This window comes from Peromyscus californicus, unplaced genomic scaffold (genome assembly GCF_007827085.1).
Source record: "Peromyscus californicus insignis strain IS unplaced genomic scaffold, ASM782708v3 Scaffold_10__1_contigs__length_136768540, whole genome shotgun sequence".
In the NCBI taxonomy this organism is placed as follows: domain Eukaryota; kingdom Metazoa; phylum Chordata; class Mammalia; order Rodentia; family Cricetidae; genus Peromyscus; species Peromyscus californicus.
The window spans coordinates 84,320,472-84,464,650 of NW_026294391.1; the positions used below are offsets into that span (position 1 = coordinate 84,320,472).

At 39.4% G+C, this 144,179-nt stretch overlaps 1 protein-coding gene and 4 pseudogenes across 3 annotated transcripts; 2 read left to right on the forward strand and 3 right to left on the reverse strand.

Moving 5' to 3' along the window:
• Nucleotides 1-34,508: 34,508 nt before the first annotated feature.
• Nucleotides 34,509-39,080, reverse strand: Armcx2 (armadillo repeat containing X-linked 2). 3 transcript variants are annotated; one of them, XM_052735834.1, is made up of 4 exons: nucleotides 38,838-39,080; nucleotides 38,193-38,297; nucleotides 37,835-37,906; nucleotides 34,509-37,538 (listed from the first exon to the last, which is right to left on the reverse strand). In XM_052735834.1, exon 4 carries the CDS (start codon nucleotides 37,405-37,407, stop codon nucleotides 34,921-34,923), a length of 2,487 nt encoding a protein of 828 aa, XP_052591794.1. In that variant the 5' UTR covers nucleotides 37,408-37,538; nucleotides 37,835-37,906; nucleotides 38,193-38,297; nucleotides 38,838-39,080; the 3' UTR covers nucleotides 34,509-34,920. The 3 variants fall into 3 exon arrangements, with proteins under 3 accessions (XP_052591794.1, XP_052591789.1, XP_052591800.1); XM_052735829.1 differs by having other exon boundaries at nucleotides 38,193-38,351; XM_052735840.1 differs by having other exon boundaries at nucleotides 37,835-37,963; nucleotides 38,193-38,351.
• LOC128117118 (60S ribosomal protein L7a-like) lies at nucleotides 37,743-98,057 on the forward strand (annotated as a pseudogene).
• Nucleotides 98,058-103,977: 5,920 nt separating this feature from the next.
• On the reverse strand, nucleotides 103,978-109,324 carry LOC128117126 (mitochondrial fission regulator 1-like; annotated as a pseudogene).
• A 6,937-nt stretch (nucleotides 109,325-116,261) lies between these two features.
• LOC128117136 (uncharacterized protein C9orf85 homolog) lies at nucleotides 116,262-116,825 on the forward strand (annotated as a pseudogene).
• Nucleotides 116,826-118,550: 1,725 nt separating this feature from the next.
• LOC128117143 (uncharacterized protein C9orf85 homolog) lies at nucleotides 118,551-118,803 on the reverse strand (annotated as a pseudogene).
• Nucleotides 118,804-144,179: the final 25,376 nt, after the last annotated feature.

Consider the following 144,179-nt stretch of genomic DNA (forward strand, 5'->3'; position numbering starts at 1 on the left):
TTTTGAGCTATTCTGCGGACATCTTTATTTCTTCTTTTGAGAACTCCCTGTTTGGATCCCAAGCCCATTTTCTGAATGGATTGTTTGTTTTCTTTTGACTCTATTGAGTTCTTTAAATATTCTGAATATTGATCCTCAGATGGGCTGGCAAAGATTCTCTCCCATTCTGTAGGCTTCTGTACCCAGTCGGTTGTTTCTTTAGCTGTGCAGAAGCTTTGCAGTTTTAGGAAGTACCACCTGTAAATTGTTGGCCTTAATTCTTGGGCGAATGAAGTCCTATTCAAGAAGTCCTTTCCTATGTCTGTATTATGTACAGTGCTGCCTATGTTTTATACTAATAATTACAATGTTTTGGGTTTCACATTTAGGCCTCTGTTCCATTTGGAGGTAGTTTTTGTCCGAGGTGATAGATACAGGTCTAATTTCACTCTTCTGCATGTGGACATCCAGTTTTCCCAGCACCATTCATTGAAGATGCTTTCCGTATGGTTTTGGCACCTTTGTCGAATATTAAATAGCTGATGTGTTTGTGTCTTCGATTTTATTCCTTTGGTCTACATGTCTGTTTTTGTGTTAGTACCATATTGTTTTTCGTTACTATGGTGCTGTCACGGATCTCGAGATCTAGAAAGGCAATGCCTCCAGCATTGTTCTTTTCGCTCAGGATCGTTTTGACAATCCAGATTCTTTTCTGGTTCCATATGAATTTTAGGAGAGTTTTTTCTTTCTTTGAGGAGTAGGATGGGAAATGTGATTAAGATTTCACTGAATCTATAAATGTTTCTTTGGTAGAATGGCCAGTTTCACAATGTTAATTCTACCAATCTATGAACATGGGACATTTTGTCATTTTCTCGTGTCTTTCTCTGTCTCTCTCTTTGGAGGTTTGAAGTTTTCCTTATAGAGGTCTTTCACTGCCTTGGTTAGGCGTGTTCCCAGATCCTTTATTTTCTTTGAGGTTATTGTGAATGGGACTGTGTCCATGACCTCCTCTGTATGTGTGTTCTTTGTGTATAAAAAGAGCATTGATTTGTGCAAGTTGATTCTGTGTTCTTCCACATTGCTGAATTTGTTTATTACTTCTAGAAGTTTTCTGGTAGAACTTTTAGGATCTCTAATGTATAGTATCATATTATCTGCCAATAGTTATATTTTGACTTCCTTCCCTATTTGTATCCCCTTAATTTCATTCTTCTGCCTTACTGTTCCAGCGAGTACTTTCAGCACACTACTGAAAATGAGTGGGGATAGTGGATACCTCTCTCTCATTCCTGACTTCCATGAGGTTGCTTCAAGTTTCTCTCCATTTAGTATGATGTTGGCTGTGGATTTCTTATATATAGCTTTTATTGTGGTGAGGTGTTTTCCCTGTAGTCATACATTCTTTAGGACTTTTATCACGAAGGAGCGGTAGATTTTGCCAAAGGGTTTTTGTTGTTGATTTTGTTGGGTTTTCTTTGGCATCTATTGAGAGGGTCATGTGATTTTTGTCTTTAAGTCCATTTATATGGTTTATTACATTTATTGACCTGCATATATTAAATAATCTCTGTATTTCAAGGATGAAACCAGGTTGGTTATTGTGGATCATCCTTTTGATGTATGTCTGTATTTGATTTGCAAGTATTTTATTGAGCATTTTTGAATCTATGTTCATTAGGGATATTGGAAAATGTTTTTAATGTGATGGTTGGGTTTGGCGGGGGGACACTGCTTTACTCTTTCATATTGTATGTAGTTTTGTGATGAGATCTGGGATGTGGACTTCTTTTATTAGTTATGTGTCTAATATGGACTGAGCAGGTTGGGGTAGAAGACAGGATATACAGATCAGGTTGGGCCTAGAGGTTGGATATGGCTTAGGTGGAATGAAGTCTGGTGGATACAAGGGACTTAGCTGTTGTGTATGATGTACATCCTGGTCCAATGCTGCAGTTTGAGAGTAGATCTGGGGGTTGGAGATGGTGTGTGGAGGGAAGATCAGGTAGACTTACCCTGCTAGACTCTAGAAAAGGATGTACAGGATTTGTTTGGGTGGAGAGGTTAGCTATGAAGTGGGAACGGCCTGTGTGGGGGGCAGTCAGGGCCCTATGTGATCTTTTATCCTGCTAATATTTGTTTTATGGATTTTTGAGCTCCAACATTTGTGCAAATATATTTACAATTGTAATAGTCAATTCTTGAAGTGTTCGCTTTGTTGGTATGTAGTGTCCTTTGTTATCATTTCTGACCATTTTCCCCTTGAAAACTGCTTTATCAGACAGCAGATTAGCTACTCCATCTTGCTTTTAGCATCCATCCTCTTGACAGATTGACTTCTATCCTTTGACTCTCAGTCCCTGCTCTCCTTGTCTGGGAGGTGTGGTTTCTAGAGACAACACATGGGTGACTTTTTTTTCATTGTAGTTTACAGGTAAGTTGAGACTATATCTGTTTAAAGCAATTATTGAGAGCTGTTTTCTAATTCTTGTAATTATGTTCGTTGCTCTTGTGATAGGTTATTGGGTTTTTTTTCTCTGATTGGAATTGGGGGGTGCTGCTGTAGTATGTTGGCCATGATTGATTGCTTTCTACTTTTCTTCTGTTCATCTCTTCCTCTCATGAAATTTTTCTCACTGTGTTCTTATGATTGAAACTATCTTCTTTCTCTGTGTATAGTACCCCCTCACATTTCTTCTCTAGTGCTGACTTTAGTGGTCATACCTACCTTAATTTCTGCTGCCTTAAAATATACATATTCTCCATTACTCTTAAAAGATAGCTTTGGTGGGGGCATAGTGATCTTGGTTGGCAATTATTTAATTTTAGTAACTAAAATATATTATGCTTTGCTATACAGGCTCTTAAAAATGTATGTGTGTATCTGTGTATGTGACATATAGTAGGTGATTGCAGAGGCCAGAAGAGGGTATCAGACTCCTTGGAGCTAGAATTAGAGGTGGTTATGAGCCGCCCAACTTGAGGACTGGGAACTGAACTCAGATCCTCTGGAAGATAGTGTGTTATGTCTTCAGCCCCATTATTTTCATTCTTAACTTTTTTGACAATGAGATCTGATTCTGTTTGTTTCAGTTGTCTTTGAAGGTAAGGTATCTTTGCCCCTGAAACCTATTAATATTTTTTTTAATTTTACTTGGTGTTTTTGACATATAGACTATAATATGTCAGGCATGGTGAGGTGTTTCTTTGGTCATGATATTTAGAATTCTAAGTGCCTCTGGAGTTTTGATATTCCCTGTTTTCAGGTATCCATGCTACTTTATAAACAGTAGTTTCTCTTACCTCAAGACGGCAGCTTGCCCACTGCCTTCCAAGTCATGTAATGAGAAAATGGAATCCCTCTCTACTTGTGACCTATCCACCAGAGAAGTTCCTGTCTGGTTGAAACACACATCTAGGTTTGAGGTTTAGGAGCCCCCCGGGCTTGTCCTGGAGGTAGGACTGACAGTTGTTCTGTTTACCTTGGACTACTTAGCATACCTTCTAGATGAGGCTTCTGCTTCTCTTTCCCCCGACTACTGAGCCTTTCCCCTGGAGCTGTGTTTGCCTTGGCTTCTTCCCCTTCATTTCCTCCCTCTTCTCCTCCTTTTCTCCTTCCACGCTCTTTCTTTCTTTCTTTCATGATCTCATGTACCCCAGGCTGGTTTCTGACTCACTGTGTTCTTGGGACTGGCCTTGAACTCTTAATTCTCCTGCCTCAGCCTCCCAACAGCTGAGATTATATGACTACACCACCACACCTGGCATATTCATCTTTTTCTTGGTACATTTTAGCTATTTTTTTCTCTCTTTGGAACAGAACCTACTATTTCTTTTATTGATTGATTCTTTTCCTTTACCAGATGACATGGTAGCAGTTCCTATTTCTTCGTCTTATCTGAAGCTTCACACTCACATTTTTAAGAGAAAATGTGCTCAGTTTATATATTGTTCTCTTCTCAGACATTACCCCTACATCAACATGTCATACATCTCTATCTACTCATTTTTTCACTTTGTTCATAATGTCTTTCTCTGCAGATGTTTGACATTTTCGGGCCATTCTGTCCCTTGTCTTTCCCTGTGTTTTCTAGATTTTTCGTGCATGGGCTAGTATTTTGCACTTAAAAGTTTAAAAGAATTTTAAAATGTTTTCTACAAGCTTTTACCAGTCCCCATATTTTTGTGTCTCTGTGTTTTTAAAAATTGTGAATGGAACGAATTAGAGATGTAATTTTATTTCTTAACTCTAGCCCTAAACATCTACTGGGACATCTTTCCAATTTTTATGACAGGACTTTTCACATGCTATTAGTCATAGGTGATTTCTAAAATGTTCTTCTTATTGCACTGCTTTTGATAGAGCTGTAATGCACTGAACACTATTGGAGTGTAGTTCTGCATCACTGAAATATAAAGGATGGAATTCATAGCAGTAGATCATGATTCCTGTGATCCATTGTCCTAAGTGCATATTACAAAAATGTTTCAAACCAAGACGATAAGTAAAATGAACTTTGGATTATGAAGATGCCATGATTTATAAAAGATGACCTAAGAGAGAGTAGAACACCTCACTAAAAACAAGGTAGATGCTATTCTTGGACATATGAAAAGGAGAGATCTAAGAAGTTATTTGAGAGTTTAGAAGTCTGGGTTTGATAAAGATTTAAATTTGTTTGTTTATCTATTTTTATTTTCTTTTTTATTAAGAGATTTTCTATTCATTTTACATACCATCTACAGATTCCCCTGTCCTCCCTCCTCCCACCCCCCAGCCTTCTTCCCCAACCCATCCCTCATTCCCACCAAGGCAAGGTCTCCTGGGGAATCAGCAGAGCCTGGTACATTCAGTTGAGGCAGGTCCAAGCCCCTCCTCCCTGCACCAAGGCTGCGCAAAGTGTCCCACCATAGGCACGAGGTTCCAAAAAGTCGGCTCATGTACTAGAGACAGGTCCCAATCCCACTAGAAAATATCATCCTGAGTGAGGTAACCCAGACTCAGAAGGACAAACATGGTGTGTACTCACTCATAAGTGGATACTAGATGTAAAGCAAAGGGTAACCAGACTGCAATCCACAGCTCCAGGGAGGCTAGCTAGTAAGGAGGACCCTAGGAAGGATGCATGGATCGCCCAGTGACGGAGAAATAGATCAGATCTACATGAGCAAACTGGGGGTGGGAGGGTAGTGGAGGGCAAGGGATGGGGGATAAGAGCTTAGGGGAGTGGGAGGATCGACCTGGAATGGGAACAGAGTGGGAGAGCAAGGAAAGAGATACCATGTTTGCTTATTTATTTATTTTCGAGACAGGGTTTCTTTGTGTAGCCTTGGCTGTCCTGGAACTCACTCTGTATATCAAGCTGGCCTTGAACTCATTCCAAGTGCTGGGATTAAAGGCATGTGCCACCACTGCCAGGCAAGATTTAAATTTATAAAATTCATTTGGGTTTGTACCTAAACAGAGACATCAATATAATGAAAAAAAGTAAATATTAAAGAGACATTGACAATAACATGATCTAATTAATGACTAATGCGCACTTTTTCATTTTGATACCTTGATTCCCCCATGGACCAGTAATTTATGTCCCTTTAAGCAAAAATAAAAACAATAGTATAAATATTAGCACAGGAGCTCTCAGTGTGTCAGTTTTCAAAACTTGCTGTAATAGAGGGAAGTTATTGACTTTTTTGTTTATCTTATGTATGATCACTTCTAATTGTTTAACTTTCTAATTTGTAAGATAGTTCCTTGTATTTTAGAACACAATCAAATTAATCATTTTATCTTTTCTCAATTTATGCTAATCATTCTCTTATCCTACTGCAAGTATAATCTCTAAAAATGCTCTATCTTTTTAGGGGCGGGGTGGGGAGAGTGGGGGGGTTGGGTGGAGGGTTTGAGACAGGGTTTCTCTGTGTAGCCCTGGCTTTCCTGGAACTCACTCTGTAGACCATGCTGACCTTGAACTCAGATAACTGTCTGCCTATGCCTCCTGAGTGCTAGGATTAAAGGCGTGCGCCACCACTGCCCAGGTGAAAATATTCTTGAGTGTAGGGGAAGGTTATAGGTGACACTGACTTGCTTCTGGTTTTATCAGAAGTGTCTTTGGCTTTCTTGTGGTTAGAATGAGGATTGCTCATTGACTTTTGTTAAAAGATCTTTTCAATACTTGTTAGTCCCTTTTATTTCTATTAGTGCCTGTTAGGATAAGCTGCTGATTTCCCACCTTACATCTTTTCAACATATTGACAGAATTATCTACTTTTCTACTTTATTATTTATTTATTTTAAAATAATATTCTTCACCTTTGAGAGTTTCACATGGGTCATTTTAAAATTTATTTTGTTACTTTTATTATTATTTATTTTAATTAATAAAATTAAGTACTTACTAAATTACTTTTATTTTTTATTTTATTATTTTTATTCATTTTGTATGCGCATGTTCATGTATGTATGTATGTATGCATGTGAATTGTGCATACTATGGTGTGCATGTGGAGAGCAGAGGACAACTTGGGAAAATTAGTTCTTTCCTCCTAGGATATACATCCTGGGAATCGAACTCAGGTCACTAGGCTTGATGGCAAGTGTCTACCTGCTAGCCATCTCACTGGTCCTCTTTTTTATTCTAATGCAGTTAATTATACTGATACAATTCCTGGTTAGATTATTTTTGTCTTTGTGGAATGTGGTGGTTGGAATGAGAATGTACCTCATAGACTTAGATGTTTGAATACTTGGTCCCCAGTTAACGGAGCTGCTTGGGGAAGATTAGCCTTGCTGGAGAAAGCATGTCACTGGAGGAAGGCTTTGAGATTTCTAAAGCCTTCCTCCACTTCCCAGTGCATGCTCTGCTTTTCCTTTGCAGTTCTGCAGACCCAAGTGAGCTCCCAGTTGCTGCTCCAATTACCATGTCTGCCAGCTGCCATGCTTCCCTGCTGTGATGGTGATAGACTCATTCCTCTGGATCCATAAGCCCAAATAAACCCTTCATTCTCTGTGTTGCCTTGGTCGTGTTGTTTTATCACAGCAATAGAAAAATAACTAATACATGGAGTTCTATTAGGTCATAGCATAGCTTGTTCTTGCCACACGTCTGAGTTCTATTTGTTTCTGTGTTTTATAGTTCTCAAAATATGCTCTTTTGGTTTTCACAGTTAAGGTTTTTGTTTATAGGTATTTGTTTATAGTTACTGTCTTAGTTACTTTTTTATTGCTGTGACAAAACCACATACCGAGGGGGCTTTTGAAACTTCAAAATCCACCCCCAGTTGTACACCTCCTCCAATATATCCACATCTCCTAATCCTTCCCAAATAGCCACCAACTGGGGACCAAGTATTCAAACATATGAAGCTATGGGGGCCATTCTCATTCAAACCACCACAATTATATTTCTGTTGTTTTTGCTTTATTTTAAAATTAATTCAAGATACCATATAAAACAGTGGATTTGATTGTATTTTCATTGTACCTTGTTGAAATTTCCCCCAGTATCCCCCACCCCCCACCATCCACCATCCTCACCTTTTGCTTACCCTCTTCCTCCCTGCACATTGTCCATATGGTTTTATTTTACAGTTTTTATTTCATTGAAAATAAAGTCTTTGGAGCTGGAGAGATAGCTCAGTGGTTAAGAGCACTGGCTGCTCTTACAAAGGACCTGGGTTCAATTCCCAGCACCCACATGGCAGCTGACAACTGTCTGTAACTCCAGTTCCAGGGGATCCAACACCCTGACACAGATGCAGGCAAAACACCAACGCACATAAAATACAATTTTTTTTTTAAAAAAGAAAAGAAAGTCTTTTCTCATACAATATATCCTGATTACAGTTTCCCCTCCCTCTATTCCTCCCAGTTTCTTCCTACTCTCCCTCCCCTCTGGATCTACTCCTTGTCTCTTTCTCATTAGAAAAGAACAGACTTCTAAGAGATAATAGCCAAACATGACAAAATAAAACATAATAAGATGAAGCAAAACTATGACATCAAAGTTGTACATGGCAACCCAACAGAAGAAGAGTCCCAAGAGCAGACACAAGAGTCAGAGACACACTCATTCTCAGTCAGGAGCCCCATAAAAGCACTAAGCTGATAGCTCTAAGATGCACGCAGAGGACCTGGTACAGACCCATGTGCTTGCTGCTTCAATGTCTGTGCTCTCGTGTACCTTACTTAGTTGATTCAGAGGGTCTTGTTTTCCTGGTGTCCTCCATCCCCTCTGACTCTCAAAATCTTTCTGCCTCTTCTTCTGTAGGGTTCCCTGAGCTCTGAGGGGAGTATCTGATGAAGATCTCCAATTTAGGCTCTCTCTTTTCATAATGTTGGCTGTGGGTCCCCGCCTCTGTTCCCATTTGCTGCTAGAGGAAGTCTTTCTGATGATTACTGGATAAAGCACTGGTCTATGAGTATAGTTGTTTATCATTAGTAGTCATTTTATTGATTTATCAGTAGTGTTTGAGTTATCAATGTTAGGTCTCTGGGCTATCTAGTGTCTGGCTCTTGGTTACTTAAGCAGTGTCTTGTGTGGGTTCCTTCTCATGGAATGAGCCTTAGGTCAAATCAGACATTGGTTGACTATTTCCACAAGTTTTGTGCCACCATTGCTCTAGCATGTTATGCAGGCAGGACAGATTATAGGTCAAAGGTTTTGTGAATAGGCTGGTGTCCACGTTTCTCTTTCTGTAGCCCGCAGAGTGCCTTCCCACACCATGTAGGTACCAGCTTGACTTCTCCATGTTCAATGAGTTGTGTGGGTGTTGTGCTCAGCATGGGGTTCTACTGTCATTTTTTGGAAAGCAACCTTTTGTCTTAACAACAGCTTGGATTGTTTAGGGATTTCTCTGGGACCTCCTAGGCCAACAGCTCAATTGAATGTGACCTAGTCCCACCGCTGGAAGTCTTATCTGACTATAAGAGATGGGCAGTTGAGACTCTGTAACCCCCATTACTAGGAGTCCTCATTAGGGTCATCTTCACAGATCCAAGGAATTTTCCATTGCACTTAGCTTTCCACACCATCCCTCAAGTACCACCCGCTACAATTCCAGCTGTCTCTCTTCACACTCTCTCCACTCCCCCCATGTGATCCCTAGCTTCTGTCCTTGCTCATCCCCAGTTGGCCAATAATGTCTATTCTATTTCCCCCTCTCAGGGAAGTCCTTACAACCCTCCTAGACTCCTCTTCTCTACTTAACTTCTCTGGGTCTACAGATTATAGCTTGGTTATCATTTACTTAATGGCTAATATCCCCTTATAATTGAATACATACCATATTTATATTTCTGGGTCTGGGTTGCCTCACTCAGGATGATTTTTTCTAGTTTCATCCATTTGTCTGCAAATTTCATGATGTCATTTTTTTTAAAAACAGCCGAGTAATAATCCATTATGTAAATGTACATTTTCTTTATCCATTCTCTGTTGAGGGACATCTAGGTTGTTTCCAGTTTCTGGCTTTATGAATAAAGCTTTATAGAACATGGTTATCAAGTGTCTCTGTGGTAGGATGGAGAGTTCTTTGGGTATATGTCCAAGAGTGGTATAACTGGGTCTTGAGGTACATTAATTCCCAACCTTCTAAGTAACTACCATACTGATTTAGATAGCGGCTGTACATGTTTGCACTTCCACCAGCAATGGAAGGGTGTTCTCTTTGCTCCGCATTCTCACCAGCATGAGCTGTCACTTGTTTGATTGATCTTAGCCATTCTGACAGGTGTAAAATGGAATCTGAGTCATTTTAATTTGCATTTCCCTGATGGTTAAGGATGTTGAACATTTCCTTACATGTTTCTCAGCCATTTGATGAGTTCCCTCTATTGAGAATTCTCTGTTTAGATCTATACCTCATTTTAAAATAAGATTATTTTGTTTTTTGATATCTTGTTTCTTGAGTTCTTTACATATTTTGGATATTAGCCCTCTGTCAGATGTGGAGTTGATGAAAATCTATTCCCATTTTGTAGGCTGCCACTTTGTCTAACTGATGGTGTTCTTTGCTTTACAGAAGCATTTCAGTTTCATGAGGTCCCATTTATTAATTGTTGATCTTAGTGTCTTGTAGCTGGAGTTTTTTTCTCCGGGTCCTGCCAAGCCCCGGCAGTCTGACAGCCCACTTATAAAATAAACACACAGACGCTTATATTATTTACAAACTGTATGGCTGTGGCAGGCTCCTTGTTATCTGTTCTTATATCTTAAATTAACCCATTTCTATAAATCTATATCTTGCCACGTGGCTCGTGACTTACCGGCATCTTTACATGCTGCTTGTCATGGTGGCAGCTGTCAGTGTCTCCCTCCTTCAGCCTTCCACTTCCCAGAATTCTCCTCTCTCTGTCCTGCCTATACTTCCTGCCTGGCCACTGGAAAATCAGTGTTTTATTTATACAGAATGATGTCCACAGCAGTGTCTGTATTATCAGTGTTCTGTTCAGAAAGTCTTCTCCTGTGCCAAAATGAATTCAAGTCTATTCCCAACTTTCTCTTCTAACAGGTTCCGTGTATCTGGTTTTATGTTGAGGGCTTTTATCCACTTGGACTTGAGTTTTGTACAGGGTGATAGCATGAACTTATCCAGTTTGATCAGCACCATTTGCTGAAGATGCTGTTTTTATTTTTTTCAATGTATATTTCTGACTTCTTTATCAAAACTTATGTTACAGTTGTATAGCTTGGTCTTTTTGTGGGACTACTAATAATGGGAGCAGCGACTGTCTCTGACACTTTTGCTGGCTTTTGGGACTCTGTTCCTCATACTGGGTTGCCTTGTCCAGCCTTAATACAAGGGGAGGTGCTTGGTCTCACACAGCTTGATATACCATGACTGATTGATATCCATGGGAAGCCCGTCCTTTTCTGAAGAGAAAAGGGAGAGAAGTGGATGAGGGGGAAGAGAGGAGATGGGGGAGGTACTAGGAGGAGAGGAGGGAGGTGAAACTGTGGTCAGGATGTAAAACATAAATAAATAAGTGAGTAAGTAAGTAAGTAAATAAATACATAAATGAATGAATAAAAACAAAAACTCGGGTGTCCATATATGTGTGGATTTATGTCTGGGTTTGCAAATAATACTTTGACTTCTTCCTTTCCAATTTGTATCTGCTTGGTCTCCTTCAGTTGTCTTATTACTCTAGCTAAAACTTTAAGTATTATATTGAATGGATATGGAGAGAGTGGATAACCTTGCCTTGTTCCTGATTTTAGTGGAATTGCTTTGAGTTTCTCTCCATTTAATTTGATGTTGACTATAGGCTTGCTGTAAATTGACATTATTATGCTAAGGTATGTCCCTATTATCCCAATCTCTTCAGGACTTTTATTATAAAGAGGTGTTGGATTTTGTCAAAGGCCTTTCTGCATCTAATGAGATAATCATGTGGGTTTTTTTTTTTCAGTTTGTTTATATGGTGGACTACATTGACTGATTTTCATATATTGAACCATCCCTGCCTCTCTTGGATGAAGCCTAGTTGATCATAGTGGAAGATCTTTTTGATGTGTTTTGGATTCAGTTTGCAAGTATTTTATTGAGTATTTTTGCATCTATATTCCTAATGGAAATTGGTCTGTAATTCTCTTTCTGTGTTGAGTCTTTATATGGTTTGGGTATCAGGGTAAGTGTGGCCTCAAAAAATGACTAGAGCAATGGTTCTTCTGTTTCTATTGTGTGGAATAATTTGAGGAGTATTGGTATTAACCCTTTTAGAAAGCCAGGTAGAATTCTGCGCTAAAACCATCTGGCCTCGGACTTTTATTGGTTTAGAGACTTTTAATGACTGTGCTTATTTCACTAGGTATTATAGATCTATTTAAATTATTTATCTGATTTTGATTTAACTCTGGTAAGTGGTACCTATTGAGAATATTATCCATTTCTTTTAGATTTTTCAATTTTGTGGAGTATAGGTTTTTCAAGTATGTCCTTATTATTCTCTGGATTCTCTCAGTGTCTGTTATGTCCTCTTTTGGTTTCTGATTTTGTTAATTTGGATATTCTCTCTCTGCCTTTTAGTTTGGATAAGGGCTTGTCTATCTTCTCAAAGAACCAGCTCTTTGTTTCATTGATTCTTTGTATTGTTTCCTTTGTTTCTATTTAATTGATTTCAGCCCTCAGTTTGATTGTTCCTTGCAGTCTACTCCTCTTGGGTGTGACTACTTTTTGTTCCAGAGCTTTCAGGTGTGCCATTAAGTTGCTAGTATGAAATCTCTCTGATTTTTTTTCATGCAGGCACTTAGTGCCATAGCACCAATTTCATTGTGTTCCATAAGTTTGGGTATGCTGTGCATTCACTTTCACTGAATTTTAGCAAGTCTTCAATTTCTTTGTTTCTGTTTTGACCCAGTTTTCATTCAGTAGAGGGTTGTTCAGTTTCCATGAGTTTATATATTTTCTGTTGTTTCTGTTGTTGATATCCAGCTTTAATCCATGGTGGTCTGATAGGATGCAGGGAGTTATTTCAATTTTCTTTTGTCTGTTGAGACTTGCTTTGTGTCTGAGTATGTGGTCAATTTTGAAGAAAGTTCCATGAGTAGAGTAGAAGGTATATTCTTTTGTGTTTGGGTGAAATGTTTTGTAAATATCTGTTAGGTCCATTTGGTCTATAATGTCTGTTAGCTCCAGTATTTCTCTGTTTAGTTTTTGTCCAGATGACCTGTCCATTGGTGAGAGTGGGGTATTGAAGTCTCTCACTATCAATGTGTGAGGGTAAATATGTGATTTAAGCTGTAGTAGTGTTTCTTTTACAAATTTGGTTGCCCTTGGGGCATAGATGTTAAGACTTGAAATGTCATTATCTTAGTGTGATGAAACACCATGACCAAAAAGCAAGTTGGGGAGGAAAGGGTTCGTTTGGCCTGTACTTCCATATTGCTATTCAGTATCAAAGGAAGCCAGGGCAGAAAAACAGGGCAGGAACCTGAAAGCAGGAACTGATTTAGAGGCCATGGAGGGGTGCTGCTTACTGGCTTGCTTTTCTTGGCTTGCTCAGCTTGCTTTCTTGTAGAACCCAGGACCACTAGCCCAGGGATGGCCCCACCCACAATGGGCTGGGACCTCCCCTAATTAAGAAAATGGCTTATAGCGGGATCCTAAGGAAGCATTTTCTCAACTGAGGTTCCCTCCTTTCAGATAACTCTAATTTGTGTGTCAAGTTGACATAAGATTAGCCAGCACAGTCACCTTGGTGGATTTTTCTTTTGATGAGTATGTATAGTGTCCTTCCCTAATTCTTTTGATTAGCTTTGGTTTGAAGTCTATTTGTTAGATATTAGAATAGCTATATCAGCTTGCTTCTTAGGTCCATTTGCTTGGAAAATCTTTTCCCAACTCTTTGCCCTGAGATAATTTCTATCTTTGATGTTGAGGTGTGTATCTTGGATTCAGAAGAAGGATGGATCCTGTTTTTGCAACCATTCTGTTGGTCTGTGTCTTTTCATTGGGGAATTGAGACCATTGATACTGAAATATATCCATGACCAATGATTTACCTCCTGTTATTTTGTTGTAGTTGTTGATGATGCACAATTTCTTCTGGAATTCTAGCTCTAACCAGCAGGGAGGAAGATTCCAGCCCAGTTCTAGCTTGATGAGGCTGTGTCTACGCAACCAAGGTATGCGGTATCATCACCAATGGAATCTTACCTTCTAGTTCTTGTGGGCAAGCAGCAGCCATGGCAATTGCCTGCATTGTTTTGGAGGCCTCAGCTTTCAATGAAGAAGTCCACCCATGGCACTAGGATGTTCCTTTAATAACCCATTGCTTCTGGGAGCAGCTTTATTCACCCATACAAAGTGCCTGTATCCAAACTCTTCAAGTTAAATTTGTTTTTTATTAGCTTAACAAGTATCAGGTTTCTTTTTGGTTTTCTTCATAAATCATTAATTTTAGTTCATACACCTCCACCCCAGCTTCATTCTCCCTCATGTTCTAATTTAAAAATTTTTAATAATTGAATGTGTTACACTACATAGCCCTGGCTGGTCTGGAAATCACAAAGATCCATCTGCCTCTACCTCTTGAGTGTTGGGATTAAAGGTATACACTACCATATCTAGCCTATAGGTTATTACTTTTTAAATGGGTGATCTATAATCATATTTCTTTTTTTCTTTTATTCTTTCCTCCTTCTTTGTTTTTTCAAGACAAGGTTTCTGTGTAACAGCCCTGGTGCTCCTGGAACTCACTCTGTAGCCCAGGCTGGCCTCAAACTCACAGAGATCCACCTGCTTCTGCCTCCCAAGTGCTGGGATTAAAAGCATGTGCCACCCACTGCCCAGAAATCACATTTCTAATCTTATTTATAGTAATTTGTCTAGTTAATTTTTCTATTTCTTGCATTAAATTTGGTAACTTTGAGATTGTTAGGAAGTAATATATTACATTTAGATTTTCAAATTTGATATAATATATTTACAGGTGAAATTTATATTAATTTTAATTACATCTATTTCTGTGGTTTTACCTTTCTATGTGTGCCTTTTCTTTTTAAAAAGTTATTTTAGCTGGGTGGTGGTGGTGCACACCTTTAATTCCAGCACTTGGGAGGCACAGGCTGGTGGATCTCTGTGAGTTCGAGGCCATCCTGGTCTACAGAGAGAGTTCCAGGACAGGTTCCAAAACTACACAGAGAAACCCTGTCTCAAAAAACCAAAAAAAGAAGTTATTTTATCTTTTGAGATTATAGTATAATTGTATCATTTTCCCTTTCCTCCCTCCAAACACTCACATATAATCCTCCATACTCTTTTTCAAATTCATGTTCTTTTTTTCATTAATTGTTGTGATGTAATATAGGTATAATGTATATGTGTATGCATATGTATATGCATATATTCCTAATTACATAAGTACAACCTAGTCAGTCTATATAATGTGCCTTGTATGCATGTTTTCAGGGTCAACGATTTGGTATTAGATAACTGGGGTGCTCTTCCCCGGGGAAGACTGTTTCTCCCACTCTCACCATTCCTTAGTTGCCTGTAGCTCTTTGTGTAGGGCTGAGGCAACAGGGAGTTTGCTTTGAGAGTATGTCTCCTAAGAATGTCAGAAGCTACACCCATAAAGTCTCAACAAAATGAATGCCCAAACATGACTTAAACAAGGACAACAATAGACATACTAACATGCACAGGGGTTCTACCTTTTATTATTATTCATAATTTGTGCACTTTTGTTTCCCTGCTGGTTTTACTTAATCATACTTATTAGTCTATTTATTTTATTAGTCTGTTCAGTGAGCCAACCTTTTATTTATCATGTCTACAACTGTTTCACTTGGTTATTCCCTTTTATTGAAAGAAAGAGGACTTCATGCAGGCCAGGATGGCATCAAACTCACTGTGTAATAGAGGGTGACGTTGAACTCCTGAATCTCTTGACTGAACCTCTGGAGTGGGGTTACAGGTGTGCTGATAGATTGTGGAGGTCTAGTGCCATCTCCTATTGTATATTCACATATAATTCTTCAAAAGAGTGCTTTTTCCTCTTATTCACGGTGTATAAGATAGTGGCAATCACATCTGTAATCCCAGCATTTAGGAGATGCAGAAAGGAAGATCTGGATTTCAAGGAAATCTTCAACTACATAGTGAGTTTGAGGCTAGCTTGAGCTTTGTTATAATAGCATATGTCAAGAAACCAAAAATAAAGAAAATACATTCATTGAGTATAGCCCTAGTCATGCCCTATAGGTTTTGATATGATGCATTCTCCTTTTCTTTGATTTCCATGTGACTTCTGATTTTGTTTTTCATTTACTTTGGGGACCACTATTTTTTTTTCCGTTCTCCTTCTATTTTTTTTTTATTAATTTATTTTGCAATACAATTCAGTTCTACATATCAGCCACGGATTCCCTTGTTCTCCCCCCTCCCGTCCCCCTCACCTTCCCCCCAACCCCCCCCCCATTCCCATCTCCTCCAGGGCAAAGCCTTCCCCACAGACTGAGGTCAACCTGGTAGACTCAGTCCAGGTAGGTCTAGTCCCCTCCTCCCAGGCCGAGCCAAACAATCCTGCATAGGCCCCAGAACGCGCCCGATCTCGTCTGACCACTATTATGTTATCAGGTAGTTCCATTTTATAATCGTCTTTTATTATTTATTTCTAATTTTAGTTTCTTTTAAAAATATTTACTTTATATGTATGAGTGCTTTATCTGCATGTATGCCAGCATGCCAGAAGACAGCATCAGATTCCATTATACATGGTTGTGAGCCACCATGTAGGTGCTAGGAATTAAACCCAGGTCCTTTGGAAGAGCAATGTATGTGTGCTCTTAACCACAGAATCATCCAGTTGTTAATTTTAGTTTCTTAGTAGGATGTGACTATAATACTTTCATTCATTTTTTAGACTGCTAATGTATTTTTATGCAATTAACACCATGATCAAAGTATAAATAGCTATATAGTGATTAAATTTGTGGCCTTCAAATAATAATGATGACTTAGTAAAATTATTTATTTGAATGCCATATGTGTTCTTTGGTGAGTTGTTAAACATTATGTATCTTAATTTCTACATGTGTAGCCTGGTGCAAAAAATAATATCAATTTTATAAGGTTGTTGAGAGGCTTAAATAAGGTATGTGATGTGCCTAGAGCAGTACTTGGTAGGCAGTAAGTGCTCAATAAATGCTACACATGATAATTTAGACATGGATGTCTTCCTCCTGAATCTTTGCCTATTTGAATATTTCTTATTATACCTTGACTTCTGAAGAGTACCTTGATTAGACATATTACTTGGGGGTTACTGTCATTCCATTGTAGGATTTGTTTTGCTTCTAGATGATCAGTAATTGTCTGATTGTTCCTTTGTATGTATCTTTTATAACATTACTATTGAACTTATTAATTTAGTAATGACAATTGTAAACATTTAAACTTCTTATATTAATCTTTTAAAATTAATTAATTTATTTTATGTGCATTGGTGTTTTGCCTGCATGAATGTTTGTGTGAGGGTGTTGGATCCTTTGAAACTGGAGTTATAGACAGTTGTGAGCTTCCATGTGGTTGCTGGGAATTGAACTCAGGACCTCTGGAAGAGCAGCCAGTGCTCTTAACCGCTGAGCTATCTTTCCAGCTCCTTCTTATATTAATCTTATCTAGAACTTTGTGTGCTCTTCACTCCAGCCTCATGATTATATTTAGAGTTGGTGAAATTTAGTAACTTTAGTATCTTTTACTTAATGTAGGAATTCACCAGTTCATTATAGCATTTTGATCAATTCTCCAAGTATTATATAAAAATAGTTCTTAATAATTTTCATTCTTAATTTTTCACTTGATCAACTTGGCTGTATACTCATTTCTCAATAATGACATTTCCCTGTCATTTAATCTAGAAGGTAAAATCATGGTTTTCAATCCAGAAATTAATTTTTGCCTAATTTCTTTCTTTTGCTTGTTACTACTATTTTTAGCTAAAAATAATATCTGACTCTTCTAATCATCTTGTTTCATAGAAATAGGATATAAATTTCAGAATGCATAGATATTGAATATGAGTAGCCTTAATACAAGGAACTGGATGATAACCTGAACTTGGAGTTGATTGAGAACAATTCTGTGCTTCTCAGTGTATTTTTTTCCACTGCATGAACATTTGGCTTCATGCACTATTTTCTTAGACATACCCAGAGATGGTTAGGTGGCAGATTAAAGATTTTCAGAAAGTATTTTTAGACTGTTACCCATCAATTATCTGTTCTCTCGATCCCAACCCCTTCCAAGCCTCTGCATTTCGCATTAGCACAGTGCTCCAGCAGTCATTATTAGAGGATCATTATGCTAGTTGTTTCTAAGAAGAATTCAGTGGACTCAGGAGAAATCAGAGAACAAGTGTGGAAGCTGGGGACAGATTGTGGCTTGACCAATAGATAATACTATCCTATAAGCTTATTCTGTTTATATCCCTAAAACTAACCTCAGAATAGTTAGAAGAAAAGAATATGCAGTTAATTAGTAAGGGAGGGTGACATATACAATAAACTATTAAACAGTCACATAGTTTCTGACTGATATCCTGAAAAGAGTTGCTGGGGGATGTCTTTCTGTACATTGTGAATAGATGTTGTTCCCATTGGTTAATAAATAAACTGCTTTGGCCTGTGGCAAGGCAGCTAAGAGGCAGGCAGTAAATCCAAGGAGAGAGACAGGAAACGAGAAAGGCAGAGTCTAGAGAGGACAGCCACTGCCAAAGGAGCGGCAAGATGCCAGCAGGTAATGCCATGACCACGTGGCAACTTATAGATCAATAGAAGTGGGTTACGTTATAAGCTAGTGAGCAAGAAGTGTGCCATAGGCCATATAGTTTGTAATTAATATAAGCCTCTGAATGATTATTTTATAAGTGACCAGGGGACTGTGGGGCTGGGCAGGACTGGAGAATACTTATGGCTACAGAGTGCTGTTTTCATCTTTTCTTGATTTTTATTTATTTATTTGAAAATTAGATATTTGATATTTAATATTTAATATTGTATATCATTATATATAATATTTTCATGTAGACATGGATGACAAGATACTGTATTTTCTATGTAATGTCTGTTCCTATTTTCCCATCCCACTATATTTCTTACTTTTCCATTGCCTACCTTCTTTGCATTAGAGGAGGTATTTATAGAGGAACATTAAAATTTCTAAATTCATAAAAACGTCATTACAGGTATACTCTGCCACACCACAATGTATCTAGCTACAGTTCTTCTTTTGCTTTTTCCTGCTCAAAACTAACATGCTCAATATGAAGATTTATGTCTTGCTTCAGCTGTTGAAAACTGTATGCCACAGTTTCTTCAAATATTCAATTTTCCTTGACGAAATTCTTTCAGGTGTATTTTTCAAGTTTCCTTTCTTTCTGCCATGCACTCTAACCTCCCTTTTCTATTTCGTGCCACTTTATCTCTGAGTGCTCCACTTGGGGTGATTTCTCCTTCTATTTCAATTATTTCCCCGCTCCTGAGTTTGCCCCCGTCATCTCTTTCACTATTTCCATATTAATTGCCATGGTATGTTGCTCTAGAGCTAGGAGGCTGGGGCTGTGGTTGAGCTGTAGAGCATATACGCAGCATGCAAGGAGATCTAGATTCAATCTCCATTCCACAAAAGTGACTGAGAGATGGCTGCTTTACATTGTTTCAGCAGTTAACAGGATCTTACTACTCTTTTCCCAATATGGCATAAACAGGAAAGTGACAGAAAATGTTTCAGTCACTGAAGGACAACACAAGCAATACAGACAGCATGTGTATCTGAGGGTAATGAGGGAGAAATGAGCACGGTGGATTATGTCATCATGAAACAATTACTTATTTGTGTTTGTGTGTGCACGCGCGTGTGTGTTTGCAAGCGCATGCACATGGGCACACACACACACACATATGTGCACCATGGTATATTGTGGAGGTTAGAGGACAACTTGCAGGAGTCATTTCTCTCCTTCCACCTTGTGGGTTCCAGTGATCCAACTCCGGCCATCAGGCTAGGCACTAAGTGGCATTACCTCCACCTTGTCATTTTTTTAAAATGAAGATATCCAGCCGGGCGGTGGTGGCTCACGCCTTTAATCCCGGCACTCGGGAGGCAGAGCCAGGCGGATCTCTGTGAGTTCGAGGCCAGCCTGGTCTACAGAGCAAGTTCCAGGAAAGGCGCAAAGCTACACAGAGAAACCCTGTCTCGAAAAACAAAACAAAACAAAAAACAAACAAACAAAAAAAAAATGAAGATATCCTCATTGCTTTTGTTTTTGATTGTAAAAAATAATGGCAAACTGACGTTTATTTTTAAGGCAACAATAGAACCTGAAAATATGGAGAAGTAAGGACAAATCTTATGTGTATTCCCAGATTCTATAATTAACACCATTCTGACACCAAGTCTCGTCTGCCACTCTGTTCTTACATTTTGGTGGGTTGACTTAAGTTTACAGAGGATATAAATGATAATAATCCTAAACATGGACATTGAAGCCAGAGGGAGGAACCTACGAATCAGAATAGCACTGAGAAATGGAGTTTAAAATCATTGTTCACTCTGGAAAAGTAAGCATTAAGATCAGGATCCCAGATCATGCCCTTTCATAACACTGAATAATTCCCTCCACAAAGGTGTTGTACATTGTAAGAGAGCATGCTGGTTCTCCCATGTTTCCTGCTTTCTTTTGGGAACCCAGGTTCAAGGTCCCTTAGATTGGATGAGATTATGAGACCGAGTTCTTGTCAATGGATAGATGTTGTATTTCAGAGTTTCACTTATAAAACTTCCCTATGCCTATCTGTGTTGCTGACTGCTTTTACAACCCACCTGCTGGTTTCTAGTGTTGAATAATTTATTAGTGTTCATCTACTTTAATTTACTTTTTCATGTCCCTAAAACCAGAATCTAGTCTGCTTCCAATTCCCTGTTATCTCAAACTCTGTGCTGTATGTCTTCATGCATATCTCCCTATGGATCTATATGAGAGGTGCTCTGGAATAGATACATGAAGAGAAATGTGACTTTGGGGCCACAGAGTATATGTATAATTAATTTACTGCAATATTGCTCTTTGCAATAGCAGTTCTACTTTAAACGCTAATCAGTTGTTGTTTTCTTCTATCTACATTCTTAGGAATAATTCGTATATCGCAGCTTTCTAATTTTGATAGCAAAATAAGTATAAATTAACTAACTGTGTTTTAGTTATTGATCATCCGAATCATAATGAGTTTGAACGTCTCTTCATCTATTTCTAAGAATTTTGGTTTTTTTTCCCCCAAGTATACATTTATACATTTTATCAGCTTAGGGCAGCATGTTTCCTTCTTCTGGGAGTATTTTACTTATGTCAGTTATTAATCCTTTGTTAATGTTATTGCAAATATATTTCCCCATCTGTCATCTGTTGTCTTTGTTCATGTTGTTAACTATTAAACAGAAATTCTTTTTATGTAATCAAATTTATTAGTCTTTTGTCTTTTTTGTATACATTTCTCATTTGTGTGTGTGTGTGTGTGTGTGTGTGTGTGTGTGTGTGTGTGTGTTTTACTGGGCATCAAACCCAGGACTCTGTGCACACTAAGAAGGCGCTCAACCGCTGAGCTGTATTGCCAACCCTACTGCTATTTTCAAGGTTTGGTTTAAGGAACTGTTATCTATTTCTAAGACATAAATAGATATTCCTATACTATTTTTTAATTCATTCATTAATTTGTATGTGTTTGTGTGTGTGTGTGTGTGTGTGTGTGTGTGTGTGTGTGTGTGTGTGTGTGTATGTGTGTGTGTGTGTACAGGTGTATATAAGCATGCATGTGGAAGCCATGGACAACTTTAGTTGTCAAACCTTTAGGTGCTATCCACTTTGATATTTGAGACAGGGTGTCTCACTGATCTGGACCTCCAAGCAGGCTAGGCTGGCTGGCCACTGAGTTCAAGAGATCCTTCTGTCTCCACAGCCCCAGTACTGGGTTGCAAGCAGGGACAACCCCACGTAGGTTTTTAAATGTGGGTTCTGGGGGATCAAAATCAGACTGTCACGTTTGCTCAGCAAGCACTTTACCAACTGTGCCATCTCTTCAGCCCATGTGTTATTTTCTATTACTGTCATATTTTTAGCTTTCATATTTAGATTGCTCATTCTCTAGAGTTCAAATTTATGTATTTGGTACTAGGGAGAGGTGAATAGTGAGTCAGTATTGCCAACACTGTATAATAAATAGTCCATTTATTTCCCATTGATTTGTGGTGCCAATTCCACAGTTTATTGCTTCTCTATTTAAGTCTTCCTATAAGCCTTTCCATTTATCTATATATCTTTTCTATACTACCTTTATTACCCTGGCAAGGAAGGGACATATGGTGCTTACCAAATGATCTGTGTACTAATATGGTGCTTACCAAATGATCTGTGTGCTAATATTCTCCATTTGCCTTATATGTAAATTATTGAGCAAAACATTGGAAATAAAAGTGTGGATGACTTCTGGGCTGTAGTAGTTAAATTTTTGTTTGACAGACCATATACTGAGTTAGGAGAGCCATGATACTGAAGAAGCTTGAGTGCCTATTCTAGATACCTCATATCATATAAAAAATAAAATGATTTCTCTTTAAATATTATTTTTACTGGATAGCATCATCTTATATCATCATTTTCTTTTTTAAAAACTTGGTTTAAATTAGTAGTTTTATTTACATCTTTAACACTAGCAGGTATTCAAAGCAGGCTGATGTCCATGGGCATAGTTAAAGAAATATTTATTTTTTAATATTAAATATTGCTTTTTTAACACATTTAACAGATTTACATAATATTGAACTCATAGGCAATGGAAATAATATAATTGATTTTTAAATTTCAATCACCAGGTGCTTCAATTGGATCCTTTAAATATTTTTAACATAGGCTTAAAATAACACAAGGAACTTAACAATTTTACAGTCTCCTCAAATTCTTATCACCAAAACAAGGCAATACAAATTAAAGATCAAAGTCTGCACAGAGCAGTTTTTACAAAGAATTTTTAAAGAACAGATCAAAATTATCACAAGATTTTGCACGCCAAAGAGATTAAAATTCAAAAGAGAACACTTGTATAGAGATTGATGGAGGGGACACAAATCCAGGCAAAAGAGACCAGGTAACAAAAGATGCAGTTACTTTATGTCTGACCTGAATGTAAAAAGTCAGAACTTATTAGTAAGCAACTAACAAAGAGCATCTTTTTATAAAAGAGGCATCAACACAACAGTGTAGGTGAAAGTTTCTGTCCCATCAGCAACTCCTAAATACCCAGCAGCGGCTTCTCAAATTATTGACTCGGAGGCTTAATATAGATTATAAATGCTCAGCCAGGAGGTCAGCCTTATTGCTAACTAGCTTTTACACTTAAATTAACCTATAGTTCTTATCTCTGTTTAGCTATGTGGCTTGGTACCTTTTCTTAGTGCAACATTCTCATCTTGCTTCCTCTGTGTCTGCCTGGCATCTGCCCCGATTCTGCCCTTCTTCATCTCTGTCCTTAGTTTGATTGTACCTCCTAACCTTATCTTGCTTTGCCATTGGCCAAAACTGCTTTATGATCAACCAATGAGTGCAGCACACATTTACAACATATAGAAGGACATACCACAGCATTTTCCCTTTTTTTTCCTAATCAAAATGCTGTGGAATAATCCTTTTCTACACTATGAATATGTATTACTCTCATTGGTTAATAAAAAGCTGACAGGCTGGCAGCTAGGCAGGAAGTTAGGCAGGAATGCCAAACTGAGAATGCTGGGAAGGAGAAGGGTGGAGTCAGGAGTCAACAGCCAGATCCAGAGGAAGCAAGATAAGAATGTTGTACTGAGAAAAGGTACCAAGCCACATGGTTAAATATAGATAAGAATTATGGGTCAATTTAAGTGTAAGAGCTAGTTAGCAATAAGCCTGAGCTACTGGCCAAGCATTTATAATTAATATAAGTCTCTGTGGTAATTGGGAAGTGGCTGCCAGGTATTTGGGAGTTGTGGCGGGACAGAAACTTCCACCTACATAACAGTTTTTTTTTTCAATTTTGAGCATAGGGCTGAGATATGTAGCTCAGACTGGTCTCAAATTTGCAATTTATCTGCTTCATCTCTTCCAGTCCTGGGATTACAGGAATGTGCCACCTGGGAGGGCAAAGAATGTCAGATTCCTGAGTGCTGGAGTTACTAGCAGTTATGAGGAGCCCAACATGGGTGCTGGGAATCTCGGGTCCTCTGCAAGTACACTAAGCTCTCTTAATTATTGAGACCTCTCTCCAGCCTCTCTGTGGGTATAATTTAAATGTAACAAAGATGTAAACTTTCTTAACAAGTAAACTTCTTGGTAAACATGTAGGCTTCACAATGAAGCTGAAGTCATGATATTCAGCTCTAAAGCACCTGATTCTTTGCTCCTTCTCTGAGACCAGACCACCCAGAAGAGAAGAAATGCAGAGCTGTCATAGTAGACCCCTAAGTCCAAATCTATAACCTAAAATTGGAGATAGCAATTGAATCTAAGAGGGTTGGAAATGAACAGTTTACATATCACACATTGGTTTTACAACTTTTTTTTTTCCGAGTTCCGGAAATTGGAGCTGGATACTACACAGAGGTCAGCCTAGCAGTCATGTCTGTTTATTGGTCTCTCCTGAAGAGTTCTGAACACTTCATATATAAACTGACTGGTACCACGTATGGCCTTTCTTTTCCCCAAGTGTTAGGTAAGTGCCATTTCTAAGGGAATCATGAAGGTCATGTTTACAGAAGATGTGGGTTCAGCTTGGAGAGATGCCTTAGTGGGTAAAAGTGCTTGCTGTACAAGCATAGCAATCTGAGTTCAAATCCCCAGAACTCAAGTACCTTGTTTGCTTTTCTGTTTCTATGACCAAAAGCAACTTGCAGAGGAAAGGCCTTATTTTTGTTTAGAGGTTATAATTCATCATTGAGTTAAACCAAGGCAGGAACTCAAAGCAGGAACCTGGAAGCAGGAACTGAAGTAGAGACTATGAGGTAGTACTGCTTTCCTGGCTTGCTTCCCCTGGCTTATTTAGCTATCTTTTCTATAGAGTTCAGGTCCACCTGCCCAGGGATGGCTCTGTCCACACTGTGCTGGGGCCTCCTACATAAATTTGCAACCGAGAAAACGCCTCCATAGACATATCGGCAGTTGAGTCCTCAGTTGAGATTCCCTCTTTCCATGTATGTCTGTGCTTGTGGCAAGTTGACAAAAACCAACCAGCACACTACATAAAGCAATATATGATAATGTGTGTCTGTAATTTCAGCAACCTTCTAGTAGTGTGCAAAACAGAGACAGGAGAATCATTAGTGGAACCTAATGGGCCATCTAGCCTGGCACATGCTGCTGCAAACAGCCCACCCTGTCCCAATGTAGAAGGTGGAGACTGACAGCTGAGTTCGTCCTCCCATTTACACACTTCTAGGGCATGCGCATGCATGCCCTCGCACCCACACTTGCTCTCTCTCTCTCTCTCTCTCTCTCTCTCTCTCTCTCTCTCTCTCTCACACACACACACACACACACACACACACACACACACACACACACACACACGATTTTTAAAAACATGGGCACATTGTGTAGAAACAAGATGCCACTTCTGAACAAACTTAGAGCATCTGACAACTGAGAGCGCTGAGGGGCCTGAGTCCTGTAACTCCTTCGCCGTGCTTTGGAGGGTGTGGATGGTGACATACATATCCCTAGACAGTTTCTCGTCATTTCCACTCACCACAAAGCTTCCAGGGTGGTGCTGGTACAGCCTCCTCAAATTCCTCCTTGTTTTCTTCTTTCTTCAACAATCACAACAGAGTCGTATTGACAACCACAGGCACTAAGGATTCACAGATGATGCCCACAATTTCATCTCCAGTAAGTTTCTAGAATTCCATAGGATTTTCTTTTGAGGAAAGAGGGGTCGAAGCCCTGTTTTGAACTCATTTCTGGACTTGTCTTATTTCCTTTTAAGCTTTCTTTTACTCTTTGACTTCAATCTACTGGAAAATGAGAGATCTTTCTTAAGGTTTGCAGGAAAATGGAACATTTTCTTTTCTTTTCTTTTTAAAAAGATTTATTTATTTATTTTATTTTTCATGTGTATGAGTGTTTTGCCCCCATTTATGTCTGTGCACCACATGTATGCTTGGTGTCCACAAAGGCCAGAAGAGGACATTGGCTCCCCTGTAATTGGAGTTACAGATGGTTGTGACCTGTCATGTGGGTGCTGCAACTAAACCCAGATTCTTTACGAGAGCAGCAAATGCTCTTAACTACTGAGCCAACTGTCTAGCCTACTCCCTCCTCGTTAAAAAAAAAATTAGATTTTGGAATGTTTTTAACCTCTCATGCACATTGACTCATTTTTTTTTTTCAAGACAGGGTTTCTATGTGTAGTTTTGGTGCCTGTCCTGGATCTCACTCTGTAGACCAGGCTGGCCTCGAACTCACAGAGATCTGCCTGGCTCTGCCTCCCAAGTGCTGGGATTAAAGGCATGCACCACCACCGCCAGGCACACACTGACTCTTTATCCTTCAGCTCACAAAGAATTTGGAGCCATTTGATTTCCTGTATCGTCAAGTCCTGGAGCTGGTTTTGTCTGTTAGGCTCTACTGTCCACACATTAGATCTGTAAGTCACCTTCACTAGCAATGGAGGAGACCGCCATCATCATCTTCTTTATTCAGTTGTTAACATTTACAAATTTTGGTTATGCTCCCTTTTATAACCCACAAAATAATTTAACAGCATACTCTAAAAACCCAGAGCACAAGCATTTGGTTTTGCTGGTGTAGTAGTTTGTTGGGGACTGTGTAGCCATATAGCTCAGGCTAGCTTTGAACCGGTAATGCTTCTGCTGCAGTTTCCAGAGTGCCACTATGTCTGGCTCAGGTTTTTGTTTTGTTTTGGTTTGAGACAGAATCCCATGTAGTCCATGTTAGCCTCGAATTTTGAATTCTCCTGCTTCAGTCTTCCAAGTGCTGAGATTATAGGCCTGCTCCACTAGGCTCAGCTTGGCTTATGGGATTAAAAACTGTTATTTCGTTGTTTTGTTTTCTATCTGAACTGCATTTTGGTCCAATAAGCTAATCTTTATGACAAATATTCTTTGAATTGTTGATAATTGACATATACCCAAGTTCATGTCCAGTTATTGTAAATGTACTGTTTAATTAAAAAGGGGATATTTTACTTTTATTGCATTTTATTTCTTTTTTTAAATTTAAACTTTCATTTTATTTATTCTTTGTCTTTCACATCATGCAGATAGATCCCATTTATCTCCCCATTCATTCATATTTGCCCTCTGCCCTTGCAACCCCCCAAATAAAATAAAATAAAATTTAAGAGAAAAAAGAAAGAGAGAGAGAGAGAGAGAGAGAGAGAGAGAGAGAGAGAGAGAGAGAGAAAGAAAAAGAAAGAAAGAAAGAAAGAAAGAAAGAAAGAAAGAAAGAAAGAAAGAAAGAAAGAAAGAAAGAAACATCATCATGGAAGCTGTAGTGTGACAAGTGAATCACACAGTATACCCTCTAGTCCATATACCTTAATGTGCAAGTGTTCATTGCAAAGATTCATTGGTCTGGTTCAAGGCCTCTCATCTGTGCTACACTATCGATGCTGGATCCTCACCGGGGCTCCTCTTGGATATCCTGTTGTTGCCCTGTCTGGTGGAGATCCTGTAGCTTTGGGTCTGCAGGACTAGCCCCTTCACTGCTCCAGCAAATCATAGATGGGGTGGATGTTGGGGTGGGCCAATTCATAGCCCTGGTTCTGGGCTTAGGCAGTTGCAGGATTGGTCAGCCTGCCAGCTCTTCCCCATCCTCACCACCAGGGTGAGCTCTCTGGCATTGCCCCGGCTAGTTCACCCCTTGCAACAGTGAGCAAGGGGTGGGACGGTTCTCCTGCTTTCATGCCCTCAGAGTTAGCTCTCCCACACCTATGCCTTCAGGTCCAGCTCTACTGTGTTGCCCAGATGAGGTGCAGGGGCCACTTTCCCAAGTGCTGCAGCTGGTGAAGGGCAGGGACAGCTCTCCTCTGCTCTTATGATCTCCGGGCAGGGGTGGGGGAGTGGGGTGGGAGATATGGCATTTCCCACGCTGTAAGGGCAGAGGAGGGCAGGACCAGATCTCCCAAGCCGGTTCTTGGACTGGTTCACCCACACCCCCATCAGTAGGGTCACTTCTACTGTGCTGCCCAGGTGGGTTCTGTGTCTATCTTATTAAATCAGTTTGTTGATTGCAGTGTTCAGTATTCTGTATCTTTGCTGTGTATTTTCTTCTCTATGTTTACATGTTGACTCTGCCTCCCAAGTGCTGGGAATACAGGCATGCACCACCATACTGGGAAACATTTTTGTTCACATATTTTGAGATGATTTGATTGAATACACTTTAGATTTTTCTAGTAACATTTAAAGACTTTTATTTTGAAATCCTTATGCATTTACAGGAACTGGCAAGAACCACAGGAATCTCTTTCACTTTGCACATAATTTTTCTCATTGTTTAAGTTGCCCAGAACTATAGCACAATATCAAAATTAGGAAACTGACATTAGTACAAAATAGGTATATAAGTATGTCATTTTGCCATACCTCTGCAGTCAGGATGGAGGTCTACCCCACCACTCCACAGATCTTCATGCTGCCCGTTTGTAGCTGTGCATGTTTTCACTCCACCTCCCTTGAGCTCTGGCAACAATTCTCCAGTCTCCATCTCTCTCTACTTTGAAAATTTAAGAATATTTTTTGAGGTAGGTCTCACTATTTTCTCTGACTGTCCTGGATCTCGATCTGTAGACCAGGCTGGCCTTGAACTCACTGAGATCCACCTGCCTCTGCCTCCCAAGTGCTGGGATTAAAGACATGTGCCATCATGCTAGGCCAAAAATATTTTAAAAGTGGAAACATAGCATGTGACTTTAATTTTTTATGGGGCTGGAGAGATGCCTCAGAGGTTAAGAGCATTGCTGCTATTTCAGAGGACCTGGATTCAATTCCCAGCACCCATACCACAGCTCACAACTGTCTGTAACTCCAGTTCCAGGGGATCTGATGTCCTCTTTTGGCCTACCTGAGTAGTAAGCATTCATACAGTGTATAGACATACATGTGGACAAAACACTCATACACATACAAAAATTAAAAATATTTTAAATTACATATATTTTTTGTGGTCTATATGTGTGCATGCATGTGTGTGTGTATGTGTGTGTGTATGTGTGTGTGTGTGTGTGTGTGTGTGTGTGTATGTGTGTGTGTGTGTGTGTGTGCCTGTCTGTCTGTCTGTCTTCTGTGTATGGGTACATGTGCACTCATACCGAAGTGCTCATGTGAAGGTTAGAGATCCACCTGTGGGAGTTGGTTATCTCCTTTCACCATGTGGGTCTTGGGGATTGAACTCAGGTCCTTTGGCTTAATGACAAGCTCTTTTACTCATTGAGATATCTAACCAGCCCAATATATGACTTTTTGATATGTTCCTCAGTACAATGCCCTAGAGATTCATTCAAGTTGTTTGTACTAATAGTACATTTCTTTTCATTGACAAATAGTATTCCATGGTGTCAATGTAAAAGCAGTTTGTTTGATCATTCACCCCTTCTATTATAATAAAGTTTCATCTCTTAAAGTCTTTTTAAAGGTGTTTTTAACTCTGCTGATTTTTACCTAGTGCTAGTATAGTTTAACCTTTTGTGTCTTTTAGTTCCAAAGTTTCTCTTTGCTTACTCATCAGCATGCAGCTGGATTTTCAAATTTGGATGGCATTTTTTAAAGTTGTGGATGCAGTCTATTTTCACTCACTGTGGTTGCTAATACATTTGAATTGTGTGCTTTGTTCTGCTGTTTCAAAAGTTTCATTTTTATTTCTCATTTTCTTTTGGATTAAACATGCTTTTCTCCTGAGTGAATTTTATTTCTTTGCTGTTTTAGACAAGCATTTTCTCCCCCTCCCTCCCCTCCTCTGTGTGTGTGTGTGTGTGTGTGTGTGTGTCTGTCTGTCTGTCTGTCTGTCTGTCTAGATGTACTTCATCAGTACCTTAATTTTTGAAACAAACTCTGTTACTGAATCTTTGGAGCTCATCAATTTGGCTAGACAGACTGGTCGATAAACTCTAGAGCTCTTCCTGACTCTACTTCCCCAGTGCTGAGGTTCTCTAACTTTTACGTGAGAGTCCAAACTCAAGTCCCTATGCTCATGCACCACACACTTTTCCTGGCCTGATACACTCCCTCCATGTCTATTATTTTAGTGGTTGATCTTGAAACCTTACTCTTCAACTTTGTTCAACACATTTATAATAATAGTTGTGAGTCTCTGGTGCTTGAGCTGGCTTTTTGGAATCTGTTCCCCGTGCTGGGTTGCCCTGCTCAGCCTTGATGCAGTGGGGAGGAGCTCGGTCCGGCCTCAACTTGATGTGCCATGCTTTGTTGACTCTCACGGGAGGGCTGACCCTTTCTGAACGGAGACACAGTGCATGGGGGTGGGGGGAGGGAACAGCAGGACAGGAAGGAGGGGAAACTGTGGTTGGTAAGTAAAATACATGAAAAAATTTAATGAAAAATAATAGTTGTGATTCTCAATGACTAGTTTGTACTGATTTTATATTAAAAATAAAGCTCATTCAAAATCTGTAATTGTCTTGGTTCTTTTTTTAGATTTTATTTTATTTTTAACTCTGTGTGTATGTGTCTGTCTCCATGAGGGCCTGTGAATGAGAGTATCAAGAGCCCTGGAGTGAGTTATAAATGATGTCCAATGTGGGTGCTGGGAACCAAGCTCTGGCCCTTCACTGCTGAGAAATTTCTCTAGGCCCCTCTTCTTTTTTTCTTATATTGCTGTCTTAACCTCAGACCTAATGTATTTTAAAATTTCAAAATTTGAGTCTCGTACGAGACAATTTTCTATTTTCTTCCTCATCAGGAAACAGTGGGAACTAATTTTTTTTTTTATTAATTTATTTTGCAATACAATTCAGTTCTACATATCAGTCACGGATTCCCTTGTTCTCCCCCCTCCCGTCCCCCTCACCTTCCCCCCAACCCCCCCCCCCCCCATTCCCATCTCCTCCAGGGCAAAGCCTTCCCCACAGACTGAGGTCAACCTGGTAGACTCAGTCCAGGTAGGTCTGGGAACTAATTTTTTTAAAAGCCCAAAGAGGCTCAGGATTTCTTAGATCACTTATTTCAGTTACAGTATTCTTAGTTCAACCAAAGAGATCAGGCAAGGTGGTAAATTCAACTTATATTACATTTAAGTAATGAATAAGTTTAATTTAGAAACCTATTCCCTCACAGGTCTTCTGACAGCTCTAAGTGGAAAGGGATTCTTATACTAAGCTTCCTTAATTTCTTTATCTTTTATATTGAATCCCCCATTCAGGTCTACTCACTGTTTTCATTAGCAAAGTTCTCAGTGTTCTTAGAAAAAACTGATCCCATCCATTTCGTAAGGAAGGTTTCAGTGGTCATGTTTCAGGAACAATAAAATAACACACAGCTGATGCAGTTTCTAGTGCCTATTGTTATTATTGCACTAAGTTAAATATTTTAAAGAATGACTGTTTTAAGCTCCAGATCTCTACTTTATGCTGTTGATTTTCACATGGGATGTGATTTAAGACACTCAAATCTAGACTTTGAGAATAAAATGTCTATTATAGGATTTTTTTGCTCATTCATAAGCCAGGATACATACCTTTTGTACAGAATAGGTTTTATTTAAGGGGATAGAAGTTTCCAGTGTCAATCAGAGCAAAGGAAGATGCCAGTGATTACCTTGGCAACTGGGATTAAGCTAACGGCTTCTGGTGTACCCCTCCACAGTGTATGAGCTCAAATACAAACTGTAAGTCATGCAGAAAAGACATGACTATGTCAGGACTGACATCTTTTCAGACTCTCCTTATTAAGGATGAGTCTATCTTCATCACAGCAATGCTATTACTTATTGAATGACATGGACACAATACCATTAAAACTGGGTAAGAGCAATTCTAGGCTCCAAAGCCTTCATTTAGCTTTTCCCTAGAAGGATGGAAATGGGGGAAAGGCCTTTACTATGATTGCTAATGTCCCCAGAACAATTTTCAATTACTGTAAACAATCAAGCTTACAGATGAGCCATTCTGCTTCTCCAAAATTTTGCTCTTCCTAAAAGTTAAGGTTTTATTGTTGGGGACAACTACTGTGAAATGATTTCCTCAAAGGATTTTCAGATATCTTTCAAGAAAATGTCTGCCAAATTCATGTGTGCAAAGCTATACATTATCTGAAAGTCATCCTTAAGTAAAAATGATATTCCATGACCAATAAATACTTCAACTTAAATAAATCAGTGGTTCTCAACCTTCCTAGTGCTGCGACCCTTTAATACAGTTCCTCGTGTTATGGTGACCTCTAACCATAAAATTATTTTTGTTGCTATTTCATAACTGCAATTTTGTTACTGTTATGAATCATAATGTAAATATCTGACACGCAGGATATTTTATATGAGACCCCTGTGAAAGGGTCATTCAACCCAAAGGGGTTGAGACCCACAGGTTGAGAACCGCCAACTTAAATAATTGTATGAATATTTTTTCTTCAAGAAACCATTGACTTAAGATAGCAGTACTAGCCGGGCGGTGGTGGCACACGCCTTTAATCCCAGCACTCGGGAGGCAGAGCCAGGCGGATCTCTGTGAGTTCGAGGCCAGCTTGGGCTACCAAGTGAGTTCCAGGAGAGGCGCAAAGCTACACAGAGAAACCCTGTCTCGAAAAAACCAAAAAAAAAAATAAAAAAAAAATAAAAAAAAAAAAAATAAGATAGCAGTACAGTGTTTTGAGTGTACCTCCTATTTGGTCACACAGAATATTTGAAGGACATGCACTTAAGCATTGAAGTTTAGCATATGTGTGATTTCATAATGAATAAGGATTGTATCAAAACATTTAAAAATAAAACTGGATTTTAAGAATTTGAGTATGCCACTGTTAAAAAGTGCAATCATTATCAGTGTGGTTTGTCTTCACTCTCTTGATCCTGATATGACACTGGTAATCTGGTACCAAATGTCAATCCTGTAAAACAGTAAATGACATGTTAGGATTGTTTTGAGAGTGGTTTTGACCATACGTTTTCAGGAACCTGCAAAAGTCTGTGGACTACACATTGAGAACTACTGATGTGTGATAGGATCTCAGTTTATGTAAGGAATACATAGAAATCTACAGACTAAATATCTGAAAGAATTTTTCACCGATTTTAATCGTGTGAACCTTAATGATGTGTCATAAACTTAAAAATCCTGTCTTTTAATGTGAGTATAGATTCCTTCTCTGCCTTTTGGCTATGATCAAGAGTAATGTTTGTATAGAAGTATATTAGCTTTAATTTTTTTAGCTGAATTGAGAAATACTTATTATATTATTGTGCACAAAATCATGTTCTGATACACATACGTATTACGAGATGGTTAAATGAAGTTATTTTATAAAAATATGTCACATCTACTTTTTGTCATTAGAACATGTAAAATCTTCTGTCACAGCAATTATCAGGTATGTAACATGGTGATATTATCTCAAGACGTCATGATGTGTAATAGATCTCCCCCATCCTCTCTCTGTGTGTGTTACAGGTGATTGAGCCAGAGCTCCATAAATTATTTTGTTGGAATGTCAGCAAAACAGGCTGGGTTTAGAAAATATTTTAGGGTCTTTCTATTTTCTTTCTTCATTGATTCAATGGGTTAGATAGAGAAGAAAGAATGTATACTTAGAAACTAAGAAGTAAGGGTGAGGGTTCAAGAAAAACCTCACCCTAGCTCCTTTTCCAAAGGAGGGCTGAGCTGACCTCTAGCTTTGAGAAACCTACCAGGGGTCAGCACCAAAGGCCTTTCTATTGCTCTGATTTTTTCCCATCTTAAATGAGAATTCATTTGGTCACTATGTGGTCCTCACAGTTACCTAAGAGAGCCCTTCCCTGTCAGAACTTGTCAGGTGGCAGGTCCTGTGTGTGTGTGTGTGTGTGTGTGTGTGTGTGTGTGTGTGTGTGTGTGTGTCTGTGTGTTTGCTTGTGTGTACGTATGCACTTGTGCACTACTGTGCACATGTGTCTTATTACCACCCCACTTCACCATTCATCATTTTAGGCTTGCTTTATTAAAACATTCAAACAATTACTCTCATTTTATCTTTACCCCTTACCCATGCCAGCTTCAATCCATCTTGCACAATGCCACCAGTTTATTTTCATTTTTACGTGTGTGTTCATATGTGTGTACGTATGTGTAGAGACCAGAGGGCAATCTCAGGTGTAATTCTCAGGAATTCCATTACTGCTTTGATGCAGGGTTTCTCACTGACCTGGAGCTCATCAATTAGGTTAGCCTGGCTGGCCGGTGAGCCCCAGGGACCCTCTTGTCTCTTCACCCTCAGGGCCAAGATTACAAGTGGGCATTATCACACACAGCATTTTTAAGTGCGTTCTGGGAACCAAACTCAAATCCTCACACTTGTGAAGCAAGGACTTTACCAACTGAGCTATCTCCCAGCTCTGATTTTCCTTTTATATATGTATATTTTTAAAATGTCCTGTTACTCCCCAGATGACAGGATATTTTGGTACCCAAGCTGAGGGTTTAAGACCTTAAAAACAAAACAAATGAACAAAAATAACAGTCTTCACCCTAAGTTCTCATTTTTTATCTTTTATCATTCCTCTTTCACAGCTTCTATTTTTCCATTTCATGGAAATGATCTTCCTCCCTTTCATAGGAACAGAATTCTCGCCCCGATGCCTTTCTTCATACAGTTTCTCCTCCCAGGCCACTCTCCATGTTGTCTTTCAGGCCCAGCTTAAGTGCATCCTCCACTAAAGTTCTGCTCCACCCTCCCTGATAGCAAGTATCTGACACTGGCCAGGTGCCCAGGTACTATTAGCAGTCTATCAGTATTCACGGTCCTTACCTCTGCAGCTAGACTTTTAATTCAAGCACGAGAACAATTCCTTGCCATTTGCAACACACATCTTTATTGATGATACACATATGAAGTCTTTGGTGACAAAATTCAAGTCAAAACAAGTAGGAACAGAGTAGGCCATTCACGGACAGGTCCATTATCAATTCACATCGAGGACCCAGTAAAAATATTCCACCCAAGCAACACAATTCAAATCACAAATGTGTCTTCAGTACTACAGGACTACAGAACTACAGGACTACAGGACTATTTGGTATTCAGGAAATGGATCAGCTTAAAGCTGGTGACTGTCACAGACAACATCACTCTGAATGACACATTTTTCTAAACTGGCAGCTGAAAAGACCCCTTTACTATTCACACAAGGAGAAAAGCAATAACATCTCATTTTAACACTTGGAAAACTGAGAAATCACAGATCTTGAGGACACAGAGCAATCAGAATTTGTTTACCAGTTTGATAACTTTCACTTTCACCAAGAGGTCATGGTGATTTGCCAAGGCTCGGATTTTCTTAACACACACCCCAGATGTAGTACATAAGTAAAACAGGGAACCCTTGTTGAATTCTCTGTAGTTGAACACTTCTGCTCTGAGGTTGTCAAAGATAATCTCAAATAGAGTAAGAGCATTAATAAGAATTTCTGATTCCACATAAGAATTATAAAGGGAACTAAATGATGATGGCACTTGGGTACCGAGAAGTTTTTTGAGCATGTCTGGATTTTCAGCAAAATTTGAAAGTATTTTCAAAATTTCAACCTTAATTTTTCCACCCCCTTGTGATAACAAGCGGAAAAAGTTTGCAATGGAATTGACAAGCAGGTGCTGGTAGTCATTAGTAATAGTCATGTTTGTTAAAAATTTTAGCCCAACTACCTGTACTGCTGAGTTCAGGTTAGAAGCCATGATATCATCCATCACTTTGTTCATGTATACCTGCAGTCGGCCCTGGTTTTCATAATTTTCACTCAGGTTATTCATGGCCATTAAGGCTTTTTCCTTAATGTGGGGGTCAGTTTTGTTGATCATGTTAGCAATAATCGGGAGGCCTCCCAACTTTCGAATTGTTTCTTGATTACATGAATAATTGGCATTGTTGCTCAGGGTGAGCAGGGCTACCTGTTGGATAAAGGGGTCATCTGATTTCTGAAGCAAGGCTAGGACTTTCCTGAGATCTCGGACACCCAGAATCTCATCAATTTCATATGGAAAGGGGCGCTTATGCATGGGAATGGTTCTCTTGCCCTTCCCTCTGTGCTGAACCTCAGGTTCAGAGTCTGAATCTGACTCTGTATCAGTCCACCCAGATTCCCCCTCCTCAGATTCAGGAATCTCTGCTAGGAAAGCCTGTCCCCCATTAGCAGAAGCTGCAGCAGCTGCTGCAGCCCCATCACCGGGGCGAAAGCCCATCCCCAACTCATCCACTTCAACCTTGTTTTTCCTATTTTTGCCCTTGCCTCCATTCCGGTTCCTGTTTCCACCCTTGCCTCCACCTTTGGGCACAGCGCCAGTGGCTGATCCAGCCTTAGGTATAGCCCCAGTGTGAGTTCCAGGGCTTGCTTTTTTGCCAGTGGCTGCTGTCTTAGAGGACCCTGAAGTCCCAGGAGTCTCTGCGACCCCAGAAAGCATTGGCAGAGAGGCTTCAGCCACCGTGGCAGGTGTTGCTATTCTAGGAGTCTCTGTGGCATTGGTAGGTGCTGCCACCCTAGGGACCTGCACGGCTTCTGCGGTTGTTGCCCTCTGGGTAGATGCTGGTGCCCTAGCAAATGCTGCCGCATTGGGAGTTGCTGCCCCCCTGGGAGCCACTGTTGTCCCAGAAGGGGCTCCTGTCCTGGGAGGCACTGCTGCCCCAGAATACTGGACTGCCCTGGGAGGCACTACTACCCCAGGAGATTGGGCTGCCCCAGGATGCACTGTTGCCCCAGGAGACTGGACTGCTCTGGGAGGCGCTGATGCCACAGAAGACTGGACTGCCCTGGAAAGCACTGCTGCTGCCCCAAGAGACGGGGGTGGAAGGGGAGGCACCACTGTCCCAGGAGACTGGCTTACCCTGGCAGCAGCAGCAGCTGCTGCTGCTGCCCCAGGAAAGTGGGTTGCCACAGGAATATAGACTGCCCCAGGAGGCGCTACTACTGCCCAGGAAGGTGCTGCTGGCATAAGAGATTGGACTGCCATGGTTGGTGCTGCTGGCCCAGGAGACTGGGCTACCCCATGAGGTGCTACAGCCCACGGAAGTGCTGCTGGCATAGGATGTGCTATTGATGGGGAAGGGACTGCTGGCCCAGGAGACTGGACTGCCCCAGTAAGTACTGCTGGCCCAGGAGACTGGACTGCCCCAGGAAGTATTGCTGGCCCAGGAGACTGGACTGCCCCAGGAAGTATTGCTGGCCCAGGGAGTGCTGCTGCTCCAGAAGCCTGTGTGGTGCTGGCAGCTCCTGCCACTTTGGGAGCCACTACTATTGCTGGGGCCCCTGCAGCTGTGGGGACCCCTGCCACCTTGGGTGGGGATGTAACTGCACAGGCAGCTGAAGTCACGGCTACTTTAGTAGGCTCAGTTCCAGTCCCATTTGCCGCCTGGACCTTACTTTCTGCCCCATTCTGAACCTTAGGGCTGGGTGCAGCTGGCACCATTTCTTCAGCTGCAGCTTTGGCAAGAGTGGATGTTTCTTCTTGGGCCTTATTCATTGCCTCAACACTCACCAGGGCTGGGGTATTGAATCCTGGCCCAAGGTCAATTGTGAATCCAGCTCTTAGGCCAGCTCTAGCTCTGGCTCCAGTACCCACCGAAGCCCGGTTCTTGGGCTTGGCTGGTCTCTTCTTCTTCTGGTCTCTTCCTCTAGTATATTTGTAGACACAGTACCAGGCACTAGCCCCGATCACTATTCCAGCAGCTACGCAGCCAGCATCCCGAGCACGGCTCATGATACACTTGGAACAATTCTCTGATCCGGGTTGTGTTACCGGCTTGCCTAAGTGGAACGTATGTACCAGTCAAAGCGAGGCTCTCAAGCTCAGGTTTGAAAGTTCTTCTGAGGCTGCAAGCTGAGCTGGACCTAGTAGGAGTAAATGTTAGAAATGAGAGGCACAGGGTTTGGGCTCACTTTGTGTCTAACCTTAGAGGAGAGTTTGGGGACACAGGTGTGGAAGCTTACATTTGCTGATGTAGAGATCAGCTCCAGGTCTTATCTACAACTCTAATCCACCTTCCCAGTGCCAGTCCCTATCATTTCTTTGTCTCTAAATGGGGAGGGGGTAATATGGACATCTGGCAGAGAGTGGGAGATCTGAGATTCACCTACAGTACCTCCACCCCCATTCAAATGGCCTCAGATAGTGCTCATGTACATACCAACTTCCTGGGATCAGGAGCAATTCCCACGGTGCTCGTTCTCAGAGCTGCAGAGTCTACAGGTAAATGGATCTGTGGGTAGATGACAGGTGGTTTTGAGCCTTTGGTAGAGAGATAGTTGTTTCTCCCCTGATTTGCATTTGGTGGGACAAAAAAAAAATCTCTCAGGACTCTTCCTTTTCTTCCCCAATTATTAATTTAAAGAGACAGATACCACATGCCCCTTTCATTGCACCAAAAAGGACAGGCCAGGACAAAGGTGTCCTAAAGAAAGAAAAGATGCAGGCAGAGGTGTTCTGTTTCTATGTTCTGGCCTCTGCCACACCCACACCAGGGGGTCATCACCCCAAATACCGACCTGCAAGAATTCAGAGGTCTTTCCCCTTCCTTTAATTCAGTCAGAGCTTCATGCGGAGGACAGGCTGAAGGGCAGAAATATAGACTGCGGGTGCAGGCTGAGAACCTGGTGGACATATCATCATCCAGAACAAGAGCCCTAGTGTTAGCCTTTTTCTATCTGCACACCACAATGGCAAAAAAAAAAAAAAAAAAAAAAAAAAAAAAATTCCACCTTTCAATTCCTTTCATTCTTCTTGCCTCTTTCATCCCACCTCCCCAGGCCCCCAGCACTCCCACCCCCGTTTGCGCAGGCTCCCCAGGCACTCAACGCCCCCTTCTATTTCGCCCCACCCCTGGCCGCCATTTTTCTGAGACACAGCGCCACACCCCTTCTGCTGCATCGAAGCGGAGGGGGCAAGGCGAGAGTGCTGGCTAAGACGCAGCATGGGGGATTCCTGCCAGATATTCTGCTGTTCCTCGCTTATACTCAGCGGTTGTCCATCCCCCATCTTTCTGGCCTAGCACTAGCTTGCAGAACAAGGGCCACTAGGCCTGCCTCCTCAGTTTTAGGGTCGCGATTTTCCGTGATTTCTCTGCTCTGGGCTCCGCCTCCCACCCCCCACCCCAAATCCCCAGATAACCGCCATCTCTTTAGCCCGCATACCCGAATTCCTTTTTCAGGCCTGAAAAGACCAGGATGAAGGGCTCTGTGGGCCGCAGGTGTCTGGAAAGCAGCCTGGCAGTTAGCATGGCGGTTTAATACCAGATTCTGTCACGATCCCCCAGCCTGTGAAGCCCATGCAGCGCCAAATCCGCCATCTCTCCCACAGAAGCTGGCACACCCATTTCCTAGCACCCTAGAAGGACAGGGGGAGGTGGGGGAGGGGAGGGGGAGGGGGGAGGGTTGGGGCAGCAAGGTGTCTGAAAAGGGAGGATGGGAGTGAAAAATACCGATTGCTTCCAAATTTCAAGCCCCTCCAGCCACCCGATCCCAACCTCCTTGCTGGGCTTGAATGTGCTGCCACGTTTATTTCTCTTGCCTGCTCCTCTGAAAACAACACGGTAAGTAGGGAGCCGAGCCTGAGTGGCAAAAACAAAACCGCAAAACATCTGGGAGAGAAGTAAGCGGTTTCTCCCATACATCGGATAGTCCTTTCATTCCACTCCTCCCCTCTCGCCCGCTGCCCACCAAAATCCGCTGCACCGGAGATCCCAGGGTCTGGAAAACCGGGGCGGCAGAGGATGCAGAAATGCCTGAGGCCTTGACTTTCAGCATCCCTGAGCTATTTGTATCCCCCGAGTCCTGAGGATGTTCATTCTCACACCCACCTGTCCAGTTCTGAGGGAATTTTCTTCTTCTTGCCTGGCAGTGTGCAGCTTAACAGCGTTGGTACCCGGAGGAAGATGGCAGGGATGGCCGTCAAGGCTTTAAGTACCTTTGCCCACGTCAGCTCTTGGTCACGTGAGGCTTCATTGCCAGTCAGCTTGGGTCCCGGAATTCCACTCCCACCAAGAGCGGGACCCCCCTCCTTTATCCCCACTCCTGCCTCATCCTACCACATCAGGTCCTGTCAATCATTTATTGCCTTTGTAACTCAGGCCAAAAGTAGCCCCTTTCTCCCTGTATGAATTTGCTTTCTCTAGTTACTGGAGAAGAGCTGCAGCTTCTGGGAGAACTGTTGACATTGTTCACTTTTTTTTTCCTTGGGAATTATCTCATATCCCCCCCCCCCCCCCCCCCCCCCCCCCCCCCCCCCCCCGTTACTCCAAGCTTTCCCCTCCATCCTCCAGTCCCTACCTAGTTCCCACCATTTCCCTTGTGGTTGAGTTTCTGCTCCTGTATAGATAAGGGGTGCATATCAAAGAGGAGGCAAGGATTGGAGGTTAGATCTGCACTTCTGGAAGACTCGTTCTTTTGTTTTAAAAACCATGACTACAGCTTTATTTTGACAGGAAGAAGATACAATGAAAGAAGAACTAAGTGTGAGAAATAGTAGCAAACACTAACAGAAACGTTTTGTTTTAAAGCAGGATTTCTCTCGCGTTAATTTTGGTTAATTTTTATCACACAGAAAATAAATTGTATTGGCCACGTGGGAGATAGATTTCAAAGCATGCTAAGTATCTGAGCATTTAAAATGTATTTTTTCTTGATGATATAAACTTATTTCCACATGATCTGTAAATTGATCTGTGAAGATGCATTCAGTTGCCCTATCTTATTTATTTTGGATAAATAATACCCTACTTTTCTTCTTGGATAGCTTTTAAGTTGAATAAATGAATGACCTTCTCTTGTCCTGTTAGAGAAATACATTTATTTAACATTATCATGCTATTGCTTACTGCTGTGTGAATCTCCTGTAATTTCATGGCTGTAGCCATGACAATTTTGAACATCTGTCCCTGGGTTAGGTTCCAGTTTAGTGATTCATCTTTAGATGAAAAGAAGAGCTTCAAGGCTAAGAAAAGTAATTGTGTGAAGGGTGCAGGATTGGAAAATCCTCCTTGCCCTGCTAAGAAGGATAGAAGCTGCTGTTCCACCACCCCTCCCACACTCCTGAGCCTTTAATGCTATCCCCTGCATGCAGTCATCTGACTTTGTTGCTTACTTCCAAAGTATACATGGATAGCTCATCAAAGTGGTAACATGGGTGAATGCCTTTAGCCGCTTACCTTTCCTCTCTTAGGGGTAACTCAGCAATGCATGGAATAGCTTGCTCTTCTTATCTGCCTTTGGAGCTGAATATTTCAATGAATACAGAAGTGATGGTTGGGGGAAGGGTTGTGTCCTGGTGAATGTTTTCTTTAATATCCCATGTACTATACTACCTGGTCTGAAAGTTACAGCCTGATGGCCCTCACCTCTGGCTTCCTTTACTCCAAGCAACCAGTAGGATCCTAGGTTTGCTGCAGAATAACTGCCAGTCCTCCTCTACTTTGGTGCTCCCTTAGCCAAATATATGTCCAGACCCAAACTACAGTGCCCAATGGCCACACTGATCAACCTCAATTAGGTGTTCATACTTAATTAACTCTGTGGTCCATCTGAAATGATATTCATCCTAAAGGTTTTATTTTTAATTGTGTATGGGTCTAAATCAATTTTAGGAGGTCAGGTTAGAGATCCTTGACAGCGACAGTTTTCCAAGGAATCTGTGATCCATCTCTCAGATATTAAGAGCCAACAGAATGGCCTAAAGAGATTTTGTTTTGTGTATTTGTCAAGATTAAGAATCTTCTTTGTCAGTCGGTAATGGTGGCACACACCTATAATCCCAGCACTCGGGAGGCAGAGGCAGGAGGACTTCTGAGTTTGAGGCCAGCCTGATCTACAGAGCTAGTTTGAGGGCAGCCAGGACTGTTACACAGAGAAACCTTGTCTCAAAACAAACAAACAAACAAAAACAAAAAGAAAAAAAATCTCTTTTGTCTAGTAACAAATATTACAAAGCATGTTTAGAGCCCTAATTCAACCTCCCAGCATAAAAGGAAAGCTAAATAAAACCAATAAGGAAATATATAAGTATATATGAAGAAAGAATCTTGTAGCTTTTCTATTCCCAGCCACTGTTAACTATTTTTGATTTTCTTTTAAAGCACATTTTAATAAGTATGGTTATGCTTATTGATAAAGTTCCAAATGAAGCAGAAGTCATAAAGGAAATAGGCATTGATATTTGTGTTGTAATATCAGTAAATCTGCAGATTCACTTGTGGAACATTATTATCTTAAAGTCAAGGTTTCCTCCCTAGGAACATTCATGTGAGCACCTGTCCATTTTTATATTTTATGTTTCTTCAGCTATCTAATTCACATTATTTGCTAATTTTTCTGAATTATTAGTTATCTTTGTTGTAAAATCACTGTTTCTTTAAAAACTACTTACTATTTTTATTTTACGTGTATGTGTGTCTGTGTGTGTATGCCACAAGTATATGGGTTCCTGTGAAGGCCATAAGAGGAGGTTGAATTCTCTAGAGCTGGAGTTACGAGCGGTTGTTTGTTACTGGATGTAGGTATTGGGAGCAGAACTTGGCCCTCTGCAAGAGCAGCAAACACTTTTCACCCATGAGCCATCTCTGCAGCCCAACCACTATTTCTTTCTTGAATTACAATTTCTCACGGGAAACTGTATTTAAAAGAAAATATTCTACTATTATATATTTATTTTCTGCTAGCCAACTTTTTGATATCTTAATAGTTCCACTAGTTCTTAGGTGACATTTTTGGTTTGTGTAGATTTATACTAAATGCCATTTTTTTTTTTGTAACAGGTTCTCATTTCCGCCTTTCTTTTTTGAAATTTTATTTTTTATTTGTTTATTTTTATTTTATGTGTATTGGTGTTTTGCCCACATGTATGTCTGTGTGATGGTGTTGGGTCCCCTGGAAATGGAGTTACAGACTTGTGAGCTGCTGTGTGGGTGCTGGGAATTGAATTCGGGCCCTCTGGAAGAGCAGCCAGTGCTCTAACTGCTGAACCATTTATCCAGCCCCGAAATTTTATTTTTTATTGTTACCACTACAGGGATAAATTTTAAACAGGACAAAGATGCAGTGATTTTCAAGTATATGAATAAGTCAGAGTATAATTTTATATTCTTCCTAAATATCATACTTTATGAATTCTAAGTGTTCAATCAAAATATTTGATTGAGAAATCCAATTTCCATCAGGAGACATTCTGGACAAGCACCTTGATTATAAAAAGGCAAGATATGTTTTTGTTTTTAGCATACCATTATACAGAAAAGACAAAATGATTTAATGTCAAGACAATACAACTAAATACTACTAAGTACCTACTTATACAACCTTTGAAAAAGTTTATTAAAAGTAGGAAAGCAGAAATAGCAATTATTTTCATGTATTAAAAAAGGTACAAAAAACTTTTCTAAACCTGAGTTTCCATTAGTTGCTACTCTTACTCCATGTAATACTTTTAGAAACAAAATGCTAACAAAATAAAATACATAATCCCAATTTATACGTGCCAAATCCCAAATAGGATGAAACCTTAAGATTTTTTGTAAGTTAGTCATTTCTCCTTTTCTAATATTCATGCTTCCTTCTCTTTATTTTTTTCTCTGACCATGACCTCTCTGAGACCCTCCTCATTGTGTTCTCTTTTGTCTTATCCCTTAGTGTAACATATGTCTTTTTCAAGGGTATTTTTAACTTATCTTTACTAGTATCACACAAAAAGTAATATTCAGAAATATTATAATGAGTGGAAGTGACTTGCAAGATCTATTGTCCTGGTAGCCCACAGGGGAGTGATAAATCTACCAGGTCAGAGAACTTCATGTATTCTTTATCAGGTTAAGGATATTTTCTTTTGTATCTAATTTAATTTAACCAATAATGAATCATTTAATTACATATAATTCTTTACTATGTAAATGAAGTTTTCCCTCTTCTTCTTATTAATAGTTTGAAATTTTAAGAATGACTAGCTTCATTTACTAAGTGCTGAGCTATGATTATAGTTCAGTGGTAGAGTGCTTGCCTGCTAGCAGGAGGCCCAAGTTCAATCCCCCAAATTCAAATGCTTTGATTGTAAGATTTCCCTTTCTATTAACTTGCTGTTGTCCAGAATGATGAAAATAGAGCGTTCCCATCACTTTTGTTGCCCACAGTATATTCCCAACACATCTAGACATATTAACACTTTTGTAAACTCCAACCCTCCTTCCTGAATTGTTTACAATAAACACAAATATCCTCGTTACAACTGACAGGAATCTACCATAGTCAAACTTCATACACTTCTGCCTCATTTTTCCTTCTCTAATCATCCTAGCTTCCTTGATACGCCTGGGCCAAATTGGCCACAAACCCTTCATAGAGCCTTTGTATGTGTGTGTGTGTTTGTCTTTCTGCTTGAGATAATCTCCTCCTACATATCTCCACATATCCCTCATACTGCTGTATTTTATCAACGGTGAACTTTAAAGGGAATCTAGCCCAGTGGTAGAGTACTTACATAGCACCCTCTTTTACTCCCTTGCTTCCTGATCTCCTTCTTCTTTCCTAATAGTCTTTCAGGATTTTTCTTTTAGATTCCACATTTGCAAGGAAACATGAAATACCTTTCTGAGACCGGTTTATTTTGCTTAACACAAAGGTTTTCAGTTCCATCCATTTTATTTTTATTTTTTGCAACAAAAGATCCCCAGTTCTATCCATTTAGTGACATGATTTCTTTTTTATGGCAGAACAATGTTCCTGTGTGTGTGTGTGTGTGTGTGTGTGTGTGTGTGTGTGTGTGTGTACCACATTTTCAAAGCTCAACTTTTTAGTGAGTCTTTTCCTGGTCAATTTGTACCCCAGAAGTAAAGCTGTCTCCTTCAGTTACCAGAGAAAGGCTTAAATTTTGTCATGTGTGGAAAGACTATAAAGGCCAAGAAAAGTACACTGTATTGCAGTGGATGTGAGAAAAGCATAGAGGGTCATATATGTCTCTCTTTGCTGTGCTAATAGGGCCAGGAAAAAATCAGGACCAGAATTCACTAGCGATGTGGCCTGATATGATCAGTAGCTCACATACTGAAGTCTTGTTCAGACAGAGGTTCCTTTTTGCTCTCCTTGTTTTCATTCTTTGAGAATTTCATTCAATGTGTTTAGATTATGCTCACACCTTCCCTCACCTCCTCCAGATGTCTTACCCTCTCCCTTACGCACCCAACTTGGTGTGATCTTTAAAAAAAACCCATTTAGTCCAATTTCTGCTGCCCATCTATTCTTGGATATGTGGTCTTCCACTGGAATATGCTCATTTTTACCAGGGTTTACACTCCTAAAGAAAACTGAGCCCCCATCAGAAGCTATCAGTTACCAGTCGTTCCTAAGCTAGGAGTGGGGACTTCATGCCCACCTCTTCTCCATGAGGGTATTTCTTCTGGCTTGAGTTTTGTAGGTCTCGCACATGCTGTCTCAACTCCTGTGAGTTATTAATGTGCAACTGCCCTGTTGTATCCAGACAATACTGTTTCCTTGTACTTATTCACCACTTCTGGCTCTTATAGAGACTTTTGATAGGCAACAATTCTGTTCTCTTGGGGGCTATATGACTGTGGCCTAGGCAGGAACAAGAAGAAGAGGAGGAAACTCATCCTAATTCTGATCCCTGCAGGTTGGTGTGAGGGTGAGTACTGATTGGAGACTGCTAGCATGGGTGTACATGGTAGTAGCACAATTTTTAAGTTTGGAGTGTACACTGTTTCCCAGTAGGGCCCATGGAAACTTAACCTCTTTCTCATTTCATTCACGTCTTCTAAAGTTCAGGGCAGTAACAACAGCAGAAATAGTTGGCATTGGTGACTTAAGAAGGCAGGATGGGCCGGGCAGTGGTGGCGCACGCCTTTAATCCCAGCACTCGGGAGGCAGAGCCAGGCGGATCTCTGTGAGTTCGAGGCCAGCCTGAGCTACCAAGTGAGTCCCAGGAAAGGCGCAAAGCTACACAGAGAAACCCTGTCTCGAAAAACCAAAAAAAAAAAAAAAAAAAAAAAAAAAAGAAGGCAGGATGGAGGAAGAAGTTTTCAGGGAGTCAGAGGAATGGCAACTGGGGTTACATGTAGCCAACATACATAGGGGTATATGTTTTCACACTATTTGCAGCTGGAATATCCATTAGTCAAGTGTCTACAAGCTTTTCAATGAGTTATTTAGCCATCCTCCCAGCTCCCATTAGTGTCGAAGGAATAGGGAGGCTGGGAGCCTGGGTGGGACCCAGCTTACCAAGTGTATCGTCTGGCTATCAGCATTGAGTTACTATTGTTGTGTGGGCTTTACAGGAGCAGGACAAAGGTCTCATCTGCTCAGGGGACTCATAGACAGCTCTCTTCTCTCCTTGCTTGCTTGCGTGCATGCGTGTGTGTGTGCATGTATGCGTGTGTGTGTGTGTGTGTGTGTGTGCGTGTGCGTGTGCGTGTGCGTGTGCGTGTGCGTGTGCGTGTGTGTGTGTGTGTGTGTGTGTTTATAGGAGCAGTTTCATTTTAACATGAGGGAAACCTCTCTCACCCCAAATCCCATTATTCCTAATGGGCTTAGGGATTGGGGGAAACAAACTCAAAGAAATGCTGGTATAAACTCTGTGAGTAAAGAAAACAGCATTTTCTTGACTGAGAAAATGAAACTGGAGAACATGTACAGAAATGAAACAAATCAGTTTCCAGTAGGTTAAGTAAGACTCCCCAGATGTAAAACCTGAGATGAGGATTCTTGTGAAAATGGTTTACTAAAGGAGTGCTCTTAGGTGAAACTTATATGTATATAGCAGCATAGGACAGGCGAAGAAGCTGGGCAGAAACATAGTCCAGCTAGAGTCTAACCTTAGTCTGAGATCAAGGAAACTCTGAAACATGAAAGACATGAAGGGATTGGTCCATCTTGAGATAAGGGAGCTTGGTTTCTATATCCACTGAGCTAGGATACATGGATAGTGTCAGATGAGAGGAAAGAGGTTTTGGTTCCACACAGTGGCTCTGGCAAATATTCAAATATGACTCCAGCAGCCAACACTCATAGCAGCTAGCAGATAGGTGCATCCATCTAGTAAATGGAATCTGGAAGGTGCACCAGTAGCATCTACTATACCCACTATAGTTAGTCAGTCTGCACTCTCGCAATAAAAACGAGCTTCCCATCCACGTACCTCCACCCACTTCCAGAGGATTCAATTTCAGCATTGCTATCTTTGGAGTCTTTTCATGCGTGCAGCCTGTCAGGATATGGCCAGCTTATCCACAAATACAGGAAAAAAGGAAACTGCTTGAGCTTCACTAATCTAGTTGCCTCAGAAATAGTTGCTTCAGAGGATAGCTTTTCCTCTCTAATGGAGAATCAAATCACCTCCATCACTGTATGAATTTTGGATAGGGGACTGTCCTTGCAATTTGGCACCTAGTGAAACTGTCTTTTGCATGTAATGAGATTATGGACTAATACAGAGGTTGAGGGAAATTTGGGCATAAGATCCGCAATTCTGACGCATTTAGAACAGGTTTTCTAGAGGTTAAAACTGTGCACAATATATCTTTAATCTGTATACAGTTCAGGGTAAGTCAGTCCTATGGAAAGGCATTGAGGCAAAGGGTCCCGGCTACATTAATGGGCTGTCTATATATCTAACATCCATGTGATAGCCCTGAATTCTTGGGGGGTAAAGATGGTGCCTTAGAGGAATTTAAACTTTGAGTCTCCATACTGTTAATGTAAAAGAAAAACCAGTTTCCTTTCTTCCTGTGGTTTCCTTGCTCATGAAGTATTGTTAAATTTTACAAGCCAGAATACCAGGAAGCATTGTTCCATACTGAAAACTCATTTCAAACTTTGTTCTGCTTTTGCTGCAGGCGAGGGGAACAGAGATCTGTGTTAGGGTTACAGTTGCTGTGTTTAGGATCCAGTCTCCCTGACATATCTCACAGCTGTCCTGTCTGAGGCTTGCTACATCACAGAGACACTGCTGAAGTAGGGCACAGGTATCTCCTTGTTCAGTACAGCCATTTCTGTTTCTGAATCAATGCTTTTGTCAAAAAGAGGGATTTTTTTTGACTATGGGGGAAATTTCTGTCTCTTGAAGTACAAGCTATCTTATTCAACTTCACAGATGAGTTCAGAAGAGTATAAATAAATTAGCTAAGACATTATGGACAACTATGGGTGATTCATTTTAAAGCATAGATCCAGTTAAAATAATTAAATGTTGAGAAATAGTACTGAAATACAATTTATTCCCCACTCCAGTTTCATTTTTAATTAAAAGTAATACCTCCAAGTGTTTTGAGAGAATTAAATAGTATAGCATAATATAGGATACAGTATGAGAGTCTACAAAATATGTCTACAAAACAAGGATGCCTGAGTCCCAGATAATGGTCTATTTTTCTTCAGTAGCAGAATTTCTCACACAGCCATATTTTTACTACTCAAATTAGATACAGTGTGGTTGATCAATTTGGAAATCTGATTTGCAATTTGCAGAGAGTCGCTGGTAACAGTACCATCAAATTCAGGAACAACTGTCACTTGTGGTTAAGAAAATCCTCGGGGCTGGAGAGATGGCTCAGAGGTTAAGAGCACTGTCTACTCTTCCAGAGGTCCTGAGTTCAATTCCCAGAACCCACATGGTGGCTCACAACCATCTGTAATGAGATCTGCTGCCCTCTTCTGGCCTGCAGGGATACATGCTGTATACATAATAAATAAATAAATCTTTAAAAAAAAAAAAAAAAAAAAAAAAAAAAAAAAAAAGAAAATCCTCTTAAGAACACAGTACACAGCTGGGACCTTTAAGCTTTGTTTATTCCAATGGTGGGTGATAAAGGTGATTAAAATTTAGAATGTATAGGATGCTTTGTGCTGGGGACATCGCTGTTTGTAATATGGAAAAGCTATTATTCCTGAACATGTGTTCCATGTAATCAAACCCTGAATTTGTTCACTGAGGTCCACATTTTATTGCTGTGTACTTATATATTGAATAAGTCTTTATTATTTAAATTCTTACAGCAAACATAACTTTGCTATTCTAGACTTTAATTTTACTTTACATATATGCTTTTAGAAGGGAATTTTTTAAGGACTGTGTGCTTTTTTCTGAAATGCAAACACTGTCTTCAAGAAGAGCAGGATGCACAGTGAATCATGTGAAACATCAGAGGGTCTAGACATGTCTTTCTTTTATCTAGATCAAGGGCTTCTAAAGGATCTGAGCATCCATAAAACATCTTCCACCTATTTTTTTTATTATACCTTTACAGTGAGTCTAGAAATGGTTCCTTGGTCAGCCATCGAATCAAAATCTGATCAAGAAATCTTATCCAGATTTCTGGAACCTTTCATTTGTGTTGGCAGAAACAGCTTCCAGAACTGGCCTATAGTTTTAGAGTAGCCTTGTGGCTTTCTCCTGAATATCAAGCATCAAGTTGTTATTGATCATGGAGACAGTATACTTCTCAGGCACTCTTCCTTTTCTTCTGATGCAGTTCAAATAGAAAATTCAAATTCATAGAAATAAAGTCTTAAAATTTAAATACCAATGACCAGTATTCACTATATTAATTGGTGGGGCAAATAACTAAAAGCCCATCCACATGACAAAAACTGCATCTTGATCAGATAAGACCTTCTGTGTAAAGATGTCTCATAATTATTAGTTTGAGTATACCTAGTGTCTATTAGTTTAATTTTCAAAATTAACTCATTATTAAATATTTTTGATGTGTTGAGGGTCTTATTATCCTGTAAGTAAAATAATTACTTCTTGCATAGAAGCAATGAAAAAAATTCATTCTAAATTTTAATATTAATCTGCAGAGCAAATATTAATGGAACAGTTAATTATGAATGTAATTAGTAGTGTAGGGTTTTGATGCTAATCATAAACTGCTAAGTTAATTATGTGTGCAGTTCTACCAAACAAAATTTCATGCAGTGTATTTTGGATTATGCCTACTCTAGAATTTTTGAAAGGCGGACTAGAGCACTTGGTGAATGTTCTGTACCCTTTTCCTAGAGAAGCTTCAATGTCTTCCAGTCCATAGTGCCTGGTGTGCTCCACATTGCCATATTTTGAAATATGCAAGTTTGTTGGCTAATCTAGGTCAGTGGTTTCTAATGGTTGTGTATTGTCAAAGCATAGCACACATACTAATGTACAAATATTTATCTCTCTGTATATAATAAAAATGTAACAGTATATTATATACATTTTAAAACAGCATAGTTGATCACTTGTAAAGGTAAGGCAAAGGAAAAGCAATTTATGTTCTATTGAGGCTGGCATACTTCACTTGGAAGATCTTTGTTCCAAGTAAGATAGGTACATAGAATTCTCCTGGCATGGGAACAAGAGATACAGGAAGTAGTCCATTTTAGAAAAAGCAATATAAGGCTTGGTATGGTAGCAAACACCTGTAATACCAGAACTTGGGAAGTAGAGTCAGGAGAAAGACAACTTTGAGAAAGGCAAGCTTGGGTTACATAGAGAGAGACTCTCAAAAACCAGCAGCATAAAAATTAATATGAAATTGTGAAGATTATGTGTTATATATGTATATGAATGAATTAAAATCAAACCGCTAAAGAAACACCAGACTTTTACAGAAAAAAGAAAGTCCTGAGGCTAGGGCATGGCGTGTGGAGGATAAGAGCACTCGCTCTGCAAGCATGAGGTCTGCATTTGACTCCATAGCACCAATGTAAACAACCAGGCATGGCTGTGCGTTCCTGTAAACCTAGCTGTGGTGATATTGTGTTCCCCAAAATACTGTGCATCCTAATAAACTTATCTGTGGTCAGAGAACAGAACAACCATAATATTGAACACAGAGGTTAGGCAACGGTAGCACATGCCTTTAATCCTAGCATTCCAGAGGCAGAGATCCATCTGGATCTCTGTGAGTTCAAAGCCACACTGGAAACAGCCAGGCATAGTGACTCACGCCTTTGATCCCAGGAACTGATGGCAGGAAGTAGAAAGGTATATAAGGCATGAGGACGAGGAACTAGAGCTGGTTAAGCTTTTAGGCTTTTAGCAGCAGTCAGCTGAGATCCATTTGGATGAGGACACAGAGGCTTCCAGTCTGAGGAAACAGGATCAGCTGAGGAACTGGTGAGGTGAGGTGGCTGTGGCTTGTTCTCCTTTTCTGATCTTCCAGCATTCACCTGGAAGATACCTGGCCCTGGGTTTGATTTTATTAATAAGACCTTTTAAGATTCATGCTACACCTAGCACTGGGAGGGCAGAGACCCGCGGATCTGGAGAGCTTCCTGTAAGCTTACTGGGCAGCCTAACCTAAACAGTGAGAGTCCAGTTCAGGGACAGACCATGTCTCAAGGCAGAGAGTGATAGAGGAAGACACTCGACATCTGTCTGCTCACATATGCACAGTCCCACACTCATGCACGAGAGAGAGAGAGAGAGAGAGAGAGAGAGAGAGAGAGAGAGAGAGAGAGAGAGAGAGAGTCCTTACATTAATGAGAACATTGTTTTACTAGCTTGTGAAACCAAATTATGCAATTTAGTACAATTGTTATGATTCTATATGGAATGTCTGGTTGCTAGCTGATGATGATTTTTGGAAGTGATTAGATAGTTAAGACCCTGACTTCATCAATATGTAATTAGCTCATTAATGAATTCACAATTTGATGATTAATTACTTGTCACTTCACCTAAGCTAATGGAGATTTTATATATGTGTATTACACTAAGTATAATATACACTGAGTTTGATCTCTTGCACCTGAAAAAAGTGAGAATAAAAAACAATACCATATAGCTTAGCTAGGTATTTAAGGCAAGAGACACTTTTACCTGAGTACCTATTATAAGGCAAAATGGAAGCGAGATTAGACATAAAAATAGACAAAAAGCTAAAAGATATGAACACCAAAAATTAAAAGTATAAATTGCATTAAAAAGATCAGCTAGCATGGGATCTTGGACAATGTCACATGAGACAGAAAGAGTAGCATGTAGGCCAATGATGTTGCTACAACCCAGACTTGAATTACTATCTCATGACATACCTGGGTATCAATAATGAGCAATAATAATGCATACTCTGTAACTAAAGAAATGCTTGTAGTTAAGACAAAGGCTTACCCTCTGCTCCTATCAATAGATTATAATATCATCCTGTAACAAAGTGATGAGATAGATCTTTTGTGTATAGTTTTGAATCGAAAGAAATTTAACTTTGGAAGATAGTAACTTTGGTGAGGTAAGGACGGATGGGGACACACACACACACACACACACACACACACACACACACACACACATTGAAAATGAAGCTTCTCTTTCAAAGTTAAACATTTAAAAGCCTGTCACAATGGATATGGAGGAGACTGTAAGACACAGTGAACGCTGTCGATCCAGGAATGGCTACAGCATTTGAACACATGAACAGTCCAGTAAAGGTTGAATGGGTCTAGCTGATGAAAAAGCATAAAAGTTATGTTCTAGGCAGAAGTGAAATTAGAACAACTTAGTATGGCCAAAGCAATGAAGAGGAAGTGGGGACAGTCATGGACGTGTAAGGCCTTGTTTGGTGTGGTTAGGATATTTGGACTGCATCCAGTGTAGCAGGAAGACAACTATTGAGAAGTTTTAAGTTAGAGGCGAAAGAACTTAGAATTTAAGAAGATCTGTTTGGCTGCCAAGTACACTGGCTGTCCCCATCAGCATTTGACAACACAAAAGGCTGCTCAGATTCCAGAAGAGAGATGTTTTGAGCAAGGGAGGCAAAAGTAGTATCCAAAAGAAGTGGTCTTCTGGGGAACATTTTCCAAAAGTTTTATTACATATATTTATTTATTTAATGAGAGGGGGGGAAGTAGGGGGAGGGGAGGGGAGATTGGAGAACAATTTTCAGGAATAGATTCTCTCCTTATGCCATGTGGATCAAACTCTGTCAGGCTCAGCAGCAGCAAAGACCTTCATCTACTGAGTCATCTTGCTGGCCCCAAGAACCATTTTGAGTATAAATGGAGGATAGTGTCTCAGCCCATTTCGACTGTTGTTCTTTCGTTGGAATAGTTGGGAAAATACAGAAATTAAGCGCTTGTACTTACGAAAATTAGAGGTTCTAGGTCAAGGTTCTGGCAGACTCAATGCCTGATGAGGGCTCATCCTCATAAGTGGCAAGCTTTGTGTCCTCTCTCGGCAGAAGGGCAGGACAGTTTCATTTTAAATGGGGACTAATTTTATTCATGAGCATGGAACCTTCATGACCTAGTCATTCCCTAGAGGCTTTGCCTCCTAATACAATCACATTGAGGATTGGGTTCAAGCATGTGGATTTAGGGGCAGCCAAAGAAGTTTCAGATAATAGTAGATGGGTTGTAGGGATGAGGAAGAGAAGGTGATCTGACTTGGGCAATGAGTGGATTATTGGTGCCCTTCGCTGAGAGTGGGAACACTCTTAGGAAGGTGGGGACAAGGTTGGGCAAAACTGAGTTGTAGAAGCTGGAAAATTATCCAAATGAAACTGTTCTGTGACGTATTGATCATATGGATGGGGAGTTAGGCTGCAGGCTCTGGACTGGAGATCCAGATATAGAATGTCAGTTTTCAGGCCCCTGGAAGCAGGTCAGCTGGCTGGCAGAAGCCAGATTTTGTAAATGGAGGAGAGAAATGGGAGATAATCAAGATGGCGAAGCAGCAGAGGCCAAATATGATCACACAGTGTGGAAAAGATTTTTGTATCATTTTAAAGGCAGCGATGTTTCTCTCCTTTCTGTTTTTTGTTTCGTTTTGTTTTGAGATAGGGTCTCAGTAGCCAAGGTTGAACTTCAACCTGTCATGTATCTGAGGATAACTTGGAATTTGTGATTCCTCTGCCTCTACCTCTTGTTCTGAGATTCCGAGATGCACACTGTGCCTAGGATTGGATCCACGGTATTGCGCATGCTAGGCAAGCATTCCATTAGCAGATCTACTTCCCCGTCTTCTTCCATGGTTTTAATGTCAAGATGTGTCTGTGCTTCTGGGTGGCGGGGGGAGGGCAGCTGAGAGGTTGCTTATCCCTTTGATAGCTTGTCTTCTGTTTTTCAGAGTTGTCTCAATAAGGTCACCAAAGGGGTGACCTTAAGCTGCTGCTCTAGGACCACTTGAGACAACTGCCTCAGCCTCTGAAACACTGCACGTTTTAGAACGTTTAGAATTCTTGGTATGCTTCCTCTTTTAATATACGCACTTTTTTCATTTTTTAAGCCATTTCATTGTTTGTGGAGTTCTATTTGGTATTAAACCATGATTTCATCTTGTTTGTGGAGTTCTTCTATTTGTTACTAAACCATGATTCCATCTTGTTTGTGGAGTTCTGTTCACCATGTGAGTGGTTCTGAGATCCTTTAAAATGGGATTCTGTTGAAAATTTTTCTGACCTGCCAAACCTTTTTCACAGTGGCTGCATCATTTTACGTTCCCACTAGCAATGCATGAGTGTTCAAGTTGCTCAATAGCATCTCTAACATCTGGTACTGATAACATTTTAATTAATATAGGCCAGGGCATAAGTATAATTTTATTGTGGCTTTATTTTCCTTCATTTTAGCACTGGTTTGTTTTCTTATTACAGAATGATAAGAATTCTTTATGTATTTTTAATTTGCAGTTAATGAGATACATGCTTTTTAATGTTTTCTCCTAATCTGGGGATTTTCTTTTCATTCTTTTAACACAACTGTTTAAATCGTGGGACATTACTTTTAAATCTTGATAACATAAAATTATATCAATTTTTAAGTAAATTTTGCTTCTGTTGCCATATGACTTTCTAACCTAGAGTCAATATTTTTTGTTTTTTTTAATCTAAGATTGATAGATTTTATATTTTATAGTTAGATCTGTGATCCATTGTGAGTTCATTGTTTTCATGTGGTGCAAAATGAAAGTTGAGGTCCTTTCCAAACTGGTGTATGGATGTTCAGTTTGCTAGCAGCACTTTTGAAGTGTCTTGCCCCCATGCAATTACTTTAATTATTTTCTAGAACAATCAATTAGCTGTGTAAGTTTGTGTGTGTTTCTAGATTTTTTTCTGTTTCATTGATTGAAAAGCCCACTGTTACACCAACACCACACAATTTTGATTACTGTAGCTGTGTAATTAAATTTTCAAAATTACATTTAACTATGCTTAATGAAAACTTATTTGCTTTTCTTCATGACTGGACAATTGCCAAATTCAATTTTTACATGTAGGCAGCAACATGTTAGACTGAGCAACAAATCAACTGGGCATGACAGCATGTGAGCTACACCAAATTATTTGTTCACCAAACGATAATCAATTGCAGCTTCTTTTAATCCTGATAACTAGCGAATTATCACAGTGTCTTCATCTCATCAGCACCCTCATGGGGCTGGCAAACTTGATCATCAATAGCTGTTTAGTACATAGCTAACTGAATAAATTACACAAGGGATGATTTATAGCATTTTTTCACAGTTTTTCTTCCACTCTGATGGTATCACAGGGCCTGTAGGGAAAGTAGAGGGTTGTTTTGTTTTACTTTTGTGGCTCTCCCCCACCATTCCCAGATCATACTTCTTCTCATCTCCCACAAGCCAGCTCTGTTCAGTCTTAAACTCTTAGGTCACATCACTGCTACCCTCATTGTTACAGTGGCCTGCTGTATTTTACTTCTCATTCACTGAAGACTTTGGCATCTGGTTCACTGTCTGTTTTTTCTCTTCCCTATTAATCTTGTCATCATTCTTGGTGACTTCAACATCATGTAAACAATCCATCAAAGCCCTCATTTCCATGGCCTTACCTACATCTCACATTAGCAAACTACTCCCATTTATCATACTTTAGACCTTATCATCAATAGTAGTGCTGCCAAGTCCAAAATATTGATTTTAAGGGTTATCTTTCCTGGCCACTTCTCTGTATATTCTTATCCCAGTGTTTCTCCATATCCACCAGGAACTCCAATTCATTGAACTTACTGACATGTTGCACTATTTATGACCCTCCTCCTGGTCTTTCCTTCTTGCCTCAGTGAATTTGGTGCTGCTGTAACAGATACTACAGACTTAATACCTTATAATGAAGTTTATTTGGATCATGGATCTAGAGACTAGGAAGTCCAAGATTGGGAGATTGTATCAGGGGATTCATAACATAACAATTCATCACATGGCAAGAAAATGGGTTCAGGGAAGAGATTGATTATACAGCGTTGTCTTTTGTAAACAACATTAATCCATTGGTGAGAGTGGAGTTCTCATGACCTAATTACCTGTTCACATTGTGGCATTGGGGATTCAATTTAGACTACATGAATTCTGAGGCATTAAACAGTTACTGCATCACTATACCTACCTTATGTCTGTGGTCCAAATTCACAACCACTTTTTCAAGTGTATCACTATCCCCCTTTCTTTACTCCTATCTTTACATGTCTGGGAAACAAGAGCTTCTTTCATACCTTACTCTGCTCTCCCACTTCTCTTTTTGGCCTGCTAAAAGTACTCACTGTCACTAACTGTTATCTCTGAATTTTTAAGTAGGCAATCTTTTTACATTTCCCTACTAAATTCACTTTTCTATCTTCTAAGACATTTTACACCAAAGCCTTCAATATCAATATCAAGTGTGGAATTCTTTTTTTTTTTTTTTTTTTTTTTTTTTTTTGGTTTTTCGAGACAGGGTTTCTCTGTGTAGCTTTGCGCCTTTCCTGGAACTCGCTTTGGAGACCAGGCTGGCCTCGAACTCACAGAGATCCGCCTGGCTCTGCCTCCCGAGTGCTGGGATTAAAGGTGTGCGCCACCACTGCCCGGCTCAAGTGTGGAATTCTTAACAGGCATTTGTATGTATTCCTATTTCCTATTTTATTATCTCTCTTGAGGAGGTACTGTAATTGATAAGAAAAGCTGCTGCTATTTTTTTCTTCAGCTTCATCCCTGTACTTCTCGGTATTTTTCATGTGCTCTTTTGAGAGGATATTCTAGAAACTTAAGTTCATGCCAAAGGAAGATAAATGGTAGAGTTCTGTTTCTGATTATTCAGATCATGCCTCATACTAAAAACAATGAAAAAGTGCTGGATAAAATATTAAAAAAACTTCTTAAGACTATCAAAGGGTTGACAAAACTGTATGAAATTGGCACGTTCAAAAATCCAAGCCAAAGTGAAAATCTAATAAATAAGAAGAGCACAGAAACTCTTTTACCCTGAGGGTATTTACTAAACTATTGAGTCTGAGCTAAAGTGTTCGCAGGTTAATGAGGCGTGAGGAACAGAAGACAAAGAGCAGACGCTGTCTGCTTATAATGAGTCCAACAGAGACATGTTTTAATAAAGGTGCAATGCCAAAAGCATTAGAGCAATTTCCCCTTCTAGGCAAGTTTCTTTGGCACTGAACAGATCAGGGAGTGGGGGAGGAGGGAGGTGTTCCTAGGATATAGAAGAGTCTAGTGGTGTTCTTGTGGAATTCTCAAACTAAATATATAACATGCCAGAGCCCCCCAAATCTTCATGTTATTATCAGCAAAGAAGACCTTAAGGGAAAATATATTCCTAGAGATAAAGAAGGCCGTTCAAAAGGATAGCAAATTCAGGGACTGGAGAGATGGCTCAGTGGTTAAAAGCATTTGCTGCTCTCACAGAGGATCAGAGATCTCTTCCCACACAGCACATGGTTCACAACCATCTGTAATTTCAGTACAGGGGATCCAATGCCCTTTTCTGACTTCCTTAGGTTCCTGGATGATCACATCTTTGAAATAAGGCCTTGGTATATAGTCCTTGCTGGCTTTGAACTTACTATCCTGCTGTGGGATGGTCTGTATGTCAAATGTGTTGCTGATTGGTCAATAAATAAATCACTGATTGGCCCGTGGCCAGGCAGGAAGTATAGGCGGGACAAGGAGGAGAATAGAGCTGGGAAGTGGAAGGCTGAGTGAAAGAGACACTGCCAGCTGCCATGATGACAAACAGCATGTGAAGTACCGGTAAGCCACGAGCCATGTGGCAAGGTATAGACTAATAGAAATGGATTAATTTAAGCTGTAAGAGCAGTTAGCAAGAAGCCTGCCACGGCCATACAGTTTGTAACCAATATAAGTCTCTGTGTTTACTTGATCGGGTTTGAGCGGATTGGGACTGGCGGTTGAGAGAGATTTGTCCTGACTGTGGGCCAGGCAGGAAAACTCAAGCTACACTATCCTGTTTCAGTCCCTTGATATTACAGGAGTCTATCACCACCCACACTCAGCTTATACTTTCTTTTTGGTCTACTTACACTATTCATTAGGAAGCATACTAAAATAATTTACTTTTATTATGAATTTGTCTATTTTTCATTATATTTATGTCAAGTTTTGATTATACGCATTGTAGTTATTAAGTATAAATTCAATAGTTCTCGTATACTGTTGCAATCTCGTCGAATTTGTTATCCTTTAAAAACATTTAAAGGAGTTTCTGGTTGGATTTGAGGCCTGCTCCACGAGAAGGAATTCAGATCTGATACGGTAAACCTGGTCAAAAGCCTTAGGCTGGAGGAAGTTCTGGTTCTATGATGTAAGCTCCTGTTGTTACTCAGGTAAAAGGACAAGACGTGCTTGTGAAAACTGCCTTCTCAACATTTTTGCTATAAATGGTCATAGCTTAGTGCTGCTGTCAGGTTTGCTCAGAGAAGTTTATTTTTGAGTTGGTGGCAGTTACTGAAGAGACTCATAGCTGGTCAAAGTGTTGAGAATAAGAGACTGTTGAATGCTGAGCCATAAATTGGACATCCACATCTCCTCCTCCAAGGCCCCAGGGTCGTACTGAAAGAGCATGTAGAAAGCATATAAGAGCCAGAAGAACGGGTAGAGTGTTGGGTAACATTATCTTCTGGGAAGAACCTAGCTGTTACACTGAACTCTCAACAGCTGTGGTTACCTGCACAGGACTGGGCCAGTGAACATTTACTATGGAGAGAAGATGGACTCACGAGACCTTACCCCCTTTAGATGTTCTATAGGTAGGTAATGGTTGCTAAGGCGGAGAGGCTAATAAGACTTTACCCCTCCCTTAGGATAGATATATAGGCAGTTAATGGTTGCTGGAGGGGGAACATGTTTTCTTCAGTGGTGTAGCCAAGAGTAAGTTGCCCATGCTCACTCAAGCTCCTGTAAGTAACCCTAATTAAATTCATTAGTTGACCAAAACCAAAAGAGACAAAAAAGTAGAAGGGGGACTAGTTAATAAGAGGAAAGGGATCATCAGGAGTGGAATGAAGATCAAAAGGATAATAGGGAATGAATATGATCAAAATGCATTATTTACTCAAGTACTGGTTTGTTTTTGTCAACTTGACACAAATCTAGACATATCTGGGAAGAGGGAATCACAACTGAGGAACTGCCTTCATCAAATCAGCCCTTCACGGAGTCTATGGAAGCATTCTTGATTAACAATTGATGTGGGAGGGCCCAGCTTACTATGGAGAGTACCACCCTTAGGCTAGTAGTCCTGGATACTCTAAGAAAGCAGGCTGAGCAAGCCATAGGGAGTAAACCAGTGAGCAGCATTTCTCCATGGCCTCTCTGTCAGTTCCTACCTCAGGTTCCTGCTCGAGTTTCTTCTGTGACTTTACTCAACCATAAACTACTTCAGTGTCAGCTGAAATAAATTCTTTCTTCTCAAGTTGCTTTTGGTTATGGTGTTTGTCACATCAATAGAAAGCAAATTAAGACACTTAACACAAATGTCATCATCAAACACATTATTATATACAATTAGTACATTCTATCAAAAAACAAAAATGAAAGAAAAGAGACACTAAGTTCATTATTTTATGGACTTTAAAACTTGTTACCTGGGGGCTGGAGAGATGACTCAGAAGTTAAGAGCACTGGCTGCTCTTCCAGAGGTCCTGAGTTCAATTCCCAGCAACCACGTGTTGACTCACAATCCTCTATAGTGAGATCTGGTGCCCTCTTCTGGTGTGCAGGTATACATACAGGAAGAACACTGTATTCATATTAAATACATCTTTAAAAAACCACGTGTTACCCATTCTATATGAAATAATTATTGTGTCATTGACAACAGGAAGTTAGTAATAGGCAACCCTATTCAATGATAGACTTGCAGGTATTCTTTGAACACTTGGATTTTTTTTATTTATTTATTTTTTATTTTGCAATACAATTCAGTTCTACATATCAGCCACGGATTCCCTTGTTCTCCCCCCTCCGGCCCCCCTCACCTTCCCCCCAGCCCACCCCCCATTCCCACCTCCTCCAGGGCAAAGCCTCCCCCGAGGACTGAGATCAACCTGGTAGACTCAGTCCAGGTAGGTCCAGTCCCCTCCTCCAAGGCTGAGCCAATCGATCCTGCATAGGCCCCAGGTTTCAAACAGCCAACTCATGCAATGAGCACAGGACCTGGTCCCACTGCCTGGATGCCTCCCAAACAGATCAAGCCAATCAACTGTCTCACCCATTCAGAGGGCCTGATCCAGTTGGGGACCCCTCAGCCATTGGTTCATAGTTCATGTGTTTCCATTCGTTTGGCTATTTGTCCCTGTGCTTTATCCAACCTTGGTTTCAACAATTCTCGCTCATATAAACCCTCCTCATTCTCGCTAATTGGACTTCCAGAGATCCATCCGGGGCCTAGCCATGGATCTCTGCATCCAGATCACTCAGTAGTTGGATGGGTTTCTAGCATGACAATTAGGGTGTTTGGCCATCCCATCACCAGAGATCTACATGAACAGCCTGGACATGAGTGGGGATAATGAAGGGCGAGGGTCGAGGGAAAGAGAGCTTGGGGGAGCGGGAGATCCCAGCTGGATCAACAACAGAGAGGGAGAACAAGGAATAGGAGACCATGGTAAATGAAGACCACATGAGAATAGGAAGCAGCAAAGTGCTAGAGAGGCCCACAGAAATCCACAAAGATACCCGCACAACAGACTGCTGACAATGGTCGAGATACAGCCCGAACTGACCTACTCTGGTGATGGGATGGCCAAACACTTTGATTTTTTACAACCTTATTTCTTTGGAAAAAATTCATGGATTCACCCAGTAATTCATTCAACAAATAGTATTGAGTACTTGGTGTGATCTAGGCACTGTTGTAGGTGTCGAATTGCATAAGAAACAGAAATAGACATAATGTAACCTCATCAGGCTTACATGTAGTTGAGGAAGACAGTGGATAAATAGTAAATCTAGTAAATATGTGCACAATAGCATATGTTACATGGAATGTGTTAAAAGGGATTGGAAGGTCATGAATTACATGTAGTTGAGAGAGACAGTGGATAAATAGTAAATATAATGAATATGCACACAGAGAATATATTACATGATGTTAAGAACTATGAAGTTGAAATAGAATATGTTAAAAGAGATTGGAAGATCTTGAATACAATTGTAAATTTAAAAGGAAAGAGCAAATAGACTTCGTTGACAAAATATTTCTTCAACTATTTGATGGAGGAGAAGGTGAAAAAAGAACCCAGGTAATAAGAATAACAGACAGGGCAATGACTGCAGCTAGTGTAGCCATGTGATTATAGCTCCATCCTAGGTCACTCGAGCCCTTTGGCCCATGCTACCTGTGTGCACCCCTTTTTGCCATTTCCTTGCACTTTGCTTTCCATCTAAGATAGGACTGCACACAGTCAAGCCTGCATGTAGCTGAGGCTAGGTGTGTCCTCCTGGTTCTCCTGCCTCCACCACACCCGGCTGCAGTTTGCTTCTCGGGGCTGGCGTATGTTAGCCTTGTGTCCTTGCATTCCTTGTGTGGCTTCACTTGCCTGGGTAGAAAGCCATAAATCCTGGGCATTTATGTCCTCAGAGTGGCCTCATAGGCAGTGACTAACTGATTTCAGAATACAAAAGCCCAACTCCCTTGGCCAAACTCTGAGGCCTAATTTACACTTCAGAGTTCCCTTCAGAATTATGTGGGGGCTTCTCCGAAGTCTTATTGCTTGCTTAGCTTCTTCCCTTTCCCTGCCCTGCTATTCCCACTCCCTTTCTTGTTTCCCCTGGGTGTGTTTCCTCAATAAATCACTCACACACGAGTCCTTATCTCAGGTTTGTTTCTGGGAAAGGAAATCTGAGAGCAGCTGTAAGATGGGGAGTTCTGTGTGAAGCTCAAGGCTGTGTCATGTTGAGGTATCTGATCTACTTCACTCCGCGTCCTGCTCTATACCACACAGAAAACCAGGTTCCATATGAACATAAATTGTAAAGGAAAATATAGAAAACATGTTTTTTTTAAAAAAAAATATATAAGGTTTACAGAACTTTAAAAATACTATTACTTACCCATTCCAGGGCAGTTGAAAAATAAAGAGAAGAAAAATAGGAAAAAAATACAAGCACTCAGAATTTCATTATCCCAATACAGGGTGTATAACCTCCTAGAAAATTTCTTTTCACAGAAACATGCGAGGTTGATATGAATCTTACTTTACAAACTTGGAAGCCTAAGAGGTGTGCCCCTCTGTGATGTTCAATAAATGAAATGAAATTCGACTTCAAGCTTCCATCCCACTTGGCTGGTGGACTGTTCAATCCCTGTTAATCACGGTCTACTCTGCTTCACTCCATGGTCTCTCTTATCTCACCAGAATTGAAAAGTTCCGGGAAAACAGCATAATTCAGTTTCTACAGCTCTGTTTTTCAGCCATTCCACAAGGCCAGGAACTGTGTGCCGTTTCTGAGCCAAGATCGTTCCCAAGATTGTTCTTTAGACTTCGTCCTTTTAACTACATCATTGAGATGTTCTTTTCTGAGTCCCTGATAAGAATCTTGGGCACTACTTGTAAATTCCAGTTTCTGCAGATTGTTTTGTCTTTGCCCAGTCTTGGGAAATCCTCCCAGCCCCTCTGCTTTCCCTTGGTTTCTCATTCACCTCTGCCCCATCCCTTTGAAGCATCATCTACCCTAGGAACTCAGGATTTCAGTGAACAAAAGCCAGGAAGGGTGGTTGTTGATAGACAACTATTTTCAGCCCTATAACACCAACTTCCCTGGGAGTAAAAAAGTACAATGGACCTCATTATCTTTTTTGGAATTAAGAGTGGAGATTTAAAGAAAAGAAAAATATAGTGAAGAAAATACAAAATTATAAAATAGTTCAATACATTCTTCTGCCACACATATTTTCATCAAATGTAAATAATAGGAAAAAACACAGTACCTTTGCTTGGCATTTTAAAAAGTAAGATACTTTGTCAATGATGTAAATGGAAATGTTTATTATATAAGGAGTTGTGCATGAAATAGAAGACCATGCCATGTTTTGGTCCATAATCTGAGCAAATATACCTAGTATCCTGTTTGCCCACAATATACATGAAAATATTATTGTGTAGATTAATAAGATTGCAAAAAACTAAATGTCTTATTACAGTAAGGAAACAATAAGCAAGGTGAAGACAAAAACCACTGACTGGGAGAAAATAGTTTTACCCCGTATATCTAATAACAGGTGACAACTTACAAGCAAGAAAACAAACAATCCAATTAGAAATACACACAAGGTCTGAATAGGCATCTATCAAAAGAAATAGAGAGCCAACAACATGGTGCAGTAGATAAAGGCACTTGTAGCCAAGCCTGAGTTTGATTCCCTCACAGGACCCACATGGTGGAAGAAGAGGACTAATTCCCACAAGTCATTCTATGACTTCCTCACATGCACCTTGGCACACATGCACCTACACATATAAATAAATATATGTAAAAACATTAGAAAAAGAAACACCAGCTTTAACGGAAAGGAACTGATAGAAATGACGAAGAGATACATGAAAAAAAGTTCAACATTTCTCATCACCATGGAAATTAAAATCATAATGAGACACAAATCTCGTGTGTTAGATTGGCCATTATCAAAAAGATACAGTGACAAATGTGGATGAGGATGTAGGGAAAAATGAACCCTTACACACTATTGCTGGGAATGTGAATTGTGCCAGGCACTATATAACCACTATGGAATTCCTCACAAAACTAAAAATAGAAGCACTACATGTAGCAGTTCTTCCATTTGCTTCTGTGTATACCCAAAAGGAATGAGTAAGTTAAAGACATGATATCTACTCTCATGTTTGTTGGATCACTTTTCACAATGGCTAAGATATGGACTCACCTTAAGTGTCCAGTGATGGATGAGTGGGTAAAGAACAAGCTATATATAAACATGTATACACACAATGGAATATTATATACCACGAAAAAGAATGAAATTCTGTGATTTGAGAAAACATGGATGGAATTGGAGAAAATTATGCTAAGTGAAATAGGCCAGACATAGAAAAAAATACTGCATTTCTTGTTCAAATATGGAATAAAAAGTTCAATCTTATAGAAATAGACAGTATTATCAGTGGCTGTGGAATGTGAAGGGGAGAAGAAAAATGTTGGTCAAAGGGTACAAAATTTCTGTTAGATTAGAAGAAAAATTTTAATGATCTAGTGAACTGCATGAAGACCACAATTAATAAGAATGTATGGTGTATTTCAAATTGCTAAAAAAAAATACAGAGTTTTAACATTGTCAACACAAACACGGATCAGTTCTGGAAGTGATGGGTAACTCTAATTAGCTCGAGTGAATTTTTCTATAATGTATACAATTTATCAAGAAAGTACCCTTTACCCCCAAATAGATGCAATTTTATCTGTCAAGTATAAATTAGGAAAACATTGATGTCAATAGTAGACCATTGTTTTAAATAGTCCAGTATACCCTTGTTGGTTTTGTAGGCTGTATTCAGTTGTTTGTTATTTTTAATCTTGCTGCAATAAAGAACCTTTACATTTACAAAGTTTGTTTTGTTTGTTTGGCAGACAAGTCCAATATTTTTTAAATGTATATTTTATTTTTTTAAATTAAAATGTGTTAATAACATTTTATTATGTTTTTAAAGTATTGAGGTTATTATTTAATTACATTATTTCCTCCTTCCAACTCCTCCCATGTCCTTTTCTACTCTCTTTCAAATTCTTGGCTTCTTTTTCTTTAATTGTTGATATATATATATATATATATATATATATATATATATATATATTCCTAAATATATAAATCTTACCTGTTCAATCCATATGATGTTACTTGTGTGTACGTTTTCATTCATGGCTGGCCACTTGGTATTGGAATTTTATTTTAGACAGTTTCTCAGTATATATCCCTTGCTGTCCTGGAACTTGTTATGTAGACCAGGCTAGCCTTGAACTCATAGAGATCTCCCTGCTGGGATTAAAAACCTGTGACACCATGCCCAGTCATAATCTGTTTTGTCTTTTTGTTTTTCAGTGTGTGTGTGTGTGTGTGTGTGTGTGTGTGTGTGTGTGTATTCATGTGCGTGCAGGTGTATGCATATGTATGTGGAAGCCAGAGATCAACACTTGGTGTCGTTCTTCAGGAACCATATTGGACTGGGACTTGGGGCTTGCAAATTAGGCTAGGCTGGATGACCAGCAAGCTTCCCAGATCTTCGTCTCTCTAAGAATTTTCCAGCTCTGGCATTACAAGCATGCACCAGTGACAGGTTCTTACATGAGTGTTGGGGATTCAACTTGGGTCCTCACTCTTGTGCAGCAAGCATTTAATCAACTGAGCCATGTGGTTTTGTCACTCTGAAGCTCAAAGGAAAAAAAGATGTTTCTCATATAAAATAGGGAAGGGAACTCAAGAGGACAGAAAACACAGGGAAACTCAAAGAAATGAGGGGAGTAGTTCAGTTGAACAGCAATGTTCAGTTTTTGTCCCTTCCTCTAGCTTCATGAGACCACTCATTCCTCCACATAGAAATGACAGGGACCCACAGGGAACAGAGAAACAAGACTATGTTTTTGTTCTCCGCAGGCCCTCTGGGTCATGTTGGCTCCTCAGGGGATACACGTATGTAGTACACAATCTCCTGCCCCTTCCACTGCTAGCAGGGTAAAAGCTTTGGTAGATTCTTGACTCTAGCCAGGTCCCTATTAAAAAAGCATACATCCTTCTTCTGTCCCCTCCAATGTGCTGCTCAGCCTTCATCTTCACATTAATCCTGGAATGAAAAGGGGTCAAAGGTTCAAATTAGACTGTGATCTCAAGGTCTTTGCATCACCAGGGCACTTCCTGGTACTCACTGAGCACACTTCTGATGTTGGTTGATCAGTTTATAAGAACAGGGAGAAAGTAGAATTCTTCTTTGGGAAAAGACTATATGGAGCCAAGAACTATACCCAAGACTCAGCAGTTAGAGACAGGGAGATGCTTAGTCACAGAGTGAGGCAGTTTTGGGAGAATATTTTAAAGGGATTAATCTAGTCTTCTTAGCAAAGATGGAGAAATCTGTCTCTATTGAAAACAAAGTAAATAGCTTCTGAAAGCGCCCCAACCCCCATGTGTAACGAGAGAGGAGAATGAAGAAAGGGTCCTCAGATGACCTCTCTTTTCAAGTGTCCTGGGAGTTATCTGCCCAAATCAGAGTTGGAAGTGAAGCCACAAAGGAGGTAATCACAGTTAGCAAAGTGGTGGTTGGATACTTTTGATGAATTCCGCAGAAACATTTGTCATTCCTCTCTCCAAGTAAGAAGAAATAAATCACAGTCTTTTTTAAAAGTAGGAAACAGGAAATATCAGATAAATCACCCAACCAATAAGAGTCCTATGAAAACTAGCAGTAGCTTCTCTGCCCAGGGCAGAACTGGTAGCCAATACCCTGAGGGTTCTGAACGTTAGGGCAATAATGTAGTTCTTGGAAGGAACACCATAAACACATAATATTGAAGATACCTTGTCACTGAGTCAACAAATATTGAACCTTTGGTCATACTTTCTTTAAACTTCTGCCACAAATCACCCATCACTGTAAACTTAGAGTGATAAAGGAGAGGACAACCTGGAAAATTTGTGTCTGTGGGGAGCCTTTCTTTCCAACACATCAAAATGATGAACTCTCTGCTATTAGTGGAACAAGGAGAGGTCTTTCTATGCATGTATAAGCCATCCATCACAATGGATAATTGGCCAAACATCTTTTCATGTTGAAGCTAATTGTCTCTCTTCTGTTCCTCATCACATTAGATAGAGCCTTGCTGGCCTTCCAAATTTAGAAACAATTCAGACAACTCCTAGATAGGCAGCTTCTCTAAAATGAACCATTCTGAAACTTAGCAACTGTCTGGGATTTTCTGAAGAAGATAGAAAGGGTGCTCCCAAAGGAAAAAAATGTGTGCACCCTCAACATCATCTTTCGGTATTTAATACCTACCTCTGGCTTTGGTCACAGAACCATGGGTCTTCATGCAATTTAGCATGAAAATAAAGTACAAAGATATGGTAAATCTCCTCATCTTTATCTCTATATTTTTGACATTACCTGGAAGTCTATTTTATTAAAAGAATTAATGTAATTTTCCTTTAATATCTGACAAGGACTGTTTTATGAACTCTGGTTGTACAACAAGTCCATGAAATAAGAACCACTATTATGCTGGTTTTACTAAAGAAGAAATGGAACTGGAAGGGATTTGTGCTAGTTAGTTATAATGAAGAGGGATGGACTCAAATCTACATTATATGATTAAAGACATGTATTCTCAAGCCCTAAGATGTTCCATGGTAGGTTAAAAGTTTCAGTTTTCTTAGCATTTCATAGATAGATGGATGATATACTTGTAAAGATTTAAGCATTGGGGCAGGAGGATGAGGGAAAAGAAAAGTGTAGGGAGTGTTTAACCAATACTAAGGATGTAAGAAGACATTTTATGAAAACAGACTAATTTGTAAGCTAATTAAAAATATCATTTTAAACAACAAGGAGTTTGAACAGAAGTACTCCACATGGATGAACAATGCTTCTTCCAGAAGAGAATGCGTTATTAAATGAAAATCTAGAGCAGACACAGGTTTCTTCCCTATGAATTATTGGTCAGGGAGGTCCTGTGGGCACCCAAAACAACACAAACTCACAACAACACAAGCAGTAACTCTTAGTTGCCTACCATAGTTAAATAGTAAGACCCTACTGCTGAATACACCACATACTTTGGTTGCAGGACATATAGAAATCAATCTTGAACTGACCAGAAAACGCTCCTTGCTGTCTGACTTTCAGAGTGGTGGAAGGTGCTTATGTAGGCCACCGGGGTAGAGAAGATTACAAAGGTCTTACCTAGTCCTGAACCTTGAATGCAATACTACTGACCTGGCAGGCTAGCCATAGCCAGTGGTGCGATAGTGACCAAACTAAATGAGAGTAATCAACCACCTTCTTAACTGGATTTGAGACTTACTCCATAGAAGAAAATTCCTAGTCAGTGCTGTAAACATGACCAAAAGTCATTGTTAGGGAAGTTATAGGCCCTAAGGGGAACCTAATGTTTTGCTAAATAGTCATGTTGTCAAACTGTCTTATAAATATTTACTTTGATACCTATAGGTTTATGCTGCTCCCAGTTTTGATCAGAGGGGCTTCTTACTGCATTGGATAGTGGTTAATGCAGAAACTAATAATTGTTCAAGGTGCTGAGAATAAATAACTGAGAGTTCTCAGCTATGGACGGATATCAGCCTCCCATAGGGCTCAGAGAACATCATAGAGGAGGAGGCAGAAAGAATATAAGAGGTGGAAGATGGTGAGGAATGCTGTAAAATATGATTTTTTGGACATGACATGACATGACATGACTGTTGCATACATGAACTCACAACAGCTGTGGCAACATGTACAAGTTCAAACCAGTTAAAAATTCCAGGATGGAAGCCGGGCGGTGGTGGCACATGCCTTTAATCCCAGCACTCGGGAGGCAGAGCCAGGCAGATATCTGTGAGTTTGAGGCCAGCCTGGGCTACAGAGTGAGATCCAGGACAGGCACCAAAACTACACAAAGAAACCCTGTCTTGAACCCACCCACCCCCCCAAAAAAAAATTCCAGCCTGGATGGTAGAAGGGCTCATGAGGCTCAGACGCTGCTTGAGGAGCTATTGGCTGTTGAAAGTTGCTGGGGGAGGAAAAGTCATATTTGGGAGGCGGGATATGTGGCCACTAGTCATTACCCATGGCCAAATGGATGACCGCATACCCATGTGCATGAGAGCAGCACTAATTTGACTCAGTGGGTTAAAGAAATGCAAGTAATAGAAGAAGACATGAAATTGGAATGGGATGTGTTAGGGTGGTCCCAGAGAGAACTGGAGGAGATTGGGGGGGGGGTGTAAATGACCAAGATTTCCTGTAAATATGTGAAATAAAAAAAATTTTTAAATTAAAAAATGTTTTAACGTTTATTATATTTACTCTGTGTTTTAAAAATCAGTTTTTAGAATTTCATACAATGCATTTTGATCCTATTGACACAAATCCTTCTCCCTAACTCCAGATACTCCCAACTTTGTGTCCACTTTTTTTAAAAAAAATTTAATGACCCATCAACATCTGTGCTGTCCATATACTTCTAGTTGTGAGGCCACCCACTGGAGCATGGCTGACTTACCAGCAGCCACTCCCTTAAAGCAAACTGACCATCTCACTTCCACAAGCCATCAACCAGCTCATCAGTTGGGAGTGGGGACTCATGAACCGCTTCTCACTTCATGCTAGACTATTGATTGGCTTGATCGTGTACAGATTTTGTGAGGTCTATGAGTTCATGAATGCAATGGCGCTGTCACAGACTTGGCGAGGTCTGAGAGCTGCGCTAATCCACACATAGAGAAATATAAAGTCAGGTGACAGTTTGATACTCTGTCCACTTAGCAGAATAATAGTAGTAGATTCTCCCCTGGGGCCTATGATCTCGCCAATCATGGATTTTTGACGAGATTTACAGAACCAGGCATGCATTTCCTCATGTGGAACAGGTCTTAAATCCAATCAGAAAGCAGTTAGCAACCTCCCAACAACACTGGTGCTTCACGGACAGGCACATCTTGCTACACTAGTTATTGCAGTACACAAATGGGTAAGATTTAAATAAGCCACCCCACCACCACCTCCACTCCCCAACCCTCACCCCGCACAAGTAACCTGCATAGCACCTTCCAGTATATGAAAACTAGGCAACAGAGAAGTTTCTGGCCAGTACCAACTTGATTTCTCCATGTCCTGTGACCAAAATGTGTGGTGTCTTCATTAATAGGGTCTTACCATCAAGTTCTGGTGGGCAACAAATAGCAATAGTAATAACGTATTGTTTTGGAGATAGCCAGGAATCCTCTGAATGACCCCTTGAGGGGAGCTATCCCACACCTGAGCCTTCTGGCACAATCGTAATCCCCTGTGTAGGATGACTCCAATTAAATATATATATATATGATATAATGTATAAGTGTCATATTTAAATATAAATTATATATAATTATATATATGAAGCTTATCAAGAAACAGGTTTTCATGTGCTTTTTCTAACAAAAAGTGTTAGTTATCCCTTCCCCAACCCCCTCCTCTGCCCTACCCTCCCATCCTTCTCTCCACTTAAATTTTCCTCTTCATAATTCCCTCTTCTATCTTCATATCACCTGTGATAAAAATAGTATTTAAAGCAATAAAAAGAAGTTTGCATTACCATGTATTTTTCTTTTTCTCTTTCTTTCTTAACATGTTCTTTTAGCTTTTGTGGTGCTGAAAATTGAACCCTAGGGCTTCATACAAGTTAAGCAAGTGGTCTACTGGTCATCTATATCCCTAGCAACATATTCCTTGAGACACATTTCTTAGCGTATTTGTACGAGTGTTAAAGAATAAAATGTGTCACAGACATAAATCCACACACTTGTGGACACCTGATTTTTGATAAAGAAGTAGGAAATATAAACTGAGAAAAAAGTCAACATTTTAACAAATGGTACTGGTTGAACTGGATGGCTGCACGTAGAACAGTGGTTCTTAACCTTCTAATGCTGTGGCCCTTTAATACAATTCCTCATGTTGTAGTGACCCCGACCATAACATTTTATTGCCACTTCATAACTATAAATTTGCTACAGTTATGAATCATAATGTAAATGTTTGATATGCAGGATATCTGATATGTGACCCTTGGGAAAGTGTCATTTGACCCCAAAGGGGTCGTGACCCACCTGTTGAGAACCTCTGATGTAGAAGAATCCAAATAGATCCATACTTATCACCCTGCACAAATCTCAACTCCAAATGGATTGAAGACCTCATCATAAAACCAGATACACTGACTCTTATAGAAGAGAAAGTGGGGAATAGTCTTGAACTCATTGGTACAGGAAAAGACTTCCTAAACAGACCACGTTATTAGCACAGGCACTAAGATCAACAATTAATAAAAGGGACTTCAAGAAACTGAGAAGCTCCTGCACAGCAAAGGATACCGTCATTCAGACAAAGCAGCAGCCTACAGAATGGGAAAAGTTTTTTTTACCAGCTTCACATCCGACAGAATAAAAAAAAAAAAAACTAGATATAAAGAAAACAAATAATCCAATTCTGAAAAAAGGTATACAGATCTAAACAGGGAATTCTCCATAAAGGAAACTCAAAGAAATGTTCAACATCCTTAGCCAACAGGGAAATGTAATCAAAACTAGTTTGAGGTTTCATCTTACACCTGTCAGAATGGCTAGATCAACCAATCAATGACAGCTTATGTTTGCGAGGATGTGGAGTAAGAAGAATACTCATACTTTGTTGGTGCAAGGACAAATCCGTAAGACACAATGGAAATCAATGTGGCAGTTCCTCAGGAAGATGGGAATCGATCTTCCTCAACATCCAGTTATACCGTTCTTGGACATATACCCAAAGGACACTCGATTCTACCACAGCAACACTTGCTCAACCATGTTTATTGCTTCTTTATTCATAACATCCAGAAACTGGAAACAACCTAGATGTCCCTCAACTGAAGAATGGATAGAGAAAATGTGGTACACTTACACAGTGGCATATTACTCAGCTGTTTAAAAAAATGACATCATGGAATTTGTAGGCAAGTGCATGGAACTAGACAAAATCATCCTGAGTGTGGTATCCTAGAGCCAGAAAGACAAACATGGTATGTATTGACTTATATGTGGATATTAGCCGTGAAGTCAGTGACAACCAAGCTACAATCCATAGAACCCCAGTGGCTAGGTACAGAGTAAGGGACTAGAGGGAGCAGATGGATCTTGTTAGGAAACAGAAACAGAACAGGTAGCTAGGGATAGATATGGGCACTAGAACAGGAGGATCAAGTGGAGAGGGGACTGGAGGGGAGGAAAGAGGTGCTTGTGGGAGGGAATAAATAGAGAGACAGCTAAAATTAAGGTGCATTTGAGGGGCAGTATGAAAACCTAATACAGTAGAAACTTCCTAAAATATATACATATATGAAGGCACTCTAAAAGAAATTGCCAAATAATGGGGGAGACGGAGTCCCAGCTGACCATGTCTTGTCAGCAAACAAAGCTTCTAATGCCAGAATTGAATTATATTCAATTAAGTCATTGGCCAAAAGGGCCCCCTTGGAATCCCCAAACAACCCAGGCTGTTGTGAAGACTATAGGTTGCTCTCCACAAACTGACAGCAGGGCCCCATTACTGAAGACAACACCTACACAATTCGTTGAACATGGAGAAGTTGAGCTGGTGACTAAATAGAGCCTTCATCTCTACATGTTGGTGTCTTTCATACAAGAAGGTACTCAGCATGCTTCCAAAAAAGAAACATAAGCACCAAGCCAGCCACAAACTCTTTTATCTACAGTGGTGTCCTGCCTGCAAGATATGCTAGGGCAATGGTGGCACAAAGCTTGTGGGAGTAACCAAGCAATGTCTTATTTGACTTAAGGCCTACTCCAGGAGATGGAATCCACGACACTGCTTGGGTGACCGAGAGAGAGAGAGAGAGAGAGAGAGAGAGAGAGAGAGAGAGACAGAGACAGAGAGACAGAGACAGACATAGAGAGAGAGACACAGAGAGAGCAGAGACACACAGAGAGAGACAAAGACAGAGACAGAAACAGAGAGAGAGAGTAGGATAGAGGACATTCTAGGGCGTCTTTCCTTAGATGCTCTCCACTTTTTAAAAACTTGGTTCTTTGAGAGTTCAAAGTTTGTTCAATGTATTTTGATCATATTCAGCCCCGCTATCCCAGCTCTTCCCAGATCTACTGTTCCCTCCCAATCTATTTGACTTTGTGTCCTTTTAAAAACAAACCATTCAAGACAAAGTTGCTCAGTCCAAAATATTCTTGGGTGTGTGATCTCCCACTGGAACATGGTGAACTTACTAGGGGCTTCACTCTTAGAGAAAGCTGACCCTTCCCCTGCCAGCAGCTAATAATTGCTAATTGCTCCACAGCTAGGAGTAGAACTGTGTGCTAAAACCACTCTCCATTCTGGGACTTGGTCTGGCACGGGCTTGCACAGGTTTTGTGTGTGCTGCTGCAATTGCTGGTAGTTCATATACACGGGCGCCCTGCTGCGTCCACAATTTTGTGTGTGTGTGTGACACAGGGTTTCTTGGTGGCCTGGACCAGGTCACGTATGTTTATAAACCTGTATCACCATGTCTGATTTTTTTACATTGATTCTGAGGACTGAACTCAGCTACTCATCCTTGTAAGGCAAGCACGTTAGTGCCTAAGCTTCCTCTGCAGACTATTATTTTTTCGGCTCTGTGCTTTTACTTCCTATCATTTGTAGCTACTGTTATCAAGTTGGAGAAGTCTCACCTGTATTCCAGCTTGACTGGAGGGTTTTATTTTAATTTTTTTTGTTTAATTCTATTTCTTGATTGTTGCTAAAGCTTTTTTGTGTTTATATTCAAGGAAGACGCTAATGTTCAGCACCCCGCCCCCCTTTTGGTATTGTAGGATTTTGGTATTAGGATAAAAGCTAACCTCATAAAATCAGAATTTTGTCTTCGATTGTTTTCTAGAATTAGTAGTAATTATTCTTTGAAGATTTGGCAGAATCAATTTATGTTATTTTCTGTATAAATTAGTGAGACTTAGCCTATTTTCATTTTTAATGATTTTTATCTATGTCTCTATCATAGAAATTTCTTCTTTGATTTTTTTTTTAAATTGTGTCTTTAAAATTGTGTGTTTCCTTGTGATTTTACAGCACATTTTGATTATTGAGCTTCCAATAATCAATAGCCTTTCTGAGGGCTACTGAGGAAGTTACATCTGTAATTTCATGCTTTGTGAGAGGACCTATAGGGAAAGGAGAAAAGGTTGTTCTCCTTGATTCTTCCCAATGGGAAGCCACAGAACTCAGGTGTTCAGTGAGCGCCTTCTTCCGGGCTACTCTGAGAAGGCTTGCCCATAGCGAGAAACAGGTATGTAGAAAAGGCAGTTGCTCTAAAACTCAGAAACTTCAGACAAGGAGTGCTGCAGCTAAATAACCCTGGGAATGTAAACTTGCTACAGGATGCCCCCGCCTTTGCCCAGCTCTATTCCTAATGCAAAGGTGCATTAGTATTGTATTTTGGGGGAACATTGCCTTTAAAAAACACGGATTATTCAAGTTTTACTTTACAATTGTTTTTAATTACAAAAGGAATCCTGGAGTACAATTCAACAACACAGGCATTTATAATTGAAAACTTCACTTTCCCCTCTGCCTTTTCTTGCTCTCCTTTCTCTTCTTTATTCTATCCTTTTTTTGGTTCCAGCTTTTTGCTGAAGTTACCCGTGTTTCCGTTTACTTACTCAAGTACTCCATGCCTTTACATAAGAAATCTAAGGAATTTCCAAAGTAAGGCTTGGTTTCCCAAAATCCGTTGTTACATTGTGTAAAGTCCTGGATAATTAATTACCACTTACTACATGCCCTACCTCGAAGCACTTCCCGTCCTCCTCCCCACTCCAAGGTCCCTGCCCAATAGCAGAGTGATCCAGTTCTTCAGACATCTTATAGCATCTCGTGAAACTCAGGCAGTTCCCACTAACTTAAACACATCACACCTCTAAGGTTCAGGGATGTTCCTGGAAGAGGGAGACTCAAAAGACTGTAAGTCCCAGAGGTGAGGCTAACATCCAGGAAACTGTCTGCCAGACACAACAGGGCAGTTGCACAGCGATTGTGACAGCGTGCACAAACTCTGCTCAGCTCAGATCCCACCATGGACAGGATAGCTGCTGGGAAAGAGGCGGTGGGGGAGGCGCGGGGGTGGGGGACGGTCAGTGTTCTTTAATGATGTGAATCTTGTTGGGCTGACCACCCTCCAGGGCAGGCCCCACTCCCAAGAGTCGTAGGCAACACAAATTGGATTTAAAGGAGCAAAAAGAGAACTCCAGGTTGCGTTGGGTAGAGAGTGAGCGTGAAAAGGGGTGGTTGTAGGAGGGTTGGGGTAGACGGGGAGTATGTTTAAAGCACATCCTGTGAAATTCTCAGAGAGTTAATAAAAATACTGCTTTTAAAAGGGTTCTGATGAACGTTTTAGCATCTTGGTTAAACAATCTGTTCTCAGAAGCTGTTGGCTTGTAATTTGAGGTGGACTGTTACTGTGCAGACCACCACTGTGAAATACCTTGGGCCCCGAATTTGGAGGAAGAAGCCTTGTCTAACTTTGCTCCCTCCCCTAGGAGCTGGCCTTTGAAGCTGGAGAGCTTTGAATGGCCAACCCTGGGCTGGAGACACTCCTTTGTTACTTTACTTCCCAGCTAAAGGAGTTAGAACGTTCCTGTTAGACAAACAGGCCTCAGGCTTTAACTAACAGCTCTTCTGTTTCTTAAACACCCACTGGCAGAAAACCGGAAGTGGCTCTATGTGTAGCCGCTGTGGCTCTTGCAAGACCTCCTGCCTGTCTGTCTGCCTTTCAGACCCCAGCTGTGGAGTGTCAAGTAGCTTTTTTTTTTAAAAAAAAAAAATCAGTGAAATAGTTGTTAATTATGGCAATGTATACCTCAGTGTGGTTTTGTGAGGATTGCCTGAGACAATGTAGGGAAAACACTTGGGACAGTGCCCCTCCTCTAGTCCCATGCAGGTACAATTGATATGTAGTGATTATGTAGAAAGTATCTATTGACTTAGATATGACAAAGGAATCCAAAAGTCATACAATTGTGCCTTACATGCCCTATGAAAGTATAAGACAACTATTCACTGTACAAGAAGACTTATTGTGAGCTCTGGAAAACAAAAAGGGGAAGAGTTTAGAAATCATTAAATTTCGTGGTGTCTCCAGGCAATGCACTCCTCAGTCTTCCCCTGACTTGATCATGTATGCAGCAGTAGTGGATGTAGAATTCCTGGTAGTGGAACTGATAAAGTCAAGCCTAATAGAATACTTACGATAAGCCCTCTCTGAGGCAGCTTGAGTTGAGAGCTGACCTCATACTTGTAGCATGGAAGAGTAATTAATATGCTGGTAGTGAAAAGAATTTGCTCACCAAAAGTCTTCCTTAACTTATGTTATCTAAATGTCCTAGTAGGCACAACAGTTTTTAAAGGACGAATACTTTAACCCATCTCTCTCTCAAGTCTCAACACTTTCTTCTATCTGGCATTTTCTCCATTAAACTAGGATGCCTACTGTCTGACAGGAAGCCACTCTCTATATTGCCTTAATCTTCTCTCAGTCTGAACCTGTGGATAATGTCTCTCTTAATAGCACCTTCAATCCCCTGAATTCATCATTTTAATTCACATCCTTTTGCTGCTCACTCAGACCTGAATCATTGGTTTTCTCTGCGGCACCAGGGGAATCCTTGCTTTTGCTGCTGCGGTCACGATTGCTGACACTGGAAACAATTCCCTTGACAGGGTGCTCAGGGCCTTCATTTCCACATTCATGAGCTTGGGGCTCAGCTGGCTCTCAGTCCCACTCTGCAGCCTCTCTACTTGGCCTAGTTATCTTTCTATTGCTGTGGTGCTTGGAAAAGAGAGCACTCGAGGTTTCCCACATGAAATATCCCTCCTTATGATGGCAGAGTGAAGAATTGCCTCGGCATGATGCAAGGGCTGTACCAGCTCATTAAATGGCTCCTTACTTTTGGTAAAAAATAAATGCACAGCTATGCATCTTTATCTATATTCTTGCTGCTTTCCTGAGTATCTTACTATTTTACCCCTTTGTCATTTAAACAGATGTATGTGTCTCAATGAGAATTTGCAGTAGGGGGTCCCTGGTTTTTGTCTTTGTATAAATGCCTGAGACTATTATTCTAGGAGCTACTGAATCAAACAGGAGCAACAAAGAGTAAGGCTGGGGTGAGGGAGTCAGTAGTGGAGCACTCACCTACCACGTGGATGGTTCTGGGTTCAATCCCCAGCACCCAAAAAGAAAAGAAAACCAAAAGCTTAAAGAAAACTGTTAAGTTTCAAACCTAGAAAAATGGCTGAGGTGCCTATTTAACGTATCAGAGCAGACCTGGCTGCCAGGTTCTCCTAGCATCCCTCAGTCCCTACCTGTTACTGGGTATGGCTGGCATACCCCACCCTCTACCCTGAACTCTCCAGACCAGGGGCTGGGCTACCCTTCCCCCAAAGGTTCTTCCCTATATGATCCAGACATTCTGATTACTCTCCCCTCCTGTACCTTTGGCCTCCTGGCTGTTGCACCTTGTCCCTTCTCTCCCTTTTTACTCCTGCACCCCACATGGCCCAGCTCAGCTTGGTCATGTTCACTCCATACTCTCCCAGATATTCCTGCCTCTGGCTACGCTGGTCCACGTATCCACAATAAACTTTCTCCTCTACCATACCTAGGAGTAGTCATGTCCTTTCCTTTCCTTTTTACTTCTTTTTTTTTTCATTCAAAAGCACCTCCGTTTATTTCCCAAGAGGAGAGGACGAAGAAGGAGAGGACATGAGGAGAGGTCAAAGCCCAGGGAAGAAATGAATGAATGTTGTATCCAGGATGACGAGGCCCTGAACAACCCTCAAGACTCCTGTGCCTTGGACTGGAGAAGCAGCAGCTGAGAGAGCTTATTAGAGCTGAAAGGGACCCAAGACAGGAGAGACTTGTAGCAGTGTTGCCAAGGACCACTGGTCCAGACTGTATCTAGGACTAGATGCTCTCTTACAGCCAAAGTCTTGCTTTTCACCCTGTTCTTCACTGGTGTCTAAATACAATACTACTAAAGGGAAGGAAGGGATCTACACTACACATCAATTCTTTTTTGCCACCTTGTGTAAGTGGTAGGTTCGAGACAGAAATTAGGTTGAATTAGGTTTTATACACAGCTTATTTCTTGTTCACTGGGATTCCTTTCCTTTCCTCTCCTCGCCTCGCCTCTCCTCTCCTCTCCTCCTCTCCTCTCCTCTCCTCTCCTCTCCTCTCCTCTCCTCTCCTCTCCTCTCCTCTCCTCTCTTCTCCTCTCCTCTCTTTTTGGGACAGGGATTGCTGTGGAAATCGCTCTGTATAAATAAAACACTGATTGGCCAGTAGCCAGGCAGAAGGTATAGGCGGGACAAGCAGAGAAGAGAATTCTGGAAACAGGAAGGCTGAGTCAGGAGGCTCTGCCAGCCTCTGCCATGAGTACCAACATGTAAGATACTGGTAAGCCACGAGCCATGTGGCAAGGTATAGATTTATAGAAATGGGTTAATTTAAGATAGAAGAACTAGATAACAAGAAGCCTGCCATGGCCATACAGTTTGTAAGCAATATAAGTCTCTGTGTGTTTACTTGGTTGGGTCTGAGTAGCTGCGGGACTGGCAGGTGAGAGAGATTTGTCCTGACTGTGGGCCAGGCAGGACTGGAGAAAACTTCAGCTACACAGAATCTCCTTATGTAACTCCATCTGGCCTCAATGCTGCTGCTCCAGCCTCCCAAGTGCTGGGCTTACAAGCATGTACTACCACGCATGACTCGCTCACTAGATTCTTAAAAGAAAAAATAGTGGTCACATACTTAAGTCTGTGAAAAGCCTGCATATCTGTCTGTGAGCTTCACTTTTTTTTTTTGGTAGAATCTTCCAATTACTAATATAGTTGTTTTTTGTTTGGGTTTTGGTGTTTTGAGACAGTGTCTCACTATGTTTCCACAGCTGGTCTAGAACTTCCTGTGTAAATCAGGGATCTGCCTGCATCTTCCTCCCAGGTGCTATGATTAAAGGTGTGCACAGCTGTGTCTGATATTGGTCATATTGTTAATACAAGTGTAGCTGTCCTATGTAACAGTGACTTTCAAATTGGATTCTGCACAAATTTGGTTTGTAGAGATTTAGAGGCAAGTTGGCAGGAGTCTGAGCATCCCCTAGACAGCCTTCTACAGTATTTCTGCTTTTGCCTATTTCATATGAAGATTATTATAATATTCCCTAAAATAGAAGATTCAGGTTCCAAAGGTCTTAGCTATCCCATGGTGTATATCTATACAGCTAAGACAGTAGGGTTTTTTTTTCCCTATTTGACTTTGGAGCTGGTTCTGAAAGCAATTCCTAGTATTTCTTTAAAGCCGTGACTGAAGAAGTCCATGACTTCTTCCAAAGGTAACTACTTTGAAGGCAAATTCTCATGCTTACTAAAGAACAAAGTTGTAGCTTGAGTTTTCCTGTCTGGCCCAGGGTCAGGGCAAATCTCTCTCACCCGCCAGTCCCACAGCCGCTCAGACCAAGTAAACACAGAGACTTATATTGGTTACAAATTGTGTGACCGTGGCAGGCTTCTTGCTAATTGTTCTTACAGCTTAAATTAATCCATTTCCATTAATCTATACCTTGCCACATGGCTCGTGGCTTACTGGCATCTTCACATGCTGCTTGTCATCATGGCGGCTGTTAGTGTCTCCCCGACTCAGCCTTCCACTTCCCAGCTTTATTCTCTTCCTTGTCCCGCCTATACTTCCTGCCTAGCCAATGGCCAATCAGTGTTTTATTTATTGACCAATCAGCAACACATTTGACATACAGAACATCCCACAGCACAAAGTTGCCTCTTTCCTTCAGTGTCACATGTCACATTTTCATGGTCACCACAGTTCCAGTGAAACAGGATTAATACTTCTTTCTATTCTTTAAAAATGCAAGGACACAGCTGTAAATTTGTTATACCTCGGTAAGACCAGCTGGAATATTCTTTCAGTGGTTGAGTTTTTCTTTTTTTAAAGTCTCTGCTTCAGAAAGCATACTGAAAACAGAATCCAATGACACTCAATCTTATATAATAGGATCAGCATGTTGTCTGCCTTTCTAGGTGCAGAATGCTTACAAAGGGACATTAGTTTTCTCCATCATCCTTCAGGCCTATGACCAATGGAAAATGCTATTCCTTTCTTCAGAGACCATTCAGAGCTTCACAGAGGCGAGCTCCATGGCGGGGGTCATGATAGAAAGAAACAGCCACTGACCAGATGATGGTCTGTGCTTTACCTTCTTTTCACATCAAAGGCTGGGAGCACTTGGCTTTGGTTTGCTGTTAGCCAGTGGATTCTGTACATGCAGCAGGTGGTTCCTACATCTCAGGAGATTCAAAAGCCCATTGTTACCTTTTTACAAAATTTCTCTGAGGGAAACCTGAGATTATAATAAGAAGAACATGGAAATTGGGCTCAAAGGCTTCAAATGACTCAATTAAATATAAAATTATCACCAGATACTCATCATACCCAGATTGAATAATGGAAATCCAGTTTTACTCTCCATAAGCCTGTATTTATATATTGGATAGAAAGAACAAAGAACAAAGAAATGCAGAGAAATCAAAATCTATTAGAAGTTATATGTACATGTCTCTAACTTCCCTAATAGATGATACTATTTAGAAGCATAAACTTTCTTTTACTAACACACATTTTTCCTTTAGAATTCTAAAGTTGTACCATACCAAGGATTTTATATTTTCTCCTTTCAGTACAAAGTGAATTATTTTAAAAAGTTAATCAACTACTGATAATAACCTATGACTCAAAACATACCTTAAGTTCTTAGCATTCCAAAAATCCATGGATTATATAAAGAAATCCTTCTTTGGCAACATCCATACTACTTAGGGAAAAATGAAAATTCTCTAAATAATTTTACACACGTTGTTCTACTACCATCTATTAGTTATCTCAATGATCAGGATAGGAGAAAGACACAAAAGAAGGCGGATTTCTATCTTTAAAAACCTCAGTGTTCTCACAGGTCTTACTATTGTCCCTGTCATAAAAGAAAACAGACATAAACTTCTAACTTTTCAAAAAAGATCATTCATGAATGCTAAAGATTCTTCCACCACTGATGTTTTTCTTCATTATTCAAAGTGATACATTTTTTTCAGCTACGAAAATCACTAGAGTTGTCCTAAGTATTACGTACTGAGTCATGGAATCTTCCTTTTATTACTCAATTATGACTGCCATATTTAGCCAGTAAAGATCCAAGACACAGACTTAAATTTGAATTTCAGATAAACAGCAAATACTTTTTCATATAAATATGTCTCATGCAATATTTAGTATCCCAGTTCTATTTGGAAACACTATTGGCTACCAAATTCTCTCTCTGCTTTTACTGAAGTATCTTCCCTTTCTAAAACCACTCCCTCAATCCCAGCATTCCTGTAGCGTCCTCCTTATAGCAGATCCTATTCATCCTACCAATATCCCAATAAATTACAGATTGCTTTCCTCTTTATTCTCTGTCCTATGCATGTCATTATTAGAATAAGTGTTTTTTTTAATCATGCCATTTCCCATATTAAAAAACTCTAAATAATTTTTAAAGGCATAGTTCTATTTTGTTTAAAATATTTCAGAGCATAATGAAATAATAAAGAGTCCAAATTGTTTTTAGAAAGCAATTAGTGATTATAGAAGTTATAAATATGGTTTCCCAATAAACCTCTCAATATTGGACACAAAATATTACCAAATAGAATTCAATGCTATCCTTAAAATTGTAAATTGAATGAGACCCCACAAAACTGAAAAGCTTCTGTATGGTAAAAGATACCATCATTCAGACAAAGAAGCAGGTTACAGAATAGAAAAACATTTTTATCAACTACACATCTAATAGTGGGCTAATATCATATACATATTAAACTTAAAAAAACCTGGACATCAAGAAAACAAACAATGCAATTAAAAAATCAAATACATATCTAAACAGAGAATTCTCAATAGAGGAAACTCAAATGGCTGAGAAACACTTAGAGAAATGTTCAACATCTTTAGCCATCAGGAAAATGCAAATCAAAACTACTTTGAGGAAGCTGGAGAGATGGCTCAGCAGCTAAGAGCACTGACTGCTCTTCCAGAGGACCCAAGTTCAATTCCCAGCAACCACATGGAAATTCACAACTGTCTGTAATTCCAGTTCCAGGAGATCCGATATCCTCATACAGATACACATGCAGGCAAAACACCAATGTACATAAAATAAAGTAAACAAAAAACTACTTTGAGATTCTATCTTACACCTTTCAGAATGGCTAAGATCATTAACACATGTAACAGCTCATGCTGGAGAGAATGTGGAAAGAGGGGAACATTACCCCATTGCTGGTGGGAGTGAAAACTTGTACAGCCACTATGGAAATCAGTATTGTGTTTCTACAAGGAAGCTGGGAATAGATCTACCTCAATATACAGCTATACTATTCTTGGGCATATATCCGAAGGACTTTACATACTACTACAGAGACATTTGCTCAACCATGTTCATTGCTTCTCTATTTATAATAGTCAGAAACTGGCCGGGCGGTGGTGGCACATGCCTTTAATCCCAGCACTTGGGAGGCAGAGCCAGGCGGATCTCTGTGAGTTCGAGGCCAGCCTGGGCTACCAAGTGAGTTCCAGGAAAAGGCGCAAAGCTACACAGAGAAACCCTGTCTCGAAAAACCAAAAAAAAAACCCAAAATAGTCAGAAACTGGAAACCATCTAGATGTCCATCAATGGATGAATGGATAAAGAAAATGTGGTTCATTTATACAATGAAATACAATTCAGCTGTCTAAAAAATGAGATGTTCATGTAAATGCAATGCATGGACCAAGAAAATAGTCATCCTGAGACAGGTAACCCAGACTTAAAACAACAAATATTGTATGTATTCACTTATATATGGATATTAGCCGTTGTCTTCAATAAGCAGGCTACAATCCATATAACAACAGAAGTTAGATATAAAGTAAGGAACTGAGGGAAAGATTGGATCACCCTAGAAAGGGGAAATGGAATAGACAGTGATGGATGGATGGGATAGGGGGAGACTGGAATGGAAGGATCAAAAAGGGGTGGGGATGATGGGGGTGATGGAGGGAATATAGCGAGGACCATTTATTTATAGATATGATTTAACACCCAGAAAGACAGTGGTACATGACTATAATTCCAGCATTTAGGAAAAGAGTCAGTATGGTTATGGGAAGTTCAAGGCCAGGCAGGGCTACATAGCCAGACTTTATTTAAAAGACAAATACCCCCAAACAAACCCAACAAACAAACAAACAAACAAACAAACAGGAAAAAAAAGAAGAGAATAAAAAGGCTGGATGCCACTAGAAATAAGGTAGTTCAGGAAGTCATCAGTCATACAATTACTTTGTGATGAAAAAAAGCTTTCCTGTGACTAAAATTCAGCAGGAAACAAGAGCAAGGAATTTTTGCTTTATTATTTATTACTGCATTTCCTTAGATACCCACTAAGTTTCTGTTGCTTGATTATGTGAAAAGAAGTAATTTTCTTGTAGGTTAAGGAATAATAATGTGTCCTGATGTGATGAACTGACATCAAGCTGAGGCTCAATCCAAGTTATTTCCTTCCTCTGGAAAGCTCTCACTTCATGCTTACTCCTAGATTGAAATTAAACTCTGAAATAAGGCTCTGGTAGGACCTGCAATACATCTCTGATGACCTTTCTTGGGGCCTGTGGATGAATGAACTGGTAAGAGCATGGCCAGGATTGGAGCAGTGCTTCAAAAGAGGAAGAATACATGGCGCAGAGTGAAAGAAGCTGTGATCGCTTCAGCATCTCAGCTGGTTCCAGCCTTTCCTGTTCTATAGGTACATAGTATAGTGAAGATTTGGGCACTTAACTGATGCCCAGGGAGTATTAGCAGCCTTTCCTGGCTTAGGACCATGCTTGTCAGATCTTTTCTGGTTCAAGATCCACCCAATAGACAAGCACACCAGGCTCATTAGCTACAAACTGCTCCTCTAGAACGTTTTTATTTAAAGATTCTACTAAACCAGAGAAAACCTTTACTATATTTCAGTCCATAAATTTTGGCAAGTAATTTGGGTAGTTTATTAGGTATCAACAAGGCCCAGGCCCACTTTTTAGGATGAAGTATTCTGCATAGATTTAAGCATATTGTTTTCTTCCTTTTCTTCTCTGATTTCTCCCTCTCTCATTCTCTTCCACTCTATTTCTCTCCTCTTTAATCTCGAGTTTCTTTTTGATGAATATGGCCTTGAAACATTTATAAACTTGAAAGAAGAGATATGGTTGATTAATTAAGATGCATTCTGAAAACAAGGCTTTCTGGTTTCAGAAGAATCCTGGCAGTTTGATACACTGAGACACAGTATAAGAAGAATAATTTAAACACCCATGCTTCCAAACGCTCCTCCCTCCAGCATACCTTTTTCAATCCCTTCCTGTGGCCTGAATGCCCATAAAAGCTACTTAAGAATGAGATCATTCTAACTCAACTAGCAGGGAATGAAAAGAACAACAGAAATGTATTTTCCAGTTGGCTGATCATTCAAAGTCATCCCACCTTAAAACGTCAGCTAATAACATGGTAGGAGGTAGAGATTTTTAAGTGCTTAGACTTTATTATTAGACTTTGCTGTAATTATTACTCTATTTCAACAAAGTAAGCCAAAATATATTATATAATCAGTCTTGTTTGAAGACTGAATTTCTGTCACTCTTATCCTAGCCAGACACTGGATTCATAATGTCCAAAATCATAGGAACAATTAGTTCTCAAATAGTGCTTCCTCAATTGAGTCCTGACCTTTAGTTCTTTTGTGGTCTCTGAAGCTGTATTAACCTTTGAATATATTTAAAAATCAATAATCTTTGGGTGTAATTCATACCACATTTATAAACAGATAGGAAGCTGAAAGAATAGATTGCTTTGGAAAAGATGTATTTGGAAGAGACCTAATGGTTTATAGATTCTAAAATATAAGAAACTAGGTGTTCTAGCTGGTCCTGCACCTGCAAGAGAGAGAAGCATCCAGGATGGTAGTTTTGGTTACATTTTCTTAGCAGTTACAATTTTCTAGGCACTGCTGCCAGGATATTACACTAATCATACTCATAACTCACAACTACCATGTCAGAAATTTCACTTGTTACCTTAAATTTTCACACAAGGAAAATTCATAAAGAGGTTAAATGATTGTGTATTCAAATAGCAGCAGAAATAGAACTTTATCCTATGTTGAATGACTAGAAAGCTCAAGTGAATAGCTCTTTTGAGTATTTTTTGTTAGCATATATTCATTATACATATTCATTAATATGGGTCTCATGATAACATTTTCATGCATGTGTGTTTTGCTCATATTTACTCTCCATTACCCTTCTTTTTCCTCTTCCATTCCTGATAATCCTCTCCTTTTCCAAAGCAATTCCTGTCCCTTGTACTTTTCATGTCTTTCTGTGATCCAATAAGTTTCCTTAGGGTTGCTACAGGATCATGGGTAAGGGGATATTACAGAAGCAAGGGCAATTCTCTCCACCATCAATCATTAATTGCCTATATCCTTATAGAAGAGTGGGACCTCAAGAGCTCCCTCCCTCTCCATTACAGATTGTTGATGGGCCTAATAATTTGGTGCTGATCTTGTGCATGTATTGATAACTGCTATGAGTTCAATAGTACAATAGCTGCATTGTGCCCAGAAGATATTGTACCACAACACTCTACTCCTTTTTTCCATCCCTTATATTCATTCTTAATTCTTTTAAAATGTTCTCTGAGCCTTGGAAGGGGTAATATAGATGTCCCATTTGTGAACAAACATTCTGTGGTCACTTATTCTCAGCACGTTGACTAGTTATGAGTCTCTGTGGTAATTTCCACACACTGCAAAAATAAGCTTCTCTGACCAAAGCTGACAGCAACACTAATCTGTTGGGTACAAACATAAATATTTAGAAGGAAACTCAGCCGAGCGGTGGTGGCGCACGCCTTTAATCCCAGCACTCGGGAGGCAGAGCCAGGTGGATCTCTGTGAGTTCGAGGCCAGCCTGGGCTACCAAGTGAGTCCCAGGAAAGGCACAAAGCTACACAGAGAAACCCTGTCTCGAAAAATCAAAAAAAAAAAAAGAAGGAAACTCAACAAGCACATCATGTCTATTTAGCAAAACAATAGTTTATCTTCCCCACTAGGGCCTATGACCTCCCCAGCTTTGGGCTTTTAACCACTGGCACAGTACCAGATGTGAATTCTCTCTCTCTCTCTCTCTCTCTCTCTCTCTCTCTCTCTCTCTCTCTCTCTCTCTCTCTCTCTCTCTCGTGTGTGTGTGTGTGTGTGTGTGTGTGTGTGTGTGTGTGTGTGTGTGTGTGTGTGTGTGTCAGGGGGAGGGTGTGGTCTCAAGTCCAATCTGAAAGAGGTTGTTCACACCCAATACATATTTGTCTCTATTGCACTAGTGGGCACATCTACCTTGCAGGTTGGTAGTGTAGCAAGCTGGGTCCTGCACTGAGTAAGACTAATTTCAGTAATTTCTTCCCCACCAGTCTGTTTGGTGCCTTCCAGCACTATGAGGGCTAGCCTGCAGGAAAGATGTTTTCTTCTCGGTTCCATTTAGATTTCTTTATGTCCTGCTACCAGAATGTATAGTATCTTCAGCAATAGGGCTTTATTATCCAGTTCTGCTGGGTAACCAACAGCAGCAATTGCCTGTATTGTTTTGGGAGCCTCAGGATCCTGCCTAACTAACCTATAGGGAAGCAGCCCACCCCGGGCACTAGTGTTTTCATTTACTAACCTATGGATTCAGTGAGTAACTTTATCCACCCTCATAGTGTTCAAACTCATAACTCTTAGGCAATTATTACAAACAATATAAAGTCAATGATGTTCTTGGGTAGCAATAAAAACCAGTAATGAATAACCACAGCAAATCGCAAATGCAATGTGTGTCTAGAGACACAGAGCTAAACTCATTCTCTGGCAAGAACTTATTCCATCATCTTATAACAGATATTTTTAAAGGAGAGAAACATAGATTTTTTGGAACTTAAATTTCCCTCTGAAAGCTAAACAAGTGTTGGATAATGACTTAATCCATTTGGGGTGCTATAACAAAGTATTTTGATGAGTAATTAAAAACAGACACAAACCCAGACATTGATTGCTCATGGATGTGAATGAAGGCTGGAGGTCTAAGACTGCACTGGCAGGTTCAATGATCACTTTCATAGGTGGTACCTTCTGTGTCCTCACATGGTAGAAGGGCAGGCGAGCTCCCCTAGGCCTCTTTAACAAAGCCACTAATCCCACAGTCACAACCAACTCACTTCCAAAAGACCTTACCTCTTAATACTATCCTATTGAGTATCAAATTCCAACAGGTAGATTTTTGGGTGCATCAACATTCAGGGCATAAAATATGGCATGTTTACTGAGGAAGAGAACGAATCTGGCTTGGGCAGGGAATTGGTTATTGGTGTCCTTCCTATAAATGAGAATCCTTGGAGAAAGGAGAAGGGAGGGGTGGAAAGCAAAATAAGAGGAAGAGTAAATTGAGCAAAGCTGAGCTGTAGGAACTGGAATATCCTGATGGAATTCTGCTGTGATTGTGGACCACCTGGATTTGGAGTTAGGCTGTGAGGTATGTGCTGTGAAATTCAGACATGGGATGGGATATTTCAGGCCCCCAAGCATGGATCAACTAGCTGGAAAATAACCAGATTTTGCAAATGGAAGGGAGAAATAAGACAATCAAGATTCTCAGATAGTAGAGGCTGAATGTTTATCATATGATGTGGAAAAGGAGGACTTTTTGTGCTTAGCGTGTATTATTGAGGGTGAAGGGGGCTGGGAGGCTGTTATCCTGCTATTTTGTATTCATTAGGTCTGAGAGAGCTCTTGATATTCCTATCTTTTAGTGGGGGCTACTTACCTTTTTATCTCTTCTAAGCTGTTTATCCAATCTGTTGGCCAGAGTCTGGCAATAGAGGCTCTTCAAGCATGCACACTAAGAGGCAGCATATTTCAGTGATGAAGAGCGTGGGTTGATGTCAAAGGCCTAATGATTGTCATGGTTACCTAGTCATTTACATGGCTAACAAGTGATGCTTGAGAAGCATCACATTGCCTGAGTCTTGGGAATCCTTGTTCTATCGACATTTTTATAGATGCAATTTATTTTTTACAATGTGGTGTAGTTCATCTTATTCTCTAAAGCACTAGATATATGCCTTTTAATTATAAGAAGAATCCTCGTGAACAGCATGTAATAAAATGAATTACAGGAACAAATTTCCACATGAAGGACTTTCCACAGTAATGTAATATTGACATTAGCAAGGACTCAAGGACCTGGTAATATCACCTGACTTTCACTCTCATGTTATGTCTATCAGACTACCATTGATCTTTGTGATTGTGTAAGACATTAATATTCCAATATCCAAACACAACACAGACATCCTATTCCTTTGAATGTCCTAAAAGAACAGAAAATAATCTCAGTTCTACAGGATGTAGATGAGGATGTTTTCCCAACCAAGTTCATTAGACAATGTGCTGTTAATTACAGAAATGGTACTGATATCTCTAATGTAGACGAGGGTAGTTCTTTCCTTTTGTTGTTATGCTTCTGTTATTCTCTATGCTGTGGTTTAGCTAATTGTTTGAAAAATGAACTGTTAATGTACAAGGAAGCATTTAGGCTAACATTTAATTAAGCAAAGCGCTTACTACATGCCAGACAGTGAACTTGATGCTTTTATTTTTGTTTCCTATCAATTAACTGAGCAATGTTTATGTTTTCCTCTTTCAGTGTCTACACATAGTTAAAGAAAATTTGAATGTCTATGTACACCCTGGTTCATTGCTCATTTAGAAAATATCTTTTATTGCTTTGTTTTTCCTTGTGCTAATGATATGTATACATCAAGAAACATTTACAAATTTGATTAGAGTATTTATTTGGAATCCATAGTGAGAATGACTGACAGCCTGAATATCACAGAATAGGCATGCAGGGAGGAGATGTAGGAAGGAGGAGGAAAGAAGTGGGGAGTAGTTAGTGCTCTAACTTGCAGACAGAACTTTCCAGAATTGTGTGTGGGGCACAGAAAGCACACTAGCAGCAGTTGATATCTACAGAATTTTCTCCATGCGAGTCAGTTAGATCTCTAGTCAACTAGTCAATGCTTTCCGTGCTTCCTCCTCTCTCCCTTTCCAGTCATCTTTCTCTCCTTCTTCCTGTCTATTTCTCTTCAGTCCATTTCTAAAACATTCACTAGTTGTGTTAGCAACAACTGCCAAAGTTTGCCCAGAGCAGGCAGGGAGCTGTCTCAATCCTATGGAGTCTTCACCCTCACCAAAAGGGACTCTATTGATGTGGCTTTTTTTTTCTGATTATGTTTTTAGTGATTATTGAGAAAAAAATCGTTATGAGTCAGAAAAATAAACAGAAGATAGAAATTACTTTGAATTCTATAGTTATAGGGTATTTTTGAAGACAAGGTCCTACATTGTAGCCCAGGCTGTCCTTGAATTTGTGGCAGTCCTCCTGTCTCACTCTATTGAGTGCTGAGTTACAGATGTGAGCCACTGTGCCCAATCAAAGTCTTTGTAAAAAATCAAGTATTGTAGAATTTTATAGCTTCAATGGAACTGTCCTGAATTTCCCTTAGTTGTCAAGCCAGTGGAATTATTTCCTCTCTCTAGCTTAGAGTGCATATCTTTGGAAATTTTATTTGTAGACACACTATACACTCTTTAAAAATGACATTAAGTTTGCTATGATATTGTGTTTCCTAGAAAAGCCAGAGAAACTACACCCATGAAGCCTCATCAATATGACTGCCTAAACAAGACCTGAATGACAATACCAACAGACATGCTAACACAGAAGGGGGAAATTTCATGGGAGCTCAACCCTAGACAAAGAGCTACAGGCCACCAAGGAATGCTGGGAGCAGGGAGAAACAGTCTTCCCTACAGGAGAGCACACTAATTGGTTATCCAATAACACACAGTCAGCTCCGAAATCATAGACATACAAACGACATATGGACTGAGAAGGTTGCATTTATATATTTAAGAGTGTGTGTGTGTGTGTGTGTGTGTGTGTGTGTGTGTGTGTGTGTGAACAATTAAAGAAACAGAGTACATGAACTTGAGAGGTACATGGAAAAGGTGGGAGGAAAACAAAACTTCAGCAGGAAATTTGTATTTTAGTTTTCTTAGTTCTAGCCTATGCTTATAATATTTGCATACCACTGTTTCCATTCAGAAATGAATTGTGAATGTATTTCACATCAATAAATATATCACATCATTTTATGAATCACTCAATATTTGATAAGATCTCCAAATTGTGAAAGGTTAACTAGTTTCTTTCTGGTTAGAAGTTACACATGTTTGTTGCAAATATTCAACAAATATTTGCAAAATGATACAAAATTATTTGAACTAGGAAGTAAAAGTTCCATGTTTCTCTATGGTCTGTGAAAACAGTTAATGGTGTCTATTCTTCCAGGAATTTTTTTTGCAAAATATGGGATCACATCAGTTATATTGTTTACAACTTGTATTGAGCAATACAACAACAAGGTATAACGGCTGATGCCTAGAATCCTAGCTCTTGGTAAGCAGAGGCAAAAGTATCATCACAATTTTGAGGCCAACTTGATTGAGATCCAGGTCAGCCAGGACTATATAGTGAGGTCTGTTTAAAAACCAAACGATACCAAACCTAACCTACCAACCAAACAAACAAGAATCCAACCACAGATAGATTTTCATGGCAGTACATATATCTTTACCTAATTTCCTTTAAACTATTCAGCGAATTATACTGAGGGAACGTATATTCATTTTTTGTGTGGAGGATTGATGTCAGGGATATATGCATGCTAGGTATACTGGCTAGTTTTATGTAAACTGGAAACAAGGTAGAGTCATTTGAGAAGAAACCTCAATTGAGAAAATGACCCCACCAAATTGGCTGGTGAGTAAGCCTGTAGTATATTCTCTTGATTGATGATTGATGTGAGAAGGCCCAGATCATGGTGGGTGGTGCTACCCCTAGGCAGGTGACTCTGTACGATATAAGAAAACAGATTGAGAGCTCTAGTATCATGTCTGCCTACATGCCACCTTGCTTCCCATCATGACAATAATGGACTAAACCTCTGAACTAAACAATTAAATGTCTCCTTATAAGAGTTGCCATAGTCATGGTGTCTCTTCATAGCAATAGAAACCCTAACTAAGACACTGAACTGTGCTTCTAGCCTCATGAAAGTATACTTTTTCATGTAAACAACTAGCAACGAATTTATTTTAGGCTCTTTTAAAATAGTTTGCCTCTAGAAATCATGAAAAATGGACATTTTAATATATACATTTTAGTTGTGTGTGTCATCATTTTGTATGATAAATTTATAGATGTGAAATTGCTGTCTCCAGTAACACATGCATTGTCTATTGTAATACATATTATGAAAATTTCCTTGAAAAGGTGAAGCTATGTGTAATCACACAGAGGGTGTAGGAGAATGACAGTTTTTCCACTCCCTTTGCATCACTATATATCATCAACGTCTTTAAAACATTTTTGAGCTTCAATATTGTAAAACATATTTAAGTTTTGTTCTCATTTCCTTACCTAGAGTCTCTGAAGCCTTGGAATCCTCAGAGTGTTAAGTATTTTTTGTATACTGACTAGATGACTTGTGACTGAGGTCCTCTATATGGCTAAAGGATAAGGCCTGGTTACTAGAAAGACCTGGTATAGAACATTGAACCACATTTTCCAACTGGAAGGAGGGGAGAGGAGCTGAAATTTGATTGATCACCAGGGTCCATTTTTAATCAATCATGAATATTGAGTCCATAATTAAAAAAAATGACAGACTTTAGTGAGTTTTCCAATAGCTGATCAAATGGAGTTCCCAGATGGTGGATTACCTGGGGAGGGCAAGGAAGCACTATATTTCTTCTCACATACCTAGTCCTATGAATATCTTTTGTGTTAGACTTTTGTCACCATGAAAAAAATACTGGAGTAAATCAGTTTAATTGAGGGAAGATTTGTTTTAGCTTGTGACTTAAGAGGTTTCAATCCATCATGGCAAAGAACATGTCAGGGCAAAGCAACTCACATCATGGTGGCCAGAGAAGGCAGGAATGCTGTGGAATGTCCTTCTGCCCACTGTGAACGTGTGTTGCTCTCATTGTTGATAATAAAGCAGTTTTGGCCAATGGCAAGGCAAGATAAGGTTAGGCTGTACAATCAAACTGAGGACGGAAATGAAGAAGGGTGAAGTCAGGGCAGACTCCAGCCAGCTGCCACATGTAGAAAATGAGATAACAAACCACGAGCCCCATGACAAAGCATAGATAGGAAATATGGGTTAATTTAAATATAAAAGCTGATTAATAATAAGCCTGAGCCATCAAGCCAAGCATTTTTAATTAATACAAGCCTCTGAGTGATTATTTGGAAGTGGCTGCGGGATGGGGTGGGACAGAGAAAAGCCTCCATTTACACAGGGAGGCAAGAGAGAAAGGGAGAGAGGAAAGGAGACAGCTGCAGAGAGGGAAGGATGAAGGGAGACGTGAAGGGAGGGAGGGAAGGAGGAAGAAGGAGAGAGAGAATATGAATATGTGTGTATGTGCTAGCCTCATTTTCCTTTTACTCCTTTTATTCTATCCAGACCCTCAAAGAATTGCATGATATTACTCACATTTGAGGCTTGCCTTCTACCCCTTAATTTAATCTTTCTGGAAACACTCTAACAAATACACCAAGACATATGATTACTAATTGTCTTTCATTCAATCAAATTGGCTGTCAAGATAACCATCACATCTTCCATCTGACCATCTGTGACATCTGTGTCCTTTGCATTATTTTTTTTTATAAATGACTAGTAAGTGTAATTAAGTGTTTCTCTGAGTTCTGTGAGCCACTTTAGTAAATTAATTGCCAAGGAGATTGTCATAACCTCCAATTTGTAATTGGTCATTCACAAGCCATGGTCTGTACTTGGGTTTCTAATGTGAGGATAACGGTGTGGGATTAAAGCCTCTGGCATCTGATGCTACCTCTAGTCAGGAGTGTATTGAATTTGAGGACACTCAGGTGGGGGTGCCTGTTGCACAACAGACTTGTTTTGGGTGGGGAAAATCTTCATACATTTTGTTAACAAGAACTCACAAAAGTATTGTGTGTTATGTAGAACAATTGGAAAAACAGACTTTGGTTTTTCCTTTATATCACAGACAGCCCCTTCTCCCATTAAAATCAGTCATGTAAACTGTGAGATGGAATTGAGCTTCTCTCTTCTCTCATTTTTGCTGGTGTTGTTGGCTGTGGTGGTGATTGTGGTTTTGTCATATATGCAACTGCCTAGAACTTTCTCTTAACTTTTTATGATGCCTTGTTGCTCTTAATGTGCAGTGGTCAATCCCTCCTTAAATTAAAGCACATGTCAAAATAAGGAAGTTAGGGATTTAAAGAGATGAAGTTCTTAGTTTTACACACACACACACACACACACACACACACACACACACACACACACACCATGTTCTATTTTCTTAACATAAAATTTTAAGTGGAATTGCTATGATTTTGTAGAATCAATTTCCAAGTGAATTGTCATTAATTCTAGGTTGAGAGCATACATGTATCTTAAATCCAAACATCTTATTTTTATTCCCCAAGCTTCCAGATTCTCTGAGTTTCAAGCTTGATATCAAACAGACTATTTTACACCTTAACATCGTCTCAAACTCAAGATGTTCCCAAACCCAGTTCATCATCTCTGCTTTCTCCTATTCTTCAACCTGTCCCCCGCCTTCCTTATCTCAGTGAAGAGCTGGCAGTGTCATCTATTTTTATAAGGCAGAAATTATGACTCCTATCTCACAGTCACCTTCATATCCAGTTTATTCCAAGGCTCACTGATTCTATCTCATGAATCTGCTTGCTCCTTTCAGCCTTCATTACTATCACATTAGTGTGAAAGAACAACCTTTCTTAACCAAATCACTGTAAAGGCCTCCTCACTGGGTTTTTAAAAGAGTTTGATTGCTTTTAAAAAAAAAAGTAATTGCTATTTATTATGTCAGCATATGAAATGCCATTTAAACTATATTACTATCCATATCTTCACACAGAAAGTCTATTTCACACATTCTTAGAATTTAGGCTTGCTTTACTTTTTGATTCATAGAAGTTCAATATTTTATTTAACCTTTGCCCTTTTGTACTATTTCACCTTTTTTATTACTGTTTTCATATTTTTAAATTAAACTGGGGGTGGTGACTAGAGAAACAGCTCAGCAGTTAAGAGCACTTGTTGCTATTTCAGAGGACCCCAGGGTCTGTTTCCAGAACCCACACGGTGGCTCACAATGGTCTTGAACTCAAGTTCCAGGGCTTTTGGCACCCTCTTCTGAACTCTCATGATATCAGGCACATACATGTTGCACATACATACATGTAGGCAAAACGTTCACACGTGAAGTAAAATAAACAGAAAAATATTTCTGTTTAGCAGACCAAGAAATGGTTTCCATTGTGATGTTTTAATACATATATCAAATTTGAACTTGTTCTTACTCTCCTCTCACCACTTATGTCCCTCATGTCTGTTTTCCCCCTTTCTGTTCCCCTTTCCTCCACAAGTAGTTCTCCCTCTGTTTTCTTTCTTTTTAAACTTCATTATTTGTATTTTATGTACATTGGTGTTTTGCTTACATGTATGTCTGTGTGAGGGTATTGGATCTCCTGGAAATGGAGTTACAGACAGTTGTGAGCTGCCATGTGGTTGCTGGGAGAATTGAACCCGGGTCCTCTGGATGAACAGCCAGTGCTCTCAACCACTGAGCCATCTCTACAGACCCTCCCTCTGTTTTCATAACGTTTATATTCTATTACTCTCATGGGTTTTTCCTCTCCTCCCTTGCTCCCTCCCTCCTCCTTTTAGAACTCTTCCTTTCCCTTATACTCTTTCCATCTCTCTCTCTCTCTCTCTCTCTCTCTCTCTCTCTCTCTCTCTCTCTCTCTCTCTCTCTCACACACACACACACACACACACACACACACACACACACAAGGTTTCAGTTCTGTCGTTGTGATAAAATAGCCCAGCAACAATCAACTCAGGGAGAAAGTGTTTATTTTAGCTCACAGTTCCTGGTTACAGTCTATTATTACAGGGAAGTCAAGGTAGCAGGTACTCGAAGCTGCTAGTTACATCAAATCTATGGTAAAGAGCAGGGAGAAATCAAGTCATGCATGTTCTTTTGCTTGCTAGCTTGTGCTCAGCTCCATCACTCCACTCTTACGTAGTTCAGGACTGTCTGCCTAGGAAATGGTGCCAACCAAAGTAGGCTGGATCTTCCCATACCAATTAAAGATAGTCGCCCACAGACATGCCACAGGCCAACCCAATGGAGAAAATCTTTCATTGACACTCTTTCCAGGTTGTGTGAACTTGAAAATTAAAGCTAATCACTGTGTGTGTGTGTGTGTGTGTTCACATTAGGTTCCACTTAAAGCCTTTCTGAGTTTGACTTATTTCATTTAACACAATTATCTCCAGTTTTGTTCATTTTCCCTCTGTACAAATGCCATGATTTCATTTTTCTTCACCAATGAATACAACTCAATTGTGTGATGGCACATTTTCTCATCTATTTAGCTATGGGTGGGCATCTAGACTGGTTCTGTGGTATGTTAACTTAGCCTTTTAGGTGTATGCCCAGAAATGGTATAGATGGATTATGAGGAACCTCCAGTTTGCATTCTTTCCAACAGACTCTTCACAGAAGTGTCTTCTTTCCCTATATTCTTGGCAACATTTGCTATTATTATTTACTTTGATAGCCGTGTTGATTGGGGTGAAATGAAATATCAAAAATATGTTGCGCAATTTTTCAAATATTTATTTACAATGTATGTTTATTCCTTTGAGAATTGTCTATTAATGGGTCCATTTATTCATAGGATGATTTTTGTATTTAATATTTACAGTTTATTTTCTAAATAATTTATTTATGTTTATGTGCCTTGTTGTGAGGGCATCAGAATCTCTAGAACTGGACTTAGAGACAGTTTTGAACTGCCATGTGGGTGCTAGGAATTAACCCGAGTCCTCTGGAAGGGCAGCCAATGCTCTTAACTGCTGAGCCACCTCTCTAGCCTCTAGAGTTCTTTAAAGCTGTTAAATATTAATATCCATATATATATCTCCTATTCTGTAGGCACACCTGGGCTACTTTTAGGATTTAAAACTGGCTATACTCTGTTTTATGCTCATGTCAGCCCTCTCCATCAGTAAACCAATTTCTTCAAATACTTTATCTCTTTGTTCTTATTTAAAAACCATCTGTAAAAACATTATCAACTAATAAGTCAATCAAATTTGCTCTATTATTGTTTCTGAATGTGCCTTAAAAATCACATAGCTGCAATATTTGGTCTCAAAATTTGGTAGCACCCAGTGTTTCTTCTTCGTTTTACTATTGCCTTTATAAAGATATTGTTGGATTGACTAAATCAGACTTTCTCCACTTTTCTCAAAACTGTGACCTTGTCTACCTTTTCATCCTTAGTAATAAACTCTTCATCTTTGATTTGGATCCCTCTCTCTCCTACCTCCTGTAACATCCCCCCAATGTAGTTTCAACTCTATTCTAGCTCTTTTCATATAAAACTTTAATATAACCAATTTGCTCTCATTAAAAAGGCAAAACCCCAATGAAATAAACAAGCTCTCCATTGACCTTACACCCTCCTCCAGCTCTTGTCCTGTTCCTCGCCTGCTCTTTGCAGACAAACCACTAGCAAGACTTGCATATAATCTCTAATTCCACTTGCTCGCCAGCCCTTCTTGGCCATCTGCTTTTTATCACCAGCTGTCCTATAAAATTATCAACACCAAGGTCATAAGTGACCTAATTATTGCTGAATCAAATAGTAATGCCTTATCTTTACACTTAAATGATTTCTTCCTAGCATTTAGTTACCTTTCAACTCTCTAAATGTTAGAAGAGAAATTAAAAAATCTTACTTAAAATCTAAACACTTAATAGATCGTTCATTTCAATTTTCAGAGAAAAATAGAAGATGTAAGGAAAGTTCTTTTTATTTCAGAAAAATAAATAAATCCAACTCTTTGTAATGTAGATGTTCAAAGAATTCATTTTTCCTTTAACGGAGTTTGCAAATTAAACATATTAAACAATAATTCATTTGTATTTATTTCATCGTGTCTAAATATTGTGCTCTAGCATATGACTCATTTTACTTTGTCAAATTTAAGTAAGTCTGTGGAAATATTCCTATTATATTTATTTATTCTGTGTGGAAGAAGCACATGGAGGTCAGAAGACAACTTGCAGTAATTAGCTCTCTCCTTCCACCCTGTGGGTCCTAGGGATCGAACTTAGGTCTTCAGGTTTGGCAGCAGGTGGCTTTATCCATTGAGCCATCTTGCCAGGCATGAAAATGCCTTTGTAAAAGGAGAAAAATGAGTGCATGGGGGAAAATACCTTGATTATTAATCAAGTATGAAAGAAAGCTAATTAAAACACGTAATGATACTTCAAAATAATATGCATACTTTAGAAACATACAATACTTCTGAATTAGTTACTTTTCTGTTTCTGTGATAAAATACCACAATTAAAAGCAGCTTACAGAGGAAGAGTTTATTTTGGCTTCCAGTTCCAGAAGAGGCAAAGAGCCATCCTCTATAAGCGGCTCAAAGTACCTCCTGCCATTAACCAGTTCACACAGGCCCTGGACCGGCAAACAGGTACCCGCTGCTTAAGCTTGCTCACAAGTACAGGCCAGAGACAAAGCAGGAGACGAAGCAAAGGCTGCTGGCCCGTGTTGAGAAGAAAGCTGCTGGCAAAGGGGACGTCCCAACTAAGGGACCACCTGTCCTCCGAGCGGGGGTCAATTCAGTCACCACCTTGGTGGAGAACAAGAAGGCTCAGCTGGTGATGATTGCCCACGATGTAGACCCCATTGAGCTGGTGGTCTTCCTGCCTGCCCTGTGTCGAAAGATGGGGGTCCCCTACTGCATTATCAAGGGAAAGGCCAGGCTGGGGCGGCTGGTCCACAGGAAGACATGCACCACTGTTGCCTTCACACAGGTTAACTCGGAAGACAAGGGTGCTCTGGCTAAGCTGGTGGAAGCTATTAGGAACAATTACAATGACAGATATGATGAGATCCGCCGCCACTGGGGAGGCAACGTCCTGGGTCCTGAATCTGTGGCTTGGATTGCCAAGCTAGAAAAGGCAAAGGTCCAAGAACTCGCCACTAAATTGGGTTAAATGTACACTGCTAAGTTTTCTGTACATAAATATAATTACAAACTTAAAAAAAGAGTAAAAAATAGTTCATCATGGCAGGGAAGCATAGCAACAAGCAACAGACATGGCAGCAGAGTAGGAAGCTGAGAGAGCACATGCTCAACTGCAGGTACACAGCAGAGTGAGTGGAAACTTGAGTATGACAAGCTATGAACTCTCAAAGCCTGCCTTTAGTGGCGTACTTCCTCCAGCAAAGCTCCGCCTCCTAGACCTCCCCAAACAGTGCCAGCATCTGAGGACCAAACATTTAAATGCCTTAAGCCTATGGGGAACATTTCCCATTTAAAACACTACAACAGAGATGGAATATTGCTACAATTCAATCTCCTAAACAGCTATTATATGTGTGTGTTCATTCTTTTAGAATTTTTTGTACGGCAAAATTAACATACAGCATGTAATGATATTTTTAATGAAAAAATCTAATTATTCACAGCTTATTTTTTCCTTAGTGTCTTAGATTGCATTCCAGTTAGTCTACATGGTTCTTCCTTATTTCTCTTAAGTGCTTCAACATTTTCCATAACAAGAGTTTATTATAATTCATGGGGTTCTCCTGTAGTACTTGCTGTTTATAAAAGTTTGCTATTACAATGTCATAGGAAACATTAACATACCTTGTGTTATGAGCATCTCTAAAATGAAATTGTAGAGCTAGAAATAAAATATGTTAGTACTATAAAGCAGTAATTTTTAGTTCTGTAGAAATATGTGGTTATATGTAAGTTTGGGTTAGAAATTAAAGTTTGAAGAAAATCTCGACCACTCCCTCATTTATATATAGTTAATCAAATTTATCTGTCTTTTTTTTGAGACAGGGTTTCTCTGTGTAGTTTTGGTGCCTGTCCTGGATCTCACTCTGTAGACAAGGCTGGCCTCCAACTCACAGAGATCTGCCTGGCTCTGCCTCCCGAGTGCTGGCATTAAAGGCATACACCACCACTGCCCGGCAAATTTTATCTGTCTTTTAGTGTGTGGCTACATTGTTGCTGTGATGTCATTTTATATTTATTATCTCATATAACCTTGGACAATCTTGAGGGGGTTGATGTTATTATACTTATTTTTATAGATGAAGAAACTAAATCTTTGAGAACGTATTAGTTACTTTTCTATTGCTAAAGATAAAGCACCATGACAAAAGCAGCTTATGGGGAGAATGGTTTATTTGGGGCTTATTGCCCCAGAGGGTAATGATGAGGCATGATGGCTAAAGCTGGAATCTGAAAGCTTACAGCTTGAAACACAAACAGGAAGGAAAAAGCAAACTGGGAATGATTATCTTCTTCCAGTGGCTTCCTATTTCAAGGCCATACCTCCTGAGCATCCCCAAAGAGTACAACCAACTGGGGACCAAGTGTTCAAATAGTTAAGCCTATGTGGGACCTTCTCATTCAAACCACCACAGAGGAGATGGAAAAAGTTATTTATGACTACATGATTAGTAGGTACTAGAGTTAGCATTTTAGTCAGAGTGCTGTGCTAGGATCACTTGTATACTACCAAGACTATTATCCCATTTTTTTTATGTTGCCAAACAGATGCTCAAAGAGGCTTTAGGTGGCTTGTCCTGAGTCAACAGTCAGAAATTAGCCTAACTAAATTTCTAACCTGGGTCTGACTTCAGAGTTTTGGCTTTTTCTTTCGGACTACATTCCCCATATTTTATTATTAATATATTTTGGAGTTTTGCAATTATGAAAGTAATCTGCTATTATCTCTAAAACAAAGATAATCATGACCAAGTTTAGAGAAGAATTTATGGAAAAGAAATAATTAATGCTACCCCTTCCACTAATAACTGCTGTTTTGATTTATTCCTCTTCATTATTTTCTCTACACACAGGCCTACAGACCTTTCTTTCTTCCAAACCTTATGGTCTTTGTACACTGGGCTCACAAAAACGTTTGAGTCTAGTTGCGCTTTAAACATTTAAAACTATATTTCTATTTATTTGTTGGGAAGGGCACTCAGGCGCCACAATGCGGGTGCAGAGATCATAGGACAACTTGCAGGAGCCAGTTCTCTCTTTCCACTCTGTGGGTCCTGGGACTGAGTACAAGCCGTCAGGCTTATCATCAATCAGTGCACCATCTCACCAACCCCGAGCTGCACTTTCATATAAGGAGTATTGAAGTACTACAAAGTCTATACAACTATAACTTATATAAATACACAGTATACATAGCTTATACAAATGTGACATCTTGATAACAATGCTGCTAAATACATGCCAGTGTACCATTAAATATTTTTCAATGAATCTGTTTTGTAGTCTGAAATAAAAGAGTTTCTGTTTTGCTTAAACTACCATTGAAAACATATGAAAACCAGTAATAAAACATTTCTATCTTAGTCACTATGGAAATCAGTGTGGGGCTTTCTCAAAACTGAAAATAAACTTTCATATGACCCAGCTGCACCACTCCTGGGCATATACTCAAAGGCCTCTATAGCCTACAGGAGAGATACCTGCACATCCATGTTCATTGTTGTTCTATTTACTACAGCCTAGATAATCATCAACTGATGAATGGATAAGGAAAATGTGTTACATATTATTCAACTATAAAGAAAAAAATGAAATCATGGTATCTGTAGAAAAAGACAACTGGAAAATATTATATTAACTAAGGTGATCCAGGGCCAGAAAGACAAATACTGCATGTTGATATGGAAATCCTAGCTTAGAAACATGTGAACATAGGTAATCTAGTGGGAGTGAGTACATATAGAGTCCAGGAAACTAGAAAGGGGCCATGAGAGAGGATAGGAGAAGGTATGTGATACAAAATGGAAGGACGAATACTGTGGGTTGAAAGGTTAAAGTGGGAAAGAGAGAAGAGGGAGGCAGTGAGGAAGAGGAAGAGTTAACCAAAAGTAATGCTGTATGAAAAAGCCATAGGGAAACCTAATACTTGATAAACAAATACAAAACGAAATTAAAGAGAAAATTTCAATGGCGGTACCTAGTGTGGGTTGATAATGCTGCTTTCAGAAGGCTTAGGTTATTAAATGAGAGCTCTAGTGCTAGAGGTGGGCTGCCTTACTACAGGTTGGTGGTTTAAGGAGGCCCCTGAGGCCCCTAAAACCATACAGACAATTGCCATTGCTATTGGTTACCTACAAGAAATACACAGCGAGACCATATTTACTGAAGACACTTTCTTAGTCAGACATAGAGAAATGACAGTAGATCTGAGCAGGAATTGTCTTCCTTGCAACCTAGTCCTCAAAGTTCCAGAAAGAGCTACGCAGGCTTCTGGGGAAGACTTGTCAACAACAGCCTTATTCAGCTACAGACACCTGTGTTTAACAACACCGCTACTCATGCAAGATAAGCCTACTGGTGCTACAGTGATAAGTCTGCTGTTATGTAAACAACCATGTCCTTGGCTCTGAGACCATTTCCATAGGAAGAGATTCATATCTTACACTGTAAATCTGGTCAAAAGCCTGTGGCTGATGACGTCAAAAGCCCTAGTAAGGGAAGCTTCTGCTGTTTTTTTACTAGTTGAACACAATATGCTTGTTAAATTCCTTTCTGAATATTTATGTCTGTTCCCAATTGATTAGTGCTGTTGTTAGCTCTGTACAGAGAAGCTTCTTTTGGCAGTGTGTGGAAGCTACTACAGGGATTCGAAACTGGTCAAAATATTAAGAGTAGATGACAGTTGAATCCCAAGCCATGAACGGGGATATCTGTATCAGTCTTTCTAGGTCATAGGGAACATGAAAAAGAAGAAGAGAAAAGAATGTAAGAGCCAGAGGAATAGGGGAGAGTACTGTGGAATACTGCCTTTCAGGAATGGCATGGAATGGCCGTTACAGTCATGAAGTTAAGCAGTTGCAGTTACTTGCCTAAGGCCTGCCTAAGGTGGGCTTTGTGAACATTCCATCACGGATGAGAGAGGTATTCGTGGAGTCCCACCCCTCCCGGAGGAGCTGTTGGCGGGTAGTGATTGCTAGGGAAGGCAGAGTCATTTTTTTTCCCAGTGGTACAGACACTAGCAATTTTTGTATGCTTTAGTAAATAATAACCCACCCATGTTTATTCGAGCAAACCCAATTAAACTTAGTGGTTGTCCACCCTCAAAGCAAAACAAAAAGATATGGCAATACTTTGAGGATTTTTTGGGAAGACAAAGGGGTTATGTGGGAGTGACAGGGGTATGGGGAAAGATAACGGGGGTGAAAGTGTTTGGAGTATGTTATATACATGCACGAAATTATCAAAGAAAAAATAAATTAAATTAAAACAATATAGCGGGCCTGTCAGCACCCTGTTGTGGAAGACAGAGGGCTGCTTGAGGATTTATATACAAGTGATGGTTGATGAGGGAGGAAGAGACCCCTTTTCAGTGGTGTAGCTACCGGTAAGGTGGCCACCCTCCAGTAAACAAGCTGTCGCCGATGCTCAGGTAAACACTCCTAATGAGAGCCATTGAAAGTAGAAGGAGTCTGGTGAAGAAGAGGAAAGAGAATAATGGGAGTGGGAAGGAAGCAAGGGAAAGTAATGTAGGAAAATATGACTAAAATATGTTATATACATGTATGAAAATGTCATCCTGAAACTCATGTGTAACTGACACACGCTAATAAAACATTTGCATCCTATAGAAAAGGCAGAGGCTTAATATATTTAAAGCATAAAGATTTCCTACAACTTCCACTAGGAAGTTGATCATAAGAGCAAAAGAGTTATTTTATTTAACTTCTTAATTTTCTTCTTTTTGTATGTGCATGCCTGCATGTGTATTCATGTTCTTGTGTTTGCACAACTTTATGCATGCGTGCAGGTGCACATGCCTGCTTATGCATGTGGAGGCCTGAAGACAGCTTGGGGTGTCAATCTCTGTCACTCTCAACCTTGTGTTTTGAAACAGGGGTTCTCACGGGCCTGGAGCTTGCCAAGTAGGCTAGGCTCCCTGGCCAGTGAGCCCCAGGGATCTGACATTAACTAGAGTTAAGTACATCAGAAACAGAAAATCATGAAAATTTGTTAAGCAATTAAATGATTGTTTAAAACAAGTCCTTCCAATCCCTGGAATTTTTTTTTCTGTTTGAATCTACCTCCCCAGAACTGAGATTCAAAGTGTGCACCATCACATCTGGCTCATTTATGTAGGTGGTGGGTGATTGACCTCAGGTTGGGTGATTGACCTCAGGTCCTCAAGCTTGCAGGAAGGACTCTGCTGACTGAGCTATCTCCCTAATATCCTATTTTAAAAATTGATTTTAAAGTTAGCATAGAGAGTAATGGGTTTTAGAATGACACATTCATACATATGCACCATTAAACCTAAGTTTTATATTGCATAATGTAATTCATCATTCTGACTAATGATAAATAACTTACAGGAAATTTATCCCACTATTCAGTAATGTTTCATTATAAAGAATATTTTGGCCAATATGAAAAAAATTAAACTCCATTATGCTGACATTACCGGAAGTGGTGTTAACTTAGCAACAAGTCATCTTTATCAGGCCATTTATTATTATTTTTTTTTTTTTTTGGTTTTTCGAGACAGGGTTTCTCTGTGTAGCTTTGCGCCTTTCCTGGAACTCGCTTTGGAGACCAGGCTGGCCTCGAACTCACAGAGATCCGCCTGGCTCTGCCTCCCGAGTGCTGGGATTAAAGGCGTGCGCCACCACCGCCCGGCTATCAGGCCATTTATTAAGCTGAAAAGAAAGATGATACATTCTGGCTTCTACTTAAGTAGTTATTTAATTCAATAATTTGGTCTGTCACTACTTGAAAAGTGTATTTGCCTTTTTAGCATTGAGTGGCAATGAGGTGTAAGCAGCCTTCTTGGCCCCCACTTTCCCTCTAACAGAAAGCAGTACTGAGATTCAGCAGTGAACATCATATGCTTCCTATGCAAGCTCAGCTCCAAAACAGTTTGAGAACATATGTAAGTCCTGCTCAAAGTATTTCCAGCTCAAATATTTTGCTCTAATAATGTGTTGCTTGGATACTGATAAGTAATCTTTTCTTTTTATTTTTTTTGGAGCCTCTGCCACGAGGGCAGCAGGGTCAGTAGCATCCCCTGGCCTGTGCTTTACATTTTGTTCTGACCTCTTGGCTGATAGAGGCTTTACACTGTCGTTAAGATCTCTAGCATATTTGAGGTTTTGTTCTCTTCACTTTTTTATCAGATAAACAGGAAACACACTTGGGTGGAGCCCCAGTAGAGGGAGCGGTGGGGGTGGAAGCAGGGGTCATAAGGGAGGAGGTGGTATTAAGGTAATCAATGTGGTAGAGTCCAAGTTGCTTGTACTCTGACTCTGTAGCTCCTGTAGGGTCATAATTTTGGCAATTTGAGTTTGGAGGGCAGCAAGTTCATTTTCAAGTGTAGAGATTTTCTGCGAGGCTTCCTTGTTTGTCAGTGTTACTGTTTTCAGAAAAGCTTCTTCCTGAAACAAATTTGTTGAGGAAACATGCCTGTGTGAGCTTCTCAAAGCAAGGAAAACCTTCCTCAAGGGAAGACTTGGGCCTAACCTCTGCCACAAATCTTATTGATCACTCTTCTTCCTGTATGACTACCCACCCAACATCAGCAAAAGATGCCATCACATCCTCTCTTTGGCAATTGGAACTCCATTCTGAGAAGTATTTAGGGAAATTCATACTACCTTTTCTGATTCAGTGTCTAAGAGCTCAGTTCAGTTTCAGTGATGAACTAGATGAACCATATGGCTTTCCAGCCCCAACGACCGACTACATGCTTACTCCAATTTGTTGAAAATTCATCCTCATCCAGAAGTGAATCTAGCCTAGTGCTTAGAGGGTCAAGTCTCCTTACATTTGCATTTCAAGTATTGCAGATGCACATAGACGCACATGGTCCATAAAGCACGCGGCTGGATAGCAGCAGTCACTTTCTCCAACTACTTCGCAGTTTTCTTTACAGCTGCATAACATTTCATCCTGGATAAGGACTACACTTTGAACAAAACATTTAGAGAAAAAAATCAATAAAGAGCTGTATAATGACGTTAATAACTTAAAAAGCATAAATGAAAATAAAATTACTTTTCATGGTTATCAGACAAAGATGAGAAATATAATTGACTCCCAGCACCATGAAGGATTTGGCAAAATATTGGCAAGACATTTTTATATTGTGTGAAAGGCATGTAAAATGCTGAATATTTTTGTCTAGAAGATAGATTGGCATGATATGCTACATTCAAATATTTACAATATATATTTACACTACATGATTCAGGTATTGTGCTTGTAGAAAATTATCCTTAAGAATCCTATTTTTAAACAAAAATATATGTGCATAAAAATTAACTGTAGTAATAAATATAACACTGGAAATCTGGGATAGTGAAATATTAGAAAAAAATAGTGAAAAAGCAGGAATGATAAAATCTCTCCATGTAACGAAGGATAGATCTATTTCAGTGCAGTGCTGTAAAACAACAAAACACCCCAGCATCTAAAGTCCCAGGAAGAAATTTTCATTAATTAAAAATAATGTGCTCGCCGAACGGTAGTGGCGCATGCCTTTAATCCCAGCACTCGGGAGGCAGAGCAGGCAGATCTTTGTGAGTTCGAGGCCAGCCTGGTCTACAGAGCAAGATCCAGGAAAGGCGCAAAGCTACACAGAGAAACCCTGTCTCGAAAAACCAATCAATCAATCAATCAATCAATCAATCAAATAAAAAAATATAAATAATGTGTTCAAGATATACTAAGTAGGGAAAGCTTTTCATAACCAAGTTGTCATTATTTTGTAAAATAATATTTAGAGCTACACAAACACCCCCAAATTAGTGAAAAACATAAGTTTATTGTTTTGTTTTGTTTGAAGACAAGGTTTCTCTGGGTAGTCCTGGCAGTCCTAGAACTTGCTCTGTAGATCAGGGTGGCTTGGCCTCCTGAGTACTCGGATTAAAGGCATTCACCACTATGCCCAGCTGTGAAACATAAATTATGTTATATATTATTGTATTTGTATTATTACATTACATATTAGTAATTCATATATAACAATGATATTTACTGTTTTAAACTTGAATTCAGAATGAGAGATTTGAACCTTTTTTTGTTTTCAGATTTCCTAAATTGTCTTTAATGAAAGATGCTATTTGTATAATACAAATTTGAAATGTGATGATATATTGTCATCAGAAGTCATTAAAGTTTTTTTGTTTGTTTGTTTTGGTTTTCAAGACAGGGTTTCTCTGTGTAGCTTTGCGCCTTTCCTGGAACTCACTCTGGCTCTGCCTCCCGAGTGCTGGGATTAAAGGAGTGTGCCACCACCACCTGGCTAAAGTTTTTAAATAAAAATCCTATGTTTTATAATGTGCAACACACTCAGTATACTGCAAGTTCATTTTTGGTTCTATTCACTCTAGATGATAGTGTGTTTCCTGATAAATTATATGTGACATGTTAAAAGAGTTACACCTTACCTTGGTGAGAATGTAAAGTGTACTGAAAGATATTTTCAAAAATTCACATTGCTTCCAAAAATGAAATAAGAGATCCAGAAGTACAACTTCTCCAGACTATGGAAATCAGATGCAGGAGCAGTGCACGTGGTCTCATCAAGATGCAAGTGGTGGGGGAAACCTCACGTAAGATTTTCCAATGTGAAGCTAGCTGCCTGGATAAAGAGTCCTTGAAAAGTAGCGACTTACTAACCACAGACATTGAAAGTGGAAAATGTTAAGAGAAAAGCTGGTCTGTTCTCTGGAAGAAAGGGTCAAGGATAGGGTGAGTGTTACGGATGGCTGCTATGTACATAGCTCAGTAATAAAAACCAGTCTTCTGACATTCGGCACTGACATCTGGAGCAGCTGTTGCACAACAGCTGCATTAAATCAGTCTCGTCAAAATGCCCTGCTTTCTTGTGAGAGAAAGGGCCTATGCAAGAGAAAAACAGCATGCAGGATGGCAGGGAACACATGATGAAGGACTTGGGGGAGAACAGAGAATGCAATTAAAAAATCTACCTGGGCCGGGCGGTGGTGGCGCACGCCTTTAATCCCAGCACTCGGGAGGCAGAGCCAGGCAGATCTCTGTGAGTTCGAGGCCAGCCTGGGCTACCAAGTGAGTTCCAGGAAAGGCGCAAAGCTACACAGAGAAACCCTGTCTCGAAAAACCCCCCCAAAAAAAAAAATCTACCATTTTCTATATGTGTGTGTGAGTGCTTATGTGTGTGTGCTTGTGTGCATTTATGTAGTGTGTGTGTTCACCTCCTGTGTGGAGACCAGAGGGGAACCTCATCTTGGGTGTCATTCTTTGAATGCTTTCCATCGTTCCCTTGCGACAGGGTCTCTCACTGGTCCTCAAAATGAAGCAGACTGGGCTGGCTGGCCAGGGACCCCAAGGAGCTGCCTGTCTCTGCTTTACCTCTTTGGGGCTGGGATTACGAGAGCATCCCACCATGCTCAGCTTTAAAATGTGGGTTCCGGGGATTCAACTCAGCTGCTCATGCTTGTCCGGCAAGCACTCTACCAACTGACCATTTTCTAAACAGCTTAAGGAAACTGGTCGTATATTTGCCATCATTTATTACTTTTAAAAAAGAAGACCGATAGCAATGAAAAATAAATTCCTAAGAACCATAGTAACCCCCTCCCCAAGTTGTTTAGAAATAAGGATATAAGCTGATAATTAACTAATAGAAATCTACTAGCAACCGATCACTATCCAACTGTAGGACTAAAGATGTAAAATAAATACTACATGCAGAATTTCTGTCCTGCTTCTCCAGCTAAGAACCAGCAAGATTCCTGTAGTGGCACTGATGAAAGGCACTTGAATTTATTGAGCAAAATCTCAGCTATGTCCAGGACATTCATTAGGAGCCTAGGGATAAAAACAGACGTCAGAAGTCCCAGAGAAAACACAGGAAGATATTTTTGGATGAAAACTGAGAAATTGATGGCATAAGTATGAGTCATGAGGAGGCAGAACTTGAGCAAGATACAAGAAGAAGGAAATGAGCTGTAAAATGACCCAAGCCTATTTAAATACACTGGATGTCTGGCCTCGGAGGGATGGGTACCTGGGAGAGAAGCTGGCCATAGAGGGGCACTATACTTCACAGTATTCTTTTGGATAAAGCAGGTCTGTACAAAAGCCAAAACAACAACAACTGGGTTGTCAGAGGAAGCCTGGTAGAGAGACAGTAGTTGGAAGTTTGTTGTAAAGTCCTGTGTATTTAGGGTGATTAACTCCAATGCTCAGTGGAGTCACTGGCATAAACAGGACCAGTCACTAGGTGCAATGTCTTCCCAGATTCTTTCATGGACAAGACATAAGGAGAGCTGAAGGTCCCCCTTCGTGAGTTTTCATAGTATATGAAAATCCAAACCCCAGAGTCTATGCCCATCTCTGAAAAGTGGGGTCAGGGTGATCAAAGATGGGCTAGATGTGCCCATCTAGCCATCTAATCAGTGGCTACTCTAGGAGAAAAGATCTGGTTAAGAAGACGTCATGTAGAGAGAAAAGTTCCCTCTGCACTGTTGTTAGAGCAAATTGTGACCTGTCTTTGATGAAAAAGGAAATGTAAACAAGTAAAACTCACACCCTATGCACATGTGTGTGTCACCCTCTACGCACATGTGTGTGTCAGCAATTAACGTAAAGACAAAGGGAGGATTCCCTGACTTGAGAGTAAATTATAGTAACATAACTGAGTTGATCTCAAAGGAACTGGAGTAAAACATTATCAATGTTTCTATCGGTTTTGTTTGATCTGATACTCAAAGTTCAAGATTCTATTCTGACATTGATAATGAACCACAGGAGCAAAATTTACTGCCAACTACAAAACCAATCTCAAGGTTATAAATGCTTGCATTTTGGAGACTCAGCAGAAGTAGACAGTTGGTCTATAAAATTTTTAAAGTGCTGTCACTATCCAAAGAGTTATAGGAGCCCTTTCAAACATTAAAAAAAAAATGAAAACTTTAAGTTCATTTTTTCTGTTTCATTTTAGTGTCCTGAACCCTTTCACTCTTGCAAAGAGTTTATGATTCCAACTTCCAAGAGGTATTGTAAAGAATTATAAGTCAGTATGGAAAATTAGCATCCACTTCATTGAGAAGTTTTGAGTAATACCAATGGTAAAAAGCCATATTAAATATGAGTCGGCAAATGAGGGGCACTGAATTGAAGATGAAAAACCTCATAACTCAACCAATATTTATTTGGATATGCAGGTCTATGAGCATCAAACTCACTTCCATTCCTCATGATTCCATATTTTGTGGGGATTGTACCCTCGGCTAGACTAAAGGTTTGTCTTAAGTACTGTGGGCCAAATCACCACATGCTCTCTCTGTCTCTCTCTGTCTCTCTCTGTCTCTGTCTCTCTCTGTCTCTCTCTCTCTGTCTCTCTCTCTCTCTGTCTCTCTCTGTCTCTCTCTGTCTCTCTCTGTCTCTCTCTGTCTCTCTCTCTCTCTCTCTCTCTCTCTCTCTCTCTCTCTCTCTCTCTGGCAGTGAAGTTCCATTGAAATATTTTCACACTTTTTTTTATATGCATTCCAACTCCTTGCCTTTTCACTGCAGCTACAAAGTTGAATAGCTAGGGCAGAGACTGCATAAGGCCCCCACAAAGGGCCAGTTCATAAAAGAATTTTGTCAGCTCCTCAGTTAGATGATCAAAGGTGGTGAGGAAAACTTAATATACTTCCTCCAGAAGGCCTTTTTCCCTTGCCAGACTGATTTTTTTTTAATTTTATGTTAGGTCTTTTGCTGTTTTACAAAGCTAGGAGCTAGAGGTCTTCATTTTTTTTGTGTGTTATAGTTTTTCTAAAGATAGCATGCATGAAAGAAAAACACAGCTCCGATTCTTACTAAGAAATACCATTAATGCCAGGGAACAAAAATAAACAGTAGAAGCCTGAGAGAGACCACTGACTATTAAATTCACAGGTATGGATGACTGAGACCTCGGGCTTTCTAACGGAAGCTTGCAATCCCTGACCCCATCCATTTTGTAAGGGTCTAGGATAAATTGTATTGTAGACTGTACCAATAGATTTAGAAAAAAAGCACCTGCTCAGGATTGAAAAAGCATGTGAGACTACTGGGATTCTGTGCCACTGCATGAAAAGGCCTCTCATCAACAGAGGCCAAGCAGAAGGGAAGCCACAGCTGCGGGTTGTATTTTAAAGTTCTAGGAAAGAGGCCACATGGAGGGTCTATGTTTGTGTTATGAGTCATAGGAAGAGACAGGTGGTAGATCTGAAGCTTAATGTCTGTATGTGATGTCTCTGACTCCTAGGACTGTTCTGAGATGTTTGCGAAGCCAGCTTGGAAAAACAACGAGAGAATTCAAACGCTTCTTTTTATCAGGGGATATTTTATATTTTGGATTGTTTTTAGTCCTTAACCTGCATCTCTAGAATTCTATGTGTCATTTGCCAGATGCTCTAGTATACCATTGTAATGTATCTCGACATTTACTATATGGGTCCACTCCTGAGTCAGGAAAGATTGATATCAACAGTGTGTTACATAGAACCACAACGTCTACTTAAATTATTGTCTTAATTTCCTTTACAAAAACTTGAAGTAGAAAATAAGAAAAACTGCCAGGCGGTGGTAGTGCACACCTTTAATCCCAGTACTTGGGAGGCAGAACCAGGCTGATCTCTGTGAGTTGAGGCCAGCCTGGTCTACAGAGTGAGATCCAGGACAGGCACTAAAACTACACAGAGAAACCCTGTCTCGAAAAACAAAGCAAAACAAAACAACAACAACAAAAGAAAATAAGAGAAACCTTGAAAAAATAGCAACCAAGAAACAAAGATACGGAACTGCTTCAGGGAAGGAAGTGGAGAGGAGAAAAAAGGAGAGGGAGAAACCTCAAAAGAGTATACTTGTGGACCGCTGTAGAAATAAGCAGCTCTCACGCTCACAGAATTTTTCATCTCCAAACCTATTATTAACCCAGGGAAGCTGGGTGAGGGACAACAATGTAGTCCACGATTTTTAAGATAGTTCAACCTGTAATTTCAGTTAGAGGAGATCAACAAAGATATGAACTCCCAACGGTGTGTTGGACCCATACTTTATTCTGTTGCTGTTAGATTTTTCACTTAATTAGAGCTGATTTATGGTGTAGAGCTGAGTGAAGAATATCAAGACTTAAATACAATTGTCTAATTTGACTTCCAATTGTGTTGTCTTGGTATTTGAGTCATGCGATTGTGTTTTTGAATGGTGAGCTAACCTGAGACCTGTGAGTTTTTCTGCAGTCTACAGCCCCATCAGTCTAATTTCAGCTCTCAAGCTGGCCAGGCCTCCCCCTGGAATGCTGTCTTAGTTTCATCTCCCATTGCTGTGATAAAACACTTTGACAACAGAAAATTAAGGGAGAGAAGGTTTATTTGGTTCACGATTTGAGGTTATAACCCATCATCGTGGGGAAATCCAGGTGTCAGGGAGTTGAGGCAGTTTGTCCCATTACACTTGCAATCAAGAGCAGAGATCAGCGAATTAATACCTGCATGCTAGTGCTCAGTCTCCTTTCTTCAACCTTCTACAGTCCAAAGCAGAGAGCAATGAGTTCTCTGGAGTGGAAATAGTACAGAAAAACACCAAGGCCATGTGTGAATTTGGGACTCTACTACATATATAATGTGGGATTTGATTAACAAAATATAGAGCTCCCCATAGGAAGAATTACAATAGAAAAGCATTAAAGGAGAAAGCACATAGGCCAAAGCATGTGGCAGCTGCCAGTTGTGTGAATTTCCTTGGTTCTCTACATATCAGAATCCATGGATAGCCGGGTATCATTTGCATTTCACCAAGTTTTATTTTTATTTTACATCTTATTTATGTGTGTGTGTGTGTGTGTGTGTGTGTGTGTGTGTGTGTGTGCATGTTTCTCTCTCTCTGTGTGTGTATGCACATATATGCGCACACATGCACATGTGTGTATGACAGCATGCATAAGGGAAGTCAGAGGACAACTTGTGTGAGTTCAGTTTCTCCACTAAGTGGTTTCCTGGATAGAACTCAGGTCATCAAGCTTGGTGGCAAGTACCCTTACCTGATGAGCCATTTTGATGGCCCCTTTGCCAGTAGTTTGAGATTTCACAAATAGTTGTTATTTGGGTGCCTACTGTGTAGTCTTGTTATTTCTGCAAATTATTTTAAAATAACCTTTTGGCCTTGATAGATCTCAGTTGGCATCTTATAGGTCTCCACAGCACTGTAGGACAGCTAGTGCATCCCAGTGGTTAGTACAGGCTATAAACAAGGAAATAATCATCCAAAATCCTATACTAAGTACTATCCCGGGGCTTTGTACCAAGTAACTATCTTAATGCTAACTTTAGGATCCTTCAAGTTGAATAGGCTGGCACTGAACTTACTATGTAACACAGACAGACCTAGAACTTGTCATTCTTCCCCCTTAGCCTCCTGAGTGGTTGGGATTACAGGGCTGTGCTACCAGCCCTGTTTCATCAGTGTGCTTTGTGCTTCCACAGTCCTCCTGACACTCAAAAGACAGCAGAGGGGGCTGGAGAGATGGCCCAGTATCTACTGCTCTTGTGGAAGACCCTAGTTCAGTTGCCAGCACTCATGTCAGGAGGCTTGTGTGTTAGCCCCAATTCCAGGGGATCTAATGACCCCCACCTCTGAGAGCACCTACCCACACACAGGCACACACACATACATTCAATTCAAATTAAAGTAAGTCCTTTTGAAACGTAGCCAAGATGTCCACATTATGTGCTAGCCTGACTACGTTGAAGTCCAAAAGGTGAAGAGTAAAAATTCCATGTCAATAGGAAACAATGAAAATTATCATTCATCCCTTTCTATGTTAGCATTTATTAGATTTCTGTGACATTGCAGTGATGTTTAAAATATTGTTAAATATCAGCAATTTAATATGATTTAGCAAAATATAAATGCGAATGCACTGTATTTCCTACATAAGATGAATATGTGTTGTCTGTTCTTTCAGTAGTTCCAGATGTTTTTTTAATCATATATTTTGGTAATTGCACTATTATAATACCTCCTCTGTCACAGAGCAAAGGGGTTAAGAAGAAAGCTTTGCTGTTTGATAAGTATTGGTCAGAACCTTGGTTAGTCACAGTTTTTCCTTACAAACTCTGACATCCTATAAGGAGATATCAGAATCTTTTTAATCCCCATCACCTTACTAAGCATACTTTGTAAGGAAGGCTCCATGAAGTTGATTGAGTAGGAATTCTACCCCAGCTGTCTTTGCCTTATGAGCTTAGGCTCTTCTTATTCTCTCCCATGGCCTCCTAAGAAGGAGACCTCCTAAGGAGGGTGATGAGTGTTTAGGAGTCAGACCCCATTTGGTCTTGAATTTTTGAGTAAGGTCTATGTGAGCTCACAGACAACCAGTTATCCATATCTTTCTCAAATGACTATTTGGAGGAGGTGGTATTCTATACATATGTGGGATTTAATAGAAATAAGTTGTATGTTGAAGCCATAGAACTGAATTTTCAGTGTCTAACACATAAAAATGGTCAATAATTATTTTCGAGTGAGTAAACCATTAGCGTAATTTATTATACATTGTGAGCCACCAAGAAATAAAATTAAGAAGATATCCTTCTTGTGTTTTTCTATATACATCCATTTATACTTATATCTTACATTTTTTCTAAATGTGTCAAAGTATTTAGGACAACACTGTATATACTGTTTCACAATCTTTTAAGAATAGCTTTTATTAATTTTGCTAGGTAAAGATTTTCAGAATATTAAACTCAGCTAATAAACAAATATTTCTGTTTTCACATAGTTCATTTTAGAATACATATAGAGCCACTTTCTTTCGGTTGTGGAAAATCTAATCTTGTCAATTGATGGTAAATCCAGATACCTTAGGGTTTGCTAAATCAGGTCAGCATGCACTAAATCAATTTAGACTGGAGTTTAAATTCCCAGGGGTGGAGGATTGGATTGCAGCATTGAATCATAGGTGGTTAGGTTTGGTAAGAATGATTGGTCTGTAAACAGCTAGGCCTGTGAGGACAAATAGCTACCCTTAAATGAGGGAAGTGAAAAATCTACCCAGTAACCACCTTTATCTACCTAATAAAACAACACTCCAGAGAAGACAACACTCACTTGAGGGTTTGAATATGGAGATTATGCTTCCAACCATTTTTATGGGAGTGGCACCTAGATGAGAAACGTATTTTCTCTGGTAGGAAACAAAGATTTTATAGGGATATTGTATGTGACAATTATGTTATTACCTTGATGTGTCCCATGCTGTCTCACATATACCTTTTTACCCTATAATGTTCGTCTTGTCTGAATATCTGGGATACCACAGCCTCACAAGAATTCTATATATCACCCTTTTATATATATACATATATATATATCATCTTAATGTGAGTGTGGTAATTTGAATGAGAATGTTTTCTATAGGAACAGATGTTTGAATACTTGGTCCCCAGTTGGTGTCACAGTTTGGGTAGGTTTAGGAAGTGTGTGTGGCCTTGCTGGAGGAAGTGCCAATGGGGGTGGACTTTGAGATTTCAAAGCCACACACCATTCCCATTTTGCTTTTACTGTTTCCCGTTTGGGGCTTGAGATGTGAGCCCTCAGCTATTCTATTCACTATGCGTGCCTGTTGCTACACTTCCAAACCATGATGGAGATGGACTCACCATTCTGGAACCGTAAGTTCAAATAAACCCTTTCTTCTATAAGTTACATTGGTTTTTGCTGTTTTATCACATAAATACAAAAGTGACTAATACAGTATATAAAGCAGGATAAAGGTGGCTTCATTTTATATCTTGGTCCTAAAAAGTCTGAGGCAGTTCCATTAAATTTTCCTGGTCCCTCAGAACTAGGAGAATTCAACCCAGTTTTCTTACATTCCCATTAGGGCAAAAAAGTTAGGTGAGCAAGAATGTCTATAGCCCCATGGTCCTGATGGGGGGTTCCAAATTATATATTTGAGGTTTAGATGAGAACTCCAAAATCTAACTTCAAACTCCATGTTTACCATATATTTGTAAATATTGTTATTATTTATTGGTGAAAAAAAAGAGCATTGGTCAGAGTCAGAAATGAAATAACATTTCAAATAAAAGAGAACAAGAGGGAAGGTGGAAAGGATAATTATGATGTTAAAAAGCACATTCTAGCCGGGCAGCGGTGGTGCACGCCTTTAGTCCCAGCAATCGGGAGGCAGAGCCAAGTGGATCTCTGTGAGTTCGAGGCCAGCCTGGTCTACAGAGCAAGATCCAGGACAGGCACCAAAACTATAAGGAGAAACCCTGTCTCAAAAAAAGAAAGCACATTCTAGCAGTCTGTTCAGTAAAGAAACTATTCCTAAGATTCCTAGTGGTTTTCAGAATTCTCTCACATGTGCCACAAGCACATACTTCCTATAAAAATGCACATAATACAGACATGTGGACCTTAGAAAGTGTTTCTATATTTCCCCTTTCTTCCAAAAATCACTTGATTTAAAAATTATTTGATTATTTCTTGCATTTATTGTAATAACCCTTGTTTCTATGCACATACTGTTCATTTTTCAAAAGGTCCAGTACATTTTTTAAAATCGTGTGTGTGTGTGTGTGTGTGTGTGTGTGTGTGTGTGTGTGTGTGTGAGAGAGAGAGAGAGAGAGAGAGAGAGAGAGAGAGAGAGAGAGAGAGAGAGAGAGAGAGAGAGAGAGATGTGCGAGAATGACTTAGAGGGCAGCTTTGTATAGGTTCTTACCTTCCTGTGAGTTCTAGGGATCAAATTCAACTCCAGGCATTCAGGCTTCTCAGCAAGCACTTTTCCTCACTGAACCATCGCTCCAGCACACTCTTGATTTGTAAGAGCCTTTATAAATTAAAAAATATTAACTGTTTTTTGAATTGAAAAGATAGCTCATCAGGTAAAGGAACTTGCTGTAAAGTCTGATGGCCTGAATTCCATCCCTAGAACCCACACTGTACAGAGAGAGAACTGACCCTTGCAAGTTGTACTCTAACCTCCAAATATTCACCATGCCACTTAAAAGTTCCACACATACATGCACATGCTCAGACTGAGAGATAGACACACACAAGTAATTTTAAAATGTGAAAAAGAATATTAACAATTTTTGAACCCCGTCTGTAACCTCTTCCCTGTAACATAAAGGCTGTGCTGACATGAGGAGATTTGGTAATGGGTTCCCAGCACGGCAATGTGGCTCAGCCCAGGTCTGAGAAGCACCAAAATACATTCACCTTCAAAAAGGACAAGTTCGTTAAGAGAGTTCAGACCAAGAAAATGAATGCAAAATTTCATGATGGAGTTAGGTCAGCACTGAAAACAAGTTCTTGAATGGTGTGTAAAATACAGCAAATACAAACCACTGTCAAAGCCTAAGAAGTGTGTTAAATGTTCACAAAAGACAGTGAAGGACTCCGTCATATAACGTGTAGACCATGTGCCTGTGAACTTGAAGTCTGTGCAAAGTGTGGAAAGAAAGAAGTTCTCATTATTCCCTTCAACGAAGACCCCGGGACTTCAGCAAATTCTGAAAATCAAGGTTCTAAGCAGAGGGGAGGGTGCAAAAGGAAGGACGGCAGTGATAAGGATTTGGATGCTGAGACTGACTCACATGATGAGACGGAGACATTCCGGTGGCCTGACAGCACAGTCAGCGTCAGAGGGCTCAACAGACACGCTGACATCCTCATGCGGGAGTCAGAAAGGCTGTTCAAAAGAAGCAGAACGAGCTCATGAGCAACAGAAATTATCTGTAACATTAGAATAACAAACCTTCAGGTTTTTGTGGTAAAATTTAAGCTGCATATACAGAATATGTGTGAAAATACTTACTGTGGCATGTTGTATAAGATTTAGAAATTGTTGAGAAAAAACATATTACCTAATGTCAAACTATCCAGTGTTGAGAATTGGTGATTATATCAGAACTATCTCATGGAAAACTAAGATGATTCTCACAGCAAGTACATTTCTATAGACTGACCTCAGGTCTGACTTTCTTAGCAAAAGCCCCCTTACATCTTACAAAACAAGCTTATTTACACACAAACACACACACACACACACACACACACACACAGAGAGAGAGAGAGAGAGAGACAGAGACAGAGACAGAGACAGAGACAGAGACAGAGAGACAGACACAAACACACACACACATACAAATATAAATCATGTATAGTGATTTTCCTTCAAACATATTTTTATATACTTCATCCCATTGTTTTTGCCTTCCCCAGCCCAGTTTGGGAGTATATACTCAGAAAAAAATGTGTGGACTATATCATTAATACCTAGAAAAAAATCCAACATTTATACTCAAGTAGAGATACTTGCAGTATCAGACGCTCCTGTGAGGTTCTCCCTCATAAGCCTATCCTTCCCAGAATTCCATTGTTCTGAATTTTTCTTTGCCTGTGTTTCTACTTGTAGACAGTGTAGGCTAGCTTCACGTGATTATTGAAATCTGTGTCCTGTGTTTAAAAGTAGCCAGGTGTGCAATGAACTTTTCCACACTCTGTACCTAGGTTCCCAATTTTATTGTTTTACCATGTTTTCTTTCTGTCAATCTCCATGTATGTATATATGACATGTATGTAGATGCATATATGTGTGTATCTATTTGCTGAACCATTGAAATAAATGTGAAACTCCAAAAAAAGAAAGGTACCATAATCTAAGTGTCAATTATCAATCTCAGATTTATAAGTGAGTAATTTTCCTGTTGTCAAGGACCTAGTGGAAGAGAGTAAGAGGATTCTCTCTCTCACCATCTTCATCTATTAAATACGTTTTCAGAATTCAAGGACTAGTTATTTTATACTTACTGGCCATGCTGCCCAGATTACAACATGAAGATGATGATGATGATGATGATGATGATGATGATGATGATGATGAATGATGATGACGACAATGTCAATAGAAAGTATAAATACATGCTACCTGAACTAAAGAACAGGAATAGAAGAATTACAAAGAGAACATTTGATTTTATATCCTTTTATAGTACCCAAACTGTGACAGGCTTAGATAAGTTACATATTTGTAGCATACTATGTAGCATGTAAATGTGAGACCAGAGATTCAAAGCTGCATTGACAAAGAATGCTCTACTCTTTACACAAAGCCCTGCATTTCCCTGGTTTTGAGTTTTATAGGCTTCTAGCCATTTTATCAGTTCACCTTCAGGTATATACGATCAGGAGAGTAGTGAATATCTTTGTACTTTCTCCATATTTCATGTTGAATTTTGTATATAAACAAAATACTAATATATCCTATGTGAGAAAAATCACCAAAAATAAATAAAACACAACAAAAACCTAAGAGAAAATATTTCAAGTACCTTGATTTTCAGAATTTGCTGAAGTCTCGGGTCTTCGTTGAAGGGAATAATGAGAACTTCTTTCTTTCCACACTTTGCACAGACTTCAAGTTCACAGGCACATGGTCTACACATTATATGACGGAGTCCTTCACTGTCTTTTGTGAACATTTAACACACTTCTTAGGCTTTGACAGTGGTTTGTATTTGCTGTATTTTACACACCATTCAAGAACTTGTTTTCAGTGCTGACCTAACTCCATCATGAAATTTTGCATTCATTTTCTTGGTCTGAACTCTCTTAACGAACTTGTCCTTTTTGAAGGTGAATGTATTTTGGTGCTTCTCAGACCTGGGCTGAGCCACATTGCCGTGCTGGGAACCCATTACCAAATCTCCTCATGTCAGCACAGCCTTTATGTTACAGGGAAGAGGAACTATGATGCCTTTCTTACAGGATTTGTTTTCAAGGAGAATATGAGCAATCTATGCAAAATGTCTGGCATGGGCTAAGGTTTCTAAGAATGTTATTATTACCTCAGCCAACTAGGCTCCTTTCCTTCCATTACAGAGATGACTTTTACATAAAATAAATAATGTGCCATTCAATAATCCTCAACAGAACATACATGTGTAGGAGAGAGGAAAGCTCGATAACTTTGGGGTGGAGAGAAAAGGCAGAAATTTGAAGTGAATCGTGAGGGTCTTTCTAGGGCACTGGCAGATAAAGTGCTTCCTACTATTGCCTGTGGTAGATGGAGTGTGTTTCAAGGGCAACAGCAACAATTCTCCCACTTTGCATGTCCTTTGAATGTAGTTTTGCTTCCATTTCACCCAGAAAAGAAATTTATTTGCCTTTTCCTGGCATTTGGATTGGTCTAGTGTTTGTTTGAGAGCAACAAAATGAGGCAGAAGTAATGTTACATTCCAAGCTTTTACTTGCCTCTTGCAATGTTCATTTTTGGAATCTAAGCAAGCAGTTGTTCAGGGGCCCACATGGGGGAAAGGAATGTCCCTGATGTCAACTTCAGCTGAGTTTATAGCCAACAGTCTATATCACCTTCTGGTTATGTTTAAAAAGTGGTTTTGATATTTTGACCATCCCACAACCTCAACTGATATCACCTAAAGCAAAAACAAAACAAAACACCCAGGCAAAAACACTATCATGACAGGAGCTATAACAAACTGTTGATGTTTTCAGCCTCCATGCTTAGAGTGGTTTATTATGCAACAGAAGATAACCAAATATCACCTCTTCTTGCATTGGTAGGCAATGGGAAGGGCTGTTTACAAAGGCTCTCACCTGGTGAAACCTGGACACTTGCTCTCCTCATGAAAGAGCCTATCCTAGTCAAGGACTGCTCAGAAACAGCAGATGCCAGTTGTCTGTTGCGTTTCAAAATTCTGAAAACAAGATGGGGTGTTACCTGGAGATGTTATTGCATAGGTAAATGACTTTGGAGCCTAATGCCTGCAGATGATGCCTTTGAATTTCTTTTGAAATATGGAAAGAATGGCTTTTGTGTTTGAAATAGAAATCAGGAATTAAATGGCTTCTTTCTCCATGATTATTTCACATCATGCATTGACTGCCTTCAGTTCAGATGGAGAACTTAATCAACATCTAAGACAGTGCTTCTCAACCTTCCTAATGCTGTGGCTCTTTAATACAGTTCTTCATGTTATGGTGACTCCCCCAACTGTAAAATTTTTGTTACTATTTCATAACTATAATTTTGCTAGTGTTATGAATCGTAAGGTAAATATTTTTGGAGATAGAGGTTTGCCGAAGAGGGCATGACCCACAGGTTGAGAACCACTGATTTGAGGGGTGGTGTAGTGTTCTAGAATTGTCAATAGATCCTCACTAACAAATCCAATGAAAAAAACTTGCCCATCAGCTACTTCTAAAATTCAATTTGTTACAAAACAGAAAGAGAAGGAAAAAAAAAAGTCTTAGTCTAAGAAAAATATGCCATACCATTTTAATAGGGGATAAGGCCTTGGAGTATTGTCTGTTTGGACACCTTGTTGTCATGATTACATCTCTGGAATGGAATGTACAGTTGTTCCAGACAGTCACAATAGCATCCATTAACATTCAGCAGATCTGCTCCCTGTCACAAAAGCCTTAGCATCAGGGTCAGTACAAGCAGAACTGACAAACAATTCAATTCAAGTATGATTTTAGATATTTACCTACACACCAAGCTTAAACTTTTTGAGGAGGGCCTATACCTTGAGACCAAAAAAAAAAAAAAATCAGAAGGGAAGGAGTAAAGCAACAGAAATATATGCACATAATTCTTGTAAACAGAAGTAGAGATATAAACGATGCATATATTTGTGTATGCATATGTAATGCATAGTTACTGAACATTGCTGTCTTACAACCAACTGTCTTTCGGAATAGTCTCAATCCCAGAGGCTTGCTGAGTTAACTGAATGTGTCAATTATGTAAAGGAGTCTTTCAAAGCCTGTCTTTCTTTCTTTAAAATGTTTGTTACACATATTTATTTATTGTATGTGTGCTGTGATACATGTGTAGGCATGAGCAGGCCACAGCGGATATGTGCAAGTAGCAGATGACATTTATGAGTCATTTCTCTCTTTCCACCATAGAGGTCCCAGGGACTGAACTCAGGTCATCAGACTTGGCAGTAAGTACCTTTACCAACCATTGGCTCAAAACCTATATCTTATAAAATTGATTTCTTGAGCCGGGCGGTGGTGGCGCATGCCTTTAATCCCAGCACTCAGGAGGCAGAGCCAGGTGGATCTCTGTGAGTTCGAGGCCAGCCTGGTGTACAGAGTGAGATCCAGGACAGGCACCAAACTGCACAGAGAAACCCTGTCTCAAAAAATAAAAAAAACAAAACCAACAACAACAAAATTGATTTCTTGAACATAACAGAGATTTTACTTCTTTTCTAAGAAAGAATTCACTTATCTCTTCAACGTTTCTGAAAACTTTCAAGTGCTTTGTCCTACACCATGTAATACTTAGGAACTGGGGTCTGGACAGAGTTCCTGACCCTTGCTCTCCTATCTCTCCTGAAGACCATCATTACATGTTATGTTTCTGCTTTATCTTAGCATTCTGTGGTTCAAAGAGCACTAGAATCATCCAAGGAATACATGTGCATCATTCTAATACAGAAAGTTTGAATGTGTTAGATAAAGCACTATGAATTCTTCTAGCCAACTCCTATTACACATAAATTTCATTGGGTCATATCCATAATACCAAAATATATTGGATTTTTATTTTCTCTTACATTTCTGAATGTTCTGTATGATATAGTTAATGCTGTTGGATTAGAGTATTTTCCACTAAGAAAGAGGGGAAATAGAGTGGATGTGTTAGTTTTCCGTTAACCCAACACAAACTCGTCATCTGAGAAGAGGGAACCTCAATTGAGTAAATGCCCCTGTCAACTTGGCTTGTGGGCAGGCCTCTGAGGCATTTCTTTGACTGATAATTGATATGGAAGAGCCCAGTGCACTGTGGGTGCTGTCATGCTTGGGCAGGTTACCTTGGGGTCTAGAAGAAAGGAGGCTGAGCAAGCCAGTAAGCAGCACTCCCCCATGGTCTCTGCTTCAGCTTCTGCCTCCAGGTTCCTGCCTTGAGTTCCTGCCCTGTTAATGATAGATTAGAATCTGTGAGGTGAAATAAACCCTTTCTTTCCCAGGTTGCTTTTGGTTATGGTTGGTTTATCACAGAGACAGAGACCTAATTAGAACAGTGGGTAAGTGTGAAGAAGCACTGAATTTTCAGACAGAGTGTTCGGAGACGCTGTATTCATTGCTTTCCCTTGGAAACCGAGATCACAATCTCCTTGTGCAGATCAGGAAATTAAGCCTTAGAGATGCTAAGTAAATGTGGCAAGTTAACACACCTTAGATAAAGTAAGTGTCAGAAGAGAAATTTTAACCCGTGCCTACCTAATTTCCAAACTCTGGTCTATCCCTCTGCTCCAGCACACGAAACACTTAGATGGTAAGCCATCAAAACTCGCTGACTGTTAAGATTGTAACTTGAGTTGCCTGGTCTTATATGTCAATGTCTGTTATGTTGTTGTTGAATAGCAGGATCTGCTGATTAGAAGAAAAAGATACTGGTTGAGATATGATTTATTCTGGATGTTCCTTTCACTTGTGTGGTATACAGCAACTATTTGTTGGATAAATGAAAAAGAAAGAAATGTATATTTGCTAGTTATCAAATAAGCAAATAAAACTGAATAACCATCTTCTTCTTCTCATTTATATTATTTAAAACAGATTAAGCTGGGTTGGGCACATACCTATAATCCCAGCACTCAGAAGCAAAGGAAGAAGGATCATAAATTCAAGGCCAGCTTGGGCTATGTAATGACTTCCAGGTCATCCAGGGCTACATTAGCAAGATTTTATCTCAAAACAAACAAAAAACCCACACCAGAATTGGCATAATTCTGTATACAGTGTTTCATAAAAATACTTGTTTTGTAAATAAAGAAAAGTTACATTCTTTCATCTCAGAAAAATTTATTTTAGTATCCATAATAGATAGCTACTGGGGGTGAAACTGGCCATATCATTAGTATTGTCTAGCACATAGTAGACTGAATAAGAATTATGCTCTTTTCCCCTGACTTCCATTTCCCACAAAAGCTATTTTTTTTATTATTCTGACACGTTTATTCGTGCACATGTGTGTGTGTGTGTGTGTGTGTGTGTGTGTGTGTGTGTGTGTGTGTGTGTGTGTGTTCCTTGGTGATACTTATCTTCTCCCTTATTGGTCCCCTTTATATTTCCTAGTGGATCATCAGAGAGAAGTAGTTTTCCATCAAGGGTAAAAAATAAATAACAAACCCCAAATTGGACAATGTGCAAGGAGTGAGAAATCTTGGAACACTTGGTCCTAAATGGGATGTCTTGATTAATCTCTCCCCTCAGGGCTCAGAGAACCCTGAAGAAGAAGGAGCAGAAAGATTGTTTAAGAGCCAGAAGGGATGGAGGACACCAAGGGAGCAGGGTCTTCTAGATATAGCAGGACTGACACACGTATGAACTCACAGAGACTGTAGCAGCATGCACAGGGCCTGCTTAGGTCTGTGTCAGATGGGGTCTCAGTGCTGAGAGAAGTGGACACAGGCTCCCATTCATCATCCAGAAGCTATGTCCAGTTGATAACCACTCAAATGAAAAATTAATTCTCGCCAATGGAGTCTCATTGTGGATACAAACCACACTTAAGGGCAGGTCCCATGCCCAGCAGTAGATGGCCAACCATAAATGAACTCAATGGTATTTTTGAAGGGTTATTTTGTTTTGTTTCATATTTTTTTGAGCATTCCCCATTCTGGTCTTTTGCTTGTATATCATGGTTTCTGATTTTGTGTTTTTTATTTAATTATTTATTTATTAATTTGTTGTTGTTGTGTGTGTTTCTATTGCTTTTTTTCTTTGCCTTTTTGTTTGCCTATTTTGTTTTATTGTGGTGCTTTCCATTTTTATTTGTCTGTTTGTTTTCTAAAGAGAGGGAGACAAAGAAGGCACCGAGTTGGAAGGATGGAGAGTTGGGGAGATCTAGGAAGAGATGTGGAGGGGAAACTTGGTGTTAGGTTGAAAAAATTCAATTATTGGTCAAAATGTTCTGATTTTAAGTATTCTGTACAGTCCATCTTCATATAACAGTGGTTAGCACAGACTTACTGCAGTAATGTGTAGGCTTGAGGCTTGATTCCATATCAAGCCAGTTGAGTATTCTGTGCCTGAAGTTTCTTGTCTTTTCAAATGGGCATAAGAATATTGTCTGCTTCATTATATGTAGTTAAGGATTAAATATGCTAATGTGGGGAAATATTAGATACACAGCAAATACTCAATGTTAGCTACATTTGTTGTTGCTGTTGTTACTCTAGACCACCTGAGAGGAAATAGTGGGGAAAACAATGTTTTTTAGCTACGAAAATGTTTTATGAAGCAACAATATTAAAACAAGATAAGATTGGGAGAAAATCTGATATATGGTTTAGTGGAACAGAATCAAAATTCAGTCCCAAGAAGCTTTTAGAAAGTGATAAATTTGACATTTCTTATCAGCAAGTAGCATGGATTATTCAGGAAATGATGGTGATTCACTTGGTACATTTCTTCATTTAAAAACAAAAAGTTTTACTCTTTTTTTTTCACTGTAGAAAAAAAAAAAAAAAAAGAAAAAAGGTTACCATGATCCTGGCGTGAAAACACATGGCTAGCTAACTGTTAAATGATAGTTTATAAACCCCTTAGAAATACCACCAAATTAAGTTTGATGCATTTTTAAGTCTGCTTTACTTAAAATTTCTACCTTCCAAGGAAATATCACATTATAGACAAAAACTAGAATGCTAACTAACGCCATGTGTTTTTAGAGCTGTGGGGGCCTGCGCAGACTTGAGAGGAGCTGAAACTAGAGAGCAATATGTAAGTGCTTAGTCATATCAAAAATACACATGCTCAATGAATCAGCAGAAACTCCAGGCTGGATATCTCACAGATCTTTTCATATTACCAAATAGGGGAATGTGTATGGGACTACATAGGTGTGGTGATGCAACATTAAAGGCAACTTGGGTGTCTATTTAAGGAGTAGTTGAAAATATTTGTCTGTTGTTGAGAGAGATTCAAAGTGCTGCTTCCCATTTTGATAACTCATTTTCCTTATCTATAAATCAGCTCTATCTTCAACCATCACTGAACTCAGCTCCTGTTTCCTTAACCACCAAAATAAAGGGATTGGTTGATCATCATGTTGTAGCTACATTCTTTTTTACATCCTCAGATGCATGAGTTCAATGATCTTTCCTATAACTTTTTGTGTCTCTGCTCCATTGCAGTTAGGATAATGGCTTTGAACAGCAGTTCAAACACTGGAGTACTGATGACTGTGTCTGAGATAAATTATTGCTGTTATACCTTCAAAATCCTAAAGATAGTCAGGCTAGAATTCACTTATGTCCTGAGTGGAGTCCTGAGTGGAGATATCTTAAGTGATAGTGTATCTATCAAAACCAGAATAAAACATGGCATCTTCACTGAAATTTTACTTGGAAAAAAAAGGTTAGAGCGAACTAAATATGAAACCCAGCTTATCATGGTACTTTTCCTCCTTTGAAATATTGACCATTATTTTAAATTATAAATTATAAGACAATATGTAGTAGTTAACATATGAAAAATGTTCATGGCAAGTATAAAGAACTGAATTACTTTAGGAATATCTGAAGTAATGTAAAAGTATAGTTTTTACAACCAAATAGCATCATGCAATGCCTATATCTACTCATTAAATTCTCTTGCAATTTAATGGTACAAACCTGCTTTTCCAGCCTTCTTTCTACAGCAACTGGCTGAGTCATAGTGTTTTTAGAGAGGCTTTGCTGTGCCAAACTCTGTCTGCTAAAAAAGAGATAAAAACTGAAATAAGAAAATAAATAACTCTTTGCAGAATCTAAAGCAGGCAGAGTATTTGGAACTGTTTGTTTTCTGCATCAGTACTGGGTCAGTCCTTACATAAGTCTTATACAATTCAGTGGTTTTACTTAGGGGCCAAGTGAGGCCAAGACTAGCCTCAGAATCAACAATACCTACCTAACCATTTGTTTTCATCTCTCTGTCCCTTGGTCCCAAAACTAGGAGAGTAACTACGTATGCTTTTCAGGATGGGTGTGCAACTCTCAGAAGAAGCATCTGTAGCATCTTGCAAAGTTCAAGGATGTTTATCAAGGAATTCTTAGCAATGAGTATCCCAGGAATGAGAATACCCCAGTGATCAGCTGACAGAGCAATACTGTTCTTTTGAGGAGATGGGAAGGTGAAAAATTGGTATGGATTTTGGTTAAATGTGGTGCTGATTTGGAGTTATAGTTGATTTGTCATAATGGTGTGGGTAAAAGGATTTCATATCAGTTTTATGTGCTCTTCACCAAATTAGAACTATGCTGCAGGGCTGGTGACTCCCAATCCTGAGGTCGTTTGATTAATTATCCCCATGCTGCTTTATAATGTAGTTAGGTTTACTGTTGCCTTTCACTACTGATCACTCTGAGGTGTATTCACGGTTATTTTTGTGGCTCTATGCTTTTGCTCAATGCTATCTAAGGGCTGCACTTTCTAACAGGACACAGTACAGCCATACTCCTCACTTCCCTGGGGCTTTTTTCCCACTTAATTCCAGTTTATGGACTTTAAATTGGTACAACCTTTCTGGGTAGCAGGAGGGGAATTAAATTAAACATGTGTATACCATTTGAGATAGCAATTCCATGTCTTGAAATGTACCCTAAGGAAAGCATTAAGGATGTGCACAAGAGTGTGGAAACAATAAAATTCATCAACCTAAATGCCAATTTTTGGCTTTACCACCAATGTAAATTTATTGGAGGGTAGTGGGAACCCAAAGAATATCAGTAAATAGGGTATAGAGAGGCATAGAGAAGCATTCTAGGGACACATAAACACACATACACACACACACACACACACACACACACACACACACACACACAAGCACTAATGCACACACCCATCAAACAGGACACCATGGTTTATTCATGAAAGCTTAACAAGGATCCATACACATTTCAGAGGCACAAAGGAGGTGAACTCATAAATAAGCTAGATCTATTCCAAATGCAAATGACAAATACACCCTAACAATAGAAAATGACTAAATGGCATTCATTTTGTTTATTATAGGAAGCATGTATTCGTTCTAAAGTAAATTATGGAAGATTTATATTTTTTACCTTTTGATTTATGGATCAATGCTATGCATGAACTAAAGCAAAATTAAGCAACAAAGCTCTGTAGAGAAATGTCATAAGGTTCTCATTAAGTATATAAGTCCCTATAATTTTAAAAATATATTGAGCTTGCTCAGTATGTCTTAAGTCAAGTTAAAATATAATTAAATTGTAAATGCCCAAACACACTTTTTGATATCACAAAAATTATCCTAAGAATTAGCATTACTTTTAAAATGTAATTCAGAGTGTAGTTATGATGCTTTAGAGGTACAATACATTCCAATGGTAGATAAAACCTGGACTTAATCTCAGAAGAGAATGAACTTTTAAACAGTGTGGAGACTGTGAAAGACTTTTGCATTATGATATGGCCACAAGACTAAGGGGATCAGTAGGTAGAATGTCCAGGTGTTTGAGTGCTTGCTTCTTAGTTGGTAGGACTGTGTGGGGAGGCTTAAGGGGCGTGGCTTTGCTAGAGGAAGTGAGCCATTGGGGTGAGCTTTGAGGTTTCAAAAGCTTCCTACCATTCCCCCCAACCCTTTCACTCTCTTTGTTTTCTGTTTATGGTTCAAAATATGAGCTCTCATCTGTTCCTGCTGCCCTACCTAGAGCTTTCTGCCACATTTCCCTACCTTAATTGTGATGGACTCTTAACCCTCTGGAACTGTAGGCCCCAAATAAACCCTCCCTTCTACAGGTTGCCTTGCTCATGGTGTTTTCTCACAGCAATAGAAAGATAACTAATACAGAAGTAATGGTTTCTCCAGCCAAACTACTGACCTTTTTTTAAAAATGAGTATCTTGCCTTGTAAAAGAACAAAGGAAAATGATTCTTGGTTAATATAAAAAAAATAAAATATAACCAATAGGTTCTTGTGTGCTTGGGAAAGGATCTCTGACTTGAAGCAGAAAAAAGTTCTTATTCAAATCATACTCAAAGAAGACGTTGAACAACAACAACAACAAAAGAAAATAGAATATGTAAATTGTTCAAATCACACCCCCAAGAATGAAGTAATCCCAGAAACCAAGCACTGTGTTTAGGTGAAAGGGCTTTTGAAGAAAAATAAATGAATAAAAATTCATTATGACTGAACCATAATTGATGCCAAAAATACTTGTTCAATTTAATTTTTGTTTGTTTGTTTGACACAAGGTCTTACTATATAACCCTGCTGGACCTTGAGCTCACAGAGATCACCTGTCTCTGCCTCTTCGAATGAGTGCTGGGATTAAAGGTGTATGCTACCACACCAAGTCCTGTTCAATTTATTTCTATCTAACGGATTCTTCAGCAAGGTTTGTGGATTCTTGTCTGCTATATCTAGTGTCAAAACTTATAATAAAGGTGACCACAAAGTTCAGGAAAACTATAGGGGAAAGGAGGGGGTTAGACAGAGTGGGTAGGAAGGACGAAGGAGGGGACTGGGGTGGGGGGATGAATATGAGCAAGGAACAATGATATACATGCATCAAAATGTCATAATGAAATCTGTTATTTTCTACACCAACTTAAAATTTTAACAATATAAAAAGGAAGAAAGAAACATGCAAGCAAGCCAGAACAAAGTGATTGAGCTGTGGCAATGGCTTGGTCAGTAAAGTGTTGTTTTTCAAGCATGAGGACCTGCTGTTAAACCCCAGAACTCATGTTTTTAAAAAAAGCCAGATGGGGTGGGGTGTGCTTAGAATCACAGCAGTGGGGAGGCTGGGGAAGCAGAGACATGCTGTGGATATCATTCTGTATAAATAAAACACGGATTGGCCAGTGGCCAGGCAGGAAGTATAGGCGGGACAAGGAGAGAGGAGAATTCTGGGAAATGGAAGGCTGAGTGGGGGAGACACTGCCAGCCGCAGCCCTGACAAGCAGCATGTGAAGATGTCAGTAAGCCACGAGCCATGTGGCAAGGTATAGATTTATAGAAATGGGTTAATGTAAGATATAAGAACAGTAGCAAGAAACCTGCCACGGCCATACAGTTTGTAAGCAATATAAGTCTCTGTGTTTACTTGGTTGGGTCTGAGCGACTGTGGGACTGGCGAGTGAGAGAGGTTTGTCCTGACTGTGGGCAAGGCAGGAAAAATTCTAGCTACAGAGACAGGTAGATCTCTGGGGCTTGGTGGCTAGCCAGGCTAGCCTACTTGAGGAGTTCTAGGCCAGTAAAAGACCTTGCCAACCCTCCCCCCAAATAAAAGGTGGATATCACTTGAGGCACCACACTCAATGTTCTCTTGCATCCACAATCAAGTGTACACATGTGCATAGACACCTGCACACACATATACATCTACACACACATGAACACACACATGAACACACACACACACACACACACACACACACACACACACACACACACTCAAGAAAAGGCATCTTTGCTGAGGTCAATCAAGTAGTAAAAAACCAGGAGCCAGACCAAAGCATAAAGCTCAGCTTCCAGAAGACGACTACTTCGCCTCTGAGGAAGTCTTCAGCAATGATACAATAATCTACTCTTTTTCTCTTTGACTCATGAAATCTTAAAACTTTTATTTGTATTTCTTTTGCTATAGTATTTGGGGTATTGTTTCATAGGTGTATTCAGAATAAAACATCATAAAAACTCAAAGTTACCATTTACCTGCCTTTTGGTGGTTAAAAACAAGTCTCACTATAAAAAAATGACCATATAGTCGATGGCTCACTTACCATTTGAAACTGAAATAATAATTGTTCAATAATAGACCTACACTGGAAGCATATCAAGCTATATGTTCACTTTCATGTCTGCAATACATGCAAATAAGTCCACTTTTCTTTAGTTTTTTTCCCATAGTTTTATTGTATGATATGATCTCCAACTACAGAATGAATGAGATTTTTACCTTGACTTTACATGTTATGGTTATTACACTAATTTTGACCATGATGCTAAATCTTGACAAAAATACCTATTTTTTTGAGAATTCTTGGTCGTTTTTTCTGCCCTTATAACTGATACAGTTATTGAAATTACAACCCTAAATAATTATTAACAACTACCTAATTTAAGCTAAGATACCATAAACAAAAAATCCTGTGCGAGTGTTTTAATAGAATGTTGGTTTTTATTATTAAGAGAAATGTCTGTGGTTATTAATTCTAAATGTTTGAAGAATCCACTAGGGTGAAGTAATTGCCAATCTATTGGGAGATTAGACAAAGTACATTCAAAGCTCATGAGGCCATAAGACACAGTGGGACTTTCTTTTAGAACAAGTCCATGCTTAGTGTCCCTGATCTGTAATTTACAATGTTGGTGATCTGGTTCTAGTAGATTAAACTGTATGTCAGGAAGAAACTATTATTCACTTCCTTGAATATTTGTTTTCATGGTTAAAGGGGGTGGGACAAAATTCCTATGATATAGAGTGACTTTGATATTCACTTCTACTTTCAAGATGACCTTCCCAGATTTTCAAATACTAAGCTGTCACCTGACCTTACTCACCACTTCAGGATCTCTTCACATGGCCCTACCCACAGGTCTCCTGGCACAAAAAGTGATATTTCCCCTCTTTTATCTTCCGCATCACCTGAAAGAGCTATTAATGAGGGGATCCATGGACCTACAAATAGTAAGTGAGCTAAAGTAATCCTAACTCAAGCCCTAGAAAGTAATCTTCTAAAAGGTGTGTGGGGGGGGGTGCTCAGTATCCTCCAGGGAAAGTGAGAGACTGGAGAAATGACTTCTTCTTCCTCTTCCTCTTCTTCTGATTCTCCTCCTCCTCCTCCTTCTCCTCCTCCTCCTCCTCCTCCTCCTCCTCCTCCTCCTCCTCCTCGTTGTTATTATTATTATTACTACTACTACTACTCTTACACGTATTGATTTCTTCTCCTTCCTGCGTGAAACTAGAGGTCAGAGAAAAACTTGCAGGAGTTTGTTCTCTCCTTCCACCATATGTGTCTTGGGGATTGAACTCAGATGGTCAGACTTGGCAGCAGGTGCCTTTACCTGCTGAGCCATCTTGCTAACCCGTCCTTCTTTCTACCCGTGTATGACTTTGGAAAACTAACTCACTGTCTCTGATCCTGAATTTGACCACTGTAAAACGAGGAAAATTGATACCATTCCCACAGAGCTGTGGGAAGGAAATAAGAAAATTTGGCATGTAGTATGCCTTTAACAAATTTTTGCTCTCCCAGTCATGACTACATTCCATTATAAAAAAGATTTTGACATAAAACAAAGAGCCAAACTGTTAGCAGTGGAATGGAAAAGTAACAAGAAATGAAACACAAATCTATACAATGTATTAGTTTAGTTGCCATCTTCAAGTTGTGGAATAAGTTGTCTGAGAAATCTGGGGGAAAAAATTGAAAAAACCACACTATCTGCTCTACATGACTTTCTTCCTGGATCATTCTGCTTTCTTCTTTTAAAAAAGTATCAAATTATAATTTTAAAGTTGTGTGTATTTGTGTATGGCTGTAAGTGGGTATATGCTTTATAAATGTAGTGCCCTTGGAAGCCAGAAGAGAGTGTCAGATCCCCTAGAGATAGAGTTAACGCAAGTGTCACTTGCTTGATATGGGTGCTCAGAATCAAACTCAAGTCGTCTGGAAGATCAGTGAGCTGTCTCTGGCCTGTCACTCTACTTTCTAATTCAAGAACTTTAGAAAACCATTTTTAATAAGCTCGAGAAAGAAGAAATAGAACAGAGAAACAAACCACAATAGAGCATAGGATACTGGATGAGTCACTGCCTGCACGCTGGCCTCACCTCTTAGACTAAGCCACATGCAATATAACTGGTTAGGAGAGTTTGGCCTTGGATGCTACTATTTTCTAGTTGCATAATTGTAGCTGGAGTTTTGTCTCCGGGTCCCACCAAGCCCCGGCAGTCTGACAGCTCACTTATAAAATAAACACACAGACACTTATATTATTTAAATTGTTTGGCCTAATGGCTCAGGCTTCTAGCTATCTAGTTCTTACATCTTAAATTAACCCATTTCTATTAATCTAAAAGTTGCCACGTGGCTCATGGCTTACCAGTATCTTAGCATCTTCTCATGGAGGTGGCTGGCAGTGTCTCCTGACTCTCTGCCTTCCTGTTCCCAGAATTCTCTTCTCTGCTTGTCCCGCCTATACTTCCTGCCTGGCTACTGGCCAAACAGCATTTTATTTATACAGAGTGATATCCACAGCACATAATCTTTGGCAAATTTCTTAACTTCCTTCATATCCATTAATAATCTTTTAAATAGCTGCTATAATGGCAAAAATTCTGATTAAATTATACTTCAAAATTAAATGAGAAAATGCATTTAAGGGATATAGTAAGATATTGGGCTCTAAGTGCTCAATAAATATTATTCTTTAATATTAATCCTTTCAAGCAAAATGAACAAATGGCCTCAGACTGGAAGGGATGTAATGCCTGACCTTAGATAACAAGGTTCTGTGAAGATGCAGTATTGAATTGGTTGCTTTTAATTTTTGTGTATGCATATTTATTTTTGAGTGAGTACATGGAGATGCCCTGAAATGAGAAAAGGGGCCCAATGAGGGGAAAAAGAGGCATTAAGGGAGACAGGTGAGAAGGGTTATGGAGCACATTTGATAGGAAAGGGGAAGGGGAAATACCTTGAGTGGAAGAGTTCAAACACAGATTAAATCAGGGAAGTGATGGAGAAGCCAGGGTAAGAGGACAATCAACCCAAACTAAGCATGTACGCAAAACCTGTAAGAGAGTCTGCTATTTTTCATGCTAAAATAAGTAAAAAGGATTGACATATACATTGACAGGATGTAATTGAAAAAAAAAACAGAACCAAATGCATAAAAATACTGTGTATTTCATAAATAAATACAGCACTCATTACTTGAAGATTCATATAGAATAAGAATTAATTTAGGGTCACATACAAATTGTTTACTAACAAAAGAATAAGAGATATTAGCCTCATTCTATATGTTATAATGTAAAGGTCAAGTATGAATACATAATACCAGGTAGGCGTCCAGTATTTTTCTAGTTACATAAAATACATATGCAACTATACATATATGTGCATATGTGTGATTGCTTCTGTTTGTGTTAGGATGCAACAAAGTATGAAAACTGCTTATCAATGAATGTGATTGGGGATTACTTATGGTTTTTTTTAAATACAGGTCTGTGCATTTGTTTCTTTTTTTAATTTTACATGTAGGAATAGTGTGTCTTCATGGATGTGCATGCATTGCATGCATGCAGTACCTTTAGAGTCCAGAAGAGGGTGGCTGAGCCCCTGAGTTAGAATTACAGATGCCTCTTAGGTGTTGAGAACAGAATTCAGGTCTTCTGCAAAAGGAACAATTGCCCTTAAGCACCAAGCAGTCTCTGCGGACCCTTGGTCTGTACTTTTAATGTCCCACATGAATGAGAATTACCTTAAAAAGAGAAAACTCTTTTTTTGAGACAGGGTGTCACTACATACTGCTGGCTGACTTGGAACAAACTGTTCAGACTAGATTGGACTTGAACTCACAGAGATCCTTTTGCCTTTGTCTTTCACATGCTGGGAGAGATTAAAGACATGCACCACCATACCTGCTACCTCTGAAAATTTTTAAAAATCTTTTTTACTCTCACAATATGAATAATTATAAATTTCAATGTTATAAGAATTGCAGCTTAAATTTTCTCTTTCATATGTTTAGCAGTAGCATAGAATTTTTTAAAATTTATTTTATTGAGAAATAACACATAGGGATCTTGTGTTCTTATTTGTAACTGAGTAACATTTCATGCCGTGAGAAAATTGCCAAGACTTTGTTCAATAGAAAAATGTCTTTTTTTTTTTTTGAGCCTGTGAATCTTTGATCTCGCCATTCTGTCCTGAGGAGTTTCCCTTGCAACACAGCAGGTTTTAAGAATTTTGTATTTGAAGCACTAGTATAATCACTGTGATTATGTATGTAGTTTTGGAAATTTTATGTGATTTTCCACAGGACAAATGCTGAAAAGAAAAAAAAGAAAAGAAACCGCCCCCCCCCCTCAGCCAAGGCATATCACGTTGCCAAATACAGATGGAAAACATTCAGTACCAGTTTGCAGTCACGTTCTCTGGTCTGCTTGGGAAAGAAGAGGGAAAGACTTAAGGGGCCAAATGCACTGTGAGGAATGCCAAGGCTCAGTGCACAGCTACCATGCTCCCCCAACTCTGGGTACTGTTCTTTATGTGTCAGGCACTGGGATTACTGCAATAGTAGTAGTCTTATCTCCCTTTAACTTCACAAAAGTTCCATTCTACAGATGAGGAAACTGAGGCTCTGAAAGGTGGAGAACCTTGCTTCATTGAAATTCATATGCCATCACTCTTAAGAAATATGTTATTTTAGGCGTTACTAACAAAGACAAAATTTTTCCTACTATAGTGGTAAGATACCTATGACTGAGGTACTACATTTTTTTGAAATCACATCTTAGAATCTATGAACTATTCTATGCACAGTGGTTAATAATAGCCTGTTCATAACATGAAAAAATGAGATTAGGATCTATTTCTTTAGTATACAAAGCTCTATGTCCTTACTCAAATACGAAAACCTCAATATTAAGTCCCTCTTGTCCTATGGTGTGGTAGAGTAGAAAAATACTCTTTTCTGAAAACTAGAAGTTGTTTTTTCCTTCTGTATAGTATGTGTGTGACTTTGGGACAGTGACTGCATATTTATCTGACACATTTCCCTAAGTATGAGCAAATGGAATCTACTGTCAGCATCACTTGGAGCCATACAAAGATCCTTTTCATCTAAAATTACTCCCTGTTTGACACTCAGTTTCATGTTACTCTGAATCTGTCCTATGTATTCTCTACAGAACAATGAAAAAGTCTCTTCTCATGTTTTGGTCTGGGCAAGAAGCCATTGTGGTTAGATGGGGTGGTAGAAGTTGCTCTATTTGGAAGATGCCTGAAGTATGATTGCTAAGTAACAGGATTTACCCCTCCACTCATCTACTTAATAGACTCCACATTGCCATATGTGGATTACTTTTAATGTAGAACACATACACGCAGAAATGGAAAGTGTTGGGCTGTTAGAAATAACTCAAGCAAGACCTTGTAAAGGGTAAGCCTATCAATCACATGGACTTTTTTTTTCATCAAAAAGTAGAAAATAAATGGTTTGGTTGGCTTTTAAAATTATAGCTGAAAGAAGGGCTGTGGGAGGACACAAGAAAGATAAAATGCAAAAGGCTGAAAGTTTAGACTTTCCCCCTTCATTTTCTTGTGTACCTTTATTCTAATGATGAAGTACTACTTATCCTGTTACAAGGTAACAAGTCATGAGTGAAGCAAAATGTAAAAGACTCTTTGTTGTGTTCTTAGTCATGATGGACTGGTACATACTGCCTGACACAATCGCTGATCATATGTCCTGATGCACAGACATGGAGCACTGTGTTTGTTTTCTGCTTATATGGTTAAAGGGGCTAAAGTGAGATGGTTTACACTACACACCTCCAGAAAGGGATATGGGGCAAAATGCTAGATGGGAAAGATAAATGGGAAAGCTTTGTTTCAATGACACATATCAAATAACTCGCATTTTCTCACCTGTGGGATCTATTACTTCTGTTGAGGTACGGTTTTTAGGCACCCTCTTAAAATTTAATTCTAAGAGAATTAATTTTATAGGTGTGTTTTGCCTCTTGGTATCTACAGGGAATTTGTCCTTGTTTACTTTAAATCATTTTAGGTTATTTACAATACTTGGTATAATATAAACACGATGTAAATAGTTGATGCACTGCATGGTTAAGGGAATAACAACAAGAGTTCTGTAAGTGCTCAATATAGATGCAACTTTATTTTGAATATTTTGATCTGTGGTGATTAGGTTTCTGGAATCTGTAGACAGAAGGCTGACTGCATACTTTAGAATTAGCTGGTGAATATTTTAACTCTTGTCTTAGGGACCACTGCAATGCCAATTTTTATAACCACTTCATTTGCAAGATACTTGAGGAGCATTTTATTTCTCCAATTTTCATTGTAGAATCCAATCCATTAAATCAAGCTTGTTAGTTTTGTTTTTCAAACCTTCTGTATCTTTACTGTTTTTTCTTGCCTACTTGATCTATCAATTACCGAGAGAGGAATGTTAAGAACTCTTACTGTAATGGTACATTTGCCAATTTCTTTTTGTAATTTGTTGATTCTTTGCTGTAGATTTTGAAGCTGTGTTTTTAGGAGGCATAAAAGCATAAAACTGAGATACTTTTCTAGAGAATTCTACCTTTCAGCATTCTGTTCTGAGCCACATTTTCCTTAATAATGTCTTTTGCCTTAAAGGCCATTTTTTTCTGATAAAAATATATAGCTACAGTAGATTTCCACAAATTTTCCCAGCATGTCTTTTTCTGTCTCTTTACTTTAAACATTTCTATGTTGTTATATTTCAGTTGTAAATCTTGCTTACTACATATATATGGTTTTTTTCTCTGTGTGTTATTGAATTTTAGTTGAGACTCTTATAAATTGCATGTAACTGGACTTAAAAGTCAATTATGCACCGCTTTTAAAAAACCTAGATAAATTAGTTTATAAATAGTATGATATCTTATGTATTTGCATTCTTTTTGCCATCTTGTACTTTTATTTTCCTGCTTTTTTGGTGAATCTTCTGGTTTTACCTTTCTGGCATTTTTATAAATTTTCTTTCCCTCTTGAATCCTTTATATTACTTCTATTCCACTAATACATTAATTCACTAATATTTTAATCATTATTAAGAATTTGCTTTACCACATGCTTTATTTATATTAAACGTCATGAAAAGTAATTTCATTTATTATTTTTATTGGAGCCTATTCATCATACATAGTGGTGGGTTTCATAATGATATTTTCATTCAAGTACATAATGTACTTTGACCATAGCCCACCATACTCTTCTAGTCTCTCTTCCTTCCCCTCCTGTGACTCTCCTTCCTTTTCTCAAATAGAACTAATAAGTTCTGTTTTTGCACTATGTATAAAATTTATCTTGTACACACTTAAATAAGATCTAGGAACTACATATGACAGTGAACAAGCATTATTTGCATTTTTCAGCTTGGTGTATTTCACTTAATGTCATTTCCAGTTCCATCAGTTTTACTGCAAATGTCATAATGTCATTCTTCATGGCCAAACAGAACTCCATTGTGTATATATATCGCATTTTCTTTATCCATTCCTCTACTGACAGACACTTAGGTCAATGATTCCATAACTTGACTACTACAGATGCTGCTATAATAAACATAAATGTGCAGACATTTTGTAATATGCTCACATATTTTCTTTGGACATATACTCCCAGGAATGATATAGCTGAATCATATAGCAGTCCTAACTTCACTGTTTACAGGAGCTTCTACACTGGTTTCCCTAGCAGGTCGATTAATTTACATTCCTAACAGCTGTGTGTGTGTTCCCTCTCCCCCTCACGCACACAGAAGGATTCTCTCTTATTTGTTTTCTTTGTGATAGATATTCTGACTAGGATGAGTTGGAATCTTTATGTAGCTTCAGTTTGAATTTTATGGATAGTTATAAGTGTGTTCAACACTTCTTCATTGATAATTATTTGCTCATCTAATTAGTCTACTTGTTGATTTTTATAGCTCTGTAGACACTGTAAATATTCATTTATTCTGTCAGATGTGTCAGTAGCAAAGAATTCATTCCATTCTGTAGGTTGGCCTTGGCTCTGTTAATTGTTCTGATTTCTTTGCAGATGCTTTTCAATTGGATGCAATCCCTTCTGCCAATCCTTGTTATTATTTCTCGAATTATTGGAATATTTCAGAAAGCCCTTGTTTACACCTATATCTTGAATTGTTTTCTGTATGTTTTCCTCTTAAAATTTTTAAGGTTTAAAATCTTACATTAAAGGCTTTGACTCATTTTAAGTAGTTTTTGTATAAAGTGAGAGATAGAAGGTATTTTTCCCCTATGTATATTTTTTATAACTTTGTAAAAAAATGAGGTGAGGTTGCTATAGCTAGGCAGGTTTGCTTTTTAGTCCTCTGTCTATTCTATTGGTCTAAGTGTACTTTGTTGTGTCACCACCTGCTGTTTTTGTTACTATGGCTCTGTAGTACAGTTTGAGATCAGACACTGGGATACCTCCAGCAGTGGTCTCTCTGGGAAGGATTCCTTTGACTGTTTGGAGCCTTTTGTTTGTCAAAATAAATTTTAGGATTGTTTTCTCCAGTTCTATGAGCCATGCCATAGAAATTTTGTTTGGTATTGTTATGAACTTGTACATCATTTTTAATATAACAGTCATTTTCAAAATATTAATTTTGCCAGTTCTTGAGCATGGGAGGTCTCTTCATATTTTAATGTATTCTTCAATTTTTCTCTTGAGTGTTTTAGAGTTTTTATTGTAGAGGTCTTTCATCAACTTGGTTATGTAGCATGAATCCTAATTGGTGTTAATAATAAAAACCCAGAGTCAGATATCAGTGTGAAAGCTGAAAGATCAGAGAAGCAGAGCAGCCAGCCACTAGCTCTTACCACTACAAAATCCTCAGCCAAAAGGGTCGAACTCCTGTCTTCTCCTGCCTTATATTCCTTTCTTCACCCAGCCATATCACTTCCTGTCTCAACTTCCCTAGTGCTGCGATTAAAGGCATGAGATCTCAAGGACTGGGATTAAAGGTGTGTGCCACCACTGCCTGGCCTCTATGGCTAACTAGTGGCTAGCTCCACCCTCTGATCTTCAGGTAAGCTTTATTTGTGAGAACACAGATATAATCTCACCACATGGTTAAATCTATTCCTAGGTATTTTCTTTGTTTTGAGGCTGTTGTGAATGGCATCATTTCCTTATTTTCTTTCACAGCATGTTTATTATTGGAATATATGAAAGGTACTGATTTTTTAATGTTGGTTTTGCACACAGAGAGAGTTTGCACAAGAGTGAATGGAAATGACCAAATGTGATCACTTTTGGTCTTAGCTATTTTTAAATGTTTCCTGTGGCTTCTGATAAGTGTTCTCCTGTGTGTTGTACCAGACTCTTCAACTCTGAATTGGTCTTAACTGTGCTGCATTTATCTAAATTCAGGCTTTGGGGATATATAAGTTTGAGAAGTGAGTAGAGCTGGCAAACCAGTACCATAATAGAGACATAAACATTCTGTCACAAGTCAAGTTCTGTTGTGTTCTCCTGTTGTCAGTTACCAACACCCCCCAGTCTCATCTTGCTTTTGCCCCTATAGTTTGAAATTTCCCTTATTTGTTTAGTTATTTTATTTGACAATTTCACATGCATAAATATATTGAATTTTGTCATTTTTCTCCCTGTCTCATATACCTCTCTCTTCTGCTGAAATGTTTTTTTCTTCCCTCTGTGATGGTTTTAGCTGTCAATTTGATACAATCAAGAACTGCCTGGAATGTGAGTCTCAATGAGAGATTGTCTAGATTAGGTTGCCTGTGGGTGTGTCTGTGAAGAGGTGACTTTATTCCATTAATTAAAGTGGAAAGAGCCGGGCGGTGGTGGCGCACGCCTTTAATCCCAGCACTTGGGAGGCAGAGGCAGGCGGATCTCTGTGAGTTCGAGGCCAGCCTGGTCTACAGAGCCAGATCCAGGAAAGGTGCAAAGCTACACAGAGAAACCCTGTCTCAAAAAACCAAAATAAATAAATAAATAAATAAATAAATAAATAAATAAAAATAAAGTGGAAAGAACCGCTTATTGTGGGTGGCACCATTCTCTAGGCGGGGGATCATTGCCTATGTAAAAGTAGAGAAAGTGAGCTGAGTATTGGCATGCATGAATTAATCCATTGCTCTCTAATGTGAACTGTGCTTGTAATGTGACTAGCTGATTCAGGTCCTGTTGTCTTGACTTTCCTGTCGTAATGGAATAGAATCTGGAATTGTGAGCCAAATAAACCCTTGTTTTTGCCAGGGATACTTTATCACAGCAACAGGAGAAGAAAGAAATACAGTTTCCTATCTTTACGTCTTATTTTTGTGACCTACTGAGTTTACTTCACTTTGCTTGCACAAGGATGAGTGGGACATTATTTACAAGAGCATGGGCAATGTAGTAATGGCCACACTGTTGAAGAAAATGACAGCTCTTCCTCTAGCAACCGTGTACTGCCACATGAGCCACTCTCCATCCTCGATGGAGTGATTCCCAGTCCTCTCAGAGAAGGAATTCCTTACAAGGAAAAGCAGGCTCCCAAAGAAATGTAGAAGGTAATGTAATATGATTTACAGTGGTACAAATCAAGACAGAGTTACCCCCAAATCATCACACTATATTAAAAGTAGTAAAGAGTTTCCAAGCATCAGAAAGGAGACTTCAAAATTAACTGTGTTTGTCACTGGGTTGTGGGGTTGCTAGTTACTTGCATTTACTACTCCATCTGTGAAGGCCTTTTCACTACTGTTTAAACTGAAAATCAGTGTCTATTAATATTATGAAACAAAGACCATAAAAGTATGTCCCACAATCAAGGCAACTCAGAGTGAAGGAGTGGGAAGATTGAGGATTTTAGAGTCAGAAATTTGGGCTTTGCCAATGACTGAGAGCACGCTTTTCTATCTAAGAAATTCCTTCTCTCAGATTCTTTGGTGGGCTTTGATTAAATATGAAATGTCTTTGAGATTACAGAGATGACTTAATCAGCCATGCTTTGACGTGAAACTATTTCTATCTGTCTGTCTGTCTGTCTGTCTGTCTATCTATCTTCTCTCTTCTCTGTCTATTCTGTGAAAAGAAAAGCAGTATGCTGATAGTGCAGGGGGGAAAGGAATTCAATGTTACATAATTTCAACTATAACTCAGTGTCTTGTTATACCTGCAGTTAATTAGAAAGTATATGTAGGATTTAAAATCTTTTCTTGTTTGTAATGTTTTTTCCTATCTTCAAAACTTCAATATCTTGGAAATGTTTTTTTAAGAGTATCTGCTACAAATTAAAGTGTTTAGCGTGCTCAAGTTTATTCTATCTAGAACATTTCAATGAGCTTTGCTCTGCCAAACTCTCTTCAGAGAAGAGAAGGCATCAACCCATAGTCCTCTTCACTTCCAATAGCTTCCCCCACAAACATTCCCAGTTGTCTTGTATGGACTAAACTAGACGTCCATTGCTTACTTGATCTGTGACCCAGTAGTCCCTCTCAAAAGTAGAAGAGCCAAAACCTAGGACCAACCTTCAGATACTTGAAAGTTTCAGAATCTTCCATTGTGTGAGGCCACAGGCATGAGGAGTTAGGAGCTTCCATTCACTGAACTCTTTTGAAACAAAAATATTTGTCTTAAAGTGGTGAAGTTGGTGGAGTTAGTGTTAGAGCTTTGAAGTTCCTAGGGTCATTGGAGTGTGTTGGGAAGATGCCCCACAGGAAGTGATGTTTCAGCTGAGACTGGAGGACTAAGAACTTCAGTCAAGGAAGAGTGGAAGGAGAAGTTATTGAGAGATGTTAGCCAGACACAAGAGGCAGGAAACGTTCCATGACCCGGTTCATCCTTGGGGAAATCTTGTGTGGAAGCCCACTACCCTGCAGTTGGGCATGTTTAAAAAGTCTTCTTCTATACTTGTCCTGTGAAACTTCACCATTGCAGCAAATGCCCAAACTCATTCTCCTCTCTGCTCTGACTCCAAGTCAGCCTTCATGGTAGAGTGTCACCTTTGTCACCAGGACTTACATTGTGGAATTAGAGAAAAGAAGAAAACCATTAAATAAAAAATTCAGTCACCATTTTGTTTTACACATTCTTGCACATCTTGTAATGCAAAGCAACTCTGAATAAGGCATTTCTTTCACTTTCATAAATAATATCTTTTATTGAAGAAAGGCAGAAGTTGGAGATCAGTACCACCTAGTGACCACATCTGGAATGACTACTGGTTCATCATTTAGCAGGAAGCCTTGGAAAATACTGTCCTCTCACCAGTAGGATTTTTCTGGAAATTTCTATGGTAAATGAAGTGACTCAGAGCCTATAGATATTAAATTATTTTAAACTATGTGCTAGAAGTTTTCCATGATAATGGGAGACTCTGTGTTGACTAATTTGAGTATGTGTGAGATAGCCAATCAGTGAAACACATACGCAAATGTCTGAATCTAAATGAAGACTGCTAAAATTTCCTTGTTGCTTCAAAAGTGTGTATACAAGCTGTGGGATATTTAACTATGCAAAGATGTGTTGCATTTGTTTATGTTGCGGAATATTTGTTTAACTATGTAAACATGTGTTGCATTTAATTATGTAAAGATGTGTTGCTGTTTTACCTCATCTGTCTAAGGCACCTGATTGGTCTAATGAAAAGCTGAACAGCCAATGGGTGAGGGAGGAGGTATAGGTGGAACTTCCAGGCAGGGAGAATAAGTAGGAAGAGAAATTTAGGCTCAGGAAAGAAAAAGGAGAAAGAAAGGGAGACGCTAGGGAGATGCCAGGGACCAGCCAGCCAGCCATGGAGGAAGTAGGAAAGTAGGACATACAGAAAGTTAAAAAGCCCTGAGGCAAAATGTAGATGAATAGAAACAGGTTAAGTTATAAGAGCTAATGGGACAAGCATAAGCTAAAGGCTGAGCTTTCATAATTAATAATAAGTCTCCGTGTCATTATTTGGGAGCTAGTTGGTGGCCCAAGGAAAATGCCAACTACATATACACATATAGAGAGAGCATATACACGTTTATGTCCAGACATGCATTTTGCCAAACTTTTCTATCATCAAATCCAATTAATAATGCACAACAATATTATAAAATTTTATGGTTTTCCTTTGGATTTCAAAATTAATCTTTTTGTTTCAAAATAACTGCAATGGAGAAATAATTACTAGAGAAAAAATCTCTGTGTTGTCTTTTATCCTGATATATAGAAAGATGTCAATATGTGGTAACTTAGCTCATATTTTCTGCATATATTTCTGTGTATCCACTGCTACTTAAGTTATCACATGAATTTGTATAATGTTTTTCAAATGTTAAATCATTACATCTGATAATGTATTTACATGTATATTCTTTTTAAATTTGTCTTTATTCTTGAGAATTCCATGCATGTATAATGTGGAAATATGGTCATATCTACCCCATTTCCTTTGTTCAGCTCCTCCCATCTCCCTTTCAACATGCCTCTACCCAGCTTCTAATTTCATGTCTTTTTTATTTTTGATAGCCCACTAAGTCTAGTTAGTGTTGCCCATATGTGAATGGACGTGGGAACATCCATTGGAACATGGGAAACCTACCAGTGACCATATCCTAAGAATGATTCGATTCTCCCTTACCAGTACTTGTCCCCAGCCAGTGGCTCATCAGTAAGGGACCTGGAGATTCTCTACCTTCTCTACTCTGTTTTTTCCTAGAATTTTAGTTTCCTTGATTTTGTGAAGGAAACCACAGCTCTTGTGAGACCATGGGTGTGTAACATGTGTTTTAATTTATGTACATTATAGTTTTCTTCTCTTTTTCCTATGTTTTATTATAGTGCAAGATTATTGTGGAATCATTTCACTGTAAAGCTTCAATACATTTTGAAACATTCTGATTTATTTATGTATTTTGCATATAAATTGTCTGCCTGTAAAATATTCTGGAAATTTTTCACATAATTCACATTTCCTTAGAGTTATTATTTGTATTTTAATAAAGTCTCTTTTTCACTTTCCATTAATGTTTCTAGCTAAATTTACAATCTCATGTACTATAAAGATTGTCACTACTTATGTGTATTTATAACTTTATGATCACTGTCAAAAAGAAAACATATAGTTTTGCCTATAATGTTCATGAATGGATGATTTTGTCTGGGAAGTTTTGTGTAATATTTGTTTACATTGTAAAGATGTGTCTTTGCCAAGGTGCCCTCTGATTGGTTTAATAAAGAGCTGAATGGCCAAGAGTTAAGCAGGAGGTATAGGCGGGACTTCTGGGCAGAGAGAGAGGCACAGAACAAATCAGAGGTACAGAATGAAAGAAAGATAAAAAGCCATGTGGTAGAA

Excerpts from the sequence above, each read along its gene's own strand:
- Armcx2 (XM_052735834.1), bottom strand. The coding sequence starts at position 37,407 with ATGAGCCGTGCTCGGGATGCTGGCTGCGTAGCTGCTGGAATAGTGATC.